Below are 101,064 nucleotides of genomic sequence, written 5' to 3'. Positions count from 1 at the left end.
CAGATCACCATGAAAGATAAGACCTCAGTCTGCCTGCAGGTCCATGAATAATAAAGCGTTTCCCACGGGAGCTGTCATCCACGTCTCCTCTGTCAAGTTGATTTTCTTTCATATAAAATGTTACATGCCATAAATCAAATGTATCAAAATGAAACCCACTGTCATCTCACTCCTTCTCGCATGGAAATGAATAGAGGTGTGTGTTCATACATTACATAATCCAGGCTTCACTGCATTTGTGCTTACAATCACAATAACACAAACTAACAACATGATTTCAGTCCGCTCCTCCAGCGACAGAGGTCGGCTTCTTTGCTTGATGCAGAAGGATGAAACTGAGAAAAAAAAACAAACATCCTGCATTTCAGGAGAGAGAACGCTGCAACGTGATGAATTATGGCTACGGTGGTTTTAGGGACTGATGAATGTGAGAGGAGATGTCTGATGGTGAGAAGAAGTGTCAGTGTGCAGCCGCATGAAGCAGATGAAAGTCAGTGAATGCATCATTCAGGAAGCGTGCTGGGAAATGTTGAGGAAGATCTTCAAAAGAACAGCGAGATCATTATGAGCTTTAACGCCTGTGCTAAATATTGAAACGGTTCGGAGAAACTGATATCGATTGAATTATTAAAGCTGGCTTGAAATAAAGCCTAATAATTGCTTTTGGCTTCTCGAGGGGGCCCAGGATGTTTTGGTGTTATGAAGAAATTTATGAGAAAACGTGTGGTGAAACTTTTTCAGGAAAGAGATTTGATGACGGGGTGCCGACACTTGTTGTTGGAGCTCACCTGACACTTCATTTGTCTTTGTTACAGTGATAATGACAACAACAGCAGTTACAGAAGCCAGCAGACAGGCTGCTGGATGCAACCTGTAGGAGGTATTAGTAAAGACAGAGGAGGAATTCACGGTGGTGGTGAATTGTGATGAAGCAGCCTATTATGCTGCTCCTGGCCCCGCGTGTTAAGTGAAAGATGTGTCTGTGTGAGTGAGAGCTGGAGAGAGGGATCGATGAACAAAGCAGGCTCGGTGAATTATTCAGAGAAGTGCTTTTGGATGCCTTGGGGGAAAGAGAGGGCTGGCTGTGTGTTTATGTGTGTGTGTGTGTGTGTGTGTGTGTGTGTTGGGCATTGAAGCCACTGGCTTGGACTGAGGTCGCACTTGAATCAGAAATTTACAGACGAGATTTTGAGAGGGCCGAGGGAATTGACTCAAACTTTCTGTTTAAAGAGCCGAGGCTGAAAACTTCAGAGTTAAAGGCTCGAGGAAAGGTTTAGAGGCTGAAGTGGGACTGCTGCTAAACGTCTGTGTGTGTGTGTGTGTGTGGATGTGTGGATCGCTGCAAGGAGTGCCACTGATGCAAAAAAGGTCAAAAGGCGAATGCATGTGCCTACACCATCTTACATAGACGAATTCAAGCACTCATACATGCATAAGTGCTCTGGTTTTGAGTGCTAATGTGCAAAGCCACACACTCATGAAAAGAACATGAGCTCCAAGAGCGTGGCTGTAATGAGGATCCAGCAACGGTGACGAGCAGATGGTCAGAGCTCTTCCTGGACCATCGATGAAACTGGCCCGAAGTTCCGCCTTTCATTCTCTGCACTGTCTGCCTCAAAAATATCCATTCTTTAACTTCAGAGCAGCTTCAGTCAGTTAAAAGGCATTTCACTGGCATCTCAAATGAAAGAACTTAAAAGCAGAGAGGGAGATTTCCTATTTGATGCTCTGGACTGGTTTCTAAAAGCCTGTGAAGCCAAGATTACATAGTATAGATCCATCTCCACAAGGCCCAGCAGCAAATATCCCAATACATACGAATAACTTTAAGATATACATGCATTTGCTTTCTTATGAAGAGTTTGATGAGTAGCTAAACTGTATATGAAGCTACCACCAATTCTCAGCATAGTTTGGCACAAGGACTGTAGACTGTAAACACCCGGGAACCTCGTGGTGATGATAAGATGATGCTAGAAATACTGGCTCAGGAGGAAAATAAACACGAGAAGAAGAATAAAAAACTGGTGTTCTACAGTCTTTTATAGCTTCAGAGTACGCTGCAGGTAATCTGTTAAATTGCTTACAGGAATGTCAGTCAGTGGCATTGTGGGTAATCTAGGAGTGGAACGAAGAATGGTGGAATAGAAGTGATATCTGACTCTTCTGTATCGAAGCTGATAAAAGAAATCTTATACTGTCTGTAAGCCTTCATTACCCACAATGCAACATGCTCACTGAGAGACATCTCTGGAGGCATTTTTTCAGATTACATACAGCATCCTCCAGAGCCACAGAAGGTTTTATCATACTTTTTTCACATCACATGATGCAATACTCAACCAATCTTTATCTTAATCTGATAAATATCTGTCAAGACATTTAAAACCACAAATATCAACCTCATAGTAGCATTACAAGAAACATTTGGTGATCACTAAAATCAGTGGATTTAATTTATTTGTGAACCATCTATACAGAATCGGTCCATCCAAGGGTTATTGAGATATTTCAGTCTGGATTAAGTGGTGGACCAACATCACCATACCTATAAATTTGTCAGTTACTAACAGTGATAATGTTAATTAACCTCCAGTTTAATACGAGTTTCTACAAAAACAGTGGGGTTTTTTCGTGTTAGATCAGGTAAGAAAGAATTGGAGCCACTGCTGTACGTCATGTCTGAGCCCAGAAGAGGAGATTTGCACTTGACGATGGATTTCCTCTTTCACCTCAGGGGGCAGCTGATTTGTTGTTTTCAACGAATTAAATGAACAAAATGTTACTCCAAGAGGGCAAGTATCCACAGTGAGAGATGTCAGTGACATTTGAAACATGAGTCACATTTCATTTCCTCCACTTAGCCTCCTCAGCCGCCAGAGCGACATTTTTCAGTTATTGCTCACCTCCCGCTCACCCTGTGGCTAATAAGGGATTAATGAGCAGCCCTCATCATCTCCCTCACAGCACAAGAGATACGGACAGGGAATGGGTAATGGATTATGACTGGACCAATGTGGACGGACAGACGACTGCAACATACTTCACACACTGAATATTTTCTGGGTTATTCGTGAGCTCCATCTGCTGGAGGAGGATGAATAATGATTCCCTGTCGGGGAAAAGAGGAAATCACAAGATGAAGTTCTTGTTTGATTACTGAATTTTTATTTTGAAAAAGAAAATGCCTCATCACATGCTGACCCAGTACTTACAGTGATGTGTGGCTCATGGTTATGCACTACACGTAACGATTCCTCTATTAGCGTGTCTTTACTCACAGTTCTAGTGACAATGAACAGTATATACAGTCAGCGAGCACATGTGAGACGACATTTCATGGGTTTATACTCATGGGATTTTATAAATAAATAAACAAGTGCAACAATGGGAACTTTTTCACACCCTTGAATCCAACGCATGAAGAACATAAATTATAAAAATCAGATGGTAGAGGCACTGTATTGCTTCATTTCTCCAAAAGCTTCCGAGCACAATGACTGATCAGCCGCGATCACTCCCCTCGCCCCTCCCTCCCTCCCTCCTCTTCGTTAGCTGTGGCTTCAGCATATTGATCGACCAGTTCATTGGAAGCACCATCAGCTTCCCAGTCTAATGGCCAATTAGGAAACCAAACCAAATAATCTTTAATACTGACATAAGATCTATTCAATGATTAGTTGAAAGTGACTTGTCAGACTCACAAACGATCACTTCAGGGGGAGGTCGAAGGGAGAGGAGGGAGTGAGGGTGAGGGTGACATGTTCATGTATTTGGTGTAAAGTATTTTTTTAAAATCATTTATAAAATACAGATCTTAATCCAACAATAGAGATGGATTAGTGCTACAGCGACTACAAGTAACCATCTAGTGCATTGGCAGATGTAACAGAGTGCACTTGTTTGTGTCTGGATGCGTGTGGGCTCTCAGAAAAGGCAAGAGTGGGAGGACTATATCTAGCCAGCAGAGTCAGTCTCCAAAGCAGGGATGTGAGCGGACAGCAGAGGGAGATTGGATTTTTAACCAGACAGATATCTTAAAAGCTTTCCTTTAAGGTACTCTGCTTTTAATGGGTCGGTCAGCCGAATTGCATAAAATTAAATTACATAATGTTGGTTTTATGTGCCCAGAGTTATAGATATCTGTGAGGATGCTTGGAAGAAAGCAGTGTCTGTCAAATTTAAATTCTGACCTGGTGATACTAGAGGAGATGTCAGATGTCATTAAAAAAAATCTTAAAAGGAGGCACTGATGTCTGTACCAGATTACATAGCAAATATATTAAATTCTTGTTCGGATATTTGGTCAGGGCAAAAAATTTGGCTTGAATTTAAAAGCAATGATCACTTTGTGAACCATTAACGTCTCCATTACTCTGCAAAGTCCACAGAACACACTGTGAAGCTTTCATTATGACGATTTAAATGACCAGTTTGCTAATCCAGAGTAACAGTGAGGACAAACTGAGGATTTTGAATGTGACTTGATTTTGCCTTCATTGTGTTGAGGACTCTCTGGGACAGTTCAGAGATACAGTGTCTCATATAATGGGCACATAAAACCAGAATTATTTTGGTTGACTACATACTCAAAGAGGTTGATGCATTTTGTACGAACCAACTCATTTTGCTTTAAATGCATCCTTTAGTCACCATCTAAAAGCACTAAAGAGTGGATAGTGTCCGTGTTGAACCACAGTAGTGATTAGAAACTGGTCAGTCGTGCCTCGTCGGACAGGACGAACAGTGTTTGGGCTCTGGATGACTGCTCAACAGTCAGCCCCGGACCCTGTCTGACTCCTTCTCAGCTTCAGTAATGGCCAGCAGCAGCACAGATTACTCCTGGGGCCCCGGGGCTTTCATGGCCATGCTAGCACCAACCATAGCTGGATAACTCCGGTTCCTCCTCATTCCATCAGGCCCAAAAGGGGAGCCGGATCTGCGCAGCCCGCCCAGAGGCCCCAGGATGGGGCTGGGACTCACTGCTCTGCCCCCTGAAGCTCCAGCCACACCCAGCCGCTTCACCTTGTCCAGCAGGTTGAGGTTGTGGACTGTCACGCTAACGTCCGTCTGACTTTCGCAGTCCCTCCCTCTCTGCCTGCCCCTCATCCTCCCCGTCACCTCCTTCAGAATGGAGCGGGCCGGTTTGGAGGCCAGGAAGTTGTCGTAGGACGGGCTCTTGAAGTCGAAGCCCACTGGGGTCGGCACGGCTGAAGCGCCCGGTCCTGTGGGCGAGTTGGGAGGGGTGGAGGGACGCAAAGTGTCGGGGTTGGGTGCTCGGTTGGGAGCGATGGAAGTGCTGAATAAGACTCCTCCGTTGCCCTGACCGTACTCCTGGCCCTGGCTCTGGTGATACATCGCTGCTGAGATCCCTCTCTCCTGGAGGAGGCGCACTAACCCAAGGGAGGTGCTGGTGGTGCGTGTTGCTTCTCTGCACAAACATGGACGAGAAATAAGAGTCAGCATCACGCTGACTGGTGACTGCATGAATCATATCCGTTTTTAAAAAAAATTCAAAATTGTTATGTTTCTGCTTTCTTTTAGTTTTTTTTGCTTCTTGAAATATGGAGGACTGAAACTGCCAAGTTAAAAATAAATACATAAATGTATAAATGGTTCAATAAATATATTATAATGCATCAAAAATTATTTCTGTACACATTAATTTAGAAAATGTGACCTACATTATATATCAGTTTTTATTTGCTCCTGTATTTATTTACCTTTGTATTGATCCTGCTTTCTATGTCATTTGTTTTACCATTTTATTTTTACTTTCTGATACATTTTCCAATTTTATTTAAAAAGCATCAGTTTTTAGTTTGATTTATTTACATGTTTATTTCTATATATATTTCTGCATTCATCACATTTGCTTTTTGCAAAACATGATATAAATACAAAATAAATGTTTAAAAATGAGTAAATTAATTAAAAGATAAACATATTCAAAAAGAGTACATGAGTAAGGGAATTAATCCAAAGGCAGCAAATACAGAAATATCATTTTATGTCTCATTTTTCAAAACTAATTAATGCTATACTAATCTTTAGTATTGTCTGTGGCGCATTTAGTGGCATATTTACTTGTTCATTGAACCTTTTATTCATTAATTTTTTTATTTTGGCAGTTCAGTCTCACGAACTACTGCAGGGAAGTTAACGTCCACGTCCTGCTGAAAGGAAAACTACAACAAACTCAGTGCGACAGACGGTGGATGACTTCAGAAAATTAACAACCTGCTAACATATTAACAAAGAAACAAAGTTTTGTCAGCTGCATTGGAAAAACGAAGACATATCTTTAGAGATCAACTGATCATAAAGTAATTTTCTGGTGTATGTGGAGCCGTGCCTGAGGTTCGTTGAGGATTCGGACGGCCTGAGACTGAGCCTGCGGGGGGTGCAGGGTGTGACGGCGGGAGTACCCAACAGAGTGCTGGTCATCACGCAGGAGGACGACGCTGGGACTGGGTTTAGGCTGGAGGGAAAGCAAACAAGGCAAATAAATAAAGAGAATTAGAGACGCTGAAAACACTTCCTGCTTATTTCAGCAACTTAAATTGCACTTTGACGACATCTCATCATTTCATCAGTGCAACAGTGTTGTGCACCACAAGGGAAGTTTCTTTCTTCAACCGTAAGCACCATGTTTTATTCAGCAGCTTACGACTGTCTGACTTTGTTGCTTGGACACATTCCCACCTCAACGGCCGCTGTCTGGATCTTATCTGTCCCGCGGGATGTTGTCAAACTTGGACTGAGTGCACTTATAACATCCTGTAGGATTCTCAAACCACCACATATCTTCACAACATCACCTTAAGCTGCATCAAATGTTTACACTGCATTTATGTTTATATAGGAAATTATTTCTGTTACAGTATCGGAAATTCTTCTGACAAAAACACATCATTTCATTTGGACTTTTTAACTGAGGCATATGTCTGAATGTTGCTCCTTTTAGCAGGAAAGCCAAACTTTGCAGCAGCTGATTATGAACAAACTCTGACAGATTAAAAAGAAACTTTAAAGGCAAAAAAAGTCAACTACGATCATGAATTATTCAGCAGTATTGGATGACTTCATGTTGCTAACCTTGGCGTGACCCGCGTCAGCTCATCAGTCGGGTGGAGGATTCGACAGGTTGTGAAGGTGTAGGTAGAGCTGGTGTGGGCCATGCATTTACCGGGGTAGTACGCAGCTGCAAGTCACACAAACACAATTATTAAGAAAATAATTAAGATTCCATGCGGGGGTTTCCTAACAGGTTCAACAATGTTAAAATTATACAGAGTAAATGTCCTCACCCAGGACGTCAGTGTTGCTGAGATGTGGCGACGGCGATGGTGAGGGGGGAGATGGTGGAGCGAGGGTGGGTGGAGTCTGCCCGAGGTTGGTGTCGGCGGTGCTGGAGGTGGAGGAAACGGCTGGTGAGGCGGAGGCCGTGGAGGTGGGCAGATTCTGGAAGTACTGCTCCCCTGGCTCTTCCTCCTCAAAGCTACCCCATGGATACACCTGTAGACAAGGAGATTCACACATGTGATATTAGAGTTACTAGTATTACTATTATCATCATGCATCCTTACAATAAATTGCAAAATAGCAAATAGCAGAACAATTAAAGGAAGATGGAATATTGTGAAGCAAATGGAGCATTTGATGGTAGATCGGTCAGGTTTCATGAGTCCTGCACGAACAGAAAGTGGTATGAATCTAAATGTCATTTGTGCAGTGATTAACTTCTACCAGTTTCTAGTAGTACCCAAAATACTCATACTTGGGAAAGTCAAGGTATCATGTTAATATCTACTTTGGTAAAAGGCAAAACATGCACTCAAGTTATCAAAAATGCAAGTACAAGTAATTTCAAACATATTTAAATGTATGCATGCACTGAAAACGCTGATTATCAAAGTGATTTTTCTAATCTTATTGCTAATAAAATAAGGTGATTTTAAATGAGCTACTCTGGCTCTGATGCAGCATGTAATCTGCAAAGTAACTAGTAACCAAAGTTATCAGATAGTGTGAGTAGCATTAAATGGAAATGCTCTCATACCATTCCATTATGGTTAATTACATTCTGTCATGGAGAAGTGAATTTAATGAAACAAACACAGTCGTCCGTATGGTAAAAATACAGAGATTTGGCACTCAAGCACCACACAGACCTGCTCCAGCTCCAGTTCGAGGGGTCTGTAGCCCTTTGGCACGACTCCTGGCCTGGCGTCCAGAATCACCCCGAGGTGAGGCTGCGCTAACTGCTGCCAGTGATGCAGGGTGGCAGAGCCTGGTGGAGAGAAATGAATACTGCTGCAGTGTACTCAAACACACACTAAAAACACTTGAAGGATTTTTATGCACCAAAACCTAAAATGGCAAGACTTGTAGCACTGTTTGAGTTAAAGCTTAATAAGCTCTCCAACACGATAGGTGAAGACAGATGTCTGATATGTAAGGGAATGGACTAGTAGAAAACTCCAGATTACTTGAAAAAAGCTTGACAAGTGACCAATAAAAGTCTTCATTTAAAGGTGCAATACGTATACGAATGCAAATTACCCACATATCATATTCATACTCAAAACAACCAGAGGGCAGCATACCACCAGAGTAATCAAGTTAAGTTAAATTAAATTAAGCCAAGTGTAGCTGCAATTAGCTTTTTAGCTCAGTTAGCTGTGCAGCTAGCAGTTCCAACTGGGAATTTTAGTGTTCACATCTCTAACACAGGAGCTTTTGACCAGAGCAGGCTGAGGCTAACTGCTTAGCATGCTAACTTCAGTGGTTATCTCTACAACACAACACGTGTATATGTCAAAACTGTTATTTAATCACATTATGTTGATAGTTTTTGAACAAATTTAAGCGAAAAAGGATGACAAACTAAGAATCCAGAGGACGGAGATTCTAAAGGGAAATGTAGAGCAGAAGAATGAGATGAAAATGAAATGGAGGAGCAGTGAGAATGAGAGAAAGGTTTTTAATAGTCAGCTACATGAATTTGAAACAGAGAAGGAAAGCAGTTAAAGACTGAACAAACAAAAAAAAACTAACCAACAAACAGAAAAAGTCTTAAATAAAGAATAAGAAACACATAAAGAAAAAAATATATACATATAAGTAAGAAATAAGAAAGTGTGAATACAAATGGAGAAATGAAGGAGCAATGGCTGGGTCTCTAGGTTAACTAGGCTTTCTAGAATTATGAATTATCACCAGCAGAGGGCAGCAGCAGCCACCTTCTATCAACACTGAATCACATGAGGAATAATAAAACTCTGATGTGACTCTCTGTAAGTTCAAACATGTTACAGCTCTGACCACAGCCCAGCCAGTGATGTCACATCAGAGTAAAAACACCTGCTGTGACATCATTAAATCACTGGTCGATGAGGTGACAAGTGTACTAACACATCTGGACAGGTAACATCTGTACATGTATTTACACCTCTCTGTCTACAACCATCCTCTGGGCTGTGTGTCTTTGTAATAGCTGTGTGGAGACGCAAAACTGCCCGACTTGTGATGGTGCATCAGAGACCAGAAAGAGTTGAAGAGCATCAGAGACAGAGGCCTGTCTGTCCTCTCCCGCGCTCCCTTCATCTTCCTGCTCCCGGCTCGGTCTCTGGCCCACCTCCTCCCTCTCTCCCTCTCTATCCCGGCTACAGTCTTCCTCGCCCATCCCCAAACCTTCTCCTTCTCCCCCTCGAGCGTCCGCCCGTGCAGGCTCTCCAACCTCCTCTCCCCGTCCGTCCCCCAGGCCCGCTTGCTCCCTTTCTTTGTCCCGACCCCTCTGTGTCGGTCGCCTTCCCTCCTCCTCCCCGCCTTGCAGGTCTTCCCTGCGAGGCGCTCCCTCTCTCCCTCACCTTCAAGCGGTTTGACGATCTGGAGTTTGTCAGGGAGGTAGGGCCCGCGTGAGGCCCAAATGTGGAGGTTCCCGAGGGACATGATGCTTTCTGAAGGAGTCATCACATTCTCAGTATCGTGTAGACCTCCGTGTCCTCCCCGTCTGCGGTCCCTCTCCTCTTCAAAGAAGCGCCTCTCGCTCAGGTTGTTTTGTCGTCTCAGAGACAGGCGGCGCAGGGCGAGCCGCAGGTCCTCGGCCCCGCTGGCCTTCTTCTCTCGGCCCTCCGTGCTGCTGCTAAAACAGAGATGAGACCAAAGACAAGAGATGAGTCCTGAGAATCATGTCAGTTTGTTAAAGTAGCGCTACATTTGACTACTCCTCACAGTTGAACACAAGAGAGAGTTTGTTTAAAAGGCACTTCCTCACTCTAGGATTCATGCAGATGTTGAAAAAGTGTTTATTTACAGCACAAGCTCCACCTCACCTATCCTGATTGGATGCCGTCTCCATCAGGATACTCTGCGTGCGGTTGTCTAGGGCGATGCCGATGCCGTCTCCGCTGCTGTCACCTCCATACACGCTAGAGTGAGGTGTCGAGAGGCCGCTGGACTGTGGCGAAGTGCGAGCCGACAGAGACTGGTTGGAGCCCGGGATGTTGGAGTTGGTCGGAGTCAGAGAACGCTGGCGGACTGTCTGGTTGACGTTCTTAACCGTCTCAAACACACGCTTCCGATGGCTCCTGCACAAAAAATAGACCAAGTGTATTAACCGTGCTGTAGGCAGTTAGTGTTTCATTGTTTTATTTGGGGCTTAGCTGCTTTATTGGCAAGTTAAATCTCAACGAGCCAAGTTTTGACTCTCTGAGTGAGCTAGCTAGCCTTGCTGACTTCTGAACTGTCCACACCATCCTGTAGTTCTTTGTTTGTACTTTAGCCACCCTGAATGCTTTTTCAATTACACATGGCCACATGTCGATAAAGAAAAAAAAAAATCTATTCTTTTTTCCCTGCCACTGACGTTAGCGCACCGCGCTAGCCCTTCTCATGTCAGCTCCTGACACAGTATTTCTATTGAGAGCATCTGTGCTGTGGTTCACGCACTGTAAGTGAAACCAGCTAATTTTTTCTCTGCTGTTGCATTTACTGAATTTAGCTTTTGATTTGTCGCATAGAACAAGCAGTCTAACATGTTAACAAGACAGGCTCCACCATGCTAGCAGCTCTGTTGTCTGAAATGAGTCACAGTAGTGTTTTGAGCTAAATGCTAACATGCTTGCGATGTTAACCTGCTGATGTTCAGCCTATCCACCTATTGTGTTGTATTGTTAAAATGCAAAATGTTGCTCTATGGAAGCCCAGAGAGGCAAGTCGGGATAAAATATTCCGGTGTATAATCTTCCAAGTTTGATCTGAAGTGTTTCTCTTGTGTATTTGTGACTTAAGAACAGGTGTATCTGGATGGATTACTCTGTAATTGGAAGAGTTCAGTTTATGATTCACATCTCAGTGTTCCGTGTTGATCAGAGCTGTGATTAAAAGTTCGAGCCGCAGAAGATTTTAAAATTACACCCTAGGCTGTGACATTCTTAAGATTGGGAGCGGCTAACAAAGTTATATTATATTATACATGATTTATTTGAACACAAAATCACAAATCACATAGCAATCCATCTAACAGTTCTCCTCACACCTCACAAAAAAATCAACCTCAAGGTGGCACTAGAAGTAATGTCAGAGGATCACCAAAGTCAGTCGGATTCATCCTCTGGGGACCATGACTGCCTCTATCAAAATAGTTCAGTCATCAAAATAGTGGATCAACATGCCTTGAGCTATGTGGAACCTTCATAGGAATCAGTATCAAATAAATTGGTATTTTCTGGTTACAGTTTTAAATGTCTGGTCCTGTGCAACACGCAGCTTGTAAAATAAATCACATATAATCGTTGACTGATAGTCGGCCATACATACTTCTGTTCCTCACACTCAGGATCATCCAGACTCAGCTCCTTCCTCATTGTTCCCTCGATCTCAGCTGCCAGAGAATCCTGCAACAGGAAAACTTGTGAAGGACTGAAGGATGATTTCATGTACACACACGCAGATGGACACATGTGGTCCCTCACCATGGGGTACAGGCCCAGGGGATGGAAGCGTCGGGGTGTTCCCGCAGGGTAGTTCCTGTTCCTCAGGTTCTTCAGCTCCTCCTGGGCTTCATGCAGCATCTCTATACACTCTGAATATTTCTCCTCCAGCTCCTGGAGCTGTTCATTGAAGACATTAAAACTGACTTTTGGAATTTAAGTCAAACAGTCTGGTATCAACTTGAAGAAGAAAAGGGAAGAAAATGTGGTCAAAACAGCTCAGTGATGTGGAAGTTACCTCCGCTGTGAGCTGCTTTTGGGCGTCTTTAGCTGCCACCAGGTGTTGAGAGAGCTCCTCGTTCTCCACCGCGTACTACAAACACACATACAAGTGTAAACTAGCAGAACACAAGTTGAGTCAAAGCGGGTTCATGTGTCTGTCCATGGGCACTCACTGATTTGGCTTTCTTTTGCAGATCTACTATCTGAGAGAGGAGGTGTGTGATCTCCTCCTGCTGTCGGGCAGCATCCTCCGTCTTACGAGCCAGTTCCTCCGCTATGGCAGAGATCTGCAGGCTGGACAACCCTGATTGGACAGGAAGATTAGTTCAGACTGAGAGAGGGACAGACGTGTGTCCAAAGCATCGAGGACACCATGAAATAAAGGACACGGGAAAAACAAAAACAACAATATAATAATAATATATGTATAGTCAGAGGAAAACAGAATGACAGAGATGGAAATGGAGAGACTTACTGAGTTCATTGACACAGTCATTGACCAGCTGCTGCTCCTTTTCCTCGTATGTTTCCGTCTCTGACTTCAGATGGTTAGCCTGCACGCACACATCCGCCATTAAACAATATATTACAATATCAATTTCTTCATCCAATATCCAGCACTTTTCTAGCTACTGGAGTCAGTGTTTTTTAAAATCTGATTGTGGATTCGTTTGGCTGTGATGCAGCCTGTAATCCTGTCTCCAATGATCAGGAAAATGCTGAGTGAAGCAGTGAACAGTATACACACATACAGTATGTACATGTAAATATCTGTGTAGTTTACTTTTATTTGTACTTTTGTTATTGCAAAAAAAACAACTTAATAGTAATATAAAATAGTAATATTTCAATTATAATATCTTTTGGTTACTTTTCACAACATCGGTGGAGATACCTCTGAGCGGAGCGACAGGTTCTCCTCCTCCAGGTCTTTGAGTTTCCTCTGGAGTGTGTCGCTCACGAAGCCTCCTGCTGTTTCCACTTTGCATTTCTTGCCCCTTTGAACCAACAAAAAGAGAGCCTGAAACTCACAGCCAGACGACCACTGGACATGTTTATAGGAATTAATGGCACACTGGTATGTTTCAGTATGTGCTGAGCATTTCTGTCCATTATTTGTGATGTTACAACTTTAAATCCCCAAAACCTATACATTCTAAATGACTTTGTATAGATAGAGAAAGAGAAAAGGATGGTTACGTCGGGGAGCTGCTGGACTCATCTTCGCTCTCCTCGGCTGCATTGGTGTAAAACTGCAGCAGCTCATCCTTCAGGTTCAGCTCATGGTGCAGCTGGGCCACCTGGAACAGGACAGGTAACGTTAGCTGCGTGATGATGGAGGTAAAACTGCTGGCATTATGGATGTCAAGAAAACGCCAAGAAGAGATAGATATGAAAGCTACAAAAAAGCTGGAAAGTTTTGTCAAATTGTAAAAATAACTCTCGTAAATAATCAGAATTAATCATTTTTATCACTCTGTGTCTGAATAATCTTTGTGTGTGTGTGTGTGTGTGTGTGTGTGTGTGTGTGTGTGTGTGTGTGTGTGTGTGCAGACCTCCTCAGTGATTTGTCCGACTCGTTCCTCCAGATAGTCATTCTGCTCTGTCAGAGTTCTGTTCTTCTTGAGGAGCGACTGGCCGATTCTTGCAGCCAGCTCCAAATCTCTCTCTTTCTATTGGTTGGAACGCAGGAAGAAAGAAGATCTGATTAGTAAAGCATCATTACCCCACAACACAACACAATACAACACAACACAACACAACACAACACAACACAACACAACACAACACTGGTAAATTATATTCACTCTTGGTGGGCGCCTGGTGGGGGCACTATGTTGCTTTGGAGAGATAATTCAAATGCTATTCACACTATTAATGAGGTAATAATACAAATTCATAAATATATATTTTTCATGACTGAATAGACAAGCTGTCCTCAGAGGAAAATAAGGTCCCAAAATGTTGTTTGAAGCCAGGAAGGTGGCAGGGTCCGCCACACGTGAACAAAGTAAGAGTATGAAATTGTGCTGTCCTTTAAGCTCAGTTTGTATATTCAGTTTATTAAGTCATGAAAACAAAGAGAGTTTGTGAAAATTTCTTCCACCAAAACTTCATAGTCCACCTTTAAAGGAATCTTCCCACAACTATTCATACCAACAGACATGTTTAATGTGGGCAAATAGGGCAAATCTCCTGCGCTGCATCGTCTCTGCTGCAGCCTCACTCGCTGCTTTCGACTAATTAAAATAATCCTTCCTCGTGCAGCTTTGAATTTACACTGACAAAAATAGAGCATCTCACCTCCTCCAACAGACGTGTGACGGCATCGATGTCATTGTAGGTCTTCGTCATCTGGCCCACTCTGTCTGCACATAGCACTGTGGAGAGAGAAGACACACAGGCGGAGTGAGGAGGACAGGGGAGCCGAGCCTCTTCACTGGAGGAAAGCAGTGGGACCTTTCTACATGAACATGTACGATGGCACATAGCCACGTTATGTAAGAGCGAAGGTTTGAAAAGTCACGCTCTCAGAGGTGGTGCATGGGTCATGTTTAACTCATTATTGATATGATGTTAGTGTGTGAGCGAGCAGGGCAGAGGAGGTGTTTCGGAGCACACGTTAGCTCTGCTGCCCTGAGGTGAAGCTCTCATTGACTTCAGAGCTCTGATCAATAACGTGCTCTACAGAGTTATTGAACGCCTTATGTTAAACCACTGTAATCCTGTTAGGGTTGCAACAAGCACGCAATAATTCAGTTGTTGTTTCATTAAAGGACTTGAAAATCAAGATAAATAGTGTTCAAACTCCAGCTCACATGGGCACATGGGTGGACTGTGGTGATTCGTGCGTGCATGTGTGTGTGTGTGTGTGTGTGTGTGTGTGTGTGTGTGTGTGTGTGTGTGTGTGTGTGTGTGTGTGTGTGTGTGCGTGTGCGTGCTCAGGGGCTGATGTGTCAAAACAGAGCGAAATCAAAGTGGGCGAGCTTCAGGAAATTCCTCTTAATGAGAAGAACAAAGCCAGAGACAAGCTCCACTGGACAACTGCTGACCGAGAATCTCATCAAACTGTTTCAAAAGGCAGAAAAGATTGACAAAAATCCGACTTTGTAATCTGTTAGAGCCATTAAACAGTCTGCAAACTATTAAAGAAAAGAAAAATCACAGAAAAGTCAAAAGAATTAAAGAATTAAAATCTAATTAAATCTCATGAAACGTGTCTTTCTTTTACTCTACCTCTCTTGTCGTCCTTATAGTACCAGCTATCATCCAGCTCACATTCACTCCTCGCTAATCTCTCCATCCAACTCTTCCCGTCCATCTCCTCCCTGAGCTCCACAATGAGCGACAAACAGAAAACGATGAGCGTTCCAAACACTGATCAATTTCTGCCTCTCTGCCTCTCTGTCTCTCTCTCTCCTGCTGCTCAGCGACTGTTCAACAGGCCCAGAGACTGAATTACTCTCCTCCCACATGGACGAGTGCAAGAGAGAGGCAGCGAGAGAGAGAGAGAGTGTTTCGGAAAAGGCTCTACAGCCGCTGAGTTGGAGCTGAAGTGGAAGTTGTATCATGAGTTAGAGGATGCAGGGATGGAGGAGAGAGCCAATGAGAGCAGGCGGGCTGCAGCGTGGACTCTCTCAGTTTAGAAGAGCTGACTGAACTCCAACGCCTCTCTCCTTTCCACCTTTCTTTCATGCCCTCACTTCCTCTCTCTTCCGTTACATGCATGGCTGCTTGACATCGATTCCGACTCCAGCAACTGTTACCACGGCGACCCTCATCCACGTTCAAAACGCTCGACACTCGTAGAGACACACACTTTTATCTACTGATCATACAAAGGCCCGTCCCCATCCAGCGCCTGAGCTTTGGGACGCGTTCTGAAGCTGAACTGCGAGGGAGAGACTGAAACATTCAGCAGACAAACAAAGCTTCATAAACAAATCAAATGGCACATGATAACATACAAACCAGCGAATTACAAGTTATAGACAAAGTAAATTCATCGATATGTAGATTAAAACCACACAACAGTTTGAGCGTACGGACCGTTACATCTGAAGGGTTACAAATGTTCAGAGAACATAAACTGAGAGCAGAAAGGAAATGTGGCACCACCTTGTGGAGGAAGGCTACAGTCTCAGCTGTGGGAAACAGGACACAGCACAGACGTTTTCAACCGGAACGTGAATGTGAGCCGAACGCGGCCCTAAAACAGCCTCATTCTGACTCCTTTTATCATTGAGTTAGTTGGCTCTTTAGCCCATTCACTGTTGTTAAGCACAGAAAAACTCACATTTCATTCAAAAGTTACAACATACGAACTTATGGGCATTGAACTGACAAGCTATTTCTAAGATTAAAAAGGTGCATTTTTCCTGCACTTTTGCATAAATAAATGTTTTTCTTTTTCAATCATGAAAACTAAAACACTGGAGAGAAATATATATTTGGTCCATTGTTTTAACACATTTGAATTGTGCATTTTAAAGGTCAGACATATGGAAAGTTGAAGCCTCTCTGCACTTCTAAAAGACGTGGTTGAAAAGTCCTGAACTTGACTGTAGACGGTGTTGGGGAGAAGTGAAATGCATGTAATTAAACTAGTGGTTACATCACGTTTTGCAGCAGCTTGTCAGTAGCTCAATTAGATTTATTTATACACATGATTCAAGAAGTTGAATTATGTTTATACATAGAATCCCTCACCACCCACCATATATTTAACTCGTGAAGCTACAAAACTGTTTGGGCCATATAAGGAAAGAACACTAACATATATTAGGTGTACATTAGCCATAATCATTAAATAATAAGTGTAACTGCGATCTATTAACAAACACTCCGAGAAGTTTTTGCATGATAGAAGTTAGAAGTTACCTCGCTGGTGTAAGCCCCCACACCTGGAGTCACTATCAGGCAGATGTGCGACTGATGGCCATCAAAAGTTGTCATTATTTGTACTCTGCTATTTTGCTTGCATGTGAATTTTGCATCACAGCTAAATTGTAAATTAGCATTTGTAACACTTTTTCTAAGTAGCTTTAGTTAAACCGAACAGGATTTCTCCACTGGGTAGCTTTGCCACAGTTCAACTTCTTCCACTGTGAAGCCAGCGGCAGGTTTAAGGTAGATTCAACACAGACTGTAGATGAGAAATGCTGCTGGATTACAAAATAGACACACCGGTACCAGTTTAGAAGAAAATCTTATTGAATCTTAATGATGTGGTTTAATCTGGATGGGATTTGTCTGTCACAAACAGGTCAAATGCTGTATTAGACCTGCACCACATGTGCTGCTGCAACACTGAACAGAGAGAAACAGCAACACACATGACCTCTTGTATAAAGAAGGCTTTAACCTCAGTTTGATGGACCTTTCATTACAATGACAAATACAAAAATGGTTTCCTGTTCATGTATGAGGAAGCCTCTGCAGATAGTGCTGTCCTCTCTCCACAAGCCTCTTCCCTCAAACCATAGAGCCTCAGAGTGTATTAGTCAGGGAAGACGACCTTGTTACCAGAAGATGTATCGATCTATCGACCAACTAGAGGAATCATTATCTGTTTTTACTATGACGGTGGTGAAAAACTGCTCGTTCTCTGGTTACAAAGCAATCCCTCCACACAGTTCTAGCTTTTTATGTTGAGCTGTCAGCTGAACTGTTCTTGTTGAATAACAAAAAATGTTTTTCATAATGTCATGAATAGAGAATATACTCTTATTTTCATTATATGAAATTGTAAAAAAGGAATTCAAGGCTTTTCTTTATGTCTTATTTACTGGGTATAAGCTTATAAGAGGTGCTCAGTTTGAGGTCTTCCCCAAGCAAAATTAAATAAGATGCCAGCCGGCACTAATAAAGTCAGATGTGTTTCAACCTGTCAAGAGATTCACACATATATTCACACTGACTATAGCAGATCATCTTTCTGAGAACCATCTGAAGGATTAATTGTACCCCTGTGGATAAACCCTTCACTTTTAAAGCCGTGTATTTCCACACCAGTCCCAGATACAAAATCCCACCAGTTTAATCTCCAGTGTCCCTTCTTATCTAACTCTAAACTTCACTTCCGCTGTCTGCATTTGAAATTATATAAGTAAAAAGAAGGTTCCTGCACATCTCACCTAGAGCAGCTTTCAGACTGAGCCAGTGCTGTGGACTTACAGAAGTATTTGAGAGTTTCTTCGATCTGCTCGGTGGTCAGGTCGAACCTGGTGTCCGGTGCGACAAGGGGAGTGTGCAGCCAGTCATCTTGGTCGTACCCGTAGACGGTGTCGGCCCGCAACCGGTACACTGGCAGCTGCTCCTCTAGAAGACTGATGATCTCAAACTCAGGCAGGTCAGTGCTGTTGCACACATCTGGACGTTACAGAGAGGACAGGGGAGGGAGGACAGTGAATGTATGGCAGCCTGTTGGTGGACTGCAGGCCTTTATAACGTCAGTGTGTTTACTCTCAGCTTGTTCAGTGTCAGTTCAAAGGGAGAATATGTATGAAATGGTGATGTTAAGTCATCATCAGAATGTGAAAACGTGTCAGTTTTGACATTATGATATCTGTGTATTGTGTTGTGTTATGTGTGGTGCATGAATTATCACATGTGGTCAATTCTTACATATTGCACCTTTAAAGATCTTAGACCAATGTTATCAACTAACATTTTATATTCATAGTGTTCATGTGACAGATACATAAGCAGTGCTTAATGTACTAATGCACTGTAGGTGATGTACACAAGTACAGTTTTGACGTGCTTGGATGTTTTTTATTTATTGTATGTTACTTTGTACTTGAAAATGCCGTACTATTTACATCACTTAATGTACCTGATAGTTTTTGTTACTAGTCACTAGGCAGATATTAATTGTACTGTATATGCAATAGCCATGAACAATTCATAATCTAGATACCCAACAGTAATATAAAGTGGTTGACATTAAAATGTTAGTTAAATATGAACAATGTGGGATGAGAAATCAAACAATATTCAATAATATAGACCTACACATTTTTCTGTACTTTGCATGGCTATATAGATGTAGTTGTTTATTCAAAACTGGTTTTTGCAAATTTTTAAATAATGAATGATTATTTCAGACATTTTTACTTCTACTCTGCACTTTTTTAACTTGGCCTTAAGTTAATTTTGTTCATTTTATTTATTTTTGAAGTGGCGAATGTATATACTGTGACACATTTGTACTACACTTGTGTAACCCACATCCCAGTTGATATTCCAAACCACACACTGAACTCAATGCTGTTTTTCTTTATTAAGACCCCAAGCTGTACACACACGTACCCGTGATGGTCTCGGCGTCCCTGCAGTCGGGCGGCGCCAGGCATGTGTCAAGCTGGCTGGACTCGCCCTCGCTCACATACTGCTCCTCGTTGGTGTGCCGCCAGTCGGGCTCAGGGTCTGGATCCGGGTCCAGGTCTGGGGCCGGGGGCAGGGAGGGGGCCGGGGAGGCCAGCTTGGCTCACCTCTCACTGGTGGAGAGAAAAAGGGGCCATGGGCTTCTGGAGCTGGAGCTCCACTGGGTGATCAGGTCCAGCTGACAGACAGGAGACAGCAGGTACAGCAGCCTGGAGAGGAGGACAGAAAGATGGAGAGAATCAGAGACCGTTACAGATCCATGCATATCTATCAGACTTATCAATGCGCCTCCCTCTTTCCCTACAGAGTCTTTAACTTCAAGTGCTGCTGCTGAGCCTGCACTGTGCTGCGGCTGCCTGCCAGCAAGCTGAATAAATCTCAGCCTCTCCGCTGCAGACAGCAGTTTTCATCTGTTGGGAAATAAACAAGAAGGCAGATGGAGGCTGAGGGCGACTCCTGATAAAAGCATGATATATGTACGTAAATGATCCACGAACAGGAAGTTCTGTTTTGTTGTTCTTTCCTCATTGAAGCTCAGACAGCAGGTGGAACAACTGTCTGCCAGGGCTTCAGTGTTTCAGGGCCACTTCAGCAGCGACCTCCCAGTCACTCCCGGCCTTCCTCACAGCACAGATTACTGAACTGACCTGGAGCTGAATCCTGAGCCCTCGATCTGAAGTTAATACAGCAGCGCTCATGCACAGTGACCTTGCAGCTCTCTGCCTTCATTCTGCAGGGCTCTGCAGGTGTGCACCAGCCTACTGCCTTCAAACACAAAGCAGATCTGGATCGTGCAAATCACTCGTGTGTCAGACCAAAATCAAACGGCAAGAGACGCTGCTAGTCGAGCAGAATATAAATAGAAACAGAGAGGGTGTGTGTGTGTGTGTGTGTGTGTGAAGCCGGTCGCATGAATAGTAGCTCTCTCTGTTCTTGCATAAGATTTCAATCACCTGGTGATGGATGAGTGCACCTGACATAAAATGATGCCGACGGGCACACACATGACCACACCACCAGATCAAGGTGGACAGATGCTCCGACACATCTGTTCTCCATGCAGCACCACAACCTTGGGACGTCTTTCTCATTGCGACAGTGTGAACTGAACCCTGTATTCACTTGGACGTTTACTGGGTCTGCAAAACTGCTTTCGCGTGGCAGTTCCAGATTTACATAATCTGTGGAGGAGAGGTGATTTCAGGTTCAAATGGCCGACATGCACATGCAGATCTGGGATAAAAAGTCAGGCATCCTAATGCTTCCAATACACTGGGCCTAACTTGTAAAACTCCTCCTCATCGGGACCTTAAACAAGGGCCAAAAAGATGAGCTCTTGGCTTGTAAGAGCCAGTTAATAAAAGCAATGTTTCTATTTTTACTATTTCCATAGAGACATGAAGTAGACCACACCCCAGGGATCTCCAGTAAGACAAAACATCTGATGTTATTTGAGGATTGAAGAAAGAATTGTTGGATTAAAAGTGAATGTAACGCTGAGGAGAGAGAACCCTTTAAAAAGGTGGCTGTTCTTTTTTTTTAATCATCTAAAAGAAAAGAAAATGACATGTCAGACAGCTCACTGGGTGTCCCGCAGTCAAACATGTTACTACTGAGTGCTGTTAGCATCTGTTGTTGTTGCTGATGGTGGTGGTGGTGATGTCCTCAGTAAATAGGCCAGGGTTCATTCATGCATGTGGCATACACAGTGTTATTTGAATGCTGTCTGAGGAGGGTGGGGCTTCACACACATCAGCTGCTCGCGTCACGGATGCGGATCCTGGGTTTACATATGTGCCCTTACAGTAGCACAATAAGTGTCTGAGCGCGATCAGCTGACCTTACGATGCCCGACATCGCCATTAAAACCATTTATTTGTGAGAGCAGTGAAAGCAGCAGAGCCCTACTCACTGAGCCGAGGCTGATCCGAGCTGGTTCCGTCTGTCCAAAACCCAGAAAGAGACCCCGGCGCCGTTAAATAATCCCACAGGGAGGAGACAGGCAGATATCGATGAATGTCTCTCGGATGAGCAGGTAGAAGCGGAGTCTCCCTGACAGACAGTCAGTGAGAGCAGGCCGGGCGGGTCTGTGATGCTCCTCCGCTCTGGATCCTCTCCAGCGCGCTCACAGCTGATGATCAAGGTCACCTCGGTTCGGTTCCCAAAGTCGCTCTTGACCCGGTCCAGTCCTGCTTCCCTGCAGCCATCTCCCTCTGTCTGTCTTCTCTGTCCCTCACTCTCTCCGGCGCCTCTCTCACCACCGTGAAGCCGGACATCAGGGGAACAGTACGACTTCCGGCTAACGCCTTCACAATAAAAGCACTATTAGTGAATACATTTCTACACCAACTTCCCAAGAGAATGGACACAAATGTTTACATGTTAAATAAATATGGCCTTTGCAGCATGCACCCATTGTCACAAAGCAAGTATTTTTTATGAATATAAACAACAACAACAACAATGCTAATAATAATAATAATAATAATAATAATAATAATAATAATAATAATAATAACATCATAAATGACATCACCACAGATTAAAACCAGCACATAAAAACACAGAAATGAAAAACAACATATTAACAGAATCAGATTCATTTTTCACCAGATAATCTTAATGAGGCTCCACCACATGTACTCATATGGTTACTGGCTGTGATTGAATTGATCATTTTAGTTTATAGCTTTAAAGTTTTCATTTCAAAGATACTTTGATTTAAAATCATTCCATAATCTCGCACACCCTCATCTTAGAGAAGGGACTGGAGACACAGGAAGTTATGAAGCATCTAAAAACAGTCTCAAAATTTGGCTAAAATTAACACAGGTGTCATCATCAATGACTGCCTTGCTATAATGTCTGTCATACTGATTATACTTATGTTATTCTGATGGACTTTTATATATTCTCTTGTTTTATGAATTCTCATATAATTACTTTTTATCATGCGCTGCCAAAATAAGACTGGAATGTTTGTGCTTTTAATTTGAAAGCACCACTCTGCCTCTAACCACATCCTGGAGGACCCAGTCTGACTTGCCGGTTCTGCCTGCTGTAACGCATTCACGATCCAGACACCCAATCCAGAAACCAAGCCGTTCTGGACCGAGCGCCAGTGACGTCACGAGCACCCTTAACAGAAGGGGGACAAGCTGCCATTTATGAAACACAAACATAAGGAGGGAGGGCCACCACTGTGTCTTCTGAAACTGTAATCATTCCCAGGTTTTACTCATTTAATTTAATTCACAATTCATTTTTATTCACTACATCAACACACAGACATTATAGCCCAGCTCATTATCACGCATCAGAACATCCCTCCACCCCCATACTATACTGTAAGTGAACAGGTATTTTCTTTAATGAATGTGGAGTAAACACAAATGAAACTAATTCCCAGGAATCCACAGCGATTGCCTCCCACTTTATCTGGAGAGAGGAGCCATTGTTCTCTGGGGGACAAAACACAGCTGAGTCAGCATTCCTCACCCTCACCACCCTGGACCTGAACACGGTGTAATTGGCTACATTAGTTTAACAAGGTCCAGTGCAGCATATCAGCCCAAATAACCAGGGGCACAACTTCAAACATGAAATAAATCATTTGTTGAATATTCTTAATCTATCACTGTGGTGAGTTTAAAGATATTTGGGGGGAAGTTTTGGAAGTATTGATTGTCTACTCATTGATAAATCTATGCTGAATGAGTAAAGCTCCATTGCAACATTAGTACAAGGAAACAGACCTTCAGTAACACAGCTTTGGATTAATTATTTATACATTTGAACGCTACACATCAGCAGTATACAGTATGCACTCAGCCACCGCCTGTTTCGTAGAGGGATAACAGAACTGGTTAAAGGTGCGCTGTGTAGATTTAGAAACAAAATTTAAACTCATCGACCTGTGAGAACTCAAAACACTTACACTATTGTTAATGTCATTAAATAAACTCAGACATATCTATCTGAAGCATCTTTATTAATGAATGAACAAGCCAGTGTCAGAGAGGAATAAAGTCCCCAGAACACTGATTGACTGATATCACTGAATTGTCCTGTATAATGGATGACAGAAGACCCTCGAGCAAAGTTCCCCAACAGACCACCACTGCACAGCTTTTTGTGATGCTCAAACATGACCTCATAATTAATTACAATTCTGTAAATATGCTGAGCTCATATTATGCTGAAATTAGCTGTGTTGATGATGGGTAAAAAAAAAAATCCAAGGCACTCTTGTGGCAACAAGGTTAAAAGTGCTTTATTTAGATTTCAGTTCTGTGTCTAAATCTCAAATATGTTGACAATGTAGGTTCAAAACAGCAGCAACCCACGGGCACAAAAGTCCCTCAGCGCACAGCTCTCCCTCTTGATAGACAGAAGATAATCACGCACACCTGAGCAGAGAGCAGGTGAACTCTGACAACAAATCTAAAGTCTGGTCCCTCGATGTCTGTTCAACAAGTACAAAAAGAGGAAAGAGAGAGAAATGGATGTGTTATAACAGAACACAGAACATGTGGTCATCTGTGACACAACAGGCACCAGACCCATAAATAACAGCTAACACAAAACATTTGGTCCTGATATACTGTGGGCTGCATGTTGTATGATATAAAAAACACTTATTATCTAATGTAATAAATGACATAATGGGTACTTTCAATAGGCTATATTTAGGCGACTAAGGCCAAGTCCTTACCACAGCAGGTCAGGTTCAATTCCAGCTCGGGCTCTTTGCTGCATAACATCCTCTGTCTCCCCTTTCCTTTCTGTCTCCAGCTGTCAGCAAGGGTGTCAGTTTGTGTTGAAAGGAGGAGGGAAACCCAGCGGAAACATGTTTTTAACTTATGGCATTTCAGGCATGTCATGTAAAGGGGGGGGGGGGGGGGGGGGTGTAATTTAGGTCACAGTGGATATTTAGGAAAGGAGAAAGAACTGCATAATGGCTCATTAGTCAACATTTCTCCATGACAGAAATGTTTCGCACATTTTAAATATCATTATGCCTTTTAACAGTGATGGGGCCTAAATCAGCCATTTAAAACGGTGGTGGTGACTTTTCCCCATGTGTGCTGAATGCAGATGACACCTGCGGCTGTCACGAACTAATGAATGTAAAAACGCCATAAAAATACTAATTTCAAGACAAAAGTAGGTAACACTTCATGATAAGCATCATTAAAGTCAGACTGATAATCAGACAAGTTAATAGTTGTTTCATTATTAACAAACAATGAAATGCTCAATAAACAATTTATTGAAACACTTGATGGTGGAACTATGAATAATGTTTATAGATGGAACAACACAATGCTAATTAAAAATCTATAAACATTATTATAAACATTAATTAATAACTCAATGACACACTGTGTAGTTTTTTCTAAGAGGAAAATAAGGTCCTCAAAACACTGTGTGAAGCTAGGAAAGTGGCGGGGTCCGCCAAATGTGAACTAAAGTAAAACAGAATGAAACTGTGCTGTCCTTCAAGGTCAGTTTTTTTTTTTCAATCATGAAAAAACTAATTAAAAACAGATTATTGGTTGATTGTGATTTCTCCCCCACACCTCCCCACCTTTAACAAATGGCTTCAAAACATTCCACCCTTTTTTTAACAGTGAAATAACTATCCAATGAAGTTAAAGTCACTATGTGTCTACCTGAGGTTTTAAACGCAGCATGTCAAACTTCTCTACCTGTGCTCGTCATCAGTCAGGGGGAGTAATTCGATGTCCCAGCAGCAGAGGGCAGCAGAGGGCCTGTGAGGACACCAGGCGCGGTGCTTGTTGTTCACGCTCAGCAGAGATTGTTTTTCATGTACACACACCACAACAATGGGCTGTTATTGTCCAACATGACGAATGGCTGCACGTGTCACTGATGCGCACATGATTCCCCGAAAGAAAAGGACGCGCCGTCGCACCTCCAGCCTCCTCCTCCAGTGCGAGGGTGTGTCGTAACACTGGAGCGTATTTTATGGGATTTTGTAACGAGGCTGTGGCCCTGCCCTGTAAGTGATACACACCTCACACCAGCGCGCTCTCAGCTGCTGGCGGGCTTCTCCAAGGGGAGCAGAGGAGGATGCATGGCTTCGTAACACTGTGACCACTGCAGGAGGCGCGGACACGTTTGCGTTTAGTTGTTGGCGCGTCGAGCTGATGTAGGCGCTCGTCCGCTGTCCAGTTGGATCTTCGGGATCAGAGTTTGGAGCCTTTCATTGACCTGTGTGAACCTCAACCTGCTGGCGACAGATGCCTGTGTAGCAGGTTATAACAGCTCATGCATTCCTCGTGTCATTTCAGCAGTGCTAAAGTTAGGACAGGACTGCAGGCTGCAGCTGGACGGACTGTGTCGCCTGTTTGATTTACTTCACTTCCTGAGCAACAACACAGCTCATCACCGCCTGCTTTTATTGGCCGCTGCATGTTTACTGCTCAGCCTCCCGACTCCATCTCACGGCCGATCACCTGGAGCATAAAGGCACAACACAATCTCCACATTGACCTAAATTTCCCGAGATGAATTTCGACCAGGTCCTCTCTGCCATCGGGGGCTTCGGCAGATATCAGAAGATTCTGTACATATGGATCTGTTTACCAAATGTCCTCCTCGCCTTCCACATGATGGTGAGTATCTTCACCGGAGCCACGCCGCCCTTCCACTGCCGGGACAGCTCGAGCCCAGGAGCCGGGAATCAGTCCTCCTTCCCCGGGACGCTCAGCCAGAACTGGAGCGCCTCCTCGGACTCCTCCTGCTTCTCCTCTGGCGTCCTGCTGCAGGACAACCGGACCGAGCGCGTCCCGTGTGGCCAGGGATGGGTGTACAGCACGGAGACCTTCCAGAGCACAGTAGTCACAGAGGTACAGTGGGATGCTGCATGTTAAATACCTGATGGAAAAAGTGTGTCAGCGTCAGTTATTCACAAACGGATGATCCTGCATGGACACAGCTGAGTCCAGCTGTTTGATGGCAAGAGTTAAAAATGAAAATTATTTAAAAAGACAAACAATATTGGAACGATAAATTAAGGATCATAACAGCAGCAAAATATCACTAATTACCATGGCTGCCATAATCTTTACTTCCACACTTTGTACATAATAACCTTATGTGAGTGTACAAAGGGCAGATAAATCAAGTATCACACAGACAAACCTGGTATGAACCCATGGGGGCAGAAAAAAATGGCTGCTCTCAAAGGAAAATAAGGTCCCCAGAACACTGTTTGATGCTGGAAAGTTGTTTAGTTTGTGTAGGCATGAAAAAGAAAGAAAGAAAGAAAGAAAGAAAATCAAAGAAGATATTTCTCAAAACGACATAGTGTGCCTTTAAAAATGTGCTCACAAAAACTTGCACCAAGAAACGTTCGACGAGCAGATGAGATGAATATCAGTGCACCAGTATGAACATTTTTCCATCTTTAATGATCTGCTCTCACCTGATTGGATCCCCTCTTTACATTGGAATCACTAATGTCAGAATGTTTACTGCAGCTTCCCCCACCACTTGTTGGTGTGCCACATGTGAACGTCTATATGAATCATCAGAACGATCAAAACGCTTGAAAAATCCCTGAAATGTATCATTTCAAGAGTATCAACCCTTCTTATATTAAAACAGAACTTACTTGTTTCCTATACTGTAGTTTGTCCGTTACATTATCTGAGCCCTTATGTCCCAACCACTTTTCAAAGATGACGTGGCACCTCAACATATGGCTTAACACGAGGCAGCAGCCAGTTAGCTTATCTACTGGAAACCAGCTAGTCTGACTCTGTTCAAATCTAACAAGACGTGCATATCAGCACGACGGCTTCTGATACGATCGGATCTTTGGCTTGTGTTTGATAACCACACTTGGGGGGATCGTTGCTAAAACCAGATATGCATGTGTGTGTTCTGTGTTTATAAGAATGTGGGCTGATATATACTGATATAGCAATTTATTTATTTATCTGTCCTTTTGACAGGGACAACACATGAAGGCATTGTTTCATATAATTACAAAACAACTGATGCAATGTGTACGGGACTTCTAGTCATTGGTAATTTGCAGTCCTTGTCCCTGTTTAGGGGATAAAACACACGATACAACGATCTAAAACGACGTTAAAAACTGACGATAAAACAGACATAGACGAGCAGCCACTACTCCGTTACATCGGAATCTGCATTGGCCCCAGAATCCAGTGTCAGCGGGGCTCTGCTATAAATTTACCAGACAGATATGAGAGTTTTATTGATTTTCTCATAACTTTTGCCATGTAAGCAAATGAGGATATTCCTCACAACAGGGTCAACAGCGCACCGGATTTAGAGGCTTAGCAGTGCGGCTGCAAATTGCAACCAGCTGAACAGCCGCCATCTCGTCCTCCCCTGTGGCGGCCGCTAAAATGTGAAAAATGTGAAAAGCCCTCTCTGGGGCCAGTGTGTGGTTTGTCCTTTCTGGGATACTTGAAACATGGTGGTGCCAAGATGGCAGAATATATATTAAAGGACCCGTTCCCTCAGCAGATTTGAGAGGCTCATTATGAGGAAACACAACGGTTCTTAGTTTCACGTGATTACACACCAATGAAAGTATAATTATTCATATTGTGTTCTTTTTATGATCCTAAATACTTCACACTGGACCTTTAAATGTACCCTTATCAAGCCTTGTAGGCAGTTTTAAGACAAAGCGTAAGAGTGTAAGAGTGCTGACAGGAGAATTAACCAAACACACACAGATACCGGGCAAGTATGCAAACTCCAAACAGAAGAGGCTCTATCTCTTTTTTTGTGTGAAGCAACAGTGCTAATCATTGATCCATTATGGGTCTCACCTTCACACTGGAACTATTAACTAACAGAGTGACGTATCCCAAGGACTTACTGTAAACTGCCACACAAGTGATTCCTGCTGGAAGCCATGCAAAGGCGCCAAACGTTTTTTTTTTTTTTTTTTTATCTTGTGCATTCTCCTCTATCACGTCCTCCTTTTATTTGCCTTCTTTCCTTCTGCAGTGGGACCTGGTGTGCGACAAAGCCGGACTGAACAGTCTCAGTTCGTCTATCTACATGTTCGGCCTGTTGGTGGGATCTGTGGTGTTCGGAGCCATGGCTGATAGGTGAGCTTCATTGATCTCTTCTATCCTGGAGCCCTCTAACCTCCAACTGTGTGGAAAGATACCGCACACCAGCAGATCCGCAGCATCAAAGCATTTCTGCAGGGGCCAGCACTGTAGGGAACTTCAGCAAATGGTTGCCATGTGTAGTAAGTTGGGCAATTGACACATTCTGCAGGCTGAGTTGAAGGGTGACAGTCTAGGATTGGCTGACACTGTTTCTTGCTAGTTGGATTATATTTATAGATGATGTTCGTGCCTTAAACATGGTACAATGTTTATATTCTGTCTATGAATGTTTTCTCATTGAGGTGGATACTTAAACTCTCCCATACCTCTCAAATTCCTGAAGTGGTGTGACACTAGATGTGACAGTTTTCACACACTAACTCTACATAGTGCCTGTATGTCCTGCGCTCACCCCGTCACAGCCACAGCGGTTTAGTTATCCACTCATTTATGCATGTGCTTGGAGAGCAAACTCACGTCCACAGCTTATCTCTCTGTGCTAGGTACGGCAGGCGCTTCATCCTGCTGCTGTCCATCGCTCTTCAGACTGTGTTTGGAGTCGCTGTGGCCTTTGCACCCAACTTCCCCGTCTATGTGATCCTTCGCTTTTTAGTGGGCACCACGATATCCGGAGTCATCATCAATGCCTTTGTACTCGGTACTAACAGAACACAGAACACGCACTCAAACTGTAGCAACACTGGTGCATGGATTATTCAGAAATTAAGAAAAAACATGAATTGCATTTACCAATATGTCGTGTTGGGGAATCAATGGCAGTAGGTGATTCTTTAAAATGACGACTTTATTAAAAAAAAAAAAAAAGGCAGCAGATTTGTCCCATTACTTCATAAGAAGTGGTTAGATTGGAAATGAGGATGAAGATTGATGATTTTTGTGTCAGATTTTAAGAGAACAATTCGCTCGTCTTATATCCTAACTGAGTATTTTCAAATAGTTCTAAAATTAAAGGATACATTTAACCAAAAATGAAAATGTAGTCATTATCTCATCCTCCCCATGCCAGCGGAAAAGTCAGGAGAAGATTTGTAGTCCACAAAACATTTTTGGAGCTTCACAGCAAAACAGTGTTGCCACATTCTCGCTAAACAACTGAAGTAGACGGGGACATTTTTAAAGTCGAAATCTTCACTGTAGCTTCTAAGATACCCATCTGAAGTAGGTACAAGGGCTTGATGATGTTCCCTGGGCATCAGGAGGATTGTTTGAAGCCGGATGATTTTCTGTTTTTATATGTTTTGAAACAAGTCCCCATCTACGTCTTGTTTCAAGAGACTGGTGAAACACTCTTCTTCCGTGAAGCTCCAGAGATGTTTTATGGTCAGATTACTTGGTGTTCTTCCAGGTCTTTCCGCTCTTCTGCACTCAATTTCTAATTTTTAGATATGAGCTGTATGTTTCCAGGGGGCTTTGGATGTGCAACCACACCGATCAGCCACAACATCAAAACCACTGACAGGTGACGTTAATAACATTGATCATCCCATCACAACGCGATGTTCTGCTGGGAAACCTTTGGTGCTGGCATTCATGTGAACACAACTTGACAGGCACCACCCATCCAAACACTGTTGTGGGCCAAGTACACCCCCCCATCACTGCAACACTACCTGATGGCAGTGGCCCCTGGCCCCAGCAGGTCGGTGTGCCCTGACACGTGCAAACACTGCTCAGGAACAGCAATAAAGGGTCCAAGCTGTTGACCAGGCCTCCAGATTCCCCAGATCCTAATCTGAAAAGGCATCTGTAAAACGTGCTGGAGCAGGTCTGATCCATGGAGGCCCCATCCCCCAACATACAGCACCCAGGATCCACTATAAAACACCCCATGCCAGACACCACAGGACACCCTTAGAGGTCTTAAATCCATGTCTTAACAGGTCAGAGCTGTTTTGGCTGCACAAGGGGAACCTTCACAATACCAAGCAGGTGGTCATAATGTTATGTCTGATCGGTTGCCTGTTTTTTTTAATGTATTGTCACCAAACTAAATGAGCAGTTTTTTCACACTACCTAAAACACTGATATGTTAACATGCTAGTGCTACCAGGAGGACTGACATTCATCATCCCTACAGGATCTGTTCTAACATTTTGTTGTGATACAGTAAAGGTGCAAAATGTAAGATTTTTAGTTCTAAACATTCCAAAGTTAACTTAAACGATTTCAACAGGTGGCCATTTCTTAAATATTGCACCTTTAAATTTTTCATTTATTGTCATCATTCAGCCAACACTTGTGTTTGTCCAGCATTTTGGTTATTGACCAAATACCCGCTAAACATTACTGTTAGCTAGAGTTTACTTTGTGCGCAGCACTTTATTTTAGCATGCTATAATGGAGATGTTGTACTTTAAATGTCTCATGTTTTTTGTGCTATTTTTGCCCAATCCCAACACAAACCCTTGCCACTTACACCTTAAAGCTCCAAACCACATTAGTTTTATCCTCTCCCCACGATCTCCTCTCCTCTCCTCTCCTCTCCTCTCCCCCCAAAATCTGCATTGTTTTTTTCCGAAGGCACTGAGTGGACGTGCACCAAGAAGCGCATGCTAGCCGGCATCACTACCGACTATGCATTTGGTCTGGGCTACATGCTGCTAGCCGGCATAGCATACTTGATACGAGACTGGAGAAAGCTGCAGCTCGCTATATCAGCCCCGGGCTTCCTGCTCATCTTCTATATATGGTGGGAAATTCAAATGTCGCCTGGACATTAGATCCACTGTGTTCTCATACATTTCAAGACAAGAGGACATGAATGCCCTCTTTGTGATGCTCTTTTCCTCTCTGCTCTCCCCTCGCTCCCTGTTTGCTCTCTCTATCTCCTGTCAGGGTGCTTCCTCAGTCTGCCAGATGGTTGTTGGCCAACAACAGAAGTGAGGAAGCCATCGCACTCCTCCGCAAGGCAGCGCTTGTCAACGGCCGGGTCTTACCTCCTGCTGTACAAGTGTGTCATTCTACTCCCTACAGACAGTGTGACCTGTTGAGGTCTAATACGTAGTGAAACAATAAGGATGGTTCACTCTATATTGTTAATAATGTCAAAAACACATGAAAAGACTGAAACAACAATGTGTTAGTCTTCTCAATACTCACAAGATTACCCACTTTGACAGACTACGTCAATGTTTTCATACCCTCGGTGTAAATCTTGCAGAAAGTTAAAGATCAATACCACTCTGTATGGTAATTAGGCTACAGCCAGCAGCTGGCTAGCATAGCTTAGCAGGAAGATGGGAAACAGCTAGCCTAGCTCTGGTCAAAGGAGATGAAATCAGCTCCTCTAAAACACATTAAAGTGGCTCTATGATCAAATTTGGAGCAATTTACACGTGTTAGTCTCTTTAATATTGGCCATTTGTGAGCAGATTGTAAGATGTAAAATTAGACCTTCCTCGTATCTCTCGCCTCCCTTTACAACCCCTGTGGAGCGTTTGTATCAGTTAACGCTGCCGGACATTTCTTTGTGAAGGACCCTGGTCGGATTTTCCACAACAGTCCAAAGGATGTGACCTTATGCACTTTGTTGAGTGCCTAATCTCAACGGTAGCTAACTTTAGTTTGTAAATGGAGTCCGCTAACATAAATGAGGCTAACACCCGGCTTCCGCACAACAACAACGTTCCAGAGTGCCCCTTTAAGTAAAAAGTTATATCTCATCTGTTTAATGTGTATGAAAACCTAATGTTTATAAAAACAAGTTGCCTTTAAAGGTGCAGCAAGTAGTTTGTGGAAGAAATCAACAAATAAACAAAATTGTTCATGACTGAATAAACAGACTGACCCCAAAGGACAACAAAGCTTCATACTTGTTTATGTTTGGCGGACCCTGCCACCTTTCTATCTTCAAACAGTGTCCTGAGAACATTATAACTCTGACAACAGCTTGTTTATTCAGCTATAGAACAAATAAATATTTCTGAGTTACCTCATTAATATTGCATTTTGAATTCTCCAAAACTACACAGTGCCCCTTTAATTTCTTAAGGGCCAGACTCGCTGATTCTTCCCATTTTCCTGGTATTATGCTAAGCTACGTTAGCATAATTACTGTAGCTGTTAGCTGTAGCTTTATATTTCGGGTACAGAAGTGATCCTCTCACAAAACTCTCACCAAGAAATCAAACTTGCAAGTTATTTTTATTCCTAACTATTTCTGACACATATTTCAAAATGTCTCACTACTGCCCTAAAACCGGTGGGTTCTGTTGATGATAAGCTATATCGGGCAGTGACTCAGCTGTTAGTGGAATTCATTTTTGTTTTTTCATTGGACTTATTAAGAATCATGCAGAATATTGCCAGCCTTATCTTTTGAGGTGTTTGGTTTCCTTGTGTCCAGGTGGAGAAGATTTTAGGCGGAGGGAAGCAGAGTCATTCAGCGGTGGATCTCATACGAACTCCTCAGATGAGGAAGAGGGCCCTCATCTTGTTCTACATCTGGTACATTGGACTAAAATGTGCTTTTTAGGGTTTTTACAAAACAATAACAAATAAACTTCTTTGTTCCTTTTACCAATTTCCTTCTTCTCTCTTTTCTCCTCTGTCTGTATCTCCAGGTTTGTGAATGTGCTGGTGTATTACGGCCTCTCATTGGGTGTATCCAGGTTGGGGACAGACCTCTACTTGACTCAGTTTGTGTTTGGGTTGATCGAGGTCCCAGCTCGATCTCTCGTCCTGTTCGTTCTGCCCTTTAGTCGCAGATTCTCCCAAAGTGGATTTCTGGCTGTTGGAGGGCTCGCCTGTCTGCTCATGCTCGTTGTCCCTGAAGGTGGGATGGACTCGCTGTATTTATTCTGACAGGAAGATCAACTTTCTACAAATGTTCTTTTCTCCCAGTGTATTTTCAGGACTTTAATAATTTCCCTCCCTCTGTCTGCAGATCAGTCCAATGTCCTGGCTGGTCTTGCCATGGTAGGGAAGTTCGGTATAACAGCTTCCTTTGCTGTAATCTATGTGTACACTGCAGAGATATTCCCCACTGTGCTTCGGTAAGAACAGTCATTTTAGTCACATTTAGTCTTAAAGGAGACAGATTATGCTCAATTTCAAGTTCACAATTTTGTTTTGGGTTATTACAAGAACAGGTTTACATGCTTTTAATGCTCAAAAATCACTTTTCTCATACTGTACAGTGCTGCAGCACTGTATTCGCCCTCTGTCTCAAACGCTCTGTTTTAGCTACTGTCTCTTTAAGACCCCCCTTCCGAATACCCAGTCTCCTCTGATTGGTCAGCCTGCACACGTCTCAGCCAGCATCGTGAACAAAGACAGAGCAGCTGTGCTAAATGAATTTGTATCTGCAGAGCTAGCTGTTGGGCATACATTGTGCAAATGTGTGACTCTGTGACATAGTGTGATGTCACAAAGTCACAAAATTAAAGGCGGGCAGACTGACGAGGAGCTTCTGTTGATGCAGACTATGACTTTTTTAACTTTTAAGACCTTTAACATGTACAAGAATCAAAACAAACTGAAGGAAAGGAAACAACATAGCAAAGGGAAATTGAAGCACAATGACTCTATTTTACTTAACTTTACTTTTTAGTTACAGTTTAAAACATTTTTGGGTCAACTTTGTCCCTTGTGTCCTTACAGGCAAACAGGAATTGGTGCATCCTGTATGTTTGCAAGGATGGGTGGGGTGTTAGCACCCTTAATAAACATGCTTCACAACCACAGCCCTGCTACACCCCTGCTCATCTTCGGTGCCTCCCCGCTGCTGGGTGCTGTCCTCACCCTGGCACTGCCTGAAACTGCTGACAGACCTCTTCCTGACACAGTGGAGGATGCAGAGAACTGGGACATGAGGTACAACAATTTCACTTCTGTTTTTACAGGGTGGGACCTTGTAGGTTATTGCTTCATATAGGTTAAAGGTTAGAGTACACAGTTTCTTTATGTGTCCTTGCTGCTCAGCCTCAATGACCCTGAACAAAACCTCAGTGGTCTGTATGTTTGCCATGCCCAACCTCTGCAATCAGATTATTGTGTACTTTTTATTTTGTCTCCTGCAGCCCGTCTCCCAGCCCTGAGAAGAAGAACCCTGAGATGTCTGAGGATTTCAGCCAGTCAGCCAGCAGCACAGATGAGCAGGAGCTACGGCATCTAGCAAACCAGGCTTAAGTGTGTATAAAATGATACACACACTCCATGATCGCATATTATACAGTCTCAAATCTGTTACCAGACATAGTACTGAACATAACATCCTCTATGCAATTATATGTCAGGATCTGATTGAGAGCTCTATGCAAGAAAGCCAAACATATTTTACCACCAAACCAGCATGCAGGTGTGCATGCACACACGCACACAATGCAGGCATTCATATATGCTGCCAGGGCAACTCAACAGCCTACTGTTTCACCAGCTGCAGGTAAACACCCGAGGAAGGAGTAAAGGAATAAATAGTTGCCTTTTGCAATCTTGTACATTTCGCAAATGTTTACACATTTCTCACAGTTTTGAAAAGTGGTTTTATATATATATATATATATATATATATATATATATATATATATATATATATATATATATATACATATCTTACACACATATTGCAAAATGCATTTGTATATATTCATAAATCTACAGGCATCATCTCAGATCTGTGCTGATTTGACGAATCAGATTGGGCAGGAAGACTTTAACAGGCTGCCATTGCCTCTCTAATGCAGTACTCATACGTCCCATTGTGCTGCTACTGTTACCACATCATATTTTTAAGGACTGGATTTTTTTAAAGGATTTATTACATGTGGTGCATTTAGTAAAAGCACAGTTTTTTTTTTTTTTATAAAAGTGAATCATGTCTGTGGAAGTATATCTTTGTTGTGACTCTGTCACTTTTACACATCTAAGTGTGTTTACAGGTCTTGGGGACTACCACTGCATATGTGGGAAAAAAAGTAGATTTAAGTCTTTTATGGCTGAGGAAGCTGCAAAAACAAGAATGTGTAAAGTATAAAGAATAAAAAAGGCATTATCTCTGTGTTGAGTTCAGAAATTAGTTTTTTAACAGTCCAGAATGACTCGCACTGAAAATCGCACTGTTTGAAGACCTGACGCCTACATTTTACCCACAACGCACCTAAGTCGCTAATGACACCATCATTCTTATATTGTACCCCTTATGTACCTGTAAACATGATTTAATGTGTAAAATTGGTGGAGTTACCCTTTAATGCTGTATTGAACAAGCATCTGACTCGTTTTCTGTGTTCTCGTACTCAAGCCAAGAGAAATGAAAACTAGCTGAGTGAAACTGCATGCACCAGTTACTTGTACCCAATGTAGCCTTTTATTATTGTAGTTCTTTTGTAGTTTTGTATGGACAATGTGACTTTGATCAGCATGTGAAGAAAAAATTTGATTTTAGTATTTTTTGCTGAGGTTTGTTCACTTTTTGTTATCTTGAATCATACTCCGATGTAAAATGACTTGCTATGATGACTTGGATCTGTGAAATATTTAGTACATTTGACATTTTTATAAGGGCTGTTACTGTTATATGACTTAGTGCTACACAACTAAGGCATGGATCACAAGCACCAGTCATGTTATATGCTATGTTACTCAGGCAAAAATAATTTGATTATTCAAAATCTATTATTCCTGTAGCAAATAAATGTTAGGTCAGTTTGCTTTGAATGTGTAAAATGTACATGTAGGGGGGATAACCTGTAACCCCACTGCTTGGGTTTTGAAAGCATGTCTTACTGCTGCCCAGCATGAGCATGAGTTTGTTAGGTCAACGAGGAATGTCGTAGAAGCCAAATAATGGGCAACTTTCCAATTTTCTTTATTGTTTTTGATTCCGGCTCAGTGCATTTTAATGCAACAAATCACAACACTGAAGAACAAGTGAAAATGTGTCACAAAAACAACTTTGTAAAAACTGAAATGAAGGCACTGTAGCTGTGACCCACCAGCAATAAACCTGTTCCAACCATGTCTGAAAACAAACGCCTTCTGTGCGGCCTCTCAATTCATTATGTTCATTCAACTGGAACATACAACACATTATTATCAGCAAGCAGCTTGGTTTGATGCGATAACCACACCTAAACACATCCAGTCATTCATCCTCAGGCACTCACACAGTGGCATTAACACGTAGATTCATATAAAGCAGAAATGGGCTAATCTAGGCCAGTGTAACATATGTAGCATCAGTGGTGACGCCACAGTTGTTATCCTTCATAGACATGAGGATGTAGCCATCGTTGCCCCAGTAGGTGGACCATGAGTTCTTTACCAACCAGTACGGCTCCCCGTTCAGGGTGCCGTATCCCACTGCAAGCACAGCATGATCCAAATCATCAGTGGTGTTACCTAGAAAACACAAGAAGATGATTATAGAGACAAAAAGACTGCTGTTGATGTAAACTTTAGGAATGTATGTAACTTACCACAAGCAGGTTCATAGTAGACGCCATGGCTGTAGAAAACAAATGATCGATGTGAAGCATCGATGCTGACAGCCGTCGGGCCGTTTTTATAGAGCGCCAGTTTCAGGGCTTCTGCATCACCTGATGTGACGTTGGTGTAGCTTTGAATCTTTGCTGTCAGCTGAGACGAGTTCAAATGGCAAAATCCATTCTGTTCAGATGGAAAGGGAACATTAAACACTATTAATTTATCCCCCACTCTGATCGGGCCACACAGACACAAACCTTTAAACAGCTTTTGAACAAAACTTAAACCCAACTATGGGAAGTTGTTTCAGCTGGTTAGACCCTGATTATCTACCAGTTTTCAGTCATTTCAGAGGCATTTATTTCTGTACATTAGCTGGACAGTGAACCTGTAAGTAAAGATGTAATTTATATCGCAGTGGAACATTGACAGAGGCACACTGCTCTAAGAAAACCCCTTAGGATGCCTCCATTTATGATAGTTCTTGGACATAATTTGATGCAGACAGCTGGGATCATGTTTGATATCTAACTTGTCTGTTATCTGACTCAACGTTGCTGTCTCAGTTCAGATGTTAGATGAGCTCTTTTCATTATTTATTTTGGCAATTATCCCCAAGTTAATCTTAAAAAAATTTAATCTGAGTAATACACCATCTCTTAAATATTGTCAGCAGCATGTGTGAGAGTGTTTCATCATCAGCCCAAACAAAAACAGCCTCACAGCTACCTGCCATTATTAAACCCTCCCCCCACTATAGTAGGTTTCCATGCAGTACTATTCAACGTGGTCACTACACGTAATTTTGCTCACCATTCCCATGTAGGCTCCGTAAGTCTCTGTTGTGGCGATGCCTCCGTGTTTCATGATCCACTCATACGCTCTCCACTCCTCCCCTCCATCACAGCCGTTATTGCCGAAACCCCAGGAACAGTCCACCAGCATCTGTTGAGAAAGAACCTGCAGGGAGCCCGTCTGAAATGCAAGAGCGAAACATGATCACACTCCACACAGCGATCAGCCATATATCTAGTTCTGCACCAATCACATTCTGAAATACAACACAGGTTTCATCAGCTGTCCTATCTTATGGCAAATAGCTTTATAAAACACTTAATGTCTAGGGTAAAATGAGACAGAAAGTCATGTAGAAAATGACATGAATACTGTAGATAATTTGTGATTGAACAGTGATTTTATTTTTACCCCAGCTGTTACTTGCAGGTTGCTAGGCAGACGCTGTAAGATCATGAAGAAGTATATTTGAGATTGACCCCTGGGGAGCGGCTCTGTTTGTGAAGCTGCCTTGGGGAATGGTGGGGGGGGCGCTGCATCATGCAGGTCACTTCCTGCTGCTGCGCTGCTGCGTGCTGGCAAAAGGCCAAAGACGAACTGCTGGAACTTCACAACAGTTCTTTCCCCCGGAGGAACTCAAGTGAACTCACAAACACTGTACCAATTAGTGGAGTAATCTTCTGTGGGCTGATTATTTTTGATGACTGACAAATCCCATTAGTAACTTTAATAAAACGTATCACGGTTCAACACTGATTGGGACAATATGCTTGCTCTCCATTTCCTATTATAGACAAGGAAAAAAAGAAAATCACTTACAGAGACTTAACTATTTTTTTTAGCAAGTTGTGGTGGGATATCGTCAACATTTTGGCCTTTTAAACGTTAGTTACATAAGTTTACAATGGACAGGGGGGTCATGAAGGGACCTAGTGAGCTTGCTTCATCAACTCACAATACCCCTCCTTTTCTCCAATTAGACACTCCACCAGCAAACTCCCCTCTGCCCAGAAGAACCCTTCTTGATGACTCTTAAGGTCTTACTCAAATAAACATAATTAAATTAATGTTATATTTATTAATAATCACCCACCTCCCAAATGTTTTTTTCACTTTTTACCGCACTCTGTCACCTGCCTCCTGCCTATCAATAGGCCACAACTGGCCCACGGCAAGACATAAAATCAAGGGTGTGTGAGAGAATTTGGTCACTTCAATGGGGTGCCATCAATTCCCATAATAACCATCCAACATTTGGATCGAGTTGCTTGGCAACATGGTAAAAGGAATGCCTTTGAGCTTTGCCTTGCACGGGATGGAGGCGGGCCTAAGCTGACAGTCACTGAGTTTTATTCCTTCACACACACTGTCAAGTCTGTCTGACCTGAGTGAATGCGACACAATGAACCCTATTGTGGAGCCGCACCACTCTAAGGAAGAGGACTTCTTTTCACTCACAGGGATGCTTCTCTCAAGTTCAAGGCAAGGAAAATGAACTATACCTCAAACAAAGAGCATCAGAAGCAGATCTGTGCAGGAATTATTGATAATCATTCATTTAGATTTTTCCCCCAAAACATCCTCAGTCAGCCCTTACACAAGGCTGTAATAATTATGTTTGATAATAATATTTGCATATTTGTATCCCTTTCTGTGTTGTTCTATTTATGTAACTTTAATCACTATTTTTAATTCACAGATGTATATTCATATATGTTGTTTTTTTCTCTCGACCATAACGGCAAATAAAACTGAAAACACAAACTAAAAAAACATTCTGAAACTTGTTGATGGAATGTACGACACTTCACCTCAAACCTGCTGTTTTACCTTTAATTCACATTATTTTCTTTGTATTTTATGTTGTATTTTTCTGCCCGAATAACCCATCCCTTTACAGCTAGAGGGATTATTAAAATTACACCTGGTCAATTCTTAAATACTTAAAAAGATGCCCATAATAGATAATATAAGTGCAATGCAAATCAACCCAAACATGAGCCGCCACGTCCATACTGAACATCTGCGGCTTCAAAGAGCATGAGAAAGCAGCATGGCCTGCTGAAAACACTGGAATGTGGCCAGTGACTATGATGCCAGCTGCCTTTTATCCTTTCACCTTTAGGAAGAGAGCGCCCTCTACTGATCCAGTGGTAGCGAAGCTCCAGCAGGAGCCGCAGATGGCCTGGTCCTTCACTGGTGTCACAGCGCCTGTAGGAGAAAAACATTGAAAACTAGGATGTCCTGCCAGGCGAATGCATCTTTGGTAAACATTTTAAATTGTATATACGCACCATAAAGCCTCCAGTCAAGTGACTCGGGTACTTGCACCCCTTTGAACATCTGTGAGGGGAAGGGGAGACCTCTGTTTGGGGTCTTCCCTCTTTTCCTACCCCTCATGGTGGCAAGCTCGGACATGGTGCGATCTGACAGAGAGTTCAGAGCCAGAGTGAAGGACAGTCCTGCTCTGTTCTTGGAGTGGACATACCTACAAGAAAACAGTCACCAGACACCCTTCAGTTAAAACTTCATCTGGATCCGTGATGAATTGCAATTGAGATTGAAACATATTTATCGTGCTACAGTGACACAACCCATCAGTATTTAATGTTCGTCTCACCGGAGATTATGAATAAAAGCGTGCTCCCTTTTCTGATGTTCTCTTTCATCGCTGTACTGACGCTGGAATTTGTCCTTGAAATGGTCGAACATGCGCTGCGAGTGGCCCGACGCCGAGGTGTGGATGAGATCTTTCATGGGATTGGCCAACATGTGGTGCTCCACGCCTGGACCGGGAAATCCCCCACAGCTCATCCCTGCAATGGAGAAATTGACAAAACACAGAAGTGTTTTTTTCCCCCTAGGCTTTAAAGGTTTCTAAAGCATCTTGACATATTCACCAACAGCAGAACACAAACCTTCAGGCAGCAAGAAGACCTTTGGGTCCACATGAGGGCTGAACTCTTTGTAGTCCACCAAGTATTTATCATAATGTGACCCGAGCAGCGTGTTGTATCCCATCATCTCATAATGGAGGGGTACGGCAGGATCTTCTTTACCATCCGCACTTCCCTCAGAATGCGTCACCCACAGTGTGTATGTGTTCTTCTTGTTACCCACAGTGGTCACGTTCTGCCAGACTTCACACAGGGAACCTCCATAGTACTCCATCCTCAGGAACTATGAGAGGATTAACATTGTGAGCGCTTGGAAAACAGAAATAAATCACACTCAGTAAGATTGTAGCGTAACAGACTCTCTCTGTAAGATGACAGGGAGTGTTACACTAGCTTCTGTGACAGTTGAAATGCAAACTACATATGCAAAGGTGCAGCAGATACTTATGCTTCTTATCTGTCTACTCAGGTTCAGTCTGCTTTTACATTTTAATAAGTCATAGAATATGTTGCAACATGAGAAGTAAGTTGTTTTTTTCTCTTCTGTAATTCTTTTCCTAGACTGTAGAATAATCCCGGATCTGTCCTGATGCCATGCAAACAGCTAAAGGTCAGCAAGTTTGTTTATGGTGACTATTACGACTAATGTCACGTGCTGCAAAGAGCTTTTTATTCACACAGACAGACCTGGAAGCCCTGCACATCGGGCAGCGACGTCTGCGGCGTGACCGCCTCATCCTTTGTTCCGTTCACCTGGAAACACTTCATCACATTCTGCTCCACCTCTGTGGTCTCAGGAGTGATTTTATAGGACACGCCCCACTGCTGCTCCGCCCCCAACTGATATGTCGACACTTGGCCTGTTGAGGATCAGTGAGATAGATGTTAAAGTAAGACATCACTGGCTTGTTTAATCTTATTGTGAAATCACATACACAATCAGTAGAAGCTTTAGTTATTGCACTGAACTTGGAAGTGTATGTGTGTATGTTAATTTCATTTAAACCAGATGCCTTAGCTGTTAAAGAGACTGAGCAGAGGCCCCCGCACTACATAAATTGTATAAAATTCTATTGCATATTTAACGGTGCCTGCAATAATGTGTAGAGTGACATGTATAAACAAGTCGGCAGCAGTTGTAGCATGGCTAACGTTAGCCTCTCCACCGGTTTCTAAGGTGGAGGTGTGTCACTTTATCTGGAAAATCTCTTGCTCTGTTAACTATAAAATAATCAATCGCACCTCACGAAAATGTTCCCAGGCTTGGTAATAATGCAACTAACTGGTGTTTTAGCGAAAAGTAAGGTCAGACAAGACATTGTGTGAGGAATCATGGGTAAAATATCTTTATGTTGTGTCAATTAAAGGATTATTTTTGTTCTGAATTCATCTTTGCAGTAACCTTTGGTGGATTCAAGTTGATGTGTATTTTCAGACAGAATTCAAATGCAGTTTGAGCACTGATAATGTTCCACTGACAACATTTTTGCATGATAATATAGTATAATTGAATGCATGTTAAGATCATTTCTCTGTCAAACACAAGTCTGCTGATCATGGATTTGGCTTTCTGTATGTATTCTTCATTCTTCAGACTGGTTGTGAGTGCTGGTCTGAACACCACAGTGACACTTAGAGAAGAGGAAAGTGTGTTTACATTCTGTACACAGGTTTAAGGCCATATATAATACATCAAATGACAAATGTTCAGCTTCTCCACTGTTATATTGCTGTAACTATCAAAGTGATGTTGCTACAGTATGTCATGTGCTTGTTTAAGCTTCGGCTGCCAAAAATAGGCTGTAAAAAAAGGAAATCACAACTTCAGTGTTCACTTTCTCATTCTGATTTCAGTAATTGTGGCTACTTCTTATTACTTGCTCAAGAAGCAACAATCGGCCTAATGTGCAATGTTTCGGCTGCTTTATCCACCCCTGGTAAAGATTTTACTGTTTTGTGAAAGCATGTATTTGCTTTGTGTGGGTTATGATAAAGTTACATACATAGTGAACACATAGTGATGTCAACACATTATAAAACATACCACTGGGTATATGTAGGTACACTGAAAGCCAAAGAAAAAGAAGTTGTCCACAAAACAAAACACTGAAATGAAGACACTCAACATGATCAGGGCGGTGAGGAAACAAATGAGACAACAACACAGCACATAAGTGGTCACATGAGTATGTAACCTTAGTCAACAGTTTAGAGCTTACTCATTCTTTTTCGCTTCTTTGAGTGCTTATGTTCTGCTCTCCTCACTTTCGTCTGACACATCAGGCTCTCAGTTTCACATCACTGATCCAACCAAGCAGGAAAATAACTACAGAGTCAGTCCCAGGTCAGGTGGTTTTCTTACCATGGTAGTAGTCTATTCGGCTGGACTTTGCCGCAAGGTCTAGCCAGCCCTCGAATGGCTCCTTGATTTCAGCATAGGGCAGAGAGATCACTCCTGCAATGAAATGTGAAACCGTTTGGCAACAACGCTAAATTTTAAATAAACAAGTAGCATGTAATCTGATGTTGTTCTCACCTTTGACATGATAACTGTTCCCAAAATTTGGAAGAGAAGGGACTGCTTTTCCCTCTGCAGCTGAAAACAAACATAAGAAACGTTGCTGTACTATAATAACAGTGTTCCTGGCTTTATCTATTTTCTTCTTATGAAGACCAACACAATGACTGTTAGTGGATAGCTGGGAATATGGACAGCAGTCCCTGAATGTTTGCTTTGACTATGTGTCCTTATCACTTGCAAACAGTCAAGGCTACATGTTGAAAAGGGTCCAATGTTCTTTCATCTTACATGCACCGATGATGGGCCTATTTATAGAAAATGTAAGCTTTCACACCTATAGAAAATGTAAGCTTTCACACCTACACTGTCCACAAGCTCAGCAATGGAACAACTGGGGGGGGGGGGGATAACTCTACAACAGAGGGGCTTGTGAAAAATAGCACTATATCAGACATTACAGTGTCTCGAAGATTACTGTAAGTATACCGAATTAGAGAGTATAATCAACACTTTTGCTCGGGATCATAAGCCTTATTTAAGGATGTATGCCGCTTTCCTGATGAGCAAGCCAACTCTAAATGGGCAGTTTTTTGACTGAAGTTTGGTGTGACTTTCTCTGCGCTGAACAGTACGTATCAGAAACAGAAGCAGACACACTTTCCTTAATATTAGAAGGTTGTACAATGTGTAGTCACGGCTGTATTTGAACTAAATTACTTGTACGCATTTCTCCAATGACGTGAACAGTAACTATCACGAAATAACACTGTTAGCTTCCGTCATAGCATGTTATAAGCTAACTGGACACACGATATGGCGACTTTAAAGTATTTCCTTACCTACAACAGCCAACAGAAGAACAACAGCAATGTACAGACGCATGGTTTCAACTGGGAGGTCAGAAAAAAAAATCAGGAAATCAAGCGGGTCAGACAAAACTCACACAAAGACACATGACTCCGCAATCTACAGCTCTCCAAAACAGTAATTAAATAACTTGCTGCAAGCTCGTCCACGTTCAACCAATCACGCTGTGGCGCGGAAGAGTTTCCTCCAATCAGATGCGAGAAGCGGGACTATCATGTGATCCGTGTCATATGACCAAGTAAAGTGACGGCTATAGATTAAAGGAAAGGTTGAACAGGGCTTCACGATAGCAGAGGTTGTTGTTACCTGTAGGACTTTGAAACAATCATGATGCTTTCACTGTGTTTGTGATTCTTCAGACACATCCAGGACTTTGCCAACAGTAAAAGTATTGTGACTATTCAGCAGAAACTGGAGCTAAACACTTTTAGAGCTCCTGCAAGATTCTTCTCCCACATTTTCTTTGTTACTGGCTGGTGACAGATGGGAAAACTAACTATGTTTGTACACTATAATGTACTACTGATTGGGAGTGTATGTTCCCAGGGTACTTTGTTCCTCAGTTCAGTGTCCTCCGTTAATAACCTAAAAATTAAGTGTATAACTTGTAGCCCTCATGCCGATTGAAAGTCAAGAGAAGTTTCGTGGTTAACAAAGCATTTCTGGAGCTTCACAGCAAATTGGCATTGCAGCTTTCTCCTAAAGAGCTTGTTTTAAAAGTGATCTATGAAAATATTAAAAATTCCGTGTGGCTCATTGGGTGCAGTAGAAGTCAGCACATTTGTAACACAAATGAACTAGTGTTTCTTTACTTTTCTATTCTTCTTGTTGTGAACTCATCAGACCTTAAAGAAAACTGATTTTAATCAACTTGAATGGATTTAAAACTGAGAGAAAGTTTTATGGCTCTTGGAGGCTGGAAGAGAAGTTGACTATAGTTCAACTTTAAAATGAAGGAAGGTCGGTCGCCCTCCAGCAGATACTCGTCACAGCCATCCACCAGATGCTTTCAAACTTCTCCTGCTGTCCCCATCATCTGATTGCCCAACCCATCATGACATTTGTTGCCACTTCCCTCATCTGCTCTGCAGGGCCTTTCCTGTCTTCCTCCCTTTTGATAGTTTTGCCTACAGGCCAGTGTCATGGCAACATCAGTTAGAGAAGTCCGAAGTTCCTGTTAAAAGCCTGGGAGTGCATACAGAACCAAAGCTTGGCACTAGATGTCAGTGTGTGTCAGAACATCCTCACACTGTCATTGCAGATCTGCTCTGTAAGACTGGTGTTCACAGCTATCTGGCTCAGATATGGAAATCACAGGAGGCAGCATAAGTGATGGATGGTATTCTGTCAGGAGCGTGTGCAGACAGGCAGCAGAGAGAAAGGACATAAGTCATGAGATAACAATGCAACACCTGAACAGCAAGCGGCTCCGCAAAACTGTCAGTGAGTGTGTTCAGTGCCAGGTGAAAGGTGGAGGACGAGAAAGAAAATATTTTGTCTTTGGTGTAAATTCATATCATGTTTTTTTGAGGAACGGTGACCAGGTTAAGGGTTAAAACAGAAACAAAGAAACAACTAACGTAAATTTGAAGTGAGGTTATACCGACAACTTGTTTCCACACACCCTTAAACACTGCATCCCTCGTATCTTTACCTTATATTTTACATACAGTTATATCAGCTGACTTTATTGAGACTGATCAGTTTCAGTGTATGAACATATCTTTTTCCAGTAAAGTACTATAGAAATATTATGTAATTTCACAGGTTTCTTTCTGTTGCTGAACTTCAAGCACTACTCAACATGTCATATTCAGACCAGCATCCGAGCAGCCCAGAGACCACACGTCCATGGCCTCTGTGAAGGGACGGCCCAGGAGAATCCCTGGAGACCTGAGAGGGGACAAGCACATGACAAACATCTGTATTTTTACTGCAGTCAAACCTCCAACAGAGGGTGTGAGTCTGTTTCTTTTCTTAATATAACCACTTACGCTCGTTTCCAGTGACTTACCTGTATGGGCGGGTCTTGATGAGTGATCCGACCCTGGCAGCTGACACATTATGCGTCAGGCTGAAGTCAATCACCTTGACTCTGTAGGGCTCCTGTGCATGATTCACCAACATCACATTCTCCAGCTTGAGGTCTGCGTGGATGATCCTAGCAGCCTTCAAGTGATCCAGTGAGCTGGCGACCTGAGAAAGGTTATAAAAATCATTTATTTAAAGATAAAATCAACAATATTTAATCATTTTAAAAATGTTTCTTAATAGAGAGAGACATGCAGCAGCACATACCTGCTGAACAACTATCAGGTAGTTGGAAGGTCCAGAAGATATCCAGCCTCCTGTGACTATCTGGTCCGCCTGGGCGCGGCAGTGGGCAACATGTCTGACGCCATCACAGGGTGTGACACACGCCTGCAGAGAGAGGACAGGAGAGCAGCAGAGGATGGATGTGGACCCAAGAGTTAGTCACAATATAACACTGTCACAGTTGTATTTCAATCACAGGATCAGTGGCTTCAAAATTCGCACATTATAAAATTACAGTCAGAAATGTTCAAATGCGGTTTTGTTGTAATACAACTTTAGATCGATCAGCAAACTGGGGGTACTTACCAACTATGCCAGCTGATGTATATGCTAACCCAAAGTACAACAATGTAAACACTGTGCTGAATACAAGTACAAAACAACGTCTACTGACGGATAACATACACAGGAGAGGGTTCACAAAACTCTGGTTTTGTTTGAATCAACATAAACATTTTGAATGAATTTCCTACAGAACATAAAGACTAGCAATAACGCTTCTCTTATACTCCAATTAAAAAAACAGCTGTCTTACAGGACATCTGCACTGAGGTCTGAATATCAGCTCCTTTTATCTGTATTGTGTTCAAGGCCTCCAGTTTATCACAGTGATTAATTTAAAAGCCTCCAGTTTAACATGATTACGGCTCATTAACCTGAGATGCACCTGACAAACCAGAGAAATACCTGCTGAGGTAAATCTGGTTAGAGGAAATATTGTGACATGCTGCTGAGTGGCAGCATTCACTTCATAAACTGTTCTTGAATACTGATGTGAGATGGCAGTGAGGATGTGAGTTCAGGTTTAAGTCTTGTAGTGCAGATTTGAAGTTCAGCACCGGGGTGACCTCTGGATGCTCTCGTTCAGTGTTCTCTTTTACACATGTACATGTCATGTGCACCAAACACAGATTCACCCACTCGACTTAAAAACTATTTTGGAAACAGCTTGCACTCAAAACTTTTATGTTGCAGTCACCAGACACAAAATAAATGTCACATGACAATCTGTATGTTTATTGTCCTTAAACTAATTAGGCCCTGTTTGTTTTCAAAATCTTTGTCAAATAAACTCAAGAATCGAAACTTGTTGACTTGACTGATGTAAAGCCTACAATAAAGACTGTCTTTGTCGGGTGAACATAAAGTTTTAATGTCATTTAGAAGTCTGAACATTTGTGCATGAATGGAGTACAGTGTGTTTGAAGGCCTACAATTCAACCTGATTATCAATTTAAAGACATTTAATTTAAGAAAATTGTAGCTCATTCACTCGAGATTCTAAGCTGCACTGACAAGTTTAAAACTAAGAAAGTTTAACTGTGGATGAAATGCATTAAAACAACTGGGTTTTAAAAAAGTGTTTTAATGAGTTTTCCCCTTATTTCCAGACCATATTTTCATTTTTTGCAGTGTGCAGTTGTGATCTATTACAGTGGAGAAACAGCCAAAGCTCTTGGACATCAAGATGAACATAACACGTATGAAACAAAATCCTAATCTCGCTCAGTCTTCAGGATAAAATGCTGGCAGTTAATGTTCCTGTAAACCACAGATATGCTCCCATTTGTACGAGTCATACGCAACGTACCATATTTACATTTCTGCTGAACATGTCACATCAAATTCAGTAATGTGTCTCTGCAAGAAAACAAATAAGTACATTTCCCTAAATGTTGAACTATTTCTTGAAACTAGTAATTGATAGGGCACAAATCAGTACTGTGTGGCAGTTCAGCAATTTGTGACAATTTCAGAGGAGGCTTTGATGACCGTCACTTGTATGTGTAACCTTTATGCAACATCATGTAACTATGTAACAAAAACCTCTTCAACATCATTTTAATGTCATACTGATTGCTAATAAGATGAATGGTGTCTCTGTGTCCACCATTGTTCCTGTGCATCACAGTGCATGACGCAGCTCATCACACACAGCAGCAGCTATCACTGATTTAACTGGTTTTCTCTCTGATGTCCTCCGACTGCTCTGCCTCAACTCTTTGCAGGTTACAGAGATTCCTGAAAGCAGCCTGTTGCAGACTTCTGCGTGTTAACTCTGCCAGGCTCACCGACTCCGCCGCCACCAGGGAGCATCGGTGCTTACACCGCCATCACAGGAGCTTTGGAGGTTTACAGCTCTGGGGCCAGAATGGGCTCCAGAAGCTCAGCCTGGTAAGATTGTGTTTTTTTCAGTCCAATCACAACTGTCACAGGCAGCACCAGCTGTGTCCTTGCAAATTAGTGTTTTGGGGGGACTTTGTTTTTCACCTGGGGAGGGAGAGCTGTGGCAGTAAAGCGACTGAAAAAGAAAAGGGAACAGATTCAAAGCATTAGGACCAGGTTGGACTTGTCATTTTCAGCTTGTAGGCTGCCAGCTCGGAGGTGGTTGTTGTTTCCCGTAGCAACAGGGATATTGGAAACAGTAACACACAGATATCAGAAGGGAGACGAGCGCTGACTGAAATAGTGGGCCAGCTCTCAGTTTTATACCAACCGTCACAGACCGGCTTGTTTTTTTTTTTGCAGTTGGTGACAGCTAAATAAAAGATTGTTGCTGTTGAACAGTAAGTAACATTAGCTGGCTTGCTGAGTTATATGTGCTGTGTTGCACTTTGAAACAGTGAAGGGCACGAAATACAAAATGGTTACACAATGTGGCTTTAAGTGCCTCAAGACTGACATAAAAATAATAATCAGTTAAGTGTAGCACGTGTTTATTGCTCATTTTGTGTTAAACAATAACAACAGTCACCACAAAACATTGTTCATTTACAAGAATACAGTAGTATAAATATAGAATATATGAACTACAGGCTAGTATTTGAGCATTTCTCTAAAACAGACACACTCAAAAAAGCATTCACTCAATCCTCCGCCACAGATGATGGGCTGTGCTGAGGATCACTCACTCAATGACAAATCCAAATGGAGGATTTGTGTCTCAGTCCTGTCTGAGGACAGTCTCTTCTTCACTTTAGTGCTCAGGGTACTGCTCGCACCCCACTTCCCTCCTTGACAGCTGTTCCTCTAAAGCAATCACCACATTGTACATTTCAAAACTGACTTGTAGGCGTTACAGGAAGAACTCAGTGATCAAGGTAGAACAAGACGTATTCGAACAGCCCACAGATGGTTTAGTCCTTTTTGTTTTTATCCTGGTGGAGACTCAGACCTTCAGAAGACTCTCACTGTTCACATTAATACAAAACGTCTCTTTGTTGTTCCGACTGTAGCATATCGATATTGAAAAATGTTCAACTTTGACGCTGATCACTGTTAAAAAAAGGTTGCAACACTGTTGGAGGACTGACAGCCTCTACAATGAGCCAGAACTGTACAACACAAGTGTCTTTATGGCACAAAGTATTCTTCTTTTAGCAGAAACAGAGTTAATGAAATAGGTTCCAAGGTTACAAGCAACATCTTCTTTGCCTCAGAGCTTATGGGAAATGTAGTCTTTTGAATAATGTTAGCACTAATAAATCCTCCTGTATCCTCCACATGGGTTCACAATTTATTTGACAAAGATGTCCTGATGTTCAAACACAATACATATAGCACCATTAATATGACACCATCTGATGATGAGCCAATATGGAGACATAACGTCAGGCTGGAGATGGGAGTGTGCACTTCAACCAGCCACATCCTCGGCCACTCAGTCCAGTTTGAGGCTTGAAGACGGCTATAGTTAGTGTTTTAAGAGTCAGAGTGGCGTTCATTAGACGCTGTTGAGTAACAGAACGGTCGAAGACGAGCTGGGAGAGGAAACGTCAGGGTTGATGAAGTGGGAGTCTTGCTCGTCCCCTGAGTCCCCCTCTTCCTTTTGTGCTACAGTCAAGGTCAGCTTGTTCAAACCGGCCTCGAGCGTCGCCTCCGCTCCCTCCGCTCTGTCACCTACAACACACACACACACACACACAAACACAGGGCGAGCAATGGTGAGTACATCTGCATGTTAAGGCAGGATATACAAGTTTATCTTTTATTGCGTGATCAGAATGTTACTGAAAACCAAACAAGTTCCAGTTAATGGCATGATGGATATTATGCTGTCTGCTTCAAATTACTGAACAATAAAACACACAGTTTATCAGATTTGCTCTGGTGGACAATGGGAAGCCCTTCACCTAAAGTTCATCCGAGTAGGAGAGTTGAGATTCCACAGCACAGACAAAAAAATGACTAATAGTCTGAGTTAAATGCAGCTTTAATGCCACTTTCAGGGCATTTTCCATCTTCCCAGTCCTTTTTTTGGAAAGACTGGGGGGATTTTTGCTTGATAATGATCTAGGTTAGAGGTATACAACATTGATTTTAGTCCCTGAAAATATCCCACGATAATAATAACATCATGATAAAGTGGTTCTGTTTGATACATTGAATCGATACACTGCAAGACAATCATCAGATAATATCCTTCTAACTGCAGAATACAAAATACCCCCAAAAGGCACAGTGCAGGAATTATGTTGCACTGTGATGTCAATTTCATAGTTTCGATTAGATTTGACATGAACTGAGACGAAACAATGTGTACAAAGCGGTTCTTTATCAACACACACTGGCTGCAGCTTGTTCATGAGTATAAATCCATAAACTGTCAAAAGGCAGAACAGCAAATTAAGTTTACACCAGAAGGAAGTCCTGAAGTACTGACTCTGTTCAGACAGATTGTCAGGGGAAGCTGTTCAGAGCGCCTACACATCGACATTTGGCGCGGGTGTATCGATTATCCCCTCGAGGAGGAAGCCATACGATATATTCCTGTCACAAGGTTTTGTCTGTTTTCTGTGTCATTTTTTAGGAATGTCATTGATTTTGTGGTTGAGACTGTAAGACTGTATTAGATGAGGAAGGAAATGCATTCAATGAATCCCCGTATAAGGATACCCACAATGCACTTTGTTGAGAAACAAAGGTAAACAAAACCTTTGTTTGTTTGCAAAAAAAAATCAACCGAGCACCTCTAAAAACTCTACTGACAGCTTTTTCTCTTGCACAAGGTATGATAAACCCATTTATGATGACTTCAACAGCTAGCCTGGCTCTGTCCAAACACTTCTAAAGCTTGCAAGTTAATAATTTGTGTTTTCAGTAAAAGTTTCAGACATCAACTATTTCTTGGCAAACAACAGCCTGTCACTTCCTGGAGACTTGTTGTCACAGTGAGGTTGCCAGGTTTGATAAAACTGCCTATCTATAGAGACAAAACATGTGGATGAAACAGCCAATTGCATAATTACACCTTCCTAGCTAGCTTGTTAAATAGAGAGCTTCAGAGGTGCTGGTACCTTCAGTCTTCATGCAAAGCTAGGCTAACAACTATCTGACTTCAGATCTGTTGGAAGAACTATGAGTGTATTTCCAAAAACAGTGAACTGCTTCTTCAGTGTTACACTACATAAAATACAGACGGAAGATGAAGAATCAAATCACACAAGTCGAGACAAACACGGACACACACTGATGTGATGAACACACACCTCTCTCCTGGTCGCAGTCTGGAGAGGAAGCTCCACTGCACTGGCTGCGGGGGCCCAAGAGAGGTGAGGCATGCCCAGAACCGCACGCTGAGTCTGGGTCATGAGAGCTACATGGACTCACTAACTCCAGGCTGCTGGGACAGGGGGAGGAGAGGACGGAGGAAGTGGGAGAGGAGGAGAGGTAGGAGCAGGGGCTGTAGAGCGAGGAGGAGGGGTAAGGACAGGGCATGTCAGGGGGGGTGGAGGCAGAGGTGGAAGGATGGGAGGAGGATGAGGAAGGTGAGGAGGGCATGGCTCGGGGTGAGGAGGTGCAGTGAGTGTCGGCCTCCTCCTCTGAGCTGCTACTGTGACTGCCCTCTTCGTCAATGGACACGGACACCACTGAAACACACACGCACACACACAGATATGCACATTAAACATGCAGATGTGTCAACAGAACATGTGGATGGATGAAGTGGATGAACAATGATTCATTTCTACGCTCCATTTCTACTCACTTGACAGACTGTCTGACTCCATCTTGAAGTTGGCGATGTCGTCGTTGCCCCCGTCTCCCTCCGCACCGACACCCTGCTCCCTGGTTCCCATGGCGAGGGAACGTCGCTGGGCATGGATCTCCTCGGAGATGCTCTCTAGGTTGCGTAGCGCTGCGCGGTACTCAGCCTTGGCCACCACAAGTTTGGCTTGACGCTCATCCACGAGACGCTTCAGTTGCTATGAGAAATCAAACAAATGCACCTTCTTCGTTAAAGGAGCAGTGTGTAAGAACTGGACACCCGCCAAACTCTAAACAGCTCCAAACAGAGCTGCTAATTGTAGCTACCATTAGCGAGTTAGCTCAGTTAACCATGCAGCTAGTAGTCATGATAGCTGACTCCGCTGGACTGGGAGTTTAAACATATATTTGACACTGTGAACAAGTGATAGGAGGGTGGAGTGGCTGAGACAGAGACACTGTTCACCCTGCTACAAGACACTGTACCATCAAAATGACTTTCAAGCTGTTATTTTAGAAGTTACATAATGTTGCCCTGACCTAATCGATTTAAAAGCCTGCTAGCATACATACCTCAAGTTGTAGATAATACTTGGCTTTCATTTCAAAATACGGCCTACAGGGGGAGAAAAAGAAGAAAAGCTCAGAGAGAGGGAGGAGAAGCTCTGCCAGCTGTCGCTGGAGAAAACCACTGGAAGAAAAACACTCCTCTGTGAGCACTCACATTCCTTGGCTCTCACAAAGGGAGTACACCCCAACACTGCACAGCCAACGCAAGAAACATCTGGACCGCATCAGATGACATAAGTGGAGCCCCTCTTTCTCACTCACAAACACACACACTCACATACAGTGCAGCGAGGCCCTAACAGGGGAAAGGAAGGGAAACAAAGGCACAGACCTGGATTTGTTAATCGAACGCTTGAGTTTCTTCTCCAGCTGCCTCATGTTGCTGATGCAGGAATTGTAATTGGCTGCCGTTTTTCTGTGTTCGGCTTCGCTGCGCGTTCTCGCCTGCTCGGCCTCCATCACCTGAAGTAATCAAGGAAGGTTTACATTTACTGCATAAATTCCTGTTTCATCACAACGACTACTTCCCCTTCACCCTTACGCACAGATGATTGTTAGGATTGGTATATATTTCAGCTGTCTTGCATCACGTTCGTACCCTCTGTGTGGCGTGGTTGAGCATTTCCTGCCAGGCGGAATCAAACTGGCGACTGTCCTCTTCCAGCAGCCTCTCCTCCGCCAGGGCGATGGTCTCCTTGGCGGCCCGCAGGATCTCCACCGCTCGCTGGAACTCCTGAGTTGCCTTTTGGGCTTCAACCTGGGCCTGCAGTTCAGAAAGTAGGGTAGATATGATATCATAAATTGTGGCAGCATGTCAGCTTGGAACTCTAATATAATATATATATATATATATATATATATATATATATATATATATATATATATAGATATATATATATATATATATATATATATATATATATATATATATATATATATATATATATAGATATAGATATATATATATAGATATATATATATATATATATAGATATTACTGCAGTGGAGGTCAGAGTTTCATGTTCCACTGAGAGTTCACTGAATTCTGCAGGCGGAGAGCGTATATGAGAGCGTCCCGACAGCTTCAAACCACTTAACATTCTCTTTCTTCATTACAACCACCAGCCCAGCATCTGCTGTCACACCAGTTCAGCAGTGGTGCTTTCAGTGTGTGTCTGACTGTGTGTATCTTATGACCTATATTTCCTCTGAAGGAACCACAGTTGATTCCTCATGACAGCCACAGAGGGACTAAGAGATTTTGCACTGCACCCCCCCCCAAACACACACACACACACACACACACACACACACACACACACACACACACACACACACACACACACACACACACATATACACAGACAGACAACTGTGCCTTCATCTGATGGACAAACAGAAGCTTTGTCACTAAGAAAAATCTGACACATTGTCAGTGGGCTCTTCCTGCCCACAGTCACAGTCAATAGGAGGATTATTCTCATCATGCTGGACATATTTGGACCCACTCTCTCCTCTGGCTGGCTGGAAACCAAGATTAAGCAGTCACAACTGCAATCAGATTTCTTTGAATAAGACGAAAATAATGAGAGTTTGGTTAGACGAAGAATTTGTAAATCTAACCGTGACCTTTTTCTTGGGGAGACATACAACTGAGCTGATGACATCACCAGGATTTAACATCAGTGTTGGGGACATCCAGATTAAAATGTCTTGCTTGACCTTGTTTTTTCTGGAGAAAGTATTATATTAAACAGTTCATGTACAAAATACATTCACCTTACTACCTAAGGAATGTACTTATGTACAGTTTAAGGTATTTGTACTTAACTTTACTATTTCCATTTTGTGATACTTCTTTTATTCCCATTCCACTACATTTTTGAGGAAAAAGTTGTACTTTTACTACACTCTATTTGTTTGATAATTTCAGTTTCAATGGACTTTGCAGATTAAATGCTGAATCAATACTTCTTGTATTTATGATTGGAACTGCCCAACAAATTATCAATAATTACCTCAAAATATTTAAACCAGCTTCGTGATTCTTTATTGTTAGGTTGTATTTGTCAGTACTTATCAATTTATGGTGGCTAACATAAAAAAAAGACATTTAGGGAAAATAAATCTGCTTGAATTATAGAAAAATGTGAAAATGTAAATGGCTACAAATGCACTTCTGTTAACTGACCTGCAGATGTTGGATAGAAACTAGTAATTAAGCTGCAACAACACATTTAAATTCAGTGGCCTACTGATGGGAAGATGGACAGAAACTAGCAGAAAATCAGGGGTCGATATGTTTTTTTTAGGGCTGATGCCAATGTCTATCATCTGTAACCAAGGAGACCGAGACTGATATTTGGAACCGATATACATTTGCAGTAAAAAATAAAAAGCTGTGTGTCAAAGTCGACATCAGGTAATATTATATTATTATAATACAGATAATATTGGGGTAATTTTCAAGACATTTTGAGTTCATTATTGTGGTAATAAATCAATCAAAGACATATCTAATATGAAACATGGTTATTACCTCTCACTTACCATGAAATCTGCAGACCTGTAAAATTAAGTTTTACTAAATATTTCGACATGACATCGCTACTTTTACTGGTCTGTGGTATTAAAGGCATGAAATAAACCAAAAACAAAAAGGCTTCTGAAGGAACTTACAGTGAAAGATGCTGTTGCTGTGATTTATACGTACATACACCATACATATTGGTCTTGATGCTAGTTTTCAGACTGCTGTGCCGCTACACATCACACGTGAATCACAAACAGAATGAACAAAAACTCTTGTGCTCCCATCGATCTTGCATGCTTTCATTTTAAGAAACTCAGCGGTTTACAGGAGGCAAAGGGTCGCAGCCAGCACATCTGTGAACAATGCTGCTGCGAGATATCTGGCAGATAATTTCACTTGTGTCAGAGACAGCCAAAGTTACACAACAACTGGCCGTGCCGCTGATACATATCCTCTGGTCCTTTAAATGCAGTGTTGGGTTACAGTACATTTTGTTCAGTGCGAGATATTAATGGGACAACTTTCCTCAAACTGTAGGTCAAACGCTTGTTGTAAGTGGTGTACGGCCCTTTTGGCATTTTAAATCATGCCCTTTAAATCTGTCATTCTGCCCCTTGTCCTGTTTCAGCTGTATTGTCTGTTTGTACTGGCTGCATCGAACAATGAGAACAAACTTGGTGGTCTAGTTTGTGTTTCTATCGTGGTGTGTCTTGAATGGATTATTGTATGTCATTGTTGCAGCTAAATGGCCACTTTTACTACGAAATAAAGCCATCCATTCATGTTTGAACTACAGACCGTATCACAGTTTCTAACATGAATTGGTTTTACATCTAAATGTATTTTTGTTGGAGTGTTTCCAACATCAATATATGACAGGAAAGAAAAGTTGACCTGAGCTGAAATAAAATGGTGTTTTCACTTCCTCAACTGTAATTTGCTAAAGTATGCAGTATTTGCAGTATTTTAGAAAAAGGTGCTGTATTTGAGGCAAATCTACCTGGCCAAGTTCCTCCCTGTAAATATGGCAATTCTCTGTGCTTAGATTTGCCATGCTTAGGAAGTGTTTAAAAGGTAACGTCCTTTGGGTGATACCCCACAGTGTAAAGATAGCGAAATATAATTTTGTTTTATGTAAAACGGCTCAGTCAACTAAATCGCCTATAATATACGACAAACAAGTCGAGCCATAATGACAGCTGCGGTGATGCTAACAGGCAATGTTTCGATAAGCACATTAAAGAAAACGTCACAGATGAGTCTTGCACGCTGAGTCCGATGCGTTTATCATTCTATTTGTTGCGAAAACTGGCATTTCGAGACGAAATGGACAACAAGCAGGACATCTCACATCAGAAAGCCTTATGTAACATATGAGACTCCACAAACATCAGCGCAGCTCTCTTGGCTGTTGCACATTTTTTTCTCACGGCCTTCCCTTGCTTGCTGCTACATTAACCTCTGTAACATGAACCCCTGCCACCGTCTGCCTTGTTTATGATAAACGCTCAACACAGTGACGTGAGCAAGCACAGGTCTGCATCATCTCACACAAATCGAAGGAAATCCAAAGCTGGCATCCTTCATGTCGCTATTGTTGTCGTATTTGAGTGTTGCACTGGTTAGATAAGCTATCCGCGGTTGTCAAGACCCCTCGGAGAGGGTGAAGAGATAGCGGAAGGGGGTGGAAGATAACATTTTGCTCTTTGTGTGTGGCTTAATCTGTTAGGTTGACTGACAAGATGCTCCCCTCCTCTTTGTCCCCCATGATGACCCATTTCCCAAGCTCGGAGGAGAGAGAGGACGCAGGGAAAACAGAAGGAGGATGATGGATATTTGATGAAGAGAAACAGAGAAGGAAATGAGATGTTAACACTATCAACAGGGTTTGAATTACGGGGTGATTATGGGGTTTGACCCTTCTAATTAAGACTTGGACACTCCAAAAAGATGTCAAAACATTTATATACCCTCCTTACCTGTTATCCTAAATATTATAATCTATATTTCTTATATGCATGCCTGAAATAAACTTCTAATACAATTTCAGACACCCCTGAATTAGACCATACCAGTTTTAACTGATGTCAGTTAAATATTTCATCTGCCTGCATCACGTCACTCCCAGGTCTACTCTTGGATTTTTGCAGCAACGCTAATTGTAATATAGGCAGCTACTTAGCTACCTTAATACAGCTTTCTTACTTAGATTCTTAATTATATTCTACGGATGTCTACGGATGAATGTAAATACCTAGCGTGTGTTTTAAGGTTTGCCTGCCTGATAGCGCAGCTGTTTATTTTCTATGTTGTCTAGCTAGCTGTGCCATGGATCAAGTAAAATCTGGATACAGCATCGGCGGTGGAGCCCCATTAATTCCCATGAAAGCCGCTCAATGGAGCATGGTGCCAAAATAAGCTCGACTTCTGAAACTAGAATTAGTTATTTTGTGGGGGCTGCATCCACCATCTTCTTACAGCCACTGATTTTATAATGTAAGTTTGTGGCCCTTCTGACATTGTAATTACACAGTTTGGCCCCGATGATAGTTAGTTTCAAAGCCTGGAGCTCTTCCTGGGGGCTTATATTGGCATTTCATTAGGAATATAAAGGCTCTGACATGCTGGCAGTTTTTCTCGAAAATTCTTTGTTGGTGACCCCTGACAAAAAAAGTTGTTGTGTGGTGGCTACATGCCATGTGAGCTTGTGTAATGGATTTGCTTTACCATCATCTTCACAACAAGCAAGACACTGTAGGAGCTGGAAGACTGCTGTTTACTGAAACACACACCCTGACTGCAGTGCACTGCCCGTCCCCCGTCCCTTACACCGTCCTACAGGACTTCCTGGGCAGAGCAGCAGCACACTTCCTTTCTCATGCACGGCTTGTTTGTGTTTAGTCATTGTGTTGTCACTTAAGCTCAGCAAACACACTGACTATGTGACGCTTTGTCTGTCTATAGATGGCAAAAAAAGAACTGAAGACGAATCTTCAGCGCCCTGGTGAGTAACAGGCATCAAAAGCCGAGGACACAATTTGCGGTTATCTTAAAGGCACAAAAGCCCGCTGAGCGAGACACAGCATGCAAATGACTGAGCGCTGTTATCAGTTAATTAACTTGATGTCATGAAGCCCACAATATCTGACTCTCTCAGGCAAACAACACAATGGCTCGGGTCTCAAATCATGACACACTGTCACCTCGTGCGTGCATGACTCCTGTTCATATCATCCCACTGAAGGGTGTTTTTGTTGTGTGTGTGTGTGTGTGAGTGTGTAACCATGGACGTGACTCATTTCTAATTCACATGTGAGACGCTGTGACACAGTCTGACACCTTCGTCTCCGCAACGTTACAGTGTTCGGGAGGTGAGAAAGAAGGAGAGGGGTGCTGGAGACAGACAGACAGACAGGCAGGCAGTGGTGCAGAAGAGAATGCTGGGTAAAAAGGATAAAAGATAGGACAGTAGAGGCAAATTCCTATACACCGCCCCCCTCTGTCTGTTGGAATGTTGGGGGGTAAACATGGGGGGTTGGGGGCTGAGATGAGCTTATGGGTGGGGGTGGGTGCAATACTGTGTGTGTGTGTGTGTGTGTGTGTGTGTGTGTGTGTGTGTGTGTGTGTGTGTGTGTGTTTGTGGTAGGGTCAGTGAGGGTAAGAATTTGAATCCCTTCAAAGTAGGTCATGTATTAAATATTAATTTTCATCCATAAATCATTACCGTACAACACAGCAGTTTAACCCGAGGCGAGGCCTTCATCGGCTTTTCTCTATTGAATCCCCCTCATCACACACTCACTCACACACACACACACACACACACACACACACACACACACACACACACACACACACACAAACAAACACAAACACACAAAGCTAGGGAGCGCTTCTGATCCTTTCACGTGAACCCTGGTTCCATCAAAATTCAAAACCTCCCTGTAATCCCAGTCACTCACGTGTTCCTGTCAGAAGCAGAAGCCACCGGCAGGTAGTTTGTCACACTGCAACAGAGATAAGCAAGGACACACGCAAAGACACACACGCGCATGCACACAATCTATTTCAGTTTGACAGCTCAGCTCTGACACACAAATGTCAGCCTTCTGATGGATGACTCAAAAGCCTCTTCCTTATTGGCTGAAAGGAGGGGGACGATGGACTCTGAATTTCTGCCAGTATCCAATCAGATCAACGCCCGAATGTGTCAGAGCAATCAGACAGTTAAGGACACGAGCCACTGGAGAGAGAACGGCACCGTTAGTCAGTCGACCTACTTTGCATGTACCTGGAACAATGCAGCGAGCATGAAAACACAGACACTTCTAAGATGCAGCAAAAGAAAGCGAGTCGGATTATGAAAAGCACGTCAGGTGTAGCAGTTCAGTCAGACAATTCCTCTTCCCCACAGTGAGTCGATGTGTGTGACACTATCTCACACAGAGGTAAGGCTGAGGATAAAAATAGGCCTCATGTGACAGTGCTCCCTTTAAGTAGATATAAGCTGAGCTCTTCAAACTTCTCATTGCTAATCCTCAGTAAGCCTGCCCTCACACTCTCTGTCTGCCGACCCGGGAGTCACTCCAGCTCACCTCTGTGATCGTGTGTGTGTGTGTGTGTGTGTGTATATAAGAGTGTGTGTGCGCGTGCGTACCTGTCTCGCCACCTTTCGGGCTTCCCAGTATGGCTTGGAGTCGTCCACAGCTCGTCCGATCCTCTTCACCTGCTCGTCCAGCTTCACCGTCGCCTCCACCAGCACGGCACGGAACCGCTGACGGCAGTCCTGCACACACACACACACACACACACACACAAAGATGTTAGCTTTGAAACAATCTGAAGTCAAGATGCTGCGTTTAAAGATGACGTGGAGGTGGAAACTGGAGATCTGTGAGGCAGTGTGGCTTTGTACCACTGCCGTCAGTCCTCGTCCTGGCTTCTATTATTAAAAATGTAATTTGTCTGAAAATACACTTTAACATGATAAAGCTAAGACACTTGATTGCTGCCCACTTGTTTATACACAGCACAATAAATACTCTGGGTCACTCTACACATGGACTTAACATTTCTGTAGCACTTCTCCAGTTAATTGAGCGCTCAAAGCTTTACAACACTTGTCACATTCACACACTGATGGTAGAGGCCAAATGCTCATCAGGAGCAGTCTGGGATACTTCAACATGCAGCTGAGGGAGCCGGGGATTCGAACAAGCGACTCTCTGGTTGCTAGATGACCAGCTCTACCTCCTGACAACATCATGTAGAAATTGGGACTTTGTGTGATTTGGCATCCCCAGAGACACCGTTCACCCTGTTACAAGACCCTGTACCAATCTTAATGATCAAAGGTTACAGTACATGTGTAGTAGTGGGGCCCTGCCCATGTCTCCAGTCTCCAGTACAGAACGAATGACATTCCCATCATCCTCCGCTTTGTCTTGTGTTGAGGGCTGATTTGCAATATGCTCACAGACCAAACTAAGATCGTGTTCATGGCAAACAGACCTGCTAAACATCTCCGTATGTGAACATGTTGGCATGTTGATGATCAGCTCAAAGCACCACCGGGCTTAGCTCAGCCTCGCTGAACAAACGGCACGGTTGTCCACTCATTTTGTTAGTTCATACTGTAGCTTACAAAAGTATATTTTAAGCATTTACCAACACGTTGGCTTGCCTCGTGGCTTGTAGCTTGTGCTGTCCTGCTGGTCCATTTGGTCATCAACCATTACCCAAACACAAGCACAGTCACTGATTTACACAGCAGCTGTGCCTCTGTGTTGTTTTTTCTTTTTTCGCTCCAACGGTTGTTGGTGAGCAAACCTTGTCCTATATACATTCTTTTGTAGTGACTTATAGCATGAGTGTGTGTGTGTGTGTGTGTGTGTGTGTGTGTGTGTGTGTGTACATCTGTTGGCATTGTTCCCAATGAGACAGCAGACCTGTTATTCTTATATATGAGGGCTATCATCATCTTGTCTATACGGCAGGGTTACTGGGGCAAGGCCACCTGTTTGTATGTGTGTGTGTGTGTGTGTGTGTGTGTGTGTGTGTGTGTGTGTGTGTGTGTGTGTGTGTGAGTAGTTGTGCTTCTCCATTACAAAAAAAGGAGAGTTTGAAAGGCGGCAGCACCTGCATCCTGTGCATTAAACTGACGGAGGGATACAAGAGGGGGTAAAAGAGGGAATTGGGAGAGAGGGCGCTACAGGAAGCACAATTCCTGTGACACCCTGACTTCCTGTTCCTGCTCCGAGATAGTGACGCAGCATGAAGTCGGTGCTGCTGTTGGTCGTATATACACATGGACATTTTAATCAGGAGAGGGATATCTTCACTGACTCTCTTCGTGTTTATGACTGAATAAAGAAACTTTAAAGGATTACACATACTTCATACTCAAACTTGTTCATATTTGGCGGACCCCGCCACCTTTCCAGCTTCAAATAATACAAAACACAAGACATTTCTGAGTTTGCATTTTTACCTCATTAGTATTTTAAATACTGCTACTATTTGAATTTCTTCTCAAAAACTACATAGTGCCCCTTTAACGATGGCACATGTTCACTGTCTCATCTTCAGCAGTATCTCTGCCAGGGCACAAGAGAGGTTTACCTCCCTGCTGGCAGAGCGCAGAGCCTCATATGTGAGCGAGGATTTAACCTCATTGGCTCAGCTTTCCCTGGATCCTCTGAATCTACCGCACATCGTCCTTAATCAACTCCAGACTCTGTAGGAAAATAACCGGCGGGCTGCTTGAGGCACTTTCCACATTCTTCAGCTCCTGACTTTCATTCTGCGTCGCGATGAATGGCCTTCTTTCTCTCTCTGTTTGCCTTTCTGTGGATATATTTATATCAGTGACTCTGCTGACACAACTGTTGCATGAAAATTTTGCCAAAAAGAGTCGAAGAAGTGTGTGCCTTCATGCGTTCACATCTTCACACCAGATGGAATAAAAAAAAATAACCAGGATCTCTAATAATTATCCAGCGTTTCCCTTCAATACATGACTTCAGCATCTCATTTCTGTCAGTTGATAACATGATTCCAGCACTGGTTGGTTTGTGGTGTTTGGACGTGAGTGAAAGTCTAATGAGAAACAGAAGAGGCCTACTTTGAGGAGAAGAAAAACCGTGGCCTGCCTCTGGAATGTTTTAACTTTTGCTGAACAGTAACCCTCCAAGCACACATTTAAATCCAAGTGGGCGCTGTACAAAACAACAACCAAAAAACAACCCTGCCACCTATCTTTCAGTTGCTCCTCTCTGCCTGTAACAGCCTCCCTCCTCTTTAAGAGGCTGTGTTTTTAAAGGCCGAGGGAGTTGTGAAGAGACGAGGGGAGCGCTCGAGATTTAGACTGCACCAAATGTGCCATTCTGATATTATATTTAACATTCAGATCATAGTCTGCCTCTTGTAGCTCTGAGAGTTCATACAGTGCAGTGTAATTATGTAGGAGTGACGCTCGCTGCTTCACTTTTTCCACATTTTCCCTCAGAAGCAGCTCCCGCGCTGAGAACATTTCCATCTTCCCAAGTCATCTCAGGCAAAGCCGTCTCTGTGCAGCGGCCTCGCTGTCAGGCAGGGAATTGTTTGTATGGAAGCATCAGATCTGAAGTCTGAAAGTGAGACTTAATGGCTCGTTAAAAGATGAGTGCTTTTGCAGCAGCAGCTCAGCCGCTGCTGGAAGTGTTTACCCAGCAGGGAGAGGCACTAATGACGACGACAGCGCCGTCAGTGGTTGGTGTTTTGTCTTACCTCCAGCTCGCTCTCCCAGCGGTTGATGTCATCTGTGGACTGGTTTAACTTCTCCAGCTCGCCCTGTTTACAGGAAACATGGCATACATGGGGCAGCACAGGGAGAGAGGGAGAGAGAGAGAGGGGTATGGTTAACACAGACTTCTGTTTACCAAATTACTGCGCATGCAGCCCTCTGTGTGTGTGTGTGTGTGTGTTTGTGTGTGTGTGTGTGTGTGTGCGTGTGTGTGTGCGTGTGTGTGTGTGTGTCCCTGTGTGTTCTGATAAGGCATTAAAGGGACAGAAACTCCATAAAAATCTATTTAATGACACTTTGGAAGACTGTATATGATGACTAAAAGCCACTCCCAGTTAAATGTGTTATTTTAAGTGCACTGTAATTGCTGTAATACAGTAGAAATGTAATAAAGTTGTAATATTTCACCTCTAAATGGCTTTTATTCTCAACATCAGCATTTTTCCTCCACACAGCCTGACACTTGTTGTCATTGGGCTCCACATGTTCACCTCAGTGTCACTTTCACTGGTGGCAACATCTGGATCTATTAGGATAAAGCAAACACAACCTCACCTGGATTCTTGGATCCACCACTTCTTCCTCCTCCTCGGCACACTGCGAGTCCTCCTCACCGTTATTCTGTAGAGGGTCCATTTTGAGGCTTTCTGGAGGTTTTTAGGGACAGACACAGGAGGTCCTCACTGCGAACAAAGCGCGACCCCGCGGGGTGCCGGACAGCGAGGGGTGTCCAGCGGTGATCCGCCCTCACTGACGTCTACACCGGGCACATGTCAGGCTCCGGGCGGCTGAAGGTTTGAGTCTGGAGGAGCCGCGGACTGCAGAGGAGCGCGTCTGGCCGCAGGGAGAGCTCACAGCGTGGAGGACCTCCACCTCAGGGAGCGACAGCAGACCAACTGTGGACAAGAAAGTATGAAACTCACTGTGACGATCAATAGAGCTACTTCTGGTGTGGACTTTCAAAATAAAAGCACGTGTCGTGTAGCTATGTTTTGAAGCCAAAATGTGGGCAGAGTATGACATGTTAACAAAACAAAAGTTTGTGCTGTGTCAGGAACCCCAATCAAAAAAATGTTTGTCTTTTTATCTGGCCCCTTACTTTTTACTTTTACTCTGAGGATTATTTTCAAGGTTAGTCAATGAATGGATTGGTTTATGGTGTAAAAAAATATGCAGAATTTACGATTATCAGATTATCACAATTTCCTAGAGCCCATGGTGATGTCTTCGGATGGCTTTTTCAGTCCCATCACAGTCCCAAACTCAAAGACTGTTCATTTACCATCCCGAATGACAAAGAAAAGCAGCCAATCCTCACGTTGCAGAAGTTGGAAAGAGCAAATGTTTTACATTTTCTGCTTGAAAAATGCCTAAAACAACAATAAGTTATCAAAATAATTGGCTTTTAATTTCCTTTTCATCATCTAGTTGATTGGTTGTCTAATTGTTGCAGTTGTACTGAGAGCCAGGCTCTATTTTTGTAGGACTGTCCTGATCACACTCACAGGTACAGACATTACATTCACACCTGAAAGCCCTCAGTAACATGGTGTTGGCTTGGATGTAACGATTTATCCTCAAACACCTATGTTTATTAGACTATCGCAAAATTAAATGTGGTCATATGCTGCCATTTTGATTGAAGGATTCAAGAGAAGAAGCCTACAGCCATTACGAAGTTGTGATTTGATGTCTGCTAGTAATAAATGGATGTCATAAAGACAAATTGTTTGAATGGGACATGGGTGACTTTGTTTAGCCTGAATTTAAATAATGCTACTTTACTGTACTTAATTTAGCTCATGTAACATTTGCCCAGATAAACCTGCACTACTCCCAACACATTTTATTTTGAAAGGACAGACTCCGTGCTATTCCGGTTTTGTCGACGCTTCCTGTCGGCAGCTTGACGCAGCTCCGGCCCGAGTTGTGGGCTGGGTTCAGTCGCCCTCTGGTGGTGAGGACTCGGAGGAGCAGGGAGGGTCAGACCGGAGGCATGACGACGGCAGCAGCCTGGATTCCTGTAAACACTGCTGGAGTGTTTATGGAGAGCAGATGATCCAGGAAGGAGCTGTTTGTAAAGTTTCTGCTACTGCTATTATTATCATTATTATTATTATTATTATTATTATTATTATTATTATTATTATTATTATTATTATTATTATTATATTTCACTTTCTGAGCTTGAGGATGGGGTCAGCTCATTTCTTTCCAGTAAACGGTGTATATATAATTTTCATTTTTATTTTTAATAAAAGTTATTACAAAAAGCCTTCAACTGACTGGAGTTTTAAAGGTGCAATATGTAATAATTGGCCTCCTTTTGAATTCAGAGGCGGCAGTTAGCAAGTGTCTTCTTGCTAATTGCAGTTGTACAGTACATCATTCATCCATGAAGATCTCAGAGAACATAAACAAGTTTATCAAGTGAACACTGCAATGTAAATTTAAATTTAAAAGTACATCAGGTCACATTTTGCATTCTGCGAGCCAGCATGATAATCTGGTTATTCTTTTTTTTTTCTGGTTACTTCTTCCATCTTCAGTAGAGACTCTAACATTAGAGGATGTCGTCCACTGTACAGACTGTAAAGCCCACTGAGGGACTGTGATTATGACTTTTGGCTATATAGATAAATTGATTTGATTATTCTTACCCACAATCCTTTTTGTGCAAACACAAACATTTGAATGAGGGATGCTGCAATGACAGATGACGGTGCATTTAAGTGTAAGTACCTTTTCTTTGTACTCCAAAATGACACACTGAATAAAGTGCTGCAGTAATGAGTCCTAAAACCTGGAAATCAGTCGGTGTTCATGAACTTCTGGTTCCCTCATCGCAGAGTAAACTAGTTTTTTTAGAAAAATTTTTTTTTTGAATTGAATTATAAAGCACTTATGTGTTGCGGTTGCTTACAAGTGGCTAAATAAGATTACTGAAGTTATCTCTGATTTTTTATTTATTTTTTTAAAATCCAAAATCCAGTTGAAAAATCCCGTAGGCTTCTAGTGGAGGGAACCAGGGCGATGCTAACTTCTGGGTTAGCCTCCTGATATAACAGTTATAAGTTTTGAATGCTTTAAACAAAAACTCTTACATATTGAGCCTTTAATTGTTGGCTTGCTCATCCTCAGCAAATAAAACACCACTGTCATTCATCTAATTGTGTAGGCTACACTGTAAAACGCTTTTATTCTAATGACTGAACTGATCCTTCAATAATTCAGTCTATATGAAAGTATTGCACCGCAGTGTCCGTCCTCTCATCAATCTTTAATGCTCCTGACGCTTCCGCAGCTTCTACAGTATCCTGCATCATGTTAAATCTCCAAAAGGCTTCGGTTCATGATGTCAGCAGGTTCACACTCTGCCTCGGCAGCGGGCCTATACAGATATGGACGGCTGCCCGGCTCCACTGTTCGTCATCGCGTTCTTCCCAGCGTCCTCCTGCGTATGCATGTATGCGACCGACGGGCTGATTTCATAACGCGGGGAGGAAGAGAGGAATGGGGCTTTGAGAACGGATGAGCACCAGACCCGGTAGGCTCTATGCACCAACTGTGTTATCTGTGTTCCCGGGCCATGCAGACGGTGCACTAGAGGAGATGCGGTAGTGGAGGCTGCTGATGCTGCTGTCCGATCAGCTGTTTTTTGTGTCTTGAGCATCATCGCCGTGACGGCCAGAGAGATCGACATCAAGCTCCGGAGCCAGGGACACCGCAGAGCGGACAACAGAGGATGGAGTTCAAGCATCTGGTGGAGGCGGCGGAGAAGTGGTGCTCCGGTAACCCGTTCGACCTCATCTTCGCCGAGGAGGACGACGAGAGGCGGCTGGACTTTTACGCAGAGCCCGGCGTCTCCTTCTACGTGCTGTGTCCCGGCGGCACCGACAATTTCGTAAGTGAGCCGCTGCAGGGCCTCAGGCTGCGTGTGTGTGTGTGTGTGTTCTTGTAGGTGTGTCGAGGGTGGGCTGGAGGTGGGGTTGTCCCGGTCGGTCCCTGTTTTTTCAGCTGATGGTCATAGGAGGCGAGGGGAGGGCAGCGGAGGGGGGTGCTGGGTGAAGATTTGAGGGGGATGATGTCATTTCAGTTTTGGGTGCACACCCCTCCGCCCCTCCACCACCCCACGCTGTCGATGGTGTTTTTCCTCCATCATAATCAGCTGCGATAACCCTCCGAACCACAACAGCACCGAGTGAGCCAGGTTACAGAAAACACCAGGCCTGCTCCTTTCAAAATAAAAGACCCACAGACCATTTTGCAGTCGCCACATACGGCACAACAGTTACACAACACAGCATCTACATCGGTGCATATATAACTAACACACTGGCTGCTTTTCTTCTGAAGTGTCCTTCTGGTTACAGTGCTGCTCTTCATATGAAGGCCGAGCTCAGCTGCCTCTGCTCAGATGTGACAGCAGCCTGGGAGCAGACAGGCGCACATCTCTCCACAGTTCACCTGCTGACTGAGCTGATCAAACGCGTTTATTTTCTGCAGACGTCCAATGAATAATTAACCAGGGACGCATTTTCGGACCTTTACATTGAATTAATTATCGCGAGTTTTGCAGTGTTGAGCCGAGATTACACCGGTGGAACCCCACTGTCTGGAGAAATGTTTGCCTGGACACCACCTGGATAAAGTCTGTGAATGTGTATATTTGATTCTTCATTTGACAGTTTGGAGAGTTAAATATTCCAAATGTAAAGCAGGGGTGCCCAGAGCTTTTCTCACGGGGGGCCCAAACTGAGACTTGATGGTGGGCCGCAGACAGAAAGGAAGCAGCTTTTGTATTGTAAAATTGCAAATTAGTACTAGAAGACCTCAGCTGTCATTTATGGACTGACTTCTTGTGTAAAGTGTTATTCTGCACACTGAGCTACAATTAGGAGAGATACTCCACAAAACATTTCTGGAGCTTCACAGCTGAACAGAGTTGCAGCGTTCTACTAAACAACTGTTTTAAAACGCAAAAGAAACAACTGAAGATAATAACCTATAATGACCTCCAGTCAAGGCCCTGGAAGCTCCAGATTCTCACATTGATTTGAGAAGATGTTATTTAAGCCCTTTACAAAGCCTAAATCTTCACAGTAGCTGCTCAGCTAATAGCATTAGCACGCACCCCGTCTGAAGCAGGTTGGACGTGTGGCGAGGGTGTGAATGACGTCTTTTCAAATCAGTGTGGGATCTTTTGATAGTTTATGTTTTTTTTTTTTAACCTCATAAAACACTGCTGTCTGCCTCAGCTGTTGGGAAGAATACAGTAACTATGTTTATCTGGAAAGCTCCAAAAATACCTTGTGGACCTGCGTTTCCACTGGCATGGGGCTGAGTAGATAATGCCTAAATTTTTATTTTTAAGTGAACTTGGGATTTTATTTCCATTTTGTATTTTAACAATACAATAAAATACTGACACACAAGTCCTTTACTTTTGGCCTGTCACCCAGTTTTGGAAGAATTCTCCACATTTGATTTAATGTTTTGTTTTACCAATTTAAAAAAAATCTTGTATCCTGTGCAGTTTGTCTGTAATTGTTGAACATAAACTCCTTCAATCCCCCAAACTGGAGGAGAAGCACTGAAGAAGATGTGAGCGCAGTGTCTTTAACAGTCGTGCCACTCTGACGACCTACAGGCTCTCACCATGTGTCCTACAGTGTTGTGCTGCAGTGGTGGTGCTGCGAGTCCTACAGCTCCTCCTGCTCTGTGACAGGGGCTAACAGGGCGGGGAGCAGATGGAGATGACCCAGGAGCCAGGGCGTCTGTTCACTCAGCAACACATTATGTCACACGCAGCGTGCCTGTGTTATGTGTCTGCAGGCCTCGCCCCTTCTGTCCTGCAGACAGCAGAGCACGCATGGCTGCTTAGGCCGGGGCTTTCCTTTCATTACAGAGAGGACACATAGCTGAGCGTTACACACAAGCAAGATGCAGGTACAGAAATACACGAGGAGGTTAGTGAACTCCTTCCTCTCCCTCGCAACCACCAGCTATTCTCCTGCCCATGAATCCGATGTGTGTCAGCTGCTGCAGGACACACACGCAGAAAAACACAGACACACACACACAGTTCTCTGCTCTGCACTCTCAAAGCAGCTAGAATAACTCTCCATCTCTCTGCAGGACTCTTAGATCTAGTTACTCTTGCTCGATCAATACATCTGTCAGCGGGGCGTCTCACATGCTCTCTCTCTCTCTGTGTCTCTCTTACCCACATACAGTCCTTTTCTCAGTTTTTCTACTCAAATCTGTGTATCGTTGCCCTGCCCTTTCACCAGAGGGCGCTGTCAGATCAGTTACACCGTAATAACAGTGCTGCGGCACATCACTGTCAGTGCTCTGTAATTTCCCTCAGGGTGCATTTTTGTAGTTTTCAGTCATGCAGGTCATGTGATACAGCGTTTAGCAGCTGATAAACAAGGGGGATTGGATTAGCTCTGTGAGATCAGCTGAAAGATGAGGTTTTGCCAGTGCAGCAGAGGCACACCCGCCCATGTGAGAGCCCATCCATCACTGTCAAGCTGGAACAACCATCCCTGAGCAGACAGAGCAGGACACAGTGCTGTAGAAGCGTCTCCTTCGGGCTGATTCACATGACTCTCGCATGACCCTTAAAACTCTCACAGCAAGGTGTGCCCCTGCTACACCCTGTGACTTCATACCCATGATGTTTCTACCTCAAAGCTCCATCAGTACACACAGTGATGACTGTGAAATTAAGTTGGGATACTTAAAGGTGCAACATGTAAGAACTGGCCACCTGTCAAATTCACACTTTACATAGTTTCACTGCTGGCACAGGAGCTTTGGAACGTGCCGGGGCTATCTGGTTAGCATGCTAACTTCAGTATATATCTCTGAAACACAATTCATAGAAATGTCAAAAATGTTGTTCATTCACATTCTGTTGATGTTATTTCAGTTCAAAACATTCAAACATTTACTGAACAGAAGTCACAGTTTTACTGTGTATTTATTTTTGCTGCAGAGACTGCAAGCAACTGTGCTGGAGATGTAAACACCAGTGCTCCGAGCTCCCAGTCTGGACCGCTAGCTGCACGGCTAACTGAGCTAACTGCACAAACTAGCCAATGGCAGCTTTGGTTACAAGTATTAAGTGGTTGCTTTGGTGGTATGCTGCCCATTTTTTTGTTGCAACAGGTGGCCAGTTCTTATATACTGCACCTTTAAGTATTATTTTTTTGTTTTCCACCCAATAAAAACCTGTAAATATGGCTTATTAAATTACCATAGTATTCATTTACTCATTAATTATCCTCATGTTTGGCATGAACCCAAACTTATCTGAAAATTTAAGAAGCTATTAAGGTGTTAGTAAAGGTTTCATGGTTTTGTATACACATAAATCGCTTTATGTCATTAAGTTTAAGCTGAACATACTGCAGACATTTATGTCAACGGAAATCTCAACAATCCAAATCCCCAGATTATTTTCTAAAATAATAATGATAATATTAATGATGAAATCAAAGTAAAATATCAATGCGGGTATCCCAAACTTTTACTCTAAGTGGCAAAGCCCTCTACAGTACACATCAGTTTTGTTTTTGTTTGTTTTACACCTGCTGCATGTTTCGTCCAGGTCACTCTGCACACTTGGCCGGGCGCCTCTAATGGAATAACCTAATACATAACCTAACAGTACGGCCTTTCGACTCGAATTAAACAACACTAACAGCGGGTGAAGCAGATTTGTGCCAATAATCTACCCCGAGCAGTGGTTTTTGTCTTACAATTTAGCGCCTTGAGGGAGCAAACAGCTGATCTTAATCTGGTTGGAACTCTTTGGCTAGAAGATTTACAATTAGCCTAAATTATTACTGTTTTATTGGCCATTAGCAAGCTAAACTTTCTGATATCTGACCCACTGTACTCAGCAGACCGGCAAGTCGTATACTTATCACAACCTGCAGACTAGACTGGCCCTGTGATTTGAGAGTTATGTCAGATAGAAGACAAAGTCTTGAACAAACAGGTCCAGAATAACATATTAGTGCAAAAACTCACAGTGCAATCCCACTTTAAATTCAGTGGCTTCAGAGCTGCGCTGCTGGATTTCTTTCCTCAAGAGGAGCCAAAAGTTTTAAGCAACGCTGTAAAGACAAAACGAGGAAGCACCTCAGCACGATGCATCACTTTGTCTTGAGGCTCAAGACAAAAAGGAAGTAATGAGAGAGAATTTATCATAATCTACTATAAACCCCTCGATTCAGATATATTCAGGAACTATTTGCTCCGAATTTCAGTATTGGATATCTTACTGTTACAGATATTTTTCCATGGTGAATATCTTATTGTGTTATCTTCACTCCTTCGTCTGCTGCGCGTCCTTGAGGAAACGTCTCTTTATCTGGTTTAATTGCTTTGCTCTACTTTTTCTGTGGCCCTGGCCTGCTTTACTTGTTTACTTGCTAATTCCTGCAAATTGTACGTCACTATACAGCCCACACGAGGCTCCTCTGGTAGAGGAAGTGTTACACTATCACCTGGTGCACAGCTCTGAACCCACTTCCCCTACTTGCATGAATATTGACTAATCTGTGTTTATCTGCGTCTGCAGCATGTGTGGAGTGAGAGTGAGGACTGCCTTCCCTTCCTCCAGCTGGCCCAGGACTACATCTCCTCATGCGGGAAGAAGACTCTGCTGGAGGTCCTGGAGAAGGTCTTCACGTCCTTCAGGCCTGTAAGGAAAAAACAAATGAGCAACGCTCTCGGGAGTCACAGTTTTCTTTCTAACACGCTTCATCAACCACAGCGCTGTGACCTCTGCTTGCTGTGTCTGTTACAAACCTGATACATTCTGTTCCCTCTGGCACGGACAAAACATGCTGAACTCCACCCCAGAACTCAGATATTCTCAGACTGCTCTTGTCTACTTGACGTGATTTTGAAGTGCTGATTAGCAGCACTTGGTTCTCTCTGCATCAAGCTCTTTTTGGTAAAAAGGAACAGGGTAGAATGAAAGCAAGAAACTAGGACTTATCACAAGCAACTGTAGACTGGTTATGAAACAGTCAGTTGAATACAGATGTCTTTGAATGTACTATATAAGCAAAAAAGAGTATCAGAAAGAAGAATGACTATTTCTTTACAGTTATTATATTTACTCTTAATCCCTGTCGCTGGGTCAGATTCTGACTTTTCAGTCAACAAATAAAACTATTAACGGCAGTGTGCTGAGGACGAATTGAGGAGTCTCACAGCCCGAGGAAAGAAGCTGAGCTGCACTCTGCTGACTCAGTGTTGCACTAAAACAAAATTTACAAAGGCGACCGTTTCTTCCTCGCCCTGATAGGACCTCAATGGCTCAAACGCGAAGCCTTAATTCTGCAGCTGTTCTTATTCAATAGCCACGAGAGATTAAAGGCTACTGAAACCACGACCCTCCTGACAATTTAGGACAACGTTTATTTATTTTACAATCATCCAAAAATGAGCACGCTAGACAGATGGAGACAGGAGGTGGTGGTGCGGATATGGCTTTTGTCCACAGGGGGCGCCAGATCAACAGAAAATGGAGGTTCATTGTTGCTGCTTTAAAAATGTAGCCATTAAAAATATGATAATAATCATCACAATGGAACTTTTTTACTTTACTGTTTTACCTATAATTTCTATTTAATGACTGTCAGTGATGGTGTAATTGAGAATTGCTAATGGCATTTTAAGGGAACAGTTGAGGTGGAAACAGCAACTTTACCAATTATTAGTAGTTAAATGATTTTAGTTGGCAGGTTTTAAGACTTACTGTTTCTTCCTGTTTTTTTTTTTTCGTTGTGAAATGGCAGACACACTTCCTTTGTGCAATAATTTGACCTTCTAAGTATAGCACAGTTAAGCGAGGTTTAAAGGGCACCAATCTATACACGGCTGGTGTCATTTTTCTACAGCCATTGCCCTGTGCAATTCATATTTACTTCATAATGATAAGCCGAAGCAAAAACTGCGTCTTTTGCCAGTTAAGTTAAGCAATTAATGGATTGCTATCATTAGTGTTATGTGTTTTTAATCATCAAATGGTTTAAGAGCTTTATAAGGGGCAAAACCCTTTAAGATTTAATGAAATGATTATAGGCCTTTATCTTATTTTATCAACTTGAAAAGCCAGGCTTACTCTGCATACTATGTGATAAGAAGGTCCACCTCAACTCAGGCTGTAATCCATTCAAATCCATTAATGTATTACGATCCATTAATTTGTGTATTCATCAACCAAAAATTGGTCAAACTCTCAAGTTTGCACCTTGAATAAAACCTAATGAAGGTCCTAACTAGTACTAACTAAGGTTTTATCAAGGTACGCGATGAAGTGCAGAAGTGATTTACTCCAAATTAACTATCCCAAATCTGGGGCTAACCTGCATAACTGGAAAAAAAGAGGGAACATCACACGTTACAAGAGCTGCCTGCCTGAAGCTCACTAACTGAAGTGTTGTGCCACAGTTGCCAGTTGTCTGGCAGCCTCACAGTGACGATGAGGATGTTACTTTATCTGGCATAGAAATAATATGGCACATCCCCCCCAAGAAACCACGTGTCACTGTTTCACCACAGTTTTAAAGTGTCACTTTAAAAAATGAGATAAACTGTTCTAATTAGTGCGCTTCAGTCATGCAGGTGGTAGGTGTTTGTTAACCTTGGTCAGAGCAGCTGCCACCTGTTTCCAGTCTGTAAGCTAACAGCATGCTAAATGAAGCTTCATGTCGACAGCACAGATGTGGATCGTCTCACCCAACAAACCAAGAGAGAGAATAAGCAGATATTTTAAGGTCTTTCTTGGCAGGTGGCAGTAGAAGTACTAGGTACAAGTATCAGCATCACATCAAATGTGCTCCTGTCGGTCCCAAGCTGCTTTCTTATGAAACTTTGAACTCCTGAAGTTAGCTGATCTGGTATTTGTTTTGAGTATGAATTCAACAGGTGGCCAGTTCTTACATACTGCATAATCTACAATATTACATCATAATTGATTATTTGATTAGACTTTGCATGAATAATTAGAAGATGCAAAGGAAAAAGTAGGCTAACTAAAGCTGTCAGCTGACCCACACATCTCAATGCAAATACAAACTCTAACGCAACCTTCTCCTTCTTCCCGTGGCAGCTGCTGGGTCTTCCAGACTTAGAAGACGACAGTTTCGAGCATTACCACGCTGACATGGAGGGGGAACCAGGGCCCGACCACCAGCAGATGGGGGTCAGCCAGCAGTGATAAGCCCCAAGACGAGGTCTGCAGCTGGGGCGGAGCTGCCCTGAAGCTCTGGGCCTCAACTTGTCTGCCCAAACACTTAACAACACACTCTTATCCAAACACACACACGCACGCACATACACACACACACACACACACACACACACACACACACACACACACACACACACTTACAGTCAACTCGCTAAAAATGCACCACCATGTTCTTGAATGTCTCAGTGGCTTTGCTTCCCAAAGAGTGCACTCTGTTGCACTGTGTCGACCCCCCCCAAACCAAACACACATACATACACACACACACACACTCATATACATACATGCACACACACACACACGCACACACTCAAAATCACATTGGGGCTACGTGAGCAGTGGCCATGTACAATGCAAGTATCTTAATCATTCACCATCTGGTTAGTTAAAGTTCCACAGCACAGCAATATTACATCAGCCTCAGCTGGCTTTGTTATGCAGAAATACAGTCAGACGTTACTGCAATACACACATCCCCCCCCGATGGTTTGGAGATGAATGTGACAGATAACCTACTCTCTCTGCCTGTGTGTTGACACGGAGGATACACAAGAGCGACATGAAAGTTAAACGGGTGAAAACTGACGGTTTGTGGTTAGGCAACTGGAGGGAGAGAAGCAGTGAGAATGTATAGCTGTGACGTAGATTCAGGTGGGGCAGCTCTCAAAACTATCCTGTTTTAAACACACACACACACACACACACACACACCGCACACACACGCACACACACGTAATATAGTTGCATAGGGTTTCAGTGAAAAGCATTTTACACGTCGGCTCCTCATGTGGAAATCAAAGTGTGCAGCTTCACAGTAGCATGGATCATTTCTTGAGGTGTGTCTCTTAGTGTTTCCAAGGCAGTGCACCTCAGAGAGTTTAAAGTCACTTTATGAGGATGTTTTTAATCAGTGTTACTATCATATGACCATTACGACAAAGGCCCACACTGCAGCTTAAGCCCTTCCCGGTTTGGGTGTCTCATTGTCACATGACACCCTAGTTCTGCCCTGTAGTCTTCCTTCCTGGTTGTTGGTGGTTCACAGTTTGCCCCCATTCTGAATCCTAAATCCAGCCACTTTAGCGCTTTAGTGTTGTTTTTTGCAGTTTCCTTTGGCTTCTTTCGAGTTTTCTCTTAACCATAAAATTCAAATCAAGTGCACACCCGAGGCCCCCTGAGTGATATTGCAGGGGATGGAAAGTATTTCTCGACAGCCACCCTCTGCCTGCCCTGCTATCTCTACTCTCACAGTGTGTTGTTGTGTCTCACATCCAGTGCACTGCAATGCTCCGGGCCCCCGCCGCCTTCAACCACTTGATCCACACGCCCAGACTGTTTCAGAGGTTCATCTTTAGCCCGTTTACTTTAGCTTGTAAATGTTTGTCTTTTTATTGCCTATTTGAATGTTTCCCATGCAGTGTATCTTCTGTTTGTCCTCCGATGTGTGTGGAATTGTTCAATAAACCGTGTGAACAGAGTGTGCTGCCGGCGTGTTTCTCTCCCTCTCTGTTTTGTCTTAATGGCCTGAAGTTAATGGAACACAAGGCGCCTAACATGGAGGGCTTTTCATATCACAGAGTGGACTGGTGACCTGCTGCTGTGCCAACAGCCCGCTGGTGTTACTGGGGTTGACGTCACGAAGCCACCTGACGCGCCCACTCAGCGCTGCGTCAAGCTGGAGACTGAAGGCAGGAAGCTGTGGCTCATCCTTCAAATTAAAAGCACCAGAGAGGCACATCAGAGAGGTTTCCATTTCTGGATTTTTCTTGTAGACTAGCAAATAACCAAACTGCATCCCCACGGATCAGTTGAACTTATAGTTTACAGTGGGCATTTGAAAAATATATATGCTATTTGTCTCCGATAGCAGAGATTTTACACTTGCACTAGTTCACCTAAATGAAAACGTTAATACATTCACACCCAATAATACATCTACTTTCTTAATAATTATCAATAAGAATACAGGTGCAGAAAATGTTTCATGTCTTCATTTATATTACAAAACACGCAACAAGAAAGTCCACTTACAGAGAAATTGTGTATATTTTGTTTTTAAGTCTGACAAACTGAATATCAGACGCTCCAGTGGGAACGATGACAGATTTTTGGACAAAACATTAAACGTGAGGTGAAATAACTTAGAACTTGTCGGATAGTCTGCAAGTGCAAGGCTTTAAATTGAATTTCATTTGCTGATGTCTGACCCTTTATATCGTTCCACTTTTAGTGAGAATATTCAGACAACACTCAATACACACAGCAAAGTTTGATCAAAGTTTTAATATTTACATATAGACATACGGACATACCACAGAACATTTATTCCCAAATGAACCATCTACTTAACAGCTACACATTTTGCTGGGGTACTTTTACTTTTTATGCTTCATTTTACTGATCATACTTATTCACAAGTAAAATTTTCCGAGCAGGACTTTTCCCCTTACAGAACAGTATTACTGAAGCTAATGGTCTAAATACTTGCTCCTCCACTGATCATTGGATTATAGTTATCGATGACATAGGAGAAAGGCATCATACTTTACTAGCTGATGATGTGTTTTAAATGTAGCCTAAAATCTTAATATGAAATGTAACCAGTAGTAATAGGGGTAATGATAAATGTAGTAGAATAAAACTACGTATAAATAGTACAGTTTGTGTACAGTCACTCAATTACTTTCCATCCTGCAGTGGCTACAGAGTGACCCTGCAAAGGCAGGGTGTGGTTCAACAGGTTCAGTGGCTACACAAAGACAGTTATGAGCGCAAGTTTGCTGCTTTTACTTTGAAGGTAAATCAATCCTGTCCGGGTGAACTTTGGGCAGTTTGACGGAGCTGCCTCACAGGGGGGAGGAGGGCAATCCCTGCTTTTATTTTTCTTTCCAGACGGCTAGAGTTGAACACAAAAACAAACTTGAACCAGGTGGGCCGTCGGTCAACTCTTGCGCTAATGTCCTCGTCTGATGTGAAGGAACTGGAGGCTTAAGAGTGGAGAGATCTGAGCTGTCTTATTTTTCCATTGTTGGAAAAAAAAGGGAAGGGCTCTGCCAAGAAAGGAAAAAAAAAACGACCATTTGGAAATTAAGTTATGCGTCAGTTAGTGCGCACTTTACGCACAGGGCGCACCAAGAAACTTTAAGATGTTGGATCAGCTCGCCTTTATTGTTGCTCGCGTGTCAGGCTTCATTTCCTTTGTTTGTGTCAGTTCCTCAGAACTCACTGTGACCATGTGTCGTGGCTAAAAAAAAACTTTAAAGCGCACGCAGAACCTGAGGAGGTAAGCAGTGAGCCATCATGGGGGCCAAACAGAGCAGCCCGGTATTTGATGGCAGAACTCGAGCTTATTCCAGCTCCGATCTCCCATCTGGAAACTCCAGCGGAGGGGAGAGGGTTGCGGGGTTCAGGTACACCAACGGACCCGATGGCCCCCGGATCAGGTACACGGGTGGAGGGCCGACCAGCTCCGGGCTCAGTATACCAGCCGGCGGCAGGTCCGGGTCACACGTACTCAATCAGAGCCTGGATGGCACGGATGGTGACGAGGGCGAGCTGCCTCCTGAGGGCCACAGGCTGCTGATTGGGTCCCTGCCGGCCCACCTGTCGCCTCACCTGCTGGGAGGTAAGACTGCACCTGAGTTATGACTTCATAAAACATCTGTCACATGCATATTAGTAGTGCGTTAAAACCACGTCCTGATACTCTCAGATCTCCAGATTTCCTTAATGTTCCTGAAGTACACATTGTCTTTGTTCTCAGTAGGCTGGTGAGAAGTGACATGCTGGTGCTGTTTTAATCAACCTCTATTGTTCTCAGTACACCATGTGTTGTGGTTATCTCACCCAGGGGCCATTTTGTGATCTCATGTGTCATAACTGTAATATTTCTGCTCTCAACACTGTGTTTGTGACACTCAGAATGAGTCTAGTTCAAGTACAGTAGGACACCATATGTTCATGATACTCCTGCATGATGTTGTAAGACATATACATTACAGTTGCTGTCAAAGACGATTAGTATTTTTCCATTTGACATTTGATACCCTGCACATAAGGTGGTGATGATGACTGAGCCCTTTGTGCAGCATGTCTGCTCTTTTTTCATAGCCACAGGTGGTTCTTCTGTACTGTGCTGTACTGTACTGCCGCCTGTCTTGTTTTGCCTCTCCTCTGTCTTGCAAAACTGGCTTGTTTTTCACTCCGGCTGAGAGGGAAGAGTGCATTATGTAGGTCAGCAGATAAGAGCTTCCTGCTGGTTACACATTGCCTGACGCACACACACACACACACACACATGCACACAAACTTCCTGAATCCGCAAATCTAGCTTCTTCTTAACTAGTTTCAGAAATGAAATTGGACTCAAACTAATATAATATTACTATTATGGAGCGATCAGGAAAAGAAAAGCCCCCAAACAAAAGATCTGGCATTTTATAGTGTTTCCTGAATCTTTATTGCTGCTGGACTTGGAAATGACACATTCACCAATTTCCTCATCTGGCCTGACATGGTCAATAAAAATATGGCTGGATTCTGATCTCCCCTCCTTCTAATTACGGGCAAAGGCAATTTCCCATATGAGGAAGTATAATCATTAATAACCACGTCGACAACCTTTGCTCATAAGATCTGTGTAGTGATGATTCTGCAGGCCGACACCGTGTCTGAGGACTTGTCCTATTCCCCCCCCCCCTTAAAAAGCCATGACACAACCATAAGGTTTTACACCAGACACAGAGATAATTATTTATGATGCATTTGTCGTCATTTTCTTGCCAGCGGTGTTAAAATGTTAAACATGTGGTTAGCTTATCTCAGGTCGAGCAGAACCTGGCCTATTAATCTTTGTGTGGCTGACAAGACGTGCAGGAGGCCGTTTGTAAGTGGGTTAAATTATGGATTAATAAATTACTTATTTAATTCATAATTCATTATGCAGCATAAATAGGAAGGAGTCTCGGGTTAACGATGTGTTTGCAGTCAGTTTGTAATGAGCAGTGATTAGGTGGGCAGATTATAACTGATTGTTTACTGCAGACAGAGAGTTAGCAAGTGCATGCAGGTGTGAGGTTATGTGCGACTGTGCGAGGTCAAGCCCATGCCAGCGGTCCCACGCCCTATTCTGTGTACATATCAATAAAAAGTTATGAGAGAGACTTTGACACATCTGGGTCTTCATTGTCTTATCTTTCTGTTTTTGTCCTCCCAGGCCTCCACTGTCCTCTTTGCTCCAAGTTTATGGCATCGGATGAAATAGAGAAGCACCTGCTCAAGTGTTTCAGCAAAATGCGCCTCACCTACAACAGTAAGACATCAGGGGAGGGACATTGTTGAACTTGTTGGCATCAGTCTGTGGCAACAGCTACCATAGATATCTGTCAGTACTCAGTTTGACTCACAAAAGAAGACGTGAAACTGAACTCTACTCAAAGTGTAACTCCACCAATTTGACAAATTAGTTGTGTTTATGTGTCGAGTACTTCTGCTTATATGAAAAAAGCATTTTGTATCTCCAGAAGAAGTCAAATTAACTCCACTGATGTCACTCAGTGGTTGAGTTGGATTCTGGGTAATGTAGGCACTATGTTTTATGTAAGATGTCCACTGGTTTAGCATTGCATGCCTTTATAGTTGTTAATGATAACATTCAGCCGATTAAAGTGGCATTTAATTTTCCCCCCATGCTAGCTAGCAAATGTTAACGTTGCTATCACTAGCTAACATTAGGATTGCTTATGCTAGCTAGCTAGCCTTTCCTTAATAGTTTTCTCAAGGAAAATTGATAGTACTCTGCACCTTTCTACAAGCTGGGTCGCATTTTAAAAAAATAAATATTTGTCTACATAAAAATGTTATCAATATGACCTTCAACACTGGACAGTTATTATTAAAAAAATAAATGAAATGTTGCCAATGAGTGATATCATTCGAGGCAATTTATCAGATAACATGCAGCTTCCCCTGGAGCCACAGAAGGATTTACACTACTTTTTCACATATGCATGAGTACTCCCTAAGACTGCTTTAATGTGTAAAATAGGTGGAATTACACTTTATATTAAAGTAACATTACTAAAATGTGAAAAAGGTTCCACTGCAAGTTCACGTCATATGGAAATGTACTCCCTCCAGGAGAAAAGCTCCTCAGTTTTATCCTAATGTATTACCGTGGTTGCCAATTTCTTTTGTCTTATGACCCTTTAAAACAGCATCTACTTGGAACCCTTCATCACATGTAATGATTTAAGGCAAGGTTAATGATTTCAGCCACCTAGAGTCATGTTACCTTGATTTGAAAGGCTAATATTACAACATTTAGACTTGTATGTAACAGATATTTTATTTTCTTATTGTTATCCGTGCAATCATCTTGTGACTCCTTATAATACTGCAGGACCCTTTGAAGCCCCATGTTGGAACCACTGAAATATTGTATTATATTATTATACTCGATGATGTAAGCGGTTATGTGTTAGTTACATAGTTTGATTATTTACAGAGCATCATATTTAACTAGAGAATCATTGGCTTTTTAAATAAAATCTTAATCTACAGGGTAAATGTTAACTATGGCTGCTAAATAAATGTAATGAAGTCAAAGTATATATTAGCATAGGAAGTAATCAAGTACAAGAACCCCAAAATTAGTCATAAACGCTGCACAACAAACAACTTAATAACATCCCAGCACATCTTCTGTTCTTCCTTCCTCAATACAAATTTAATGCTGTTTTGTTTCGGCACCTGGATGTTGAGGAGGATGATACTGAATTGTTGTGTTAAGTCTTGCATGAAATTATTCTGAGACAGACTAAGAACTCATTATCACAGAAATGCACCTGCACTGTGGGTTCATACAGTACAGTGCAGTCTGTGAGCATCACAGCAAATCCAGCTAAGTAACATGGCTGCACATTTATACAGCCACGCATGCGAGTGCAGACTTGAATTTCCTCCGGGATCAATAAAGTATCTATCTATCTATCTATCTATCTATCTAGACTGTGTGATCTGTGTGTGAGCACCTGTGTAGTGTGCACAGGCCTACATGTGCACACACAGGAAAGGCAAACACATGCTGCCTGTCGACACACAGTTGTCATTGCACACGCTTCCTGCAGACATCCCAGACTTGACGCACACTAGAACAGATTGCTCCTCATCTTTAATAGTTAACACGTGCACGCTCAGTTTTCAGCTGGCACACACCCACAGTGGAGTGCATGTCGCTGATAAATATAAAGCACATATGCAGCTCACATAGTGCGCAGCGTGTCTCAGCTGATCACAGACATACACATGTTTAAAACTTACAAAATCATCCCTTAACTCCTCATCTAGGTCATGCAAATATTTTCTATTTTAATGACTATCTGATCTGTTCTGCAGGGTAAATTTTTATATCTAAGTGTGAAAACAAAGGGCCTCAGTTGCTCCCTAGCCTCAGGTATTGACACTAGGACCTGTCACGGCTCGATATGCAGGTAAACGTGTGTCTCAAACATGTGCCTCATCAGACACTTAATAAAACCGACTGACAGACTTCAAACACTGTCTAGGAATACCAGTTCTCGATTTGGTGCAGTTGACAGCAGGTATTCAGGTGCCAAAGGTTAAACAGATGGTTAAGCAGGATCTGATGACTGAACTTGATGTCTGATGTGTGATTTGGTGTGCGAGGCAGCTCTTTTCTCAGTTCGCCCATGTCCGCATTGTCTTTCTCAGAGGACATCCTGTCCAGAGACTCGGGGGAATGTGCCATCTGTTTAGAGGAGCTGGAGCAGGGAGACACCATCGCCAGGCTGCCCTGCCTCTGCATCTACCATAAAGGGTAACTAACACACGCATGCATACTGAACATTCTCGACTTCCAGAGGCAAACTCAAATGCATTTTTAAAGATTGATACATTCTGATAAATGTTTTGAAGAGAACAGTTCGACATTTTAATATAGTGGCTTATTTACTGTCTTGGCAAGAGCAGAGAAGACCGAGGGCAATCGTAACAGGGGGCACCTGAAAGTGCTTCAAGCTGCCAAGATTTAGAGATTAGATTCTCTTTGATGGATGTTAAATTGTTTGAACTATATTGATATTGTTGGGAGTTTATTGTGGTCCTAGGAATTTATAGGAAGGTGTTAAGTGTGTTACAGTTTCCCCTGCAAATGGGGGCAGATGTCACCTTTGACTTCTCCTGTTTCAATCAATATTGTGACTCTAACACTGATGATGATGACTGGGTCAATTAGTGAAAGAAAAACACGCATTTCCATTCCCTGATTTTTAAAGAGAAAAAAAAAAGAAAAAACCCCATGAATTGGTCAAAATCAAGCACAACTTATTCTATAAAGTTCTATATTGGGTATATTATACTGTATACAATATATTAGCTGAAGATGGTTATGTTGAAAAATATGCATTCTTTACATCACTAAAAAAAACATAAATACATTGAAATGTTTCTTGTTATTATTGGAGCTAAATGTGATTCAGCTCAGTGTTCAACTTTCCTCAAACAGAAGTCAAAACTTCTCCCCCCTCGTCCTGTTTCAGGTGTATAGACGAGTGGTTTGAAGTGAATCGCTCGTGTCCGGAGCACCCCGCGGACTAGGAGCTGCAAGAGTACAGTTTTGGTCTACTGTACCTGAACCTCATCCCAACACTGTCTGTTCCAGCAGAGCGTCAGTGCTCCTCAGGGATTGTAAAACATTATTGTGTACAGGATTTTTTCACATTGCCTCATGGAATATTGATGTGCTGTGGATATGTTTCTCTAGACGTCGGGGGATGTTCAAAGAACCACTGGTGGAGTCATTTTGTCTCTGGAAAAATGTATGTGAAACTTCTTTATGCCACCTGCTGGCCTAAAGTGGGTTTGTGCAACCTGGAATCTGATCCGAACTGTTTTGCTGAGCAGGGTGTGGTTTCCCAGCCGAGGACTTGTATAACCCACACGGTGGGACACCAACCTCTCTTCTCAGCAGAGATTTAAGTGCAGAAAACTGAAGGCTGATGTTGTGAAATGTAAAAACAGCCATACAAAATTATATCAGCTTTAAGGGATGATTACAGTGTTGATGGTAGTTAGGAAAATAGATCTTACTTTTGTTGCGAAATTGGCTATCGTTGTTGTTGTTAAACAATCATGTGTCCTAGACCAAACAGTCTAATGTGAAATAGTCTGACTTTGTTAATCACCTGGCCATCCAGAACCACAGTAATGTGATTGTGTAGTTTAGTGTTGGAGTTAAAGATAGGCTCAGACATATCTGATGATGATTAATGCTCTCTCTGAGGAGTGCCATAATATGCTGCTATGTCATAGACTGGAAAAGTTTCCTATAACCTTTGAACCTTTGTTCATTGTACGTTCTGTTTGTACTGTAATGAATTGCACAACAATAAATGTTTTGTCTTGTCTCTTAACTGCACACAGACCATTTACCATTTAATATTTAAATGTAAAAGCTTAATTTATCTATTCATCTACAATAGGAATAGAAAAAGGGAAATGAGGTCGTGTGTGTGTGTGTGTGTCTATGTGTGTGTACTTTAGAAGTTTATATGTGAAACTTCCCAACAAGGCACACAAGAATGGCACCATCTATCAAAGAATCCCCACTTTTACAATCCAAAAACAAGGCAGCTGATCCCAATGGTTTTACCAGCCAAGAGAAGGGAGTGAAGTCATCTGTCCCTACATGTGGGCATGCTGGGGCATGGTTACAAAATGAACAGTCTGAGGAAATGTAAGCTTTCAGTTCACTTCACATGTTGCAGGGACAGTACCTCTGTGTTTCCTTTACTATGTATGGTAAAAAAAACACAGTATTTGTTTTTCCAAGTATAAAATGAGAAAGACTGTCTCTTGGCAAGGGTGGCATTTGAAGGACAACATTTGAAATGTATTATATTTCACATGTCACATTATTGCATGTCCGATCCACATCAAGACAACACTGATTAGAGGGGTGTAAAGGTGTTCTCCTCAGTAAAAGGGGTTCGTCTGGCTTATATGTGTATCATGACCATTTTGTAAAGGATGTTACACTGATTGGAGGAATGTTCGAGAAAATTTACCTTACAGAAATCAAAATCAAATCAATCCACATTCATACCAATGTATCAGCCAAAAATAATGTAAAGATGGTCTTGATTTTGTTGATTTTTGGTTCGCTTCTTGTCAAATCAGGAATCTTCTTGGTTCCTTAAAGACTGTTGCCTATATTGGGGCATTAATATATCCAATAACATTCAAGTGATTAATTTTAATTCTCTGTCAATGCTGTGTTCACCTATTTTTTCTCCTTTGTGTGAATTGATTGATTGATTAAGCATTTTTAATTGTTTCAACTGCATCAAAGGCATAGAAAGACATTTCAAAGAGAAAGGCAGGTTGTCATGAAAATAACAACAAAGATGTGTATCCGAGTGACGTAAACAAGCTGCGTCTACGGTGTCGCTGGTTTGATGATGTCATACGTAAAGCAAAAAAAAGGACGTCAACGTACCCAAAAGGTACACAGCAACAACTAACGGGGTTCTGCTTTATATATTGGATTAAAAAGCTTCGTTTTTACGACGAGAAGCATTTATTTTGATATAAAATACGCATCCGCTTGTATTTTAAGGTAAGTGGTTACCCACAAGTTCTTATAATTCCTATCTAGGAATGTTTGTTCTGTTCCCTTCTAGATTTTTCCACTGCTAGCTCGCTAGCTAGCAGGCTAAGCTCATGTTCCTACCAAAACTTGAGAGGGAATCTTGATTTTTCTTGATGTTAACTGAACCTGACATGTAACGCATCTCAAGTCATGTGAAGCTAAAGTCAAATGTGTCGTTTTCCAGCGTGGGAATCGTCAACTTAGAGTCAAGATGTCGTACATGCTACCGCATCTCCATAATGGCTGGCAGGTCGACCAAGCCATCCTGTCTGAGGAGGACCGAGTCCTCGTGATCCGCTTCGGTCACGACTGGGACCCAACATGCATGAAAATGGACGAAGTTCTCTACAGCATCGCTGAGAAGGTTTGTGTGTTGTTTGATCCGGTCTTTAAACCTTGTTTGTTGTCACATTAGCGTCGGTAGCTAACTTTGCTAGATAAACGTGCTCAATAGCACCACCTGCTGGTTTGCTGTTCAGTTGCACAATAGCTTTACAGAGTCAGACCAGAGAGAAGATGGTGCTTGTAAGGAAGAAACTGAAGTGTCCGCTGGTCTTTATAGGGTAAACATTAGTGGAATCAAACCAGGTGTTTTATTTATATAATACACAACAGAGGAGTTCATGTAGTTGAGTGTATAGATCTGAGAATGACTGTTATTATCAGCCATCCTTCCAGTCAGTGGTCTTGGTGCCTTTCAGTGGGGATAGAAAATAGATATTATATTGATCACAGGCTTAAGTACTCATATACCTGTACTATTGAAATTCCACTGAGAATTACACTTCCTTAATATCCTCAATTGCCTGTTTGTTTTTTTTTCTTAGTCAAGGTAATTGCTGCCTTGGCAACTTTACCCATTGTTGAATTTATAATTTATTATTGAATGCTAAATGTTTTATTTGCAAGTGTCACTACACTGGTAAGGCTGTTTAAAAGCTGAGGCATTGGAATTGTTTCTCAATGAGTAAAATTATGTATCCAGACTTATTAAATCATGCCTACGTGCTATACTACAACACACAAAAGGGGGGGTATTGCAGTCCATTTAGAGTTTAGCATCTGTTTACATCTTCGATTAATCTTAAATGGAGGTCATCAGAAATCAAGTAAAGAATGAAATGTATTACGTGGATGGGAGTGTTAACTGGCAGGTGCTGCCACTCTCAGATTCCAGCTTCTTAAATGATCATATTTAAATCTCTATATCTTATATCTATTTGTAGTGGTATATATCTAGTTTCTTTGCTCCGCTTTCACAGTAAACAGAATATCTTTGGGTTGTGGACAAAACAAGACATTTGAGGGACGTCATCTTGGACATTTTATAAACCAAACAGTTTATCGATTTAAGAAAGTGATTGACAAGTCATTGTTAGTTGCAGCCTGACAGCTGCGGTTTAAGTTTGCATTCATTTCCTAACTGCATATGTCCTGACAGGTAAAGAATTTTGCTGTCATTTACCTGGTGGACATCACCGAAGTGCCAGATTTCAACAAGATGTATGAGTTGTATGATCCCTGCACTGTCATGTTCTTCTTCAGGTGAGGAACCCCAGTGTTGGCATTTCAAAATCTCAATGCAAATATTACTTTACGATGATTGTTGTAACTTTATTTTAATAATGCTCTATACAGACCATCTCATACAGCCTTCCTGTGTGTTATTGTTGAAGAACTGCAGTACTGTGTCTGAACTACACATTGTCATGTTTTTCAGGAACAAACACATCATGATTGATCTGGGTACCGGTAACAACAACAAGATCAACTGGACAATGGAGGACAAGCAGGAGATGATAGACATTGTTGAAACTGTGTACCGAGGAGCCAGAAAAGGAAGAGGTCTGGTGGTGTCTCCAAAGGATTATTCCACAAAATACAGATATTGATTTGTATTTTCTCCTCCAACACTTGTTTTTTTCCCCCCTGATATTTTGTGACATGAAACAGAGACTAAAAGTTACAGGAGTCAAGGAAAATCTTTTTTTTTTTTTAAATCATTTTTGTTTTTGCTAGAGAAACAGGACAATATTCTTCATTATGGTCATGATTGTGTTACATTGTGCCAATTGTGTTTTTTTGTGTGTAGATTAATGTGTTATTCAGTTTCTTCAAGTTTTGTTTGTTTTTTTTTTTCTTCTGAAAAACCGGTGCTGAAGAACTCAGAAAAAGCATAAAAGTCATCACATCTAAATGTTTTAATAAAGATCGATCAATATTTACATATGAATGTTTCTCACAGTTTGGATGCTTTTATGGGAAGGGTACTAATGAGACTCACTTTACGGCAACAATATGTGTCACGTTGTTGGTCTGCTCAGTACAGTACAGAGCCTGCTGTCCCTGTTGTAAGTCATGTAGTTTATATTTGTCACACCTGTATGGTATGGGACGTTGGAAGCTTTATGTCATGTGACAGCCAGCAAAAAAATACCAGGGAGAAGCTCTTTGCCCACAGTGATTAAGTCAAAGAACACAACTGTGCTCTACAGTAAAAGCTTTTCCTTTAATGAAAATGGCAGACAACATAATTTATGTATATATTTATTTAAAATATTCAATTCTGTTGAAATGGATTACCTTCCATGTTCATCTGGAAATAAGTCCAATACTATACTAAATATTTGGGAGCTGTAGAAATGTGATTGTTGTGTTTTTTTGTTGGTGAAGAACGTGAAAACTGTCAGAAGCAAAAAGGTGCATTTCCCTAAACTGTCCATCAGGTGGTGCCAGAGCTGTTTGGCAGGTGTGTTAGAGACTACTGAAAATATTTCTACACAATAGAATACAATATTACACAAAATATTGTACTACCAAAGTCTTAGATTGTCTACTCACCGATGATTAGTGAAGTTTAATGACGTTTTAAGGGAGTGTACACTCAAAATGAATTGTATATGGATTTTCCATTTCATTTTATTACCAAAGTTCAGTGTGGCGGGTCAGGTTTAATCCAGCGTTTTTTACATGTTGAGTCACTGTGTAGTAATTTAAGAACTACATGTACAATGTATTTCATGAGACATTCCAACTTGAAATGCATTAGTATATATATTATAATAAACATGTTCATGTAGGAATATATGTTATGCTTGAATACATATATGTTTATGTATAAATTAGCATGTTGGTTTTTAATTAAATCCAAGTTATTTCATTTATTAACACTGACTCAACATGATCGGGCACTTTGCATTGAATGTCACACTTAAATGATAAAATTAAATAGAGATTGACACATGTTTAATAGACTTAAAGCTGATGTAAATTTGATTTTATTATGTTTCACTGTTAAATAGCTCCATATTCCAACAGTAATCACTTTTAGTTTCGGAGTGTTTGCTCAGTATCTCGGCTCACTGCCAACATACAGCAACAGCAAAAAAGTGTATGGGCCAAGTGTGTTCACACATGTCTGAGCCAAAAACTCTGCAGAAGGTGCAGTATGGAAGAATTAAGAAAATAAATAAATACATTTGCATTTTGTAAGTGTAAAAAAACCAATGCTTTTATAATAATACCACTCTGAGCTCCAAGTCCTGAAGGCTAACTGCACTCCTCACTGAGCTAACCAGCTGAGGGCAGCTACAGTTAGCAGCAGTTAGTGGTTGCTCTGGTGACATGCTGACCCTTGTTTGTTGCACCTTTAAAAAAGATATGTACCCTGTACGTACAATACAATAAAAGTAAAATGGGAAGAATAGCGAACAGATAACCAAACAGAGGTGATGTTCACGTAGGAAGCTGTGTTGTGGTTGGTCAGTGGAGGGCTACAAAGAACATCTGAATAAATAGTGTATGAATTTAGAGTGAGAGAGTAAATGAATGTAGCTGTATGTACAGCACAGTATGTAAATACCATATATACACACAGATATATCAACGTAATTGCCCAGTAATCGTTGGGTATTGTGCAGACACTACAGGGAGACGTAGCTGACTTAACTGTTTATGAGTGTGATGTCCTTTGGGAGGAAACACTTCTTGTGTCTGCTTGCTTTGGCCCAAATCGTCCTGGAGCTCCTGCCAGAGGGGAGAGACTCACCCACGTTTTGGCCGAGGTGTGAAGTGTCTGTGATGAGGAGTGGACATCCACTGAGGGAGTGTTTCTTCCTGACATAGGTGTTAGTAGTCTGCTAGACTCTGGATCCCACAGCAACATCAATTTTCAGATACATGCTTTGTCTTCACCATACACAGTGCCTATAAAAAATGATGTTTGATATTTTCCTCTTTTATTTCTTTTGAAAAGGGAGTCATGGGCAATATACAAAATGGAAAACTCTTTAAAGTCGAAGTGAAAATAGACTTCTAGGAAGAAATGCCAATGTAAAATAAATGATTGCCGACGTATTTCACCCCCTTCATGTCAGAATAGAGTAGATGCACCTTTGGCCTCAATCACAGACTGAGTCTTTGTGAAAAGGTCTCTATCAGGCTTGCACATCTGGACGCTGCAATTTTACCTCATTCTTCTGCAAAACTGCTCAAAGCTGTGTCAAGTTGCACTGGGATCGGGCATGAACAGCACCTCCCAAGTCCAGCCTAAAATATTATGTTGGATTGAGGTCTGGGCTTTGACTCGGCCACTCCACAACATTCACCTCGTTGGCTTTAAACCACTTCTGAGGACCTTTAGCTGTATGCTTTGGGTCATTGTCTTGCTGGAAAATAAATCTTCTCCCAAGTCATAGGTCTCTCGCACACTGAATCAGATTGTCCTCCAAGATTTCTCTATATATTATGCTGCATTCATTTTACCCTCGACCTTTACAAGCCTTCCAGGTCCTGCTGCCGAAAAAGCATCCCTACAGCATGATGCTGCCACCACCATGCTTCACAGAGGGGATGGTGTGTTTGTGGTGACTTATGGTGTGAATAATCCAGTGGAGATATTGATGTTTTGTTTATGAGTCCATCTGGTCTTTTCACTAATAAATGAGTAGTTAATAGTACTTTTTTGCACTTTTTTATTTTTTATTTTTACAGTTACAGACTCTGTCCTTCCTACACTCCTAACTCAGACCACATCAAGTGGTGTCACACTAACACATGTAAAAAAAAAAACATCTTGAAGTGCTGTCACTGGCTTCACAGCCGAGCTACGAAAGTCAGGTCATAAACATGTAAAGTATAAGACAGTTTTGTAGAAATACAGAAAACGCGACTCTGCTAGCCAAGTCATGATGTTTTTATCTGTCCACATTATTATTTACACACTACCCAAACTGCAAGAGTCCTTTTTCAGACAATCCTGTAGAAGTTAACAAAGCAGAGTAATTAATAAGCGACTCAGTTTTTCCACTGGGTCTTTGGTTTCATCACAGTTTTCATCAACAGCCACAAACTCTGACACTCGTTATCCATCAACGAGAGAATGAAAGAAATGCTGAGAGAAATGAAAACGGCAGAGAGAAAAGCGGAGCAAGAAAGCGGAGGGTGAAGGAGCTGGATGAGTCTCATTAATATCGGATAGCTGTCAGCTCCGTCTCTTACAGCTCCTTATAAGCAGACACCACACACTGCAAGGGAGACTGAGTCCAATTTGTCGAGAGATAAATGAGGTGAAAGGGGACAAATTCTGTCTCTCTCTGTCTGTTTCACTTCGTGTGTGTGTGGACCAGACACAGACGGGGATCCTCAGCAGAGTCAATAGGCTGACCTCTTCACCCCTCCTGAGTGGCACACGTTGGGAGTCACTTGGGATGCGACCTCCAAACACAGAGCAAGTGTGTGTGTGTGTCACATAGTCTTTTCAGATTCACTGCACTGTCCATCTCTGGTGTTTAAACCTTCCCTCTGTGATGCTCCCGTCTGACCACCGTCTGGTTGTAAGTGCCCCAGAGAAGGGGAAGACGGGGAAGATGGCTGAACAACAGCTGGCCATCGAAAGGAGGTGAGGGAGCAGAGAGGAGGCGGGAGGCCAATAACTGCTGCGGCTGCTGCAAAAACAAAACACTCCGACCGCGCTTGGCTGCTCTTGAGTAAAACTCACATAATCTCTGAAATATCAACTTTTCAGCAACCAGAAAACGCTGTGTTTTTAGGTTGGGTGCCATTCTTTTTTTTTTTTTTTTTAAAGCGTAACAATATGAAAGCTGGAGCTACAGGGTGACCTCATTGTACTAATGTGTGTGTACACTGGCAGGCAGGAGTGTATTTACAGTTCAAAATAAACTGATTCCCTCATCTGTGTGTGTGTGTGTGGACCATGTGGAGGACCTATATGCACCCCCTCCAGGCGTCCCGTGTCCTTTCCACTTACATGGACCTACAGTCTGCCGTGCTTTAGTCTTTGTCTGGCCTGTCCCTGCAGGGCCCATGTGCACCATTACTACACCACGGCCCTAACATGGAGTGCAGGGGGCCAAATGCCGCCTACATTGGTCCATCATAATTCACATTATCATGCATTGTTGTTCCCTATTACTGTTAATCAGCTCAGCCCCGGGGGGAAAGGAGAGGTCTGGACCACTAAGGGTTACTGGGAAACTTCCAGTCTAGACACATATGGAGACGTGGCGGGATGTATGGATCAATGTCGAAGGGGGTGGAGTTATTTTCCCGATGGACTATATAGGGAATATGCACGCTCACTCCGAGAGCGGTGCTAATCCAGGATCTGTTTTCAACTGATAGTGCTTAAATGGATGTGCACAAAGAGGAGGCAGCGGGCACGCCGTGAGGATCATCTCAGCGCCAAGGGGGAAGACATGCTGGCATCTCTCCACCGTCCTCCTCCTCCTCCTCCTCCTCCTCCTCCTCCTCCTCCTCCTACGCTTCTAGTCTGTCACTGTCCATGTTGGTGCCCAACAGAGGGGGGAAGGGTGAGGGGCAATTGCCAATTTCTGGGGCACCCCACCCCCCACGCCTGCAGCTTCCCCTGTTGGCACTGTTGCAGACGCACACACAAACACGCACATACACAGTCATTGTGTTAACCCCTTCCCTTTACCCAGTAACTAACCGTGATCACTGCGTCACATCCGTCTGTGCGTCACATCTCGTTTTGAGCCAATGTCTTCCCAAAGTCAGCCGGGATCATCGCCATGAATGAGTCACGCTTGGAGTTTTTTTGACGCAGGAAGCAGAGAAATCATGCTGCCAAACTTTTTGACTTGTGACAAAAGCTTTAGAGCCCTTGTTAGTCTGTAGCGAGTATCTGTCTGTGCGTGGCGGGCACAGTTCAAATTGTTCATCTAAGAACCTGAAGAATTAAAATGATTCAGTAATTCACGAGCCAAGAGGTTTCGATTACAGGCTGCAGATCACAGGACATATATTTTTTACATCACGGTACCAGTGTTTAGTGGTTATAGGGTCAAAGGTCGAGTGAATATTGGGAACTCATGTGCACTTCATGGGGGACTATATCATCATCCAAGGACTTTATTTTAAGCAACAATGTAATTCCACTTTAAGCACCCAGAACTTTTAGTCCCAGCAACGACTTCTCAGGGCGCTGACAGGTTCCTTCAGCCCGTTATTGTCGCTGAGGTCTGAAGACCTGCAAAGTTTAGGCTAATTAGTTTGCTTACGTATGATTAACGACCTCCTCTGTAACTCCATGTTAATGTGTCCCACAACAGACAAAAGAAAAATTGGTTTGAGGCTGTAGATTTTTGTGATGATGAAGTCATGGCTGAAAAGAAACTCTGCAGTCAATCAGAAATATTCAAGTCCCACCCACCTGAGTTTACTTTACTTTTGAAACCCAACAAGCATTATTTGGGGACATTAATTTGCCCCCCAGAACTTTACTCAGACTTGAGTGTCTAGAGTGGAAACACCAGGTCGTCCAAAGATTCCTGGTGCATTGGGGAAAAATCTTGACGTGGAAATGAGTCTTTAATGCACTCTCACATGTCATGAAAAGGAGTTAAACTCTGAGGCACACTTGCTTGTTATAAAAAAACAACATTCATTTTAAACTTTAAGGCTGCTGTATGCTAACTACTTGTCTGTTTTGCAGGTAGATTGCACTCTGTGTCAACATGCACGTTGCAGCAAATTCTGTCGTTGTGCATGTATGACCTCCTTCTTGCATGTCCTTCAATCTACTCACCGCATGAACGCCATCTCCCCTCTTGGGTTATATCACAGCCCTTTTTACATAAGCGACACACCAGGAAGAGCTATCAGGTCTCATCTCTCTCTCAACAGTTTTCATTCCCTAATTCCTTCAAAGCGAATGCCGATCGAAAGACGTGATGGAGAGATAGGCGGAGATAGTTCACTGTTCTATATTCTGAGAGGAGAAAAGGCTTATCTCCGAACTCCCTCTGACTCAAGATCTGATGTATTCATCTGATCTATTTTTCTTCTAGGATCTACTCAGTTGCCTGGGCTTAAAGGGTGGGTTTGAGTTTTTGTCCCTCTGGGGGAATTACTCAGAGTAAATGAAGTATTGCCTAAAGGTCGGTAAAGATTAACAAGAGCAGATGTTTCATACTGATAATATGCCGAAACACACACACACACCAACCATGCGCTATTGACGACCCCCGCCTGCTTCCTCTCGTAGATGCTGACACACTTAGCAGCCTTGTGTTATGTTGGTTTAATTCCCTTCTCTTCCCCTCCTTGAGTCTGCCTTTTACTCCACTTGTGACTAAATGGATTTGCGTCTCTCTCTCCCTGCATCCAAGTTCCATAGGGGTGTCATCCCTCCATCTGCGACAAAATGAGGATCTATTTAACTTAGCTGAGACGGATACCAGTACACAGGCCGGAGGTGTGATTATACAGTCTGTGGCGCTGCGCTGATGTACCGTACACACACTGAGCAAACACACACGGATCACACGAGGCCCTCTCGCCCTATCCATTCACTTTCCATTCATGGCAGGCGCCTCCATTCAGAAGATTCAGGCCCAATTAGCACCTGCCCAGTCCTCACAGGCCAGGCCAGGCCTCCTGCTACACATGAGGTGTGACGCTGAGAAAAACTCCAGCTGAACCAACAGAACCAGCACACACACACACACACACACACACACACACACACACACACACACACACACACACACACACACACACACACACACACACACACACACACCCAAGAAGAAGAAGAAATGAACTGAACTGAACTCATGTACACTCAAAAATGACTCTTTTCTACTTTAAAGGACAAGTTCACCCAAAAATGATAATTCGCTCATTATCTTAGTTTTGTAGCCCAACAAACATTTCTGGAGCCTGAACAACTATCTGGGGACTTGTTTTAAAACAGAAAACAGCATTTAAAAAAAAAATGTAATGAACAGCTTGTCCAGCTCAATCAAAGAAAACTTAAACCCAGGAGACCCCAGAATGTTTTACAAAGACATTATTTATACCCTAGACACTTGATCGAGATTGTGCACCAACTACAGACAGGGCTCTTGCTAATGCTCTTACACTTAGCAGCTACCGCTACTACATTTAGCTTCTGCAGACTTCTATTAGGCTGGATGAGCAGTATGGAGTCCTTTCTTCTCTTTTCTTTCAGGTTTTTTTATGTTGATAAAAAAGTTGTTGTCTACTTGTTGTTTAGAGGAATGCTGCCATACAGATAATGACTGAGTGTGTTTATCACTGATATACATGTATAATGTGACTGTATGCTATTCGGTATATTATGAATTGAAGTCTGTCTGCAGGTTTCCGGGAGTAATACTGCATATGGTAAAAAAAAAAAAAGAGAGTTGTGTAAAGTCTTGTCTTGCTCCAGAGGGAGCTGAGCAGAGTCTGATAAATCGCCTCATGGGATGTTACTTGAGTCAGCACTGGTTTGGGCTGAAGACTGAAAAAGATTTCTGCAGCCAGCTCCTCATCTCTGCTTGATGCTAAAGGTTCAATGCAACATTTCCCTTTATAGCATAACACCAACCAAACTGTCAAGTTGCATTGTGGGTAATGGAGGATATTGACAAAATATGACACCCCCTGTTCGGCTGTATCGATCCAGTGAGTTCAGCAGTGTAACAGAAATGCAATGCTAAATTGGTGGAGTACTTTTTAAAGTGAATTAAACAGGCAGGAGGCATTTCCTAATATATATTCCTAGTATTTTTTTTTTCATGAAAATGTTTGAGGGTCTCGCCAGAAAACAGTTTAAATGCAAGATTGCTTCTAGTCAGTATTGGCCTTTTATTATGAATTACACATTGCTGGGAAAATTGTTTCCATCTCTGATATTAATGGCTACAAAGCTTTTTGTTTGTATAACTGATCAATACCTAACTGGTGCTAAGTGTAGCAGTGCTTAACCTGTATTGATTGCAAACTGACATGTGATCACTGCCCACTACAGCATGCTGGAATACATTCATGTGTTGACAATGAGACCACACGATGACTGTGATGATTTCAGTGAGGATGATGCAGATGACAGTCATTGTTATCAATACTTCTACAGTCTGCAGCATCAGAAGGCTAAAGGTGCAGATTAGAGCTGCATGATATATCGTATGAGCATCGTCATCACAATGTACGTGTGCGCAATAGTCACATCGCAGAGCCTGCTATGTAGGAGGCACATGAACTCATCTAATTTCAAGGGTACCTGACACACACTGTGCATGCAGGCTCTTCATGCGCAGCGATCCGCCAATAACATTAGTTCTTATTCAGTGTGCCGAAGCAGACCACATCCCTGCACATGGAGTGAGTCCCTGGTAACAACTGAAAAATGAGCAGCGAACGAGAGAAAATTTCCGCAAATGAAGACTTGGTGCCAAGATGAAAAGCAACATCAGTTAGCTGGAATTATTTCGGCTACAAGAAGGATGATATTGACCAAACGTGTTCTGTGTCAACAGTGCCTTGCATCTGTAGCCACAACGAGAGGTAACACAACTGATTTGTTTGACCATTTACGTCTGTACCACACAGCTCAGTATGACAAAAAACAGGTAAGATTGTCCACAAGACAGCAGCAGTGCAGCATTACATAAAGTGCTGTTCAGGTCATCTGATGAAAACTCCTGAAATTTTTCATATCCCGATATATATCGCAGGGTTAAAAAAATCACAATGTCAGTTTGTTCCAATATCATGCAGCCCTACTGCAGATAGAGTTTCTGAGCACTGTTTCTGGACAACAGGCCACTATAAATGTGTTGCATTTGCTGACATGAAACTCCAGGGAAAATAAATACATTCCAGGGGGAGGACACTTTTCTGCAGTTTGGAATGAATGAATGAATAAATTAATATTTTATGGTTATTTACAGACAAGTAAGCAATGAAACAAACTCTAAAAATGAAGCCAATAAGTTGTGGAGCCAAACCCTCCTGCACATAAAATGAGTGTTTTGTAGAATAATGTTAGGTTAAAACTACAGTTGCAAAGTTATCTAAGAAGCATTTTTGTTATATTTGTGGAAAATCTCTCTCTCTCAGCAACCAATAAATCAAATGCTCGGACAAAAAAAAAAAGATTGTGAACAATATGTTTCTATAAATATCTTAAAAATCTTAAAAAACATCAAAACCCATTCTAATGCAGAGATCTGTATTTTTCACTGATGATGATAGAAATATCTGGCAGAAACAAAAGCAAATATCTCACAATTTTCAAGCCATGACTCTAAAACAAAATCTTTCTCCGCTGTTGACCAACGTAGCTATCACACATTTTGACGTGACACTGGACTAGTACTTTAATTCTAGTAACTTAAATTGCATTTATTACTGCTTGTTACTACCCCAAAACATTCTCTCAAACCTAAACAACTAAATAGGGTTGATTTCAAAACGACATCTATCATTTTTCATTTAAAACAACATGACCACTGCAGAGTACCAGCGACAGGCGCCATTACCTTTGTGATGAGGATGGGTGTTGGTAAATATTGTTAAAGATTTGATGTGTCATGGTCCAAAAGCTTTTTCAAAGTCTGTTTGTTTGTTGCTGTGTTTGCCGTTTACACATATTCACAATTCAGACTTCATATCGGCCGTTTCTGATGGGATTTACCTCAGTTTTATTCAATGGTGCACTACTGCTTATACCACCTTTCTTTATAGTTTTTTCTACCACTGCAATGATACGAAATTCAGAAAGAAAAAACAGATTATGAAACATCTTTTGCATGAGAATGAAAACTGACTGACACAAAATATGTGCTACTGGCTTGTGATTTGCTTACAAAAGCCCCAAATCTTCAGCTGAGCCCCACTTCTTATCACACCATCTCCATCACTCTCTCCCCCTGACCACCTTCATCCCTCCTCCTCCTCCTCATCTCTGCTCCTCTGCCTCTACATCATCTCTCCCTCTCTCCTCCTGCTACAGACACTGTCCCCCTACCTGCCTGCCTGTGCTGGTACAGCCCCCTCTCTCTGCCTCTGTCAATGTATTTTGCCCTTATAAGGAAAGAGCACAGGCAGACTGTACTAACCGTGTGAGCTCAGTGGGGGTGTTGCAGGGGCAGGGAGACCACAGCGACTGTAACGGCGGGGTGAGATGGGAGGAGGATGGAGAAGAGAGGATGGAGGGGCTGTGGGGGGTGTCGAGCCACCACGCTTCTGTCAATGACTCTAAATAAGATGACAGAAATAGGCACAGGGGAGGAAGAGGTGGGGCGAGGGAGGAGAGGCTGGAGATGGGAGAGAGGATGGAGAGGAGAGGCAGGTGAATGTGTCTGCGAGTGTGGATGCTCAGATATCAGGTCGAGGTGATGTTGCTAAGAGACAGAGCATTTTGCAGCCACATTTACCCTTCATGTCAAAAAGGCAAAGTTGGACCCCTCCACACTGATGATATACATTCACAAAGCTCTCATTTCCTCCGTTCTGACGCTGTGAGTAGCGTCTGCATGATGCCAGCTCACCAGCTGCCCACATATTCTTCGATATAGAAGTCTAACATTTAGCTGGTGAGAGTCATGGAGGGAGAGTGTGGGCTTCAGTTGCGGATGTCTGTAGTGCAACGTGACTGGTCCAGGCTTCAGATGTTCTGTTCTTTGATGAGAGGAACTGGGTGGACCCGGTCCAAGAAACAACGACTGATTTCAGATTATTGAGCACGTTCACCATGACTGTTTAAAGAAGTGCACCGATTCAGCATGTCACAATAGATTCATGGTGGACAGTTAGAATCTATTCATCAGAAATCATCAGAGATTCACTTTGTTCCTCATTAAAACCTGGCACCTATATTACCCACAATGCAACTCCACGGACAACAGATCAGTTCGATATTCAGATTTGTTATGCTTGTAGGTCTGATGTAGCCCTGAGCGGCCTCCTCATGCAATGGTGAGGAGCAGTCGAGAGAGGTCTGGGAAGCTTACTTTATTCCCCACGCCCACATATTTTTCATTTTCACATTTGCCGTCTCCAGACCCAACGGGCCCAGGCTCAGGTGAAATTTTCCACTCTGATGAGATTTGAAGTTACACCTCCTAGCAACCACGGATACACACAAGTGCAGGGATAGACTCAGCTGGACTTGGGATGTTTGAGGGGCAGGGGCGAAAAAGAAACAATCTGGGCTCCAGGTACATGCAGTGGGTCACCAGCCTGCAGATAGTCGTGGCATATTCAAAGTGAAGAGGGCGCGTCACCACATTTTGTCCACTTCATCATGTTTTTTCCATCACAGGGGCATCCAAGAGGGCACTTTAGCAGCATCTTTGCAAACATGCAGGCACCAGATCATCCTGCCTGCACCCCCCTGAGCCCAACAGTGCTACTGAGGACAGACGGTCAGACGGACTTCAGGGCTTTAGTGTGACACCAAGTGCACAATTTTTGGGTTTCGGAAAAGACATTTCAGTCTAAAGAGAAAAATCATTGGTGATTGACTTTCATGACTGACTCAACAGAATATATAAACAGACCTTAAAGGACAGCACAGTTTCATACTGTTTTATTTTGTTTATATGTGGCGGACCCTGCCACCTTTCTAGCTTCAAACAGTGTTCTGGGGACCTTACGTTCCTCTGACGATGGCTTATTTATTCAGTTATGTCAAAATAAATATATCTTTTGTTAGTTTGTATTATCACCTTATTAATGTTGTAAATATTACCTTTATGGGTTTGAATTTCTCGTCCAAAGCTACGTAGTGCACCTTTAATTTGACCACTTTTCTGTTTGCCTGCTGAGCTGTCCACGCAGCTGTGTGTAATTCAAATGTTATATTAATAAACATTTAGTAAAATAAGAGGAATTGTCTTAATTCAAGACCAACACAAGTTTTTTTTGTTGTTGAGTTTATCCTTTTCCTTTCACTGTAAAAAATGACGGTTCAGCCTAAAAATCCTCTTGAAATAAATGTTCTCAGCTTTGATTTTCTCACCCCGAGTCACTTTTTCACTGTTTCATTTCAACTTAATGGTGCTGGTGCACTTTACTCCTGCTCATAATTCATAAAACATGCCTTCATAAAGACTGGACTCATATGAGGACACAGGCTCACACACACCACAGGCGGTCTCTGCCATTCATGCAGTGGCAAGCAGGATGGGACAACTGACCTAAAAAATAATAGACACTATATAAATAATCCAGGGTGCTCCGACTTATGCCGGGTGGCAATAATGCTCAGGTATTAATATTTCAGATATAAAGTCCTCCATACTTCTCTTGCACTGCCCCATATTGCCTCCTGAAAAGACAGCTTGGCCTCCTTTCTCGACTTATAATCGATCAAACTGAATGTGCCTTCAGTTTCTCATCCAAAACAATGTTAAAGGAGAATTTAGAGCATGATGACGTCAGATGAAGAGCATGAAACAAAGACCTCTGTGAAATTACAGTAAATGAACAGCCTAGCAATCATTAATTCGTATTTATGTGCTGAGGGACTGTATACAGTAGGTTTGACTGGAGGCAAACTTTTCCTAGAAGCTTATGCAAATGAACTTACTCACCATCCTCCCTCAGTATCCTTGGATACCAGTTATTTTTTCATTTTGGTCTCCTTCAATGCAGAGCTGCCGTCTTTCAGAGCAACGCAGACAGATCAGGTGACGATCATGTGTCTCAGCCGGGCTCTGCGGTATCTGCAGTTCAATCTGGCACACACACACACACACACGCACACACACACACACACACACACACACACACACACACACACACACACACACACACACACACACACACACACACACACTGAAAAACACTGGTGTGAATTTCATGGTGTGGTGAGAACAATTTATCCGTTGGCCGGAGATCAGATGGTCAGGAGGGTTCAATACAAGGCCTCACATCAAAGATGATGTTTATTCACAGACAACAGCTAAAACTCACCGTCCTCGCTCCTGTTCCAAAGAGAACATCTGGTCCTGTGCTCGCTTGAGTCATGAGGGGTGGCGACGCTTGCTCCAACTGTGGAACTGGGGTATCTCATCGTTTGAAAGCACTCCAGATTCTGATGCACTGAGTTAATAAATGATGTCAGTCTATGTTGGAGTCATGTTCAAAAGGGAGAAATTAGGATGGCAACGCTGAGTGTATTGGTAAGATAATGAGTCAGTGAAGTCACACAGTTTAGACCATCACGTCTGCACTGCTGTGCACAAAAGAACAACAGATGCCACCATTTGTGTGCTGCAAAAGCCTCGAATTTCAAGATATCTCCTCAGGACCTTCAGCAGCACCTGTTCACTCACCAGATGGGGGAAACCCACAAAGTCTTTTTTTTGTCTTCTTGTCTAAC

General features: G+C 42.6%; 7 protein-coding genes across 11 annotated transcripts; 4 read left to right on the top strand and 3 right to left on the bottom strand.

Moving 5' to 3' along the window:
* Positions 1–3,151: 3,151 nt before the first annotated feature.
* LOC119016652 (trafficking kinesin-binding protein 1-like) lies at positions 3,152–19,666 on the bottom strand. 4 transcript variants are annotated; one of them, XM_037092703.1, is made up of 18 exons: positions 19,533–19,666; positions 18,396–18,590; positions 14,523–14,599; positions 13,775–13,891; positions 13,419–13,519; positions 13,114–13,216; positions 12,694–12,772; positions 12,392–12,522; positions 12,235–12,309; positions 11,979–12,116; positions 11,824–11,900; positions 10,338–10,592; positions 9,873–10,147; positions 8,175–8,293; positions 7,311–7,518; positions 7,099–7,204; positions 6,356–6,481; positions 3,152–5,431 (listed from the first exon to the last, which is right to left on the bottom strand). In XM_037092703.1, the coding sequence occupies exons 3-18, from the start codon at positions 14,571–14,573 to the stop codon at positions 4,837–4,839; spliced, it is 2,556 nt and encodes an 851-aa protein (XP_036948598.1). In that variant the 5' UTR covers positions 14,574–14,599; positions 18,396–18,590; positions 19,533–19,666; the 3' UTR covers positions 3,152–4,836. The 4 variants fall into 4 exon arrangements, with proteins under 4 accessions (XP_036948598.1, XP_036948597.1, XP_036948596.1 ...); XM_037092702.1 differs by having other exon boundaries at positions 11,824–12,116; XM_037092701.1 differs by lacking the exons at positions 18,396–18,590; positions 19,533–19,666 and adding an exon at positions 15,456–15,899.
* A 5,662-nt stretch (positions 19,667–25,328) lies between these two features.
* si:dkey-166k12.1 (solute carrier family 22 member 13) lies at positions 25,329–36,730 on the top strand. The gene is made up of 10 exons (XM_037092705.1): positions 25,329–26,482; positions 28,629–28,732; positions 29,242–29,396; positions 31,280–31,448; positions 31,595–31,709; positions 33,105–33,205; positions 33,322–33,533; positions 33,645–33,753; positions 34,361–34,573; positions 34,780–36,730. Exons 1-10 carry the CDS (start codon positions 26,141–26,143, stop codon positions 34,886–34,888), a joined length of 1,629 nt encoding a protein of 542 aa, XP_036948600.1. The 5' UTR covers positions 25,329–26,140; the 3' UTR covers positions 34,889–36,730.
* zgc:110239 (uncharacterized protein LOC550326 homolog) lies at positions 36,543–44,406 on the bottom strand. The gene is made up of 11 exons (XM_037092704.1): positions 44,236–44,406; positions 43,412–43,471; positions 43,238–43,330; positions 41,563–41,735; positions 40,897–41,158; positions 40,599–40,794; positions 40,273–40,466; positions 40,098–40,189; positions 37,997–38,158; positions 37,177–37,366; positions 36,543–37,099 (listed from the first exon to the last, which is right to left on the bottom strand). Exons 1-11 carry the CDS (start codon positions 44,276–44,278, stop codon positions 36,912–36,914), a joined length of 1,653 nt encoding a protein of 550 aa, XP_036948599.1. The 5' UTR covers positions 44,279–44,406; the 3' UTR covers positions 36,543–36,911.
* Positions 44,407–49,279: 4,873 nt separating this feature from the next.
* Positions 49,280–71,562, bottom strand: LOC119017128 (SH3 domain-binding protein 5-like). 2 transcript variants are annotated; one of them, XM_037093577.1, is made up of 10 exons: positions 71,497–71,562; positions 64,009–64,349; positions 63,438–63,500; positions 60,328–60,456; positions 53,736–53,900; positions 53,469–53,599; positions 53,141–53,183; positions 52,569–52,785; positions 52,069–52,449; positions 49,280–50,479 (listed from the first exon to the last, which is right to left on the bottom strand). In XM_037093577.1, exons 2-10 carry the CDS (start codon positions 64,087–64,089, stop codon positions 50,304–50,306), a joined length of 1,386 nt encoding a protein of 461 aa, XP_036949472.1. In that variant the 5' UTR covers positions 64,090–64,349; positions 71,497–71,562; the 3' UTR covers positions 49,280–50,303. The 2 variants fall into 2 exon arrangements, with proteins under 2 accessions (XP_036949472.1, XP_036949471.1); XM_037093576.1 differs by lacking the exon at positions 71,497–71,562 and adding an exon at positions 69,112–69,768.
* Positions 66,770–76,212, top strand: mturn (maturin, neural progenitor differentiation regulator homolog (Xenopus)). The gene is made up of 4 exons (XM_037093578.1): positions 66,770–67,000; positions 67,124–67,357; positions 72,050–72,172; positions 74,594–76,212. Exons 2-4 carry the CDS (start codon positions 67,199–67,201, stop codon positions 74,699–74,701), a joined length of 390 nt encoding a protein of 129 aa, XP_036949473.1. The 5' UTR covers positions 66,770–67,000; positions 67,124–67,198; the 3' UTR covers positions 74,702–76,212.
* Positions 76,213–77,612: 1,400 nt separating this feature from the next.
* On the top strand, positions 77,613–84,170 carry LOC119017085 (E3 ubiquitin-protein ligase znrf2-like). Its single transcript, XM_037093521.1, has 4 exons — positions 77,613–78,359; positions 79,950–80,045; positions 82,466–82,571; positions 83,293–84,170. The coding sequence occupies exons 1-4, from the start codon at positions 78,035–78,037 to the stop codon at positions 83,348–83,350; spliced, it is 585 nt and encodes a 194-aa protein (XP_036949416.1). The 5' UTR covers positions 77,613–78,034; the 3' UTR covers positions 83,351–84,170.
* A 1,038-nt stretch (positions 84,171–85,208) lies between these two features.
* Positions 85,209–87,636, top strand: txnl4a (thioredoxin-like 4A). Its single transcript, XM_037094189.1, has 4 exons — positions 85,209–85,370; positions 85,588–85,767; positions 86,845–86,948; positions 87,124–87,636. The coding sequence occupies exons 2-4, from the start codon at positions 85,615–85,617 to the stop codon at positions 87,293–87,295; spliced, it is 429 nt and encodes a 142-aa protein (XP_036950084.1). The 5' UTR covers positions 85,209–85,370; positions 85,588–85,614; the 3' UTR covers positions 87,296–87,636.
* The last annotated feature ends 13,428 nt before the right edge of the window (positions 87,637–101,064 follow it).

Source organism: Acanthopagrus latus, chromosome 3 (genome assembly GCF_904848185.1).
Source record: "Acanthopagrus latus isolate v.2019 chromosome 3, fAcaLat1.1, whole genome shotgun sequence".
Lineage (NCBI taxonomy): Eukaryota > Metazoa > Chordata > Actinopteri > Spariformes > Sparidae > Acanthopagrus > Acanthopagrus latus.
The sequence above is the reverse complement of the archived record's forward strand: the minus strand, read 5'-3'. Positions and strand labels throughout refer to the sequence as shown.

Coding starts and splice junctions, on each gene's coding strand:
- mturn (XM_037093578.1), top strand. CDS start 67,199: ATGGAGTTCAAGCATCTGGTGGAGGCGGCGGAGAAGTGGTGCTCCGGT. Junction 67,358..72,049: donor CCGGCGGCACCGACAATTTC/GTAAGTGAGCCG, acceptor CTGCGTCTGCAG/CATGTGTGGAGTGAGAGTGA. Junction 72,173..74,593: donor TCTTCACGTCCTTCAGGCCT/GTAAGGAAAAAA, acceptor TTCCCGTGGCAG/CTGCTGGGTCTTCCAGACTT.
- zgc:110239 (XM_037092704.1), bottom strand. CDS start 44,278: ATGCGTCTGTACATTGCTGTTGTTCTTCTGTTGGCTGTTGTAG. Junction 41,736..43,237: donor CCGAATAGACTACTACCATG/GTAAGAAAACCA, acceptor GATCCTCAACAG/GCCAAGTGTCGACATATCAG. Junction 40,795..40,896: donor GGTCTTCTTGCTGCCTGAAG/GTTTGTGTTCTG, acceptor TCTCCATTGCAG/GGATGAGCTGTGGGGGATTT.
- LOC119017128 (XM_037093577.1), bottom strand. CDS start 64,089: ATGGACCCTCTACAGAATAACGGTGAGGAGGACTCGCAGTGTGCCGAG. Junction 63,501..64,008: donor TGGTGGATCCAAGAATCCAG/GTGAGGTTGTGT, acceptor TCCTGTAAACAG/GGCGAGCTGGAGAAGTTAAA. Junction 52,786..53,140: donor AGTATTATCTACAACTTGAG/GTATGTATGCTA, acceptor GATTTCTCATAG/CAACTGAAGCGTCTCGTGGA.
- LOC119017085 (XM_037093521.1), top strand. CDS start 78,035: ATGGGGGCCAAACAGAGCAGCCCGGTATTTGATGGCAGAACTCGAGCT. Junction 78,360..79,949: donor GTCGCCTCACCTGCTGGGAG/GTAAGACTGCAC, acceptor TTGTCCTCCCAG/GCCTCCACTGTCCTCTTTGC. Junction 82,572..83,292: donor CTCTGCATCTACCATAAAGG/GTAACTAACACA, acceptor GTCCTGTTTCAG/GTGTATAGACGAGTGGTTTG.
- txnl4a (XM_037094189.1), top strand. CDS start 85,615: ATGTCGTACATGCTACCGCATCTCCATAATGGCTGGCAGGTCGACCAA. Junction 85,768..86,844: donor TCTACAGCATCGCTGAGAAG/GTTTGTGTGTTG, acceptor ATGTCCTGACAG/GTAAAGAATTTTGCTGTCAT. Junction 86,949..87,123: donor ACTGTCATGTTCTTCTTCAG/GTGAGGAACCCC, acceptor CATGTTTTTCAG/GAACAAACACATCATGATTG.
- LOC119016652 (XM_037092700.1), bottom strand. CDS start 15,540: ATGGACGGGAAGAGTTGGATGGAGAGATTAGCGAGGAGTGAATGTGAG. Junction 12,310..12,391: donor TGCAAAAGAAAGCCAAATCA/GTGAGTGCCCAT, acceptor GTGTGTTTGTAG/TACGCGGTGGAGAACGAGGA. Junction 5,432..6,355: donor GAATCCTCAACGAACCTCAG/GCACGGCTCCAC, acceptor ATGTTTGTGCAG/AGAAGCAACACGCACCACCA.
- si:dkey-166k12.1 (XM_037092705.1), top strand. CDS start 26,141: ATGAATTTCGACCAGGTCCTCTCTGCCATCGGGGGCTTCGGCAGATAT. Junction 29,397..31,279: donor CATCAATGCCTTTGTACTCG/GTACTAACAGAA, acceptor TTTTTTCCGAAG/GCACTGAGTGGACGTGCACC. Junction 33,206..33,321: donor CTCATCTTGTTCTACATCTG/GTACATTGGACT, acceptor CTGTATCTCCAG/GTTTGTGAATGTGCTGGTGT.